We start from the raw sequence: 140,850 nt of genomic DNA on the forward strand, positions 1-140,850 counted from the left end.
CTGCTACCGCATTCGCACAATAGACGGTAGACCAAACCCTGGTCATCGCAGGTCTCAACTGAGCTCCGGCGTGCTAACCCATTGCTCCGCTATGCCAACAATGGTTACTGTGGGGTCTCTTGCTGATCATCACGCTGGAAAAGCATCTTGACATGCTTTGGGGCGATCAACCATTTCACCATACCTTCAATTTCAGATGGCCCGCTGAGGTTACCTACCTATACACGAGGAAATTGCTAAAACGAGTGAGTTTCAGTCTCATGTCCAATGGCTTTATAAAGGTCGTGTGTACTCGGGGGAAGTCGCAAGCAATGGAAAAGTGGTGTTTTGCCTTGCTGACTTGTTCAGGAACGTTGAAGAGATAAAATTTGGGGAAAAGGATGGATGATGAAGGTATAACTCAAGGGTCGGTGGTCTGTTCAAGAAGTATCAAGATCAAGCAGCTTTGGGGATGCACCACCATGATTTTTGTTATAGGTGAGACCAATCTCACGCGCACTAGGTTTATCTCATTGTTAGCGGATGTTGATGTCAGAGTTACTTCATCGAATTGATAACAAGAATGGAAGAAGTTTGGGAAAAAATCCAGGACTTTTGGCTGGTGGGCAAGCTGAGGTTATCAGCTGATACACTTTCGTGCTTTGAGAAGCAATTGGATTTCCGTTACTTAGGCCGATTCATGTTGCTTGACAGCACCAATAACGTTTTGGCCATTGGCATGGTTACTAATGTTGGAAGTGAGACTAATGGGCCTTCCACCTCAAGTTCACCGGGATCTATGGGAAAGGCCAAGAGTTCAAAGAATTAACTGGTTCATTTACAATTTCATGATTGTTGCACTTTATCATTACTACAATATTTTCAGTTTGTTCACAAGATTTTATTAGTTTTCTCGCTTGAGTGCTTGACGATATGTATACTTAGAAAATCATTTGGCAGCGTATATCTGCCAAAAATGACTACTTGGTTTGATTGCTTTATAGACATATGACTCTACTTTGGCTGTTTTATAGACATATGATTACTTTTGTTCAAAGCTCCCTTGAATAATTGACTATTGTTGCCATCAATTTGAAAGTAAAATTTTTGTAATATTTTGACAACAATGATCATTAATTCTTTATATAGGTGGTTCCTAGTCTTATCAGTCAAACCGACCGACCCATTCTAGTTTAATAACAGAGTGCTATAAGGGAACAAAAGTCAATGTATTATCAAACTCGGTTTTTTAGTGATCTATTTACTACTTTATAAACTCTCTGCTTTATATATTTATAAGGCTGTTGTAGCCAAGTGAAATGTTGGAACAATTGATTACATATTTACACATGAATACATATCATCACTCATGGCTTATGCTTTTCTTCAAGGATCTCCTCACTCACCCTACTAGTCCCTGGCGTATTTCGACGGGACTGTCTTTTAGTGGGAATGATGACGGTCCCGTCATCATAGTGATCATCCGAACCCTCATCCTTGAACACAGGATGAATGTAAGCATTCTCAAGGTACCCTTTCAGGTTCACGCCCATGTTCGGTTCCCTTACTCGGTCAAGAGTGTCTTTATTCATCGCCTCCTGAAAACCATATAAAAAGAAAACGTCATATGACAATGTTAATTCTCGATAACAGTCAAACGGTCTTTCCTGCGTACCTGTAACGGATATCTGGTAAAAGCAGGTTCGAATCGACCTTTACAGTAGATATGAAACCCGATCGTCATAATTGGAAGTGCAAGGAGAACTGGGGTGGAAGCAACAGCATGTTTGGTACTCAACAAACCCATCAAAAGTACTTGTGAAATAATCAATGCGGTGATCACACGTCTATGGACATCGGGCCAGAATGCAGCCCGACTTTCGTACTTTGGGTTGTATACATTAATCACCTGCATACCAGCACAAACATCTTATCATAAGGCATTTATATATTATTAACAAAATGACATCATTTGTTGGGTACTTAATTTTACTTTACCTGATGGCGATAGACAACGAATGCTAGCCCGAAGAAAACCAAGATGAATGGAATTAATAGCGGTGTGACAACCGCGTAAACAAGGCCAATGAGAAAATAGAATTGTATTTGAGGTTCTCCTGTATTGAAGCCGATGGTTCCTGGGTTCATGGCCTTTTCTCTATCCCTTTCGGTTTTAACTAAGAAGATATTTTTCAAATGGTATATTATCAAACGTTTTAATCGCAAGATGTCTCCAGCAGTACCAGCCCACCCATCAACCATTATATATGTTATGAAGAACGTTGCTTTCATCGGGATCGCTATGCCGATTATTTCAGGAATCCTGTAATTAAAATAAAGAAAATCAAGTCATGCAAAATATATAAGGTCAAACTCAAAGAAGTGTAGGTGCACATACTTATTTGCTGGTTGATGTAGAAATGTATTGAGCTGTTCGAATGCAGCCCCTGCGATAATGCTACCGAGAAACACGTTAACGAATTTGAAAAGATAGTATCGGGAGGCACATCTCCTCTCGAGCCGTGATACACTCAGAAATCCTTCAAATTTTGACATCATCATTAAGATTTTTGGTAGCAGCTTGAGGAAGATCTTCAACACGATACCAGGTAGAAAACCTTGGATAAATGACTTGATCAGTTTTCTGCATCAAGGAAGGTTTCCAATATTCCATCAACATTTTAACAGTTGTGAGGTTAATCTGTTTGGTTTTAGGGATCGATCGATCTTACATGTTGATTATGGGCTTAAGGAAGGGCACAGCCTTCTCGATGCCTTCAATGTTTGCGAGTGATTGCACAAAAGCGATTGGGATCATGTAAAAGAAAGTGAGGAAAAAGAAGGCGACGCCCATAATAACCTTGCGAACCGTGAGTGAGACGTGAGGAATGGCTAGGTTTTTCCAGTATACGTCGCGTGGCTCAGGAGCCCATTCGGTCAACCACAAAGTCGGGTTTCTAGCTTGTTGCGTCTGAGCAGCAACAGCAGCCCCCCAACGGGTTTTGAAGCACACAAATGCTACTGGCAGGATGGATTTCGGGTTATTCAACACATTTTTTCGCTCTTCTGCTATCTGTATGCATGCAAACATCCATAAAATCATCTTTTGCAAGTGCGTGTCCGTATTTATGAATATGAACTCACCGAATATGGAAAATTACCTGGTTTGAAAGTTTCTCAATTTCAGTTTCATGGTACTCGATAGCATCGACTTTCTTACCCCAAAGTCCAAGAAATCCAGTCTGTGTTGATTAATAAAATTGTGTAAACCAACCAGGTGAATAAAACACAGAGGTATGTAAAAGAACACACCTTCATCATGGGTCGTTTAGACGGGTTTTTTGAGTACTTAATCTGGTAGTAGTCGAGCCAATTTTGCTTCTTTTGTTTCTTCTTAACGAGCTTAGCAAGCTTGTTAGCATTACAAACAACCTGCAATATCATATTCCATGCTTGTAACAAAACTAATAAATATGTATTATCTTGGGTATCAAGACATATACAAAAGTGTATGTATGTATACCTGATGAGTGAGATAATTATCGTGATGGTTGACTAGAAAGAAATCCTCAACAGTCTCGCTAACCGACTCATGATCATCGGGTGGGATGTTCTTCACAAGCACCTGAAAAACATTAAAATGTCAGAGAAAACAAAAGGTGAAATAATCATATGTACAAGAAGAATATATATATCAATTAAGTTACAGTAAACTGATCGGGGCGGTGTTTTTCTGATTGGAGAAAGTAAAACCGCATATTTGCAACTGTCTCGTACTCTTTCTTCAACATAAAGCATGTCCAGATCATAACCGCGTATGCCATTACTACATGTGCCCAAAACCTGCATAAGACATTAACTGGTCAAAATAAACAGTACATCAAAAGGACTATCTATATAATTAGCATCCATACATATATATATATATACATGCCTGGGAGACGCATGTGGAATATTTGATATAGAAAGCTTATCAACTTGGCTATACGTGCCTTCGGACTGCTCTAGCGTGTTGTTTGTCCAATTAACCGGTATCAGTATAGCCCATGTTAAAACAAATATGGGAAAGAATATTTTTAATCTGCATACAAAAGAGATAAAAAAAAAGATTAATAATAATATGTTTCCATCACAAATTTAAGCCATGTTTATGTAAGTAGGGTATACCCACCCGAGCAAGTATATTCTCAAATAGACAGCGGAATCCAAACCGGCGTGATCAATGAGTTCGGACTGTGACATTGATAGTGCATCGGGGACCCAGTTAAGGAAGCGTAAGTAGGATCGATAATCTAAATTGACAAACTTTGTTACGAACCCGGAGGAGGCTGTAGGGCTAGTTCTTAGACCCTTGATATACCATTTAGTGAAGTATACTCTATCGTTTATAGGTTGGATTCGAAGAAGAGCAAATGCTAGAAAGAAAAGGAGTGCAGTGATAATATTAATGGCTGCTGAAACACCGATATCCCCAATGGTAGCCATCTATCAATTAATCTTCCTGTTTGTTTGCTTAGAAGAAAGATATTTGGAGGTCCATGCAACCCAGAATGGCAATTGCATGGCATGAAGGTTAAAGGAAGCTGAGATCAGAAAGAAAACCATGTGAGAGAGGTTGCTTCAGACTTGAATGGAAGCTAAGAACATTCCTTCTTTCAGAAAGATATTTGGAGGTCCATACTTTACTTTCTACGCAAACAAAACAAAACATCATTCAGTTTAATAATGTTTATTCTTAGGATTCTTTTTTATATATTCACAATGGAAGAAGAAAGGAATGTGTTTTGTTTATGGTGATTGCATTTGCATGTTACATGCATATATCCTTTTACTTTTAAAAAGAATTGTAGATTAATCACGTGTACTAGTGGTTTAATCTGTCTTAATTGCTTGAGGAGCAATCACACTGTTAAACTTTTAACACTTTTAAATTTTATTTATTTTTTGTTATAAATAAGCAAAGTTAAATACTTTAGTGAGTAGAAATTGAAATTGTATACTCATGAAAAAATCTCACTAAAGATCAAACTCTCCATCCATATACATTTTTAATGTGTGTTTGTAAGTCTTCAATTTGGAATTTTAACATAACACTTTCATAACTTTTCTTTTACGTTCGTATACTATACCTAAACTAGTTAAAAAGGTTCAACAATTAAACCATCAAATAAATACATAATCAAGATTACATATAAATCAAGCTTGACTCATTTCAAACTTTATACGTAAACTTCAAGCTCGCCTCAGAATATTAAATTTTACATGTATGTATATGATTATGATAGATATTGGTTTTAAATATTTTACTAAATTCAACAATATTTGAATGTTAGTTGTTTCGCGAGTCCACTAACAAAAAGTGAAGCCTAATAGGCCTTATTTTAAGGTAAACCTCCTCTCAAGTCTCAATTCTGAGATAGAAACAGGGCCCATCACTTTCGGAAAGAAAATAAGTTGTTTTTTTTATGAGAATATTTAAAAACCATAAAACAAAGATCAGAGTGTGCCCGCAAAGGTATGTTTACTTGTACATCAAATAGTAAAATACGTTTTCTTGGTCTTAGCAATTATTGCTAAATGTTTTTAAATACCCAAGTAACAGTGATTTATACAGAATATTAGTTGGAAAATAATGGTCAGCAAGCATAATTGATGCCTACTGTGAGATTCTTAGCAGGTGACTGATGAAATATATTTAGACCATTACATGTACTAGACATAGTGCCAAATCTCCAAGTCGATCACGAATGTGATTCGATTTACTCTTTAAATGTTTTGAAATAGAAGTATATCAAGTAATGGTCTTTAAATGTTTTGAAATAGAAGTATATATAATGAACTTTATGCATAGCGTAGTTGTGTAACATATAATAACTTCTTATTTTTCTATGTACCAAACTTGAATCTGTTATTGTTTAATGTATTTGGTGTATATTGCTAGCTTATGTGGCACGAGTAACTTGAACCATATAATTATGTTTTTAACATATGTTAAAAATATTCCTGGTATTCCTAACAATATCTTCAATGTGTTCTTGAACTACCACCCGTTATCGGTCACCATCATTAATTATATCTACTTCCATTAATCACCATTCAACCATCACCTATTTTCGTTGTTTATCTCTCTTTATTTAAATAAGTTATACATACATACATACATACACTCTTCTTTTAGTAATATAGTTGACATTTATTTATAAAACTCTAATTGAAAGTTATAACAAAAATAACTTCATCCTAAATTTGTTTTTCTCTTATTTGTAAATCACAATAAACAAAAAATCAAAAGAAACAAAATACAATAATTTTAGTTGATCTATAAATTAATCTAATTCGTTTTTTATCTATAAATTAATTTTGCCCATCAAAAGGAAAAGGTTAAGTTATGAGTTGCGAAAAATTAAAGATTATAAATAGTCATTGTCCAAATATACATGAAGAAGACATATATATATCTAGTAATAGTATATGAAACTGAGAAATTTATGCTATGTATGGACAATGACAATTAATGGGGAAATCTCACCTGCCCAATGTCAACATCCAGCTAACTAAGCTCATACCTAACAATGGACTTCATGTGCACTCTAGCTACCATCCATCTAATACCAACATCTTTTTAAGACCATTTTAAGTCTACTTATTAAGTCAAAATTAATTTCTCTTTTTCTAAGTAACGCTTTTAACTATTTGAGAGGAAGAGGCACCTATAAGGGTAGGGTGTATGGCTTTTAAATTGCATGGTAACATCGTTGTCATCTCATGTAAGTAGGATGCATGACTTTGTTTCATGGTAAATATTGTTTGCCACATAAAATTGAGAAATTAATAATTAATTTATTACAGATTGATGGTATATACTTTTCAGTTAGTTATTAGAATGGGTTATGAATTTATGATTGATGTCGTTAAAAGGGCTATAATAATAATAAATATATAATAAATTAAGTAAATGCGTGAATTACCAGGGGCTAAAAGGTGTTTGCCCACACAGAAAAATCCAAAGTCAAACTCTAGAAAAAGTGTAATGTTTTTTAGGACTGTTTGGTCATTACATAACCTCTGCTGATCCTCCATTTTATATAACATCACCATGGGTTTTCAAAACGTACACATTAGGCGATAAATAGTTAAGAAATAATAGTTTTCCACTACCACTTTATTAATTCTAACTTTCTAGTTATAAATGCAACTCTAGCTTTACTAATAACTCATTTTACACTAGCACATTCATGTGCTTACTAATTAACTAGTTTTATCTAAAACGTAAATCCTATTTAAAACTATAATAAGTACACTAAAATATGTGGTTGTAAACAAAATAAATAAAAAAGTCACAAAAAAATAAACTATAAAAATTTAATAAGTTGTTGGTTCAAAATTTAAAATAAAATAAAATACGTGTGGTTAGAACCTAAATGTTGTTGCATAATATGATTGTTCTAGGATGACGGGCGTCCAAGAACACAACATTGTTTGTTGTATGAAATTCTAGGCCATTTTCACTATTCCGTTGAAAATATATTGGTTTATTGAAGAATAAGTTGTTTACACCGGTTTTGATTCCATATACACAATATCTATGTAACTTTTAAGTAGTTATATGACATGTAACGTTTGTGCCAGATATGGCTATTAAAAACGATAATTTTTTTTTAGAAAAATTAACCATATGGCATTATATTTGTGTTTGCATTGACTCAATGAGTCTATGTTTTATCTGTTCAACTAGGTCAATAAACTCAATTATTTTGAATCTTGAATTTGTCATTACATGATTTATAAATGACAAAATTAAGGCGAGAAAAGTGAAAACGCCCCTCAACTTTGAATTGCTTTAGTTTCTCATGTATCGGTTGAAGTATGTATTAAAATTCAAAGTTAACCTAATAAAATCATGGTAGAATTTATTCTAGGACTATGAGAGGCCACAAGCTAGCTTATTATCACAAAAGGAGCTAAACTGAATGTATCAGAATTTTTGGGTCATAAAGGCAAATTTGATGAACCACTTAGAAGTCATATGAAAGCCACCTGAAAGAAAGATCATATGCTTTGCTTGCAGTACTTGCAGTTGTCGATTTCAAGGCAACATAGATTCCCCATAATTTTTATTTATTTATTTTCTTGAACGGCCATTTTTATTGAAAAATACCAAAATCTATGCTAGCAAGATGTTAGAATAGATACTTAATTAGACACCCAATTTATCATAGTAGTTCCACTACCAACTACTTATTTAAAGAAAATTAATATCCCAACAGTTTGTAATCAATCTGTATGTGCAATTTCACTTTATTTTTTTAATATATATGTGACGTGTTTATGGTTAGTTATCTAATATATATAATTTATAAGTTTGGTGCCGCTAAGTCGCCATTGGGCCACTTGGCGGCACCTTACTTGTCGACACAATTTTTGTTTTTGTTTACGTTTTGTTATCATGACGAAAACTGATCCAATTCGCATAGACTCAACTTCCGGGACCGACAACGCTCGGCTTTACCAACCATCACCTGAGCTTACCGACCGACACCACCCCACTGGTCCACTCAATTTTTATATAATTTTTTTCTTTTTAGCTCCGAACTGTAACGTACATAGCCAAAATCGACCGAATTCGTGCCCAGTTACCGCCTCAATTTCCGAAGTGACAATGCTTTGGTTTTACCACCGCTAGGTTTACTGACCAAACAAACTTCATTTTAAGTAATTTATTTTTTATATATTAATTTGAAGAATATACATTTATTGGACGCTAAGGTTTCCAATGGTGTCTACATCGTAAATAACGTAAACAATACTAATTGAATTTGCACCGATGTAACACTCGGGTTTTACCAACACCCAGGTTTTAGCGTTGAGGTTTTACTAATTTTCCCGGCGCGTTGTGAAAATCTAGTTAGTTACCATAAGTGAATACACTTTAGCAATTTGATACGGCCGAATGTGTCGCCGCCGTTCGAGAATCCATTTGTTTAGGACCATCCGGATTTTCTGACATAGGGAAATAGAGGGTGATGAGACCCTCTAGTTTGAAAATGAATTTGACGTTGAAGATAAAATGAGTCAATTGAAATTTGATATGTTTTTGAAATATAATGTTTTAAATTATGGTTGTAGATAATAAGAATAAAGCTGAATATAAGAAAGAAAAATGGTAATGTAATATAATGTTTTATGTATGTTGTGCTATTATAAATAATAATAAGAGTTAAAAATATATATAGCTAAGCTAGGTGGGGGTGATTAGGTGATTTATTATTGTAACGATGCAATGCAATGCAATGCAAGTCGTCATGTATGTGTTGACTTATACTAACTAGTGTTGTTACTTAGTTGCAAAGCAAATTGGTTAGTTAGTCAACGAGCCAACCAACCAACCAACCAACCAACCATTTGAGTCCGATTGATGGATGGAGCACTTGAAACGTTAATCAAGCTGCTTTCAAAGTAAACTATGTTACGTATGTTATTATGTTTGATAATAAAATAATAACATATGTTCGATAATAATAAATAAAATAAAATATATTTTTGTTTGCGTTTCTTCGCCGACACCTTTTCTTTCTTTCTTTCTTTCTTTCTTCCTCTGTATGTATGTTTATGTTAATAATATTATTACTTCACTCTCTTTCTGTCTTCATTATTCAAGCTTCGAATCTCTCTTTTCTCTCTGTTTGTAAATGGCTAAAGCTTTGTGTTCATTACTACTACTGCTATTACATATGTTCTAGTTCTAGGTCAAACTCCTCTATCTACTTCTAAATAAAATAGAATGGGGACGACTGCAGCAGCAGATCGGCTTGTGGCATTGAAGTTTGTGATCTTCCTTTCAATAAGTAGTTGTTGTTTTTATGATCATCATGTTCATGCCACTACTGATCCATCTGATGGTATTATTATATTAACGCTCCTCTTTCTCATTTTTTCTTAGATTTATAATAATTATTCTTGTTGATGATTTATTATTATTATTAGGATAATTCATTTTGTTTTAGCTTCTTAAGAGATTGTTTTGTTCTGTTGCAGTTCAAGCACTTCAGGTTTTGTACACTTCTTTGAATTCTGCTGCACAGCTAACCAATTGGAAAGCTAATAATAGTGCTGACCCTTGCTCCGAGTCATGGCGAGGGGTTACCTGTGATGCCACTGCTGTTGTCTCTATGTCAGTCACTTCAACTTTAATCTTTCATCTTATTATTATCTGCTTGCTATGCCAAATCAGTTTTCAATTAATCGGGCTAGTTGTTTTTTGCCCTGCCAGTCAGCTTCCTAATTTAGGGATCGATGGGACGCTGGGATACATGTTGTCAAGCTTCACATTTCTCAAAACATTGTGAGCAGGAACATAACAAACATCTCATCATTTTATTTCACTAATAAGATTATTAATCAACCGCGTTCTGATTCATCTTTTTGGCTTCTGTTTTAGGGATTTAAGTGGAAACAACATTCACGATGCACTTCCGTATCAGCTACCACCAAATCTTACTAGCCTGTAACCAATCACTTTCCCCCTCCTTTTGTTATGTATGTATTTTTATTTTCAATCTTTCCGATGCTATTATGCATTTTCATTTTGCAGAAATCTTGCAAACAACAATTTAAGTGGAAATCTTCCATATTCCATCTCGTTAATGTATAATCTCAATTACATGTGAGTGTCACACCAGGATTATTAATTAATTAATTAAATCACACTCATGCGTCTTGCTATAGTACACAACTTTTAATCCCTATATCTTTTGGTTTCCAGGAACCTTAGTCGCAATTTGCTTTCTCAGAATATGGGAGATATATTCAATAATCTTACTAGTCTCACTACCTTGTAAGTTTTAACTTAATAATAATATCAATCAGACTATCTTGCCTTTGCTATTTGCATTCATAGATGAAGTTAGATCATTCTTATATTAACCGTACTTGCTACGTGCTGATGCAGGGATCTTTCATATAACAATCTCACAGGAGATCTACCAAATTCCCTGAGTTCATTGTCAAGCATTTCAACATTGTAAGCCACTTTCTTTGAACTACTCGTTACTAAAATAATTTATTGTAGTGATTTTCCTGGAACTGTAATAATGCTTTCATTTCTAACAGTCATGTGCAGAACAATCAGTTAACAGGTTCTTTAAACTCCCTAGCTAGTCTTCCTTTGAATGATGTGTAAGTTTCAATTTTCACGTGCCATGTTCATTATCATTTGTGGTGGTTGTTTTATTCCTGTTTCTTTATCACAGAAACGTTGCAAACAACCGTTTCAGTGGATGGATACCAAAGGAGCTTCTTTCGGTCCCTACTTTCACGTAAGCTGTTACGTGACATTTATATGAGTGTTTTATCTTATCATATGAATTCATTTTTTTGTGTCTTGAAAGTTTGAAATGAAACAGATATGATGGAAATTCGTTTGATAATGGGCCTGCACCACCTCCACCACCATACACCTCTCCTCCTCCCGGTAAAGCTCATAATAATCGCACCCGTTCTCCTCCATCGCATACACATGATGTGCCATCATCAGATACAAGCGATGGAAAGAAACTGAGCACCGGAGCTATTTTAGGCATCAGTTTGGGTGCTGCATTCGTCATACTTTTTGCAGTTCTTGTTCTTATTTTCTGCCTTCAAAAACGGAAAAGGACCGAAAATGTCAGACGAACTTCCACAGTAAATTCTCCTGTTATTGGCGAGAAAGGTTCAACTCATTTTTTTAATTATTTTTTTTATGCATATGCCCATTAATGAGAAAGGCATAATTGTGCAGATTGTGTACATGATACAAGTTTTTTTTTTAAATTGTCGTATGCAGTTAATGCAGAAATGCAAGAGCAGAGGGTAATTCCCACAGCCAGCATAACTGATTTAAAGCCCCTGCCAACAGAAAACAACTCATCATTTGAAAGAGCGAAAAGCGGATCTATAAAGAGAGTGAAATCCCCTATAACTACTAGCTCCTACACTGTTGCAGCTCTTCAAACAGCAACAAACAGTTTCTCCCAAGACAATATAATCGGTGAAGGTTCTTTAGGTCGTGTTTATAAAGCGGATTTCTCCAATGGGAAGGTACATTCATTTTCATCTATTGTTTAAAAAGTTCACAAATTGGTGGATATTCAAGTTTATTGTGGGTATACGCTTGTTTTGTGACTTTGTCCTAGGTGATGGCTGTTAAGAAGATAGATAATGCAGCATTATCACTTCAAGAGGAAGATTACTTTGTTGAAGCTGTTTCTAACATGTCACGCTTAAGGCATCCAAACATAGTTCCATTGGCTGGATATTGTGCAGAGCACGGGCAACGTCTTTTGGTTTATGATTACATTGCAAATGGCAGCTTGCAAGATTTGCTGCATTTTGCTGATGACAGCAGCAAAACCTTAACATGGAATGCACGTGTTAAGGTTGCACTTGGCACTGCTCGAGCTCTTGAGTATGTCACCATCCATGTAAATATAAATATTTGAATTTTTTTATTCTTGCTTTAACAGAAGCGTTTTTATTGGCAGGTACTTGCATGAAGTTTGCCTACCTTCTGTTGTACATAGAAACTTAAAGTCAGCAAATATTTTACTCGATGAAGAACTCAATCCTCATTTATCAGACTGTGGTTTAGCTGCCCTCACACCAAACACAGAGCGAGAGGTAATTTTGATTTCATGCTAAAAAGCCTCTCTTTTTAGAGTAGTGATGTTGGAATTTGAATAAGTTTGTTAAAATTTGTACAGGTGGCGACACAGTTGGTTGGCTCATTTGGTTATAGTGCTCCTGAATTCGCGTTGTCTGGCATATACACTGTAAAAAGTGATGTTTATAGCTTTGGTGTGGTGATGTTGGAGCTGTTGACTGGTCGGAAGCCACTAGACAGGTAATGACACCTTAAATCATATTTCTTTAATATTTAAGAGATTAATTTATTTCGTGTTATGTATGTATGTATGTATGTATGTAGTTCAAGAGCGAGATCCGAACAATCACTTGTAAGATGGGCCACCCCTCAACTCCATGATATTGATTCCTTGGCCAATATGGTTGACCCTGCATTGAACGGCATGTATCCTGCAAAGTCTTTATCTCGCTTTGCTGACATCATTGCTCTTTGTGTCCAGGTAACTTTTCGAATTTTGTTCTTGCAATTTTGATTTGTTAACACTTTCATGAAAATTGAGAGAAAAGTAAGATGATTGATTTGGTTTTGTATACGTACAGCCTGAACCAGAATTCCGGCCTCCCATGTCTGAAGTTGTGCAAGCATTGGTTCGGCTAATGCAAAGGGCGAGCGTGGTGAAGAGGCGATCAAGTGATGACTCGGGATTCATATACAAAACTCCAGATCACGAGGCGTATGAGATGTCATATTAATTAATATATCCAAATTTGTAGTTTGATTCGGCAGAAAAACCTTGCGGTTTTCACATGTCTATGCAAGGTCAAAGACTCGACATTGATGATGACGGTGGTGGATTCAATGAAGAGATCTGAGTTGGGCGTAGTCAATAATCAGATCTGGAGTGTATGTATATTTTAATTCATTTTTCATCAAAAGCTGGTCACTTGATGTTCAAGTTATGGTAAATATATATACTGAAGATACTTAATATATTTGTATGAAAGTAAAGACATTTGACTTTTTTGTAATTCTACTTGATGTTATTTTTTTATTGGATCTCCAAGAAATAATTTTTAGTTGTGCTAATGAAGTATGTTATGCAATTTGCAAACTGATACAAACATTCAAGTGTTTGTACTGTATGGTGAATAAATCTTATCTTGATCAATGTATTTATAAACTTGCATTGTTTGTTTTAAAAATAAAATATATGCTATATATTGTGTTCAAATCTGACCCATTAGTGTATTTTTGAGCTAGATGGCACCTTATTAAATTATATATAAACTACAATATCACCATTGTTCATTCGTTCTAGATCCGACACTTGTTTATTAAAACATTTTTCTCATTCTCCACCAAGTCACATGGCTTCTATTATACTTCCTTTTCCCATAATTATAAGAGATCCATGATGATTGATGATACATCTATTCATTTATACATATTGTAATGCATTTACCTACATCTTTATATTAATGAAGATTTTTAATTTAGCTCATCAAAGACTATATTAACCATTTTTAACCCAATCTGTTTATATGAAAGAGAAATAAGAGGGATTATTGTGAGCTGTTTCTACCCAATTTTACACATAATGTAAGGATGATATTTATTTCTCTAAAAATCAGTTTCTAATGTCTACAATATATAAACCATAATTGAGGACAATATGATAACTTTCAAATTTCAGTATTACCCCAAATTTTATAAAAAAAAAAATAGCCTATTTTCATGAATAAAATAATCAACTTGTAAATTGAAGGGTGTAAAGCGGCATGTGGGAGGGCAATTCTCATGAAACATAAATATATGGAGTATAAAATGAAATAACATAAGATAGATCTACAACTACAAGCCACTTTGATTCTTCAGTCACGGAATGCAATTGATTGTTAATAAATTACATCACATCACATCACATCACATCTATCTGTCTATGTATATAAGGCTGAGGGGTATGGGGGGCTCTAATGGGGGCTTTAATGGGGGCTCCAACCAATAATATTATGACGTGTGGCAGAGAGAGAAACTGGATAAGGGGGGTGTTGGAGCCCCTGGCTCTGGTGTGGAGGGGCTCCAGCGAATTTTTTTTTTTTATTTTTTTATAAATATATTCAAACAACGTATTATTAAAAAAACTCATAAATTATTAAAAAAAACACACATTAATAAAAAAAACACATTAATATCTAAAAATAAAATAAAGTTAGGAGACGGTTGTGTGTTGGATGGTTGAAAGCCGAATGATTCTTGCGGCTCCGAATAAAAAATCGGTTGGTGCGGTGACGACCATAAATCGTCGTCAATATAATCTGAATCAAGGTTTGGGTACCAATTTCCAGCCATTTTTTTTAAAAAAAGTTGAGAAGATAAATTGATTTTGGGTGAAGGTTTGAAGTTGTGGTATAAAAATGGGTGAAATGGGGTATTATATAGGAATTTTTTTTTTTAATTTAATAAGAGCCCAACGGCTCTTTTCCTAAAACCAAGACAAGCTTTTCTCTCTCTTCTCCCGCTAACAGGCTCACGCCTGCATGGTTTTTCGCGTTAGCGCCCCGGTGGTGTGGTGTTAGCGCCTGGGGGCGCGAGCGGAGGGGCTCTAGCGCCCCCGTTGAAGCCCCACACCCCTCAGCCTAAGGCTGAGGGGTGTGGGGGGCGCGAGAGGGGGCGCGAGTGGGGGCTCCAGCCAATAATATTGTGACGTGTGGCAGAGAGAGAAACTTGATAAGATGGGTGTTGGTTGTGGTGCTCGCGCCCCGGGCCCTGGTGTGGAGGGGCGAGAGAGGGGGCGCGAGCGGATTTTTTTTTATTTTTTTATAAATGTATTAAAAAAAACGTATTATTAAAAAAACTCATAAATTATTTAAAAAAACACACATTAATTAAAAAAACACATTAATATCTAAAAAAATAAATTAAAGTACTAAAAAAAAACATTATTCTTATTCTTCGGCTTGGTCTTCTTCGATCAACCTCTTCCGGATACGTTCCTTTTGTTTTTCCATCAGCATTTGGTCGACCGGATTTAGGTTACTGAAGTCTCTTGTAAGGAAGTCCAAATCTCTCATTCTTTTTTTTTCCTTTTTGTCATTAGAGACCACCTCCATGGTTTTGTTGAATTTATTGAGGGATTCAACAAGATCGGTGATGTTTACGGCTTCCCCCTCAGCCGGTTTTATCCCCCTAGCGTCCCTTCCCAATGGCCGCCTCCTCGGCGGTGAAGACGTTTCCTCCCCCGCAACGTTTAGGTCGAATCCAACCCGGCAATCCGACCCGGCGGAAGTGCTATACGCTCCAGACGAACTAGTTTTAGTCCGTTTCGGCCCTACTTCCGCATCAAGGTCCGGCGCCACCAGCTCAACCCACTTAGAACACCTTCTCAACCTCTCACACACCTTTACATCGTCCCACGTCTTCACCGTCCCATACCTCCGCAGGCACTCCTGCTTCCACTCTTCGACAGTGAAATTATAAACCGCCAAATCGTCACTGCCACTTGGTCTCATACGACCGGCGTTCCTGTTGAACAGATTAGTAAACAAGCCGACAAATTTTCTGATTTCGGTCCACCGACCCGAAATCATATCGGCGTTCCGCTCTGTACTCCCAACGAGCGAATAGAACGTCTCCCTAACCTTTGTCCAAAAGACCTTGCTCTTTTGGTAGTCCGCTGCAAAATGCATAAATAAATTTGTAAGTCATTTAACTTTTTTATTTAACTTTTTTATTAAAAATCATTTTTAAAAACGTTAAAACAATTACCGCAACGCCGATCCTCAGAAATGACTATCCAAGCCCGACACAGGGCTTCCTTCTCATCCGATGACCACGGAGTGGTTTTCCGTTTCGTCCTTCCAGTCGAAGCCGAACCCGACCCGTCCGTTGCAACTTGTTTTTTCCGGTGGACGCGTCTTCTTTGTCCCGCAGCTTCACCTTCTGGTTCTTGTGTCTCCGGAACAACAAAGTTAGGAGACGGTTGTATGTTGGATGGTTGAAAGCCGGATGATTGTTGCGACCCCGAATAAAACATCGGTTGGTCCGGTGCCGACCATAAATCGTCGTAACTGTAATCTGAATCTAGGTTTGGGTACCAATTTCCAGCCATGTTTTTAAAAAAAGGTTTGGAAGATAGGGTGATTTTGGGTTTTGGGTGTGGTATGTGATATTGGTATGTGATATTGGTATGTGATATTGGTTTTGGGTGGTATGTGATATTGGTTTTATAGAGAAATTTTTTTTTTTTTTAATAAAAATAAAGAGCCAACGGCTCTATTTCTAAGCCCCAACGGCTCTTCACGCATTCCCAAGCCTACTTTACGCCCATTTTCTGCCGTGACTGGCCTTGCGCCCGCCTTGGTCTGCGTGCTCGCGCCCCTTTCGCGCCTCGGTGGTGTGGTGCTCGCGCCCCGGATGGGCTCACGCGCCCCCTCTCGCGCTCCACACCCCTCAGCCTAAATGTTGTTTAAAATGAACTTTTGACCCCTTTATTATTATTGACCCCGAAGCAAATAGACAGAGAGAGAGAGAGAGAGAGATGAAATGAAATGAGATGAGATGAGATCAGATGATATATCCTTTCCTTTGCAATTACAGAAGATGATGAAGAAGAAAACTACAGCTTCAGCTACTTCTAATAATAATAATAATAATCGAAGAAGAAGAAGCTGGCGTTGTTTAGCAATTGGGATATTGGTTACATTCTTCATCCTCACCAATTGCTTTATGCTTTCTCGGATCCAAGATTCTTCTTCTTCTTCTTCTTCTTCTGTTAATAAAGCTCTCAAATTACGCTTCTTCAAATCATCATCTTCAAATTCCTCCTCCTCAACACTCTCACTTCCGGTCGGTATTATTATTATTATTATTATTATTTATTTACTCTTCAAATTCTACATCTTTTTTACCATTATTTATTCATTTCACCTCAAATTCAATGCATTTTGTTGTATAATAGATCAATGCAATTAGGTCAACTCTAATTCACACTCACATTATTATTATTCATAACTCTCAGGATGAACTCACAAAGATTGATAGTAGTAGTAGTAAACTAAAGCAGAAGCCTCATAAAACACCTTATGTAAGGCTCTTACATAAAGCAGCTCATGCCTTGGCTCAGTTCAAATCTACTTCTACAGAGCCCAAAGATTTGTGGTTGGAGCCCTATCATGCCGTTGCTTCCTTGTGGCAGCCCTGTGCCAATCAACGCGTTTGGAAACCCAGCGGTACCTATTTCCAAACGTCCGCCTCTGCTTATTACCTAAACACATCCTTTAAGTTCATGTTTGTTTGTTTTATCTTTCAGAGGGAAACAATGGCTACATTATGGTTACTGCAAATGGTGGTATCAACCAACAAAGAGTTGCTGTAAGTTCTATCTGCAAACATTGATTCCTGCTTCTTAATTATTTATTTATTGTCTCATGATGTTCAACCTTACTCTTGGTTTAACAACAGGTCTGCAATATTGTTGCAGTTGCAAGATTACTTAATGCAACTCTTGTTATTCCAACCTTTATGTTCAGTAGTGTGTGGCAAGACGTGAGGTAGGTAACAACTCATGTTTTTCCATTAACATTTTGATTCTATGTTGAATTATTTTACTTGTTAGTCAATTTGCAGATATATATCAACAGGACTATTTTATTGATTACCTCAAACCCGATATTCGTATTGTGAAGGAGTTGCCAAAGGAGTTACAGTCACTGGATCTTGAAGCCATCGGTAGTGTGGTGAGTGACTGACTGACTAATTTATCTCATGCAAAGATAGTGTTTTGTTATGAAAAAAATATGTGATTTGCTGAAACTATGCAGGTGACGGATGTTGATATTGCAAAAGAGGCGAAGCCCAGTTTTTACCTGAAAAATATTCTTCCACTCTTAATAAAGAACAGAGTTATTCATTTTGTAGGCTTTGGTAATCGTTTGGCATCTGATCCAATACCATATCACTTGCAGGTAGTGTATATATTCATAAAGGGTATTGTTGTAAATTCATTCATATTTTTAACGTAGATTTGTTTAAACATTTGTTTGTTATGTGGGAACTTGATACAGAGACTCCGTTGCAGATGCAATTTTCATGCTCTGCAATTTACTCCAAAAATACAATCAACCGCTGTTTTGTTGATTCAAAGAATGCGTCAGAATGCATCACATTCAGGAATATTGGATGAAAACCTGGTTGGACCCTTTGCAAAGTCAAAGGGAAAAATCAAAAAAGATTTCCGATACTTGGCTTTACACTTGAGGTTTGAAATTGACATGGTGGCTCATTCTTTATGTGATTTTGGTGGTGGTGAAGAAGAGAAGAAGGAGCTGCAAGCATACCGTGAAATTCATTTTCCCGGATTAGTGGAGATAAATAACACCACCAAGTATGTATAATAAACATTTTAATAACCTGTGTATAATTTAATGAACATTCATTTTCTTTCTTTTGAGTTGTTTCAGGATACCTTCACCAGATAGACTTAAGGCAGAAGGTCTATGCCCGTTAATGCCTGAGGAAACCGTGCTTATGCTTGCTGGCCTTGGTTTCAAGCGCGATACACAGATATTTTTGGCAGGTGCACAAATTTATGGTGGAAAAACAAGGCTGAATGCTTTAACGAAACTGTTTCCTAATTTGGTCACTAAAGAGGACCTGTTGTCGCCATCTGAAATTGAACCTTTCTTAAACTTCTCCTCTCAGGTATATTTAGCATTTACTTTTATTTCAAAAAAGCATGTTTACACTCGTTTTCATATCAATTTTGTAGTCAAAGTGTAGTCCAGTTGACTCATAAGTCAACCTTTGAAAATAGAGATATAGGGTGTTTGGGATGTGTGCTTTTTCTAATCAATTTTTGTTTTTGTATTTTTTTTTAATATTTTGCAGCTAGCAGCACTAGACTTCATAACATGTATAGCATCGGATGTTTTTGCCATGACCGATTCAGGAAGTCAACTGTCATCTTTAGTATCAGGTTATAGAGTATACTATGGTGGAGGGAAAATGCCGACGATCCGACCAAATAAACGCAGACTCGCAGACATTTTCATGAAAAACGACACGATCGAATGGAAAGTTTTTGAAACCCGAATCCGGAAAGCAGTCAGACAAAACAAACGGGTGTTTTCACGACCTGTGGGAAGGAGTGTATATAGATACCCTCGTTGCAGTGAATGTATGTGCAATATACAGGAAGCCACTTTACCTATTCGGCATGGATAATTTGAACATTTGGTAATTGTTATATGTCTCAGTTCATTTATTACATTAGTAGTCTTTCACCATTTGCCATTTGTATGTTATATGATGAGCTCAGATCAGATAGGTTTTAATGTACAAGTAATAGTTTTGTATTCATTTTTATAAAAAGATAACTTATTTAAGTTCCAAGTTATAGTGTGTAGTTGCAGTGGTTGTCATTTATGTAAAGGGTTTTTTTTTTAAATCTAAAGAATTTGGGAAAATAAAAAACAAAGCAACCAAAAGAAAGCTTGAGAATGGAAATTAAGAAAGGTATATCTATTTGGGAAGAAGACTTCACAAACATTCATACCTCAAAATGGGAAACTGTTAGATGTTGGCATATATATATAAATTCATTCAATAAACAAACTATATCTAACTATTATCACTGTACATGTTTCAATACCATTAAATTATACATTCGAACGCTAATAAACAATGGAATCAAAGGGAGCAGCTCGAGTTTATCAAGATTTCGAGCCTTCAATGGAGTGGGTACCCGAAGATGATTCGGATACTCTTCTCGTCTATCTTCCTGGTGGGTGTTTTTCTTTTCCACTATATTCATAGAATTAACCATCTAAGTAGTTTTAATTTTAATTTAATTTTTTTTTTTTTTTCAGATCAGTTCTATCATGTTAGTAATTTTGTCATTTATCAGGTTTTGCTAAGGAACAATTGAGGGTTCAACTGAGATCAATAAACTTGATCATTAGTGGTGAACGCAAGCTCCAACAGAACACATGGAGTCGATTTCGCGTGGAGTTTCCAGTTTCTGCAAACTGTGACCTTAACAAAATCAGTGCTAAATTGGAAGGACACATTCTCTTCGTTAGGCAACCGAAACTGATCACTCCAGCGCCAAAAGTACCAGCAGAAGAAAAGCCTGCGGATGAATTCAACGTCGATCCAACAGAAACATTAAAAGAGAACAAAAAGGCGGAGAAGGATCTAAAGGCTAGAGAAGAAGGTGAAAAAAGCAAGAAGGGTGTGGTGTACGAGGAACTTGATAAATCGACGAAAATGGCATTGGAAAACTATAAACGAGCGGCTGGTGTGTTTGCCATGAAGCTAAAAACGTCGAGTAGTGCTGTGAATATGATTGTGATTCTTTTCCTTGGGCTTTTGGTGGGCATCTATGTTTCCAGTTCCATCAAATCTTGGAGCAAAGCTTGATTACATTTATATATATATATATATATATATATATATATATATATATATATATATATATGCAGTAACTTAAGCAGTGCAGGTGTAATTTGATTCCAATCTAGTCTAGTAAACTAATAAAAACTTATTGATTAATAGAAATAAATAATTTTCCATGCTACTTGCAAACAAACCTTAAATCCTTAAATGAGACTGACCAGTGCAAACACTTAAGGTTAAGGATCTAATTGATCTCAATTAAATATATATAAATTTAACATAAATAATAGCAGTTACTAATAATATAATTTATACAGTTAAGCACTTAAGCCCATTGTCCAAATATTAACTCGTAGGCCCAAGCACCAATGTCTAAATTTTTATACACTTAATTCTTAGGCTCAATGTCTAAATAATGTTAATGCCCAAATGGTTAGGCCTTAGCCCATAATTTTACTCCTTATTAAGAACGAGAAAAGATCAAAAAACCATCAGCCTTATATCTTTTTACAACTCCATGATATTTTTTTACAAATTTTCTAGGGTATACATATAATAAAATAAATAATATATGACAAGTTTTCAATTTTCACAGATACATACACATGGAATTGCTCTTTTCACGAGCTTATTGTATGGTGGTGTAGAAAGAAAAGTATAACACAAAATGACGAAAGGAGTTTACTTCATACAATATTGACTGACTAGTCAACGAAAGCAAACTCAGATAGACCCAATAATTATAATGATACAAATAAATCTCTGTCAAGTTTTAAGTCATGGTTACCCTACTTATTTTTTTTTTTAAATTTTGGTAAGGCAGATCCTACTTTGGTTGGTTCGTTATGATACTAACATTCAATATAATAACCGAATAAAACTCAAAAGAAATATAGTTGTGATATACCTAAAAGGATATTGACATGCACTTGCATTGATCGAAAGCATATAAACGAATAAATTCATGATATGCACCAAAGATATCCAACCCATGCTTTATACCGATCAAAAACCATAAAAGAGAATACCAGTAACGATATCGATATCCGTTTGGTTCATCAAAAAGTTTACATAAGAATGTCGAGAAAAAAAAATAATTTAAATACACACGTGTGTATTTGGCTTTTTTTTTAAAAAAAAAAAAAACTTTGTTGCCAAACTTCTAAAGTCAAGCGTGTTGCGGCGGGACTGTTAAACTGAACCAAAATTGGACGTAAACATGTTAAACCATGCATGCACGTTGTAACATGTGAACTCGCAATTCAATTGGGGTTGAATTAATATATCTATAATAATTATTTTAATAATAATAATAATAGTTAAATAAATTTATAAACTATAGTTTGTTAAAGTTAAATGCAAATCATAAGAGTTATTTTATATCTTTATTAATACTTTAGAAGAAGAAAACATATAAATATATGATATGCAATATAAACTTATACATATAACTTGTAAGTATATATTAAAAAACAAAGAAAAAAAATAATTGAGTGATTTTGCAATATAATATATAGATAATGCCTTCTAACTTTACATATCTAATAATAATTTGATCCTAAATTATTTGGTTGACTAGAAAGTACAAATGTTCTTTTGTTATTTTTAACTTATGCTTATGATTAGGTTATGGGCATTAGATTCTGTTAGTACCCAATAAGATTTGAACATGCTTAAAAGCCCCCACCACATAACTTTGTACTTACCACACCAGAATATATCATTGAGCAGTACTATCCTCCTCGTTAATAATTGAACACTACCAGCAATGTTAAAACACACACGATTATAAGGAAACTAAAAAGTTAGAAGAAAATGAGAAATTATTATTAACCAATTAATTTTCTTTTAGTTTATATTATAAGGTTACAAATATATAAAAAAAATATAAGGGAAAAAAACAGAAAAAAATATTTAGCTCAAAAGGTTACATGTATATGATTTTTTTAATTACCAACAAAGAAAATTTTATTAAAAAACTAGCAAAGTGGTATCTGATTTTACAATGGTCAACAAAACCAATCCTCTCAAAAGAAAAACAACCCAACACTCTCTATCGATCAACTACATTAAAAGGCTGTCAACTTTCCCATGTTAATCCCGACCACCTTGCTCGACTCTTCACCCACACAAAACTTGGTGCTTTAATTTCACCTATCAACCGGCTTAAACAAGCCGGCTTCCTATTAAATACCACCTCATTCCTTGTCCGCCAAATACTCTATAGGATTGTTAAACACACTTGGTGAAATGCCTTGGCCATTTTCCAGTGAAAAGAACGTGTATTTGTATAACTCTAGCAAGTCATGGAGAAAGCATAAATTTCTGAGATCTTACACCATGTTAAAATAATGCACCAAATTGATTGAGCAAATTGGCACGATATAAGTAAGTGTTATGCCGATTCCTCTTCTTGACTTTTAGAGTATTTTCTTTGTTTGGTAAGATTTGAGTATATATTCATCTTTACTTTATTATTATTATTATTATTATTATTATTATTATTATTATTATTTTCCTTTTCTCTAATTTGAAACAATGTGTATAGATTCATGAACATGAACAACTTGACGAAACTAAGTATAGGAAATTAGGAATATTTGAACGGTGATCGAGTAGAATAATAAACCATATATTGATTCTTGTCAATTAGTTGTGACTGGCCAGATTTTTTCATGGTTCAAATTAAGTGTTGATAAAATCATTAATTTTTGATTGATATAAAAAAACTTTTGATGATTTTGAACATGGCTGGAAAGCTAAAAATGGGATGATCTCATAGGGGTTGCATCATCTACTTCCTCCTTTTATGTTTCTTTTTTTTAACTGGAAATTTTATTTGCACTTAAAATCATTTAAATCTTGTATTTGTAAGGATGGAAACTCATCACCTTCAATTGAAAGGGTGAACATCATACCACTAGACCATTAGAAATTCTACGGAGAAAATGAAGTTTCAAAAATGTCGTTCCCTATTTTGAGTTGAAAATTGTACGTCTGAAAATAGTTGGATGAGACGGAATTGAGTTGAATATGGTCGGAGGAGACAAAGTTGAGTTGAAAATGATCATAGGAGACGAAGTTACGTTTAAACTAATAAATGAACTAACATAAACACTTACAAAAAATTGTTGTATTGTTATTTTTATTTTATTTGAGAAGGTAATTAAACATACGGATATAAATACTTATAATATACCTTATAAAATATATAATTTAAGGTATACATAGTATATGTTCTTCGATCATTAGTTTGGCCTAACTTTGTAATCAAACATATTACACACACACACTATATGATGATTTAAAAGTAAGTGAATGACTATTGTTTGGTTAAAAGACAATTTTAAGATGGATAGAAGGGAAATACGCGTACGTGGAATATTTAATTGAGGTTTTGTATCTTGTGGGTTGTGGGCTGGCTGTTTTAAACAAATCTTAATACAAAGTGATCAAATACGAGAAAGTGTGTTACTAACACATGTTTGTACTATTTTTGCATTTGATATGTTTGATTTGCTTGCGTCATAGCAATGCCATGACCCTAATATATATATATATATGTGTTATAATATTAGCTCTAATTATAACAAGATTATTGAAGTAATAATTGAACTTAGTAACAAAGAAACAATAAAGTAAAATAAAATGTGAGAATTGCAATTTTACTGGATACATCTCTTCTTTACTAACACATGGTATTTATAATACTAAATAACTATTCAAAAACACTATGTAGGAGACAAACATCTATAATTGGTTTGAAAATTTCGTCCACCACTTGCAAGTGTCTTACCGACACTCTTATAACACTCCCCCTTGGATGACACATTTTCAAACTTCAGGGTCTTGTACTGCCTCATTAAAAACCTTGCTAAAGAAAAACCCAATGGGAAAAAGCTTTAGCTAAGGGAAAAAAAGTGCAGCATATAGCTCCCCCTCAAGTTGCAAGTCGTTACATCGTTCGTACATGGCGCATGCCAATATCATGGACATGTTTTCTGAATGTTGTTGTGGGAAGTGCTTTTGTGAAAAGATCAGCTGAGTTGTTGTTGGATTGGACATATCTCATCTCAACCTGATTGTCTTGAATAAGGTCCCGAGTATACTCAAAGTATCTTGGTGGTATATGCTTTGTTCTTTCACTTTTGATATACCCTTCCTTCATTTGCGAGACACAAGCTGCATTATCTTCATAGATAGGAGTTGGGATTCGATCTTTCTCTAGACCACAAGAAATCAATATGTGTCGTGACATAGATCTTAACCATACACATTCTCTTGAAGCTTCATGCAATGCAATGACTTCAGCATGATTTGAAGATGTTGCAATGAGTGTTTGTTTCTGAGAACGCCATGAAATCGCAGTTCCTCCATTCTTAAATACGTATCCAGTTTGAGATTTTGCTTTATGGGGATCAGATAAATAACCTGCATCTGCATAACCAACTAACCCTTCTTTTGAATCGTTAGGATAAAATAAACCTAAATCAACAGTTCCTTTTAAATACCGAAAAATATGTTTAATGCCATTCCAATATCTTTTAGTAGGGGATGAACTGAATCTTGCCAATAAATTAACTGCAAAAGAAATGTCAGGTCTTGTACAGTTAGTAAGATACATAAGTGCTCCAATTGCACTGAGGTATGGTACTTCGGGAACAAGAATCTCTTCATTATCTTCGCAAGGACGAAATGGATCATTGTCAACATTGAGTGATCTAACAACCATCGGTGTGCTTAAAGGATTTACTTTGTCCATATTGAAACGTTTTAAGAGTTTCTCAGTATAAGTTAACTGATGCACAAGCATCCCATTATGCATATGCTCAATTTGTAAACCAAGACAATATTTGGTTTTTCCAAGATCTTTTATTTCGAATTCTTTCTTTAAAAGAGCAATTGCTTCATTAATTTCTTTTTGTGTCCCAATTAAATTTAGATCGTCAACATACACAGCTATGATCACATATCCTGATGTTGTCTTCTTGATGGAGACACATGGACAAATAAGATTATTTGTGTATCATTTGCTTATCAAATAATCACTCAAACGATTGTACCACATCCTTCCAGATTGTTTCAGTCCATACAAGGATCTTTGTAATTTGATGGAATACATTTCCTTAGGCTTTGAGCTTATTGCATCGGGGAGTTTAAATCCTTCGGGAATTTTCATATAGATGTCACTATCTAGTGATCCATACAAGTAAGCTGTGACAACATCCATAAGACGCATCTCTAACTTTTTAGAGACTGCTAAGCTGATTAAATATCTAAACGTAATAGCATCCATAACAGGAGAATACGTTTCTTCATAGTCAATTCCTGGCCTCTGAGAAAAACCTTGAGCTACAAGTCTTGCTTTATATCTTGTAACTTCATTTTTCTCATTTCGTTTTCTCACAAAAACCCATTTATATCCTACAGGTTTCATTGACTTTGGTGTAATGACAATAGGTCCAAAAACCTTTCGATTGTTTAGTGAGTTTAATTCAGCTTGCATAGCATCTTTCCATTTGTTCCAATCTTGTCGATTTTTACAATCATCTATAGATTTTGGTTCAGGGTCATCATTTTCTTCCATGATATCGCTTGCCACAGAATAAGAAAATATATCATCAATATTTTCCATTTCATCTCGATCCCACATTATATGTGATTTATCATAGTTTATTGACAATTCTTTATTGGAATCATTTATTTCTTCATGAGGAAATGTTATATCATTTATTCTTTCCTGAGGGAAGGTTTTGTCAATCATTCATTCCTTAGGGTCAGTATCCTTCTCAGAACCCTTTCTTTTTCGAGGATTTTTATCCTTTGAACCGATTGGCCTTCCACGTTTTAAACATTTTTGAGATTCATGAGGTGCATTATTATGGTTTTGCTTGCTTGGAATCTCAACTCGAGCTGGAGCATTAGCAGCTGGTATATGAGATTTAGTGACCCTGTTTATATCAGTAAATGCATCAGGTAACTGATTTGCAATTTCTTGTAGATGTATTATTTTTTGAACCTCTGTCTCACTTTGTTTTGATCTTGGGTCTAGGTGTAACAATGATGGCACACACTATGATATATCTCTTTCTTGCTTTTTCATTTCTCCCCCTAATGTCGGGAACATTGTCTCGTTAAAATGACAATCAGCAAAACGTGCTGTTAATACATCACCTGTTAAAGGTTCAAGGTATCTTATGATGGAAGATGTTTCATATCCAACATATATTCCCAACCTTCTTTGGGGACCCATTTTTGTGCGTTGTGATGGTGCAATAGGAACATACACAGCACAACCAAAAATTCTAAGATGAGAGATATTTGGCTCATTTCCATAAACAAGTTGTGTGGGAGAGTATTTATGATTTGCACTTGGTCTCACGCGGATTAATGATCCAGCATGCATAATTGCATGACCCCAAATAGAAACAGGGAGTTTTGTCCTCATTATTAATGGTCTAGCTATTAGCTGTAGGCGTTTGATCAACGACTCGGCTAAGCCATTTTGTGTGTGTACATGAGCAACAGGGTGTTCTACAACAATCCCCACAGACATGCAATAATCATCAAAAGCATGTGATGTAAATTCTTCCGCATTATCAAGCCTTACTCTTTTAATGGTATAATCCGGAAAATGTGCACGTAATTTGATAATTTGAGCAAGAAATTTTGCAAAAGCAACATTACGAGTCGATAATAAAGAGATATTAGACCATCTGCTGGATGCGTCTATTAAGATCATGAAGTATCTAAATGGTCCACATGGTGGATGAATTGGTCCACATATGTCACCTTGAATTCTTTCAAGAAACATTGGTGTTTCTTTGTCGACTTTTAATGGCGAAGGCCTTGTAATTAATTTTCAAAGAGAACAAGATGCACATTGAGGCATTTTATCTATTTTGTGGATCTTTTGACCTTTCAGTGGATGCCCATGTGTATTTTCAATGAACCTTTTCATCATTGTGGATCCTGGATGGCCTAATCTGTCATGCCATAAGTTTATGATACCAGAATCGCAACAATTTTCTTTGACTGCCATATGTGCTTGAGGCACATTTATATATGTATAATGCAAACCAGAATGGAGCATTGGCAATTTTTCCAATATTTGATCTTTGCTTATGATATGCAAATATTTTTCATTACTAACAGTCCTTGACTGAGTATCATATCCATTATGATATATGTTTCTGAAACTCAACAAATTTCTTGTTGATTTTGGGGAAAATAAAGCATTTTCTATTTTGAGCTTTGTACCATTTGGTAATGCTAAATTAGCTTTTCCCACTCCTTCTATCAAGTTTGTAGGACCTGATATTGTATTGATGATCCCTTTTGTTGGTTTCAGTTTATAAAAATATTTTTTCGATCTAAGTATAGTATGCGTGGCTCCACTATCCGCTATACATATATCTTCTTCATTTGTTTGATCTTCTGCTCCGGTGATTTTCATTTTAAATCTTGAAAAATATTAAGAAAAAAAAAAGTGTATAACGAAGACATATGATATTTTAATAAGAACTTTATTTAATTGAAACACAAGTAGTACATGAAAGAGAAACTACATAATTAAAGATAATGAGAACACACTTAATAATTGCATCTAATTATAGTAGTCAAACAACTTTGTTTCAAAGTTCCATCCCAAAGTCTTCAACGCTTAGCTCAGCATTGATATTATTAAAGTTATCAACATGGTTCACTTCTTTCTCTTTTCCTTTTAGAGAGGCTTGGTACAGTTCACACAAATGTGGAGCTGTGCGATAAGCCTTTGCCCAGTGGTTTGTACTTCCACATCTAAAACATGAAGTGCCATTGTTTTCGGACCTACCAGCTTCATTCCATTTATTTTGGTGGTTGGAATTGGTATTGTGTGGGACATGATAATTATTGGCTCTCTGGTTACGACCACGACCACCGCCACGACCACGACCGTAAGAATTATTGTTCCATTTGAATGAAAGCTTACGATCATTAAAATGTCTTTTGTCAAAATGACCACGACCACGTCCACGGCCTCGTCCTCGACTTTGTTCCCATTTATGACCAGAATTTTTATGAGAACTTTTGTGAGCAACATGTGCTTCTGGTATTGCTAATGAACCCGTGGGATGAGATTGATGATTTTTCATCAATAATTCATTATTTTTCTCTGCTACAAGGAGCAATGCATTTAGATCAGAGTATCTCCTAAAATTCTGCAAACGATAATGTGTTTGCAAGTTTATGTTTGATGCATGAAACGTGGAGAAAGTTTTCTCTAACTTTTCTTCCTCTGTTACGGGATACCCACAAAATTCTAGCTTTGAGCAAATTCGGTATAAAGCAGAGGTGTAATCATTTACCCTCTTAAAATCTTGGAACCTAAGACTGTTCCATTCATCTCTAGAAGTAGGAAGTAAAACTTCCCTTAGATGACCGAATCTGCTTTTCAAATCTTCCCATATCATATATGGGTTATCATAATTAAAATACTCATGCTGTAGTAATTCATCAATATGTTTATGGATGAAAACATCAGCTCTTGCTTTATCCTGGTCAGAGCAATCATTGTATTCTTGGATTGTTTCTAAAACATCTATAGATTTTAAATGTCTTTTGACATTTGCTGTCCAAGACATATAATTTTCTCCAAAAATGTTGAGTGCAGGGAATTCGAGTTTTGCTATATTTGACATTTTGTTGCTAAACATAATAGAGCAAATAATAAGATAAATATTAGAATCCATATATATCAATCAACAATGAGATACAATACATTGGTAGAGCTATAAACATATAAAAGAAAAAGAAAATGCCGAAATCTTCAAATGGGAGATTAAAAATTAGAATGAGAAGTTGTATAAGCATTATAGTGACCAACAGCAAAACCGGGTGAATCATTTTAAGAACTTTATCTTAGATAAATTTAATAAGAAGAATGTTTGTTGTAATGAAATGGGGTTAATGATTGGTTATTTATAGTGAAAATTTATAACCTTTTTACAACGGTTACATTACCGTTTATAACGGTAACATTACCGTTTGTATGTGTGTGTGTATATATATATAATATATAATATTAATTATTTTAAAGTAAGATAATAAATAAGATATTAAATACAGTTTATTTTATAAAATATATAATTATTATGCACAATAATAAGAATAGAATTATTAGTGTAAATAAATCTAACTTCTAAATGAGATATTAGTGTGCATCTATAAATAAAAGTTAGAATAGTTATCAAATTTTAATAACAATGTTTATACACATTATTGCTATTACTTAGTATATTAGTTAGTATATGTATATGCATAGATATATATCTAATGTACATAATTAAAGAAGTGTTTATGATGCTTATGTAGATACCTTTGTGTCTATTACCTTTCTTGGTTAGAATATAAGCGGCTCGTGCTGATAACGTGTTATAATATTAGCTCTAATTATAACAAGATTATTGAAGTAATAATTGAACTTAGTAACAAAGAAACAATAAAGTAAAATGAAATGTGAGAATTGCAATTTTACTGGATACATCTCTTCTTTACTAACACATGGTATTTATAATACCAAATAACTATTCAAAAACACTATGTAGGAGACAAACATCTATAATTGGTTTGAAAATTTCATCCACCACTTGCAAGTGTCTTACCGACACTCTTATAACAATATGAATATAGTTTTTGTAAAGTTTAGTTTTTATATTTTAAAATAGTAAACGAAACAACTTGTTTCTCGTTTGCCATGTGTAGTGAAGTCGGAGGTTGTGTTAAAAATACGGATAGATTCGTGCAAGTGAAAAGTGCGTATTTAAGAGTTATCCCAAATAAAGAAACAAAGCAGAAGATTAAAGATCGAGACAACTTATGTCGACTTTATTAAAAGACCAAAAAATAGATCGGATTCATAGTATTTTAGACTACATCCAAATTGGTGAGTGGCCACATGCCTGTTTTTGTAGACGTCAATTCATACCGCATATATCTTGCCAATTTTAATTTTTCCTTTTCTAATCATTTGTATTTTCAATCTTTAACCGTACACCACTCAATTCATATAAAATCGATATCATGTTTGAGAATTCATTTCGGCTAAAATCGGAGAAAATTCAATTCTGTACTTATATTTATAGTTATAGTATCTTTGTAATTTAATGACGTTTTTTCTACATATAACATTATATCCTTTTTATGTGTTTTCATACGGGGATTATGTATTATTGCATATACATTTTTAAGTGATATAAAAGCTAATTTGGCAATAAAATATAAAGTGGTTACAAAAAATAAATGCAAAAATCGATAAAACTCTCCCTCTTTTCACTTTGGCGCACGTTGAGCTACAACTACTAGTTATTAACTATTTTATGAACGGTAAATTTTCTTATTATTTTTAGAACTTGAACTCAAGAGTCAAGACTATTGGATTATTAATATTTACGAGGCTCTACATGGGCCACCATGCCCAAGACACAAGTCATAAGTTGAGGATGTCGTTAAGGTGTTGAAAACCGAATTTCTCGGTGTTCAAATTTCTCCAAATATGTGTAAACCACACAACATCAAAGAAAAGTAATACTAAAGTATTTTTTTTCTATTTATTTATTTTTTAAATTGTAAGTGTATTTTGGTTCGTTTCACATCAAGCAGGATGGAATTTACATATGCAAATTGTCATAATCATGGTTTATGATTCTCGAATTCATATATGCAAATTGTCATTTTCATTTTCATGGTTTACAACATTTTATTTTACATGTAGAAAGGTTTTTTTAGAGCTAGCAGGACTCAAATAGAAGTCCTCTCTATTTTTTTGTAGTGATGTTAATGGACTAAGTTGAGGTCGGGTATTGGTAATCTTAATCTCATACTTCGATACTTGGCTAATACCCATCTAGTATTTTTTCGTTAATTACTCGACGAATATATGGTATATTTGTTAGTTTGTTAAAGAAAATACCCATTGAGATCTCCAAGCACATTTTTTTTACCATTATAACTGTTGTATAACTTTTAGTTGTATACCAACTATAACAGATTCAAACGGGTGGTCAGGTATCATATAATCTCATATACATCTCACACTCGCGAAAAAACTTTAAAATTAATCCCAAATCCACCCAAGTTTAGGAATACCGGTTCCGAATGTTTTGTGTTTCGGTATACTAGCAGGGCTCGAGTTTTGTTTTGCCATCTCCAGTCATTTTGAGCAGAGAAAATGTATTTCTTTGTTAAGAAGTGATTTTATTGAATTGCATATTGTAATTTTCATAAAAGCTGTAAAATGAAACGTATGCATTTGATGACTAACAGATATATATACTATTAGCATATTATATTTGGATTAGGATTAATTAGCCACTATTGTTGTTAAAAGTAGGTTGGATTTTGAACCCCTACATAGTCAAGGATCAAGTGTTAACGTGCCACTCGCACAAATGTCACAAATCGTTACCTAACGTTTTGAATTTTTATTGACCTTAATGAAACCTTACCAACTTACTAAATTTTTTATTCAGATTGCAACTATTGATAGCTTGGAACTCAATTTCCACAGTTATTTTTATCAATCAAGTTGTAGCATTATCCATTAAAACATAAAAACATCAAACACAATTATTCCAAATGCTATTGACTTTTATGGGGTATGTACATGTTCGGCAATCTTGACTTTATTCGAACACTTGCAACTGTCCTCCAACATTAATAATTATTACGACACCATAGGTTGTGAATGTGAACTAGGGAGGGAGATTCTCAAAATAGGTATTTTTATAAACAAAATTCTAGTTTTACATATAATTTGCATAGAATTCTAAAAATACATATTTAGAAATAGTCGGGACGAGTACTTTTGGTAACCAAACGAATAATTTACTAAGCCACTTAAAAGACACCACGTGACCACAAATCAACCGAAACGGCCACGTTTAATTGTCGTTTAGTCGCCACGAACATTGAATTTTCATGTCTAAGAAACAACATTCACGACTACTGCAACAATGTTTTCATCGGGACGAGTAGATACACTTTCCGACACACGAGTGGTTTACCAAAATAATCTTGGCGAGGTGTTTTGTTTACCAAAGACATCGAACCAGTTAGTTTTACAAATGACTGACTAGACCAGTTAGTTTGCAAACTCAATTAGTTAATACGAGTTGGTCTTGATCAACGAGTGATTCTTCTGGTATACATGCCCAATACGAGTATTTTGTTACAAGTTAATTCGCCGCTACTAGTTTGCAATCCAATTTATTTGAAAAATATATAAAAATATTATGTAATCCCTTATTTTTATATTACTTTGTTATAAATATTATTATATTATGTCCCCAATTTTATGTCATCCCTATTTTTATGTAATCATTTATAAAAATATATATAAAAAACAAAATGTAAAATAATCTTAAGTGCTTCAATATATTATTATGCCAATTTAATTTGAAAAACTTGTATTAATACAATATTTTACAATTATATGTTGGTTTACATGTTAACGTTAAAGTTCCTATGTAGATGTAAAAATACGAACTTTAACGTTAATAAACAAAATGGTATACCCGTCCGTATTGTTGGAACCAGTGTCGGTATTCGTTTTAAGGTTTTCGATTGATGTAACCTATTTTGTTTATTTTCAAATATAATATTTTATAAAATTCCGAATATACGACCGCGATGCACTTATTTTTATCTACCTTGGGATACAAATTTCATTCGAAACCGTTCCACCACAATGCGCGATAATCCACTGTTCTATTCATGTCAATAATGACTATAACCAAAACAATGTACCACTTTCACTCACTTTATACAGTATATAGATAATACCCTAACGAGGTAATAATAAAATAGTAATAATGCATCCAAATAAAAATGGTCAAAACTCCAAAATACAAAAGGCTAGCATAAGGTCACAATACATGTGTAAAACAGCATTCCAATAACAGCTAGTGACTTTTTCTTAGAAAAAATCTGACAGTAGAATATTATACGCGTACCCGACCCGGATGATGCCAGAGATGATGTAGACCCATGGCCATTGGATGACCATAACTTTTAAAAGGGTCCTACTTACAATACAATTGTTGCATAATGTTTTTGCAATTTGCATGACTCCTCTTCCATATTTTCCTTGTTAACATCAACACTTTAATACCTCTATAAATTAGTTGCCTCCTATTCATTTCACACAAATACACACACACTCATCTCACATTGATTTTACACACACACACACACACACACACACACTCATGGAGACTTTCCCAGTTGTGGACATGGAGAAACTCAATGGAGAAGAAAGAGGTGCCACACTCAACCTAATCAATGATGCTTGTGAAAACTGGGGATTCTTTGAGGTATATATGCATCATACCTAAGTAATATTTTATTATCAATATTGGCATATATATATTAATACTAATACATAAGTTGATGTTTGAAGATTGTGAATCATGGGATCTCAACTGAGCTTTTGGACACTGTGGAGAAGATGACAAAGGGTCACTACAAGAAGTGCATGGAGGCAAGGTTTAAAGAGATGGTGGCCAGCAAAGGCTTAGAAGCTGTTCAAAGCGAAATCGATGATTTGGACTGGGAGAGCACTTTCTATCTTCGACATCTCCCTCAATCCAACATCTCTGAGGTCCCAGATCTCGAAGACGACTACAGGTAGATATTCATTTACCGCTTATTATCGTTTAATTGTCTAATCAGATTTCTAGATCATGCATGTTAGCTAGCCTTTTTAACCGCGAACATGCTAAAAGTGTTTATGGTATCAAATTCATTCTTGATTAATATATATCATTGATCATGAACCCCCTTTATATATGTTTATTAATATTAATACATCCTACAAATATCGACTAGATATAAAACAAATATAACGCAACATCAAATACAATCATAAATCTAATATAAAACTCTAATACACACACGTGTGTACCCTCTGTCAAGAGCATACCATATATAGGAATATAAGTTATAGTCCTATATATATGGTTCTATAAAATATATATATATATATAACCCTCAAGGCCTCAACAACAACAAATTAAGCTAGGTAACATGTAGGTGTTAAAATAATATATGTTATGTGTACAACAGGTTGGTTATGAAGGAATTTGCGAAACAACTTGAGAAACTGGCTGAGGATATTTTGGACATACTATGTGAGAATCTGGGATTGGAGAAGGGTTACCTAAAGAAAGTGTTCTATGGTGCCAAGGGTCCCACTTTCGGGACCAAGGTCAGTAACTACCCTCCCTGCCCGAAGCCCGATCTTATCAAGGGACTCCGGGCCCACACGGATGCTGGTGGCGTCATCTTGCTCTTTCAGGACGATAAGGTCAGCGGGCTCCAGCTACTTAAGGGAGACAACTGGATTGATGTTCCACCCATGCACCATTCTATTGTAGTTAATTTGGGTGATCAGCTAGAGGTACCTACCTAGCTACATTTAATAATTACACATATTTATTCATAGTCACAAAACTACTTCTACATATATATGTTTAAAAAAATGATTAAAAAAAACATATATATGTTTAAAAAAAATGATTAAAGGGTGTGCTCAATTTAGTATTGAAAACATGCATTAACTTTGATCAGGTGATCACCAATGGGAGGTACAAGAGTGTGTTGCATAGAGTGATTGCTCAGACTGATGGGACCGGCCGGATGTCCTTAGCCTCATTTTACAACCCAGGGAGCGATGCGGTCATTTATCCTGCACCAGAATTAGTGAACAAGGAACAAGAGAAAAACAATATGTACCCGAAATTCGTGTTTGAGGACTACATGAAGCTCTATGCTGCTGTCAAGTTTCAGCCAAAGGAGCCTCGGTTCGAAGCTATGAAGACCGTGGAAGACAGAGTCAGCGGTGGCCCCATTGCGACCGCTTAAACCACAATAGTAATGGTGTTTGTGTGAGTGTGCATTTAGTTAAATTAAGTTATAAGGTATTATACAAAAAATGAAATGTATTGGGAGTGTGTTCTTATTAGGTACTATTATCTTTCTGGTGTCTTGCAGATAATTATATATTCTATGAGTAGTTTCTGTAAGTACACCATATCTTGATATATATATACCGTAATGATTAAGTTATTTCTAGATGTCGGTATTCTATACTTAAAGATCTCCAAATTTTCTTGATATTTACATAGAAATATTGTTGACGGAATTACCTGGGATTGTAATTTGATCAGATTAAGCAATAACTTCATTAAACATTCGATCTCATTAGTTACAAGTACAAAAGACAAACTGACTCCAATACAAATAATTCAAAGCATCTTTACACATCCAAAGTGTGCGCTTTTCTCCAGAGTTCACGGGTGTTAGGGACAACTTGCATTTCCACATCCCAATTCCCAAACCTCCTGGGGCTACAAATGGGACGATTTTAGACGAATTTTGGAGAAACACCCCCCTTTCCCCCGGACGATAAGAGGGGCGACAAGGTGGTGGTGGGGGGGGGGGGGGGAATTTGTCTTCTGTTTAAACTTTGAATATATTATTATTTTAATATGTTGTGAGTGTAATATATATATATATATAGGGATGGATCATGCGAGAAGTGCGAGAAGTGCGAGAAGTGAATCTCATCCATAGATTAAACACATCAAGGGTTTAAAACAAAAGGATTGCTTTTTTGTAATTAAATTAATACTGTAATCTGCAGTTTTATTTTAAAAAGGGCAAAAGAGTCCAAATGTATAGGATTATAAGATGTAACGTAAGTAATCCCTAGTTTCCTCCCCTGTTTCACTCCCAAATCGGCAGAGTCATAGTATGAAAATTGTCCACAAAATTGCAATTGATATAAGGAATCGAATAATTAAACTACACTAATTGTGTTTGCAAAGCACCATCAGTGATAAGAATTGTGTTCTTCCAAAACATAATTGGGGGTTTTTGTAATCGTAATTGATGACAAAGCAAAACCTAGAAATTTGAGGTATGTAAGTTCATAATTGTTGTTTTTTGTTTCAATTAAAGTATAATATAAGCTATACGACACCTACAATGTGTATAATTGTAATTGTATTTAATCATGAAGTTGGGTAATTAAGAAACAAGGGTTTTTTTATTTGCTTTTTTTTTTTTCAATCGAGGTGTACAGGTTAGGGTTTTTCTTTATTTGTTTTTTTTTTCAATCGATGTGTACATGATAGCAATATAAAGTTTGAATACATCAAATTGTGCATGTTGTTTTGTTAGTAATATAGAGGGTGTAGGTTTGATATCAAAAGAATATGCATGTTGTGTAAGCTGAATGGTTGTTGATTCTCTTTGAGTAGGTCCCTACGTTCGTATGACCCTACATAAGACATCCATACGTGTGCGCGTAGGTGCAGAGATTGTAACATCCCGAAATTTCAAGATAATATTAATTATATTACTTAATAATAGAGGGAAAGTTTACTCGGGTTATCAGGAAATAAATAAAAGAATAGGAGTTGGTATGGGTCGGGCTAGTGTCGGGTAATGGACGTTGGTATTGGATTTGGATTAATTGAGATGGGTTAAATGAGAATGGGATTTCAGGGATATAAATACCCCCAAAATCCCAAAATATCTTCATTTTCACCAAACTCCCTAAACACACACATACACACACACCAAGCACACCCAAAACCGCCGCCGGCCGGGCCGAGAAAGAAGGAAGGATCGAGCGAGGTCCGGGTAAGGGAGAAAGATTAGTGGTGATACCAAGATAAACGAGATCCAAACAAGCTCAAAAGGTATGATTCTTGATCTTGGAAGTTTAAAGATCCGAGCTTTTAGTGTATAAACGACCGAAAATGGTCGGGAAGTATAGTGGGTGGTATTGAACCTTAACAAGAGTGTTAAAATCGCCCGAAATGTTGATCAGAAACCGAAACAGCGGACATCTGGGCAACTTCGCCTTCATCTGGGCAACTTCGCCTTCATCTGGGCAACTTCGCCTTCAAGCGATGAACTTCGCCTGCAAGCTAAGTTCGCCTAATGAACTTCGCCTGCATGCTAAGTTCGCCTGATGATAAGTTCGCCTGAGGTTTAACTTCGCCTAAAGCTAAGTTCGCCTGAGGTTTAACTTCGCCTAAAGCTAAGTTCGCCTGAGGTTTAACTTCGCCTAAAGCTAAGTTCGCCTGAGGTTTAACTTCGCCTGATGACAAGTTCGACCCCAGCCAGGGGCTCTGCCCCTTGGACCCTGCTAGGGGCTGCCGCCCCTAGACCCCGCTGCCAGGGGCGCTGCCCCCGGACCCCCGTTCGTTGTGGGTCATATAAAGATAGAAATACATTATGAGAAGTGATAGTTAATTGATACGTGTAACTTGTTCAGTCAGCCGAGCTCAGTTAAAGAAGGGATTTACAGCTATCAGAAAAAGAAGCAGAGTTCAGGTGAGTTTCTAGCCCCATTTATGTGTTACGTTTTCGGGGCTGTGTGCATACTCAATATGTTTGTTAATACACTTATCCTAAGAGATAAGTGTATGCCTTATATGGATAATGTGAAATATATGATGATGGCTTGATGGTACGTGAACGATCTTCGGATATTGCACGTACTGCCAGGTTGCAGTGCTAAGAATAAGGTAAGTATGTTATGTATGTTTATGTGTATGAACATGATAGAGATAATAGAAGAAAGAAATGATAACGTATGGTTGTATGGTTACGAAGAGGGTTCCGAGCCCTAGTAATACTCGAGGAATGTAGGGCGTAATGCTCTTTATAACGTAAGATATGAAAGTAAGATAATACAAAAGAAAGTAAGAAAGTATGAACGAAAGGATATAATTTTATGTGTATGCCGTGTATGGTATATGTGATCGATACGATTGATTGCTTGACGGTACGTGAACGATCTTCGGATATTGCACGTATCGTCAAGGGAAGTGACTAGCTCCTTACATGGATATTAAATAATAAAGTATAGTGTTCCTTTTATGGAAAGTATAGTGTTCCTTTTATGGAAAGTATAGTGTTCATTTTATGGAAGGTATAGTGTTCATTTTATGGAAGGTATAGTGTTCCTTTTATGGATAGTAAAGTATTCATTCTATGGATAGTATAGTGTTCCTCCTATGGAAATTATATATGGTAGGGTAATGGTAATGGTTCTTTTAATAGATATTACGTGACGATCCTCCTATGGATATTTATACAAGGTTAAGGTAGTAATATGTGTCTTCGGATACGGGAAGTAATATATGGGAATAGATTGTATGTTGCCTGATTAACTAGAACTCACTCAGCGTAGCTGACTTTTAGTATGCACGCAGGTGAGCCGATTACAGAGCTAGCAAGAGGATGACGCATGGCATGGATTGAACGGCTGGCATCTGAAGAAAGAAGTAAAGATGTTTTGAATATAAAGTTTTGTGTAATGGTATCAAAGAAAAGATTTAATGCTTCGTAACAAATGATTGATGTTTTATATTCCGCGAAAAGTTTTAATAAACTCTGATTTGAAGAACTGTGTTTATGAGTAAATCCGACGCTAAAGTAGGGTCACCGGGTTCGGGGCCTTACAGAGATACTTCATGCGAATATACATACCTATGTACATTCCTATCTATGTACCTATGTATAACATACTTACCTATGCACACATATATATATACATACCTACATACATACATGAAGTGTACGACTTATGTGTGCAGGTACATACGTACATTCAGACATGTGTACCTACATATATACATCATAGACAAATGTACGTTCAGCCATATGCACCTACACAGATACACTGTATGTACCTATAAAGATACATTGTATGCACCTACATACACGCATACGTATAGACATACACACTTACATATGAACAGTCATACATGCATGTTGGATTAATCGGTTGGTTAAATAGGTCACGGATTAGTAGGAAAATGGGTTGTTGAATAGCTAACGGGTCACATGCAGGGATTGGTCCAAATTGACCATGTTTTATGGGATGTAAATTTGTTGTGTTGGAGTCGTTGCTTTAAATCAGGTATATCTGAACTTAGTGTTTTACTCATGTGCTTTTATCTTTCTTTGTATATAATAAATAGATGTATAATTTATTTTGTTATGTACCCTTTTGATTTATCGAAAACACAGGGTTTTTCATTCGTTTCTTTCTTCCATGCATATAACGCATAGTGTGTTTGTATGTTCATCCGGACCTGAAACAACAGTGCATGCGTACCTATACATGTGCATTCATAAAGTGTATGGCGTACGTATGTAGGCACATACATACATATATACATACGTTCAGACATAAATACCTACATAGATACATTGTATGTGCGTATTATATTGTGCTTTGCTTTGAAGAATATTGCAATGCACTTAATGTTACCCTACTACAAACAATTTGACCAGCAAGCAATATGCTGATGTTATCTGAAATATTTTTTACTTTAAAATAAATTTGTATCGTTGCTAAAAGATATTAATCTATATATTTCAGTTGATTTTAGATGACAGTTGATTATATATGCAGATTACTACTGTAGGTGGTCATGTTAGTTTGAGATGTTTGCCGATAATTATGAGTTTATGTGTATTAAGCATTTTGATTGATGCTTGATATTCGATATAAAAACTAGAAAGCTAGTTTTAGATGTGGAAGTTTAATGTCTCTATCTTTAGTGCACATTAATGTTTTTTAAGTTGTTTTAGAATGCTGCTTTTTGTTTTATATAAGTTGTTTTGGAAAGTTGTCGATAGAAACTTTCTGAAACTAGAAAGTTGTATAATGTTATATATTGAAAAAAAGAAAGAAAAAGAAAAAAAGACTAGTTTTAGATTATTATTAATTTACTTTTTATTTGATTTTTAAATAGGCCGAGAGGCATTTGGCTTTTAAAGACTTCACAAGCTCAAGAGAGTCGGGTTTGATGAAAATCAATATTAAGCACATGGTGGATGGCGATATGACTAGAATGACATTAAAATACGTGGCATTTAACAACGTTCATTGCTCAGATTCTATTATCGAACATAAATACGAAAGAATCACATATTAGAGAGGTTCTAAGTTCAGATCTAAGGTTTGGTTGATCAAGGCATACTTGTTGTCTATTTATAATGTGAAAGAAGGTTATTTGTTGTCTAGGTCTCTAGGATGTGAGTTTTTAATTTTTAATTTTTTGTAAGTAATAAATTTAAAAGTTTTAGTGTATATACTATGAAGAATATCATGTTTAACTTTACGAAGAATGATATTGTTGAAGAAATATTTTTTATGTAGGATTAATAGTATGTTGTGTAGGGAGTAATTAATGTTATGATTTAATTTTCTACATAATGTTAAATTAATGCTATGACAATAATAACCATTTTTTTAAATTACGAATACTATGGTGGATCTAAGTTGCTATGATGATGGTTAAAATTATGGAATTGTGGATATGGATCAATAAATCAATTTGAAAATTTCGATTTGAATTATAAACAAAATAATAAATAAAAAATAGATACCGGTTGATTTAACTATATATACTTGAATCTTGAAAATAAACTAGTTATAACTTCTCCATACTTCATGACTTACCTAATATGAGAAAATATACATTTTACTATAATACCCTTATTATTAAAATAAATAATAAATTGAAAGAATAAATGTGATTGGTTGTATTCATTTCTCGCACTAAAAAAACTTCTGAAATGAACCTAATCCTATATATATATATATATATATATATATATATGGGATGGTTATTTTGAGAACCATGGTGAGTTTTAAGAACTTTAAGAACTCAAATTTCAATCACACATTTAATTAAATGATATGAAATATGTGGCTGAGATTAAATTCAATTAAAAAATGAAGCAGGCGAGAGAATAAGTATTTTTGATAATTACACAAGTTTAAGCGTTAGTTACACATGTGTAAAAAGTCGATTCGGTATGTAAAAAAATACCGTAATTTTTTTTATATCATTTACACTTATGTATTACACATGTGTAAAAAAAATTCGAAAAAAAATTGTTAAGTTGAGTTCTTTCGAGTTCTTAAAACTCAAAGTGGTTCTCAAAAGAAATCAATCATATATATATATATGTGTGTGTGTGTGTGTGTGCAATGGGCTACAACACCACTACACCCTTAAAAGCAAAAAATTCCTTATATACTGATTGAGCGTCACATGTCACTTACCCCCAACCCAATTTGTAGCCTCCCACTACACATAGCCAAATGAGTTCAATAGCATACTTCTGTTGGCACACATATAACCCTTCCTTATAAGCTTCTACTTTTTATATAGAAATGTCTATATGCGTGTACATAAAAACCCATTAAACTAATTTGTTTTCATGTATTTTTATTTTGATTTAAAAAAATATAATTAACAATTGTAGGTTATGGGTAGAAAATACATCTACACTTGATTTACACATTCCTACACATAATTTACACATGTATACATTTTATAAATAAATGAATATTGTTTATTTAAATTTTAGATTTTAGTTGGGGTGAACAAACATTGAATTTCAACCATTTTAATATACATTAAAATTTTTAAAATTGAAAAAAAAATGAATGCTTTTTTTTTTCTTTTCATGTTCTAAAATCTCTCTCTCTCTCTTTATTTATATATATATATATATACACACACACGCACACGTGTGTGTGAGTGTTTATATGCATATATCATCTATACACATCACCTCCTAAAACACATAATCAGACACACAAGTGTAAACAACAACTGTGTCTCTTTTGGCGCGAAACACCATGAGAGCTGAAAGCACTACGCCCATGTTCCGTGTTGTTGAAGCTGATGGAGAATCTTCAAGCGAGAAGTGGAAGACGCCCAACGATTTGATTGTTGAGTGGAAGGAAAGGAGGTCTGATGAGATGCACATTCCTCCTATCAATTTTGCTGTGGTTGACGATGGAATCTTCAGGTCTGGATTCCCGGATACAAATAGCTTATCATTTCTAAAAACTCTTAAACTTCGCTCAATTATGTGAGTAAACAATCTTCTAGATTTTTATTTCGATGAATATGATTACTTGCTAATAAATATTTTGGGGATTTGCAATTACGAAGATATTTGTGCCCAGAACCTTACCCGGAGGAAACTTTTGAGTTTCTCACTGCTAATTCGATTCAACTCCATCACTTCGGAATTCAGAAATCTAAGGTCAGTGATGATCACACAAGTGTAATAATCTCTGTAATCTCTTATGTGTGTATATGTTCAATTCGTTTGATTTACTAAATTTGCAGCCAAATGTATCTCTTCAAGGATTAATGAGTTTAATTAATTAGCTTAAGTGCATCATTTGAAATCCGTATAAAATTTATGTTCGCTTCCTTAACCAATTTCAAAATCTAACGTTTGATTATTTTTCCACATCTAGGAGATGTTCTAAATTGATAACTTGGAATAAATTTGGTTATATATTAAGGAAGACCCGCCAACAAATTATTAATAGCAAGTACATGAGCTACATGTCTCATTGTCTACATAACATTACTATGCTCTACTCATCCTGTATGCAAGTTGTTGTTTTCCATTATCATTATCCTTACTCTTGTAAGGTTGTTGATTTGATTTTTTTAGCCACATCTTGTGTTATCCGATATACCGTAAATACACATCATAAGGTTTTTAGAATTGATGGTTTCAGCGAGAGCAATTTTTTACCCTACGTGATAGGGGTAAGGGTTGTCATCATCCCACCCTCCGTAGACCCTATTAGTAATAGCTTTTCTATGAGTGAAATTTTACTGGGTATGTATTTTTTTTAATTAATGTTTGTGTAACAAACAATGACGCAATGTCGGTGGTCTTTGGCTTTGTGCTAATGATATCAGTCAACACCTAACCCGACCGACTAACAACGCTCATGAATGCAACTAATATAGAAAAAGAGAGAACAATAATCATCAATGAATAGAAGGGGAAACTCTTTATACTTTTCAATTAGAGGTAGGAGAAATATTAATTGAATCTAGGATTTTGTAATACGGTAATACCACTTTTAAACACCTTCACTAACTACCAAGTACTAATTATAAAAGTATAACAAGGAACCATTTACAACCGAAAAAAAATGTAGAATATATAGTTGGTTTAATATTGTTTAATATTTGTTTATTTTTTTTTGAAAGGCTTAATATTTGTATAATTTGTTGGATTTGAACCATGCCTCATTAATAAGTTAAACCCATTATAGTTGTCTCATGTCGCAACTTCTTACAAAGGTTAAGCTGGATATGATTAACATAGAGACTGTAACATATAATTAATAATAACATAGAACATGATACAATGATATTACCTAATTTTCTTTTATCGGTAATTTATATGACCAGAAGCCTTGCATGGAGATCCAAGAGGAAAGTATTCGTAGAGCTCTAAATGTTCTCATCGGTACGGAAATTTGAGTATTAGCTGTTAATTGTATTGGTTGTGTAAAAAAAAGTTACTTAATTGAACCTTGTTTATATCAGATAAAGAAAAGCATCCTGTGCTCATCCATTGCAAGCATGGAAAGGTTTCATTTTAAGCTACGTACATTCTGGCCAATGGTTTATATTTTTTAGATTTATATGGACTAATTAATTAGTTAATTCTGATTTGCCTTCAGCATCGAACTGGTTGTCTTGTTGGATGCTTCAGGAAGTTGCAAAATTGGTGCATGAGCACAATCTGTGAAGAGTACAAACAGTTTGCTGGTAACAAGTCTAGGATTGCTGATCAAAACTTTGTGGAGACCTTTGACGTTTCTGACTTCTCTTCGTCGTTCTTAGACAAGAAATAGCTTTTGTCCATGTTGCTTTCATATGTAAAAAGTAGTATGATGTTTGAAAGTTGTTTCTTTTGGATATGACATAGTTTCATCAACAACTGAAATGAGATGTTTGTTTTGTGTGTTTTTTCCTTGTAGTACCTCAATGTGGAAAAGGCTATGTAAACTCCTAGTTTACTTTTTTACCATAAGTCTCTTGGGAGGCGATACAAACCAGCAGATATGTTCTTGATTTGAACGTATATATCAACAACAAAAATCAAGTGAAGTAAATATATATACAAATCATAATCCCGAAAGCATACGATTTAACGTATTTTTCTTAATAATCTTTCTTCATTGCTTTTTATTTTTCTAAATTTTAAAATACACAGCTAAATTATTTATCTATTTTCTTTTGTCAACATTCCGATATAAATTTTATTAGAAACAAAATTATATTCAAAATTAAGTATTTTTTAAAATCGTAAACTAGAGATTGGCATTTTTCACCGAGTAATAGTATTTTTGTACCAATTCCGAGCGAACAACTTTCAAGTTCCGGTATTCATTTTTTTTCTTCAGTTGATAGGGTTTGAGAGGCCTTGGATACGATTCGTCTTTAAAGAAGAAAAAAAAAAGCAATTATGTTTTCGTTCTATCACATTTAATTATAAGCCCAAGAAGCAGAAATTGATTGTTCGTTTAAACCCAAGTTAACACAATTTTTAATCCGATTCAAATAATCATAATGTTGAAGAGAAATTGATTGATTGATGTTGGTTAGTTAAGTTTAGTTAGATGTTTGAGTTTGGTTTAGGCTAGATAGTGGTGTTGTTAGCTATGAATGATGGATACCAAATAGGCAAATACCAATGGCAATGGGGTTGGGCCGGCCAAGGGATGAGAAGAGAATATGCGGCTTCCTAAACGCCCACGTAAACGACAAGGAGCCAGCTCTTTCTTTCTTTCTTTGAATAATAATACTAGGATATTTAAATTAATAATAAAAGTAAGTAAGTTACAATTTGGGGCATTACAAAACAATAAGTTGTCAAAGAGAAGAGAGGGGAGTTATGGCGGTGGTGTGTTTTGTTGTTCCTTCACCTTGTTCATCTGCTGCTGCCAAGCTAACAACAACTATTACTATTACTAGTAGTATTCAGTTTTCATCTTGTTTTCATCGTGCTACCTCAATCCGTCTTCTCAATTCCAGGTCAGTAAATATATATATATATTACTTTTAGTTCCTGCTTAGGAACTAAAAGTAATATATAGCCCTGCTTGCGGTGCGCACATATGATGTATATATGTGTGAACCCTCGGGTGGGCAAAAGTGAAATTGCACTAATTTTGACGTTATTTTACTAATCTCGTGAAAATAACGTTAAAAGTGACGGACGGTTAATCAGGCATCATGTAGTGGCGTTGATAGCTGAAAGATAAGGGTACATGCACCGATCAGCCGGTGTCCCGATGATTGAGTGCTATGTGCCTTATGTCTAAGGCTTGATGCAAAACTACTATCGAGCCGGGGGTCTCACCGGAAGCAGCCTCTCTATCCTTATGGGGTAGAGGTAAGGCTGCCTACATCTTACCCTCCTCAGACCCTAATGATGACTTTTAGTTCCTGCTTAGGGTTAGTTAATCATCATAAGTAGTCATCCTTGCTGATAACGTCAATTACTCACTCATTCATTCAAATCGTTACATACTATTATTCATTTCAATTCATTACATCCAAGTGGTGACAACATAGCCTTCAATTGTTACTCTCATCCTCATATTTCTTAGAATAAGTTATGTTCATACATTATAATCATTTTTTACTTCAATAACTATATAGATTTTTATTTGTTGGATTGGATTGGACGATTTACTTCTGCAAATTTCATTTTGTATTCTTCTAGGAGTAGGCTGTGTAAGGTCCGAGCAACCATTTTGCAACAAGAAGATGAGAAAGTGATTGTGGAAGATAAAACATTTCAACCCAAGACTTATCCTCATAATGATCATCAAAATAACAACAACCACCCGCCAAATCATCAACCTCCAACTTCTCTCGATAAATGGCTCATAAACCTTGAACAGTCTATTAACATTCTTCTTACGGTCAGTTATATATATTATTATTAACTTTTTTTTACTCTTTATATCATGGGTTTTTACTTCTTTGGATTCCGGAAAACTCATCTGTTCTAAGAAAGAAAATTGGTATTTGTCTCTGTCTTTTCAGGACTCAGTAGTCAAAGTACTCGACACATTGTATCACGACAGAGACTATCCAAGGTTTTTTGTTCTCGAAACTATAGCAAGAGTCCCTTACTTTGGTAAGTGTTCTTTTCAGCTCTCAACAGGACCCCCCCCCCCCCCCCCCTAGCCCAATATATTTGACATTTTGCTATTAAAGATGAAAGGAGTGTCACAATCACGGGGCTCCAAAAAAGCTTCTTTTATAATGTTTTGCTTAGTTCTCCTATTATGTTTATAGTATTTATTGTAGTGGACCAAGAAAGACATCAACATGTATGTTTAAAGTGAAATTGATGTTTAATATGTGATACATATAGAAATTGTTAGTTAGCTGCATATTCATGTCGGTGATGAGTGACGTGTGAATCTATGCTCGACTGTAAAACTTATGTTATTTTGAGGCATATAACGGTGGTGTTTAATTTGCTTACACTGCAGCTTTTATATCTGTTCTTCACATGTATGAGAGCTTTGGTTGGTGGAGAAAGTCAGAGTATTTGAAAGTCCACTTTGCTGAGAGCTGGAATGAGATGCATCATCTGCTTATTATGGAGGTGTGTTCTCCCTCCCCATATTTGGCTTCTGTATTCTTTTACACATGCATTGTAATGTAAAATCTCTTCCATCTGTGAAATAAAATTCCAATCATCAGTTAGTCCATCGTGATTGTTGTCTTTTAAGATTTTTCTTTCTGGTAATTTATAGTTATAGTCAAGTGATAGTGTTATTGGGAAAGCATCAAGATAAACTGCAATCCTGAATTTTAAGATTTACACTATATAAATGACACTATATGATTGTCTTTAAGCAACTGTGTATGCTAATACTGCTTCTGTACTTGTTCCTTTTGTTATTTTCCTAAAAATTACAAATAAAATGTATTACTGCTGAAATTAGTGCTGTTTTATTTGTAGCTCATCTATGAATTGAATTATTAGTCAATACTATTTCAAGGTTAGATATACATGTAACTTCTGTAGTGTTTGAGGTCTCAAGCACATGCAAGTACAGGGCACGGGGACCCAACTTCATGTTTATGATATATACATATATTATGTGTGTGTACAGTGCGTTGTATCATATTATTTAGTGATTTTTGGCTAATTATATGTCATTTACAATTTCTTATTGTAGGAGTTGGGGGGAAATGCTTGGTGGTTTGACCGGTTCCTTGCTCAACACATTGCAATATTCTATTATTTCATGACAGTGTTTATGTACGCTTTGAGCCCGAGAATGGCATGTGAGTATTGCTTGCTCAAGTCTTTATAATAGTAGCAAGTTAGTTTTGTCTGATTTCATGTCTTCTTATACAGATCATTTTTCCGAATGTGTGGAGAGCCATGCATTTGAAACCTATGACAAATTCATTAAAGAAAAGGGAGGTATGCTTCTTTATTAATAGATTATTAAAATCACAATGTGACCTTAATTATGCCTAGTTGACTAGTTCAATACTATTAGTTGCTTGTTCATACTTCCATCAATAGTACAAAATAGGCTTATAATGTCTACCAGTAGATGTGTGAATAATCTGCAATGATCACCATAGGTTTATTATAGTTTCAAGTTTTGCCAGAAATGCCAACTTCTTGGATTTTATGCACCACATCATCACTTCTAGTTCAATAAAAAAGGTGTAACCGTGCAGCTATTTGTAAAATGTTTAAAATACACTAAACTAATAAAGACGCACTAGGTGAATCGTTCTGACTAAAATCAATAAAATTAATGATTTGTAACCTCAAAGGCAATTTTAATAATCAGATGTCAATAAAGGGAGCAACATCTCCAAAATTGGATTTTTTACAAGTTCCCGTTCCACTAGATGCGTGTATAACTGAACAGCTGTATTGAAACTTAGCCTAATAAGTAACAACGTACAGCTTATGATGTGTACCTTGGTGTTTATTGAGCAGATGAATTGAAAAAACTTCCTCCATCTAAAGTTGCTGTGAAATACTACACTGAAGAAGATTTGTACTTGTTTGGTAAGTCCTACTTTAGCTACATCCTGTGTGTTTTTATTGGTTTAATTGTTTATAACCATTTCAACATCTCTTCAGATGAATTTCAAACCTCAAGACCTCCCAATACTCGAAGGCCAGTAATACGTGAGTAACGCCCCAATTGTTTTTATTTTCAACTTATACATACCATTAAGTATTTATTTGTGATATTTTGTTTTGTTCAGAAAATATGTATGATGTGTTTATGAACATTAGAGACGATGAAGCAGAACACTGCAAGACAATGAAGGCATGCCAGACTCACGGGAACCTTCGTTCTCCTCATGCACTATCTGAAGATGAGGATGCAGGTTGTATCCTTCCCGATGCAGGATGTGAAGGTATTGTAGATTGTATAAAGAAATCTATTACAAATCCACCCGTAAGTCAAAAGTCTTGAACACACACACACACATACATTTTTACGTACACTCCATATATATAAGCGAAGAAGTATTCGGTTAACATATAGATCCAATACAAGTTGTAATCTTTCTTAGTATGTAAAAGAGTGTTTTATGTCATGTAAAATGGTGAAAGTTACTCTTTAATATCTCCAACCTCAATTGGTGCTCCTTTTACCAGCTTAAATTCTGTGTTTATTTTTCAATATAAAATTAGTTTTAAGATTTTGCCAAAGGTATATCTGGAATGGCAATGTGAGGAACTTTGCACAAATGTTCTGTATATGTTTAGAAGCTGGCAGGCAGACTAGAAGCTGAAGTTACCAGTCAAACATGAAAGAAACTATATACAACTCATCAATAAAATAGAAAATAATGTTACCGCCCAACTACTTAATTAAATTAATTAGTATAGCTGTGAAATAAAATAGAATGGAACGAAAAAGAAAAAATAACAACACTGTAACGTAGGAATTAGGCTAGGCATGTACAGGTATTGAATTAGAGTTGGTAGCCACACAACATTTCAAACGATCAAGTATTACGTTTTTGTTGATAAGTCCCGAGTGAAGTGTGAGTGGGAGGCCTTCCCTCACACATTCATCATACTTTTCCAAAGCCTGCACGATCTCCGTGAAATCTGGACGCTTTGATGGTTCCGCTGCCCAACATTGCTTGATAAGGTGCGCAAGGGCAGGTTGGCAACTTGCAGGGACCGGAGGTCGTTCATTCTGCATGCATATATGTATATATAATCAGCGATGTATATATGACAAATAGATGCTGCATATATATATAACTAGCTTAGAACCCATGTGTTATATGCGGTGGAAAATGTCACTACATAAAAGTTTCTAAATCTTTATTACATCTTATAGGCGAAAAAAATGTATTACATATACTAAGGTTTTTAAAATATTTTAAATAGAATGTAAAATTAATATACAATTGGGTTTTAAAAATACATTAATTATTTAATTTAATTTGTCTTTCATTTACTATTTGATTGAAATCAAAAGTTACATCATAAAATTTCAAAGTTTATTAAATTAAGATATAATTTAATATAAATGTATTATATTAGTATAATTAATATTTTCTTTAAAAATAAATCATTAATTATTAAAAAGTGAGAGGTATTATGGAAGCGAAAAGTGACATAATTGATATATTATTTATTATACAATATAGATGTAGTTTAAGGCGTACCTTTTCAGCTACGGCAAATGCGGCTTGTACCGGAGTCATCCCTTGAAACGGGAGCAAAGAAGTGGTAAGCTCCCAAAGCACAATCCCAAAACTATAGACGTCCACTTTACGAGTATAAGGTTTCTCCTTCACCATCTCAGGAGCCATCCAACGATAAGTCCCCATATTTCCTTTGGATTCCTGTGTCTGTGTCTCAAGACATGATGTCCCAAAATCAGCCACCTTCACTCTCATCTCATCATTTAGGAGCAAGTTATTTGACTTTAGGTCTCTATGAACCACCCCTTGCGAATGAAGGTATTCCATTCCCCGCGATATGTCTAGAGCAAGCCTCAAAACGGTCTCTGTTGAGAGAGAGTATGGTTCTTTCTTGTTTAAGTACATTCTCAGGGTTCCTTGTGACATATACTCCGTTATGATACAATAAACAGGTGGCTTTTTACATGCTGCTATGAACTACATATTAGATTATAAAGTGTAATTAGACAAATGTTAAGAGAGTATTTATATATGTAATGAAATATTCCTATAGCTAGCATCAAACTAATGCATGCATGCATGCTATAAAATTAAAGTTTATAAAAGTTGGAGTTAACGAATTACCTGCACTATGTTGGGATGATAGAGCCTAGAAAGCAAAGCAACTTCTGACTTGAACTGTTGTTCAAGCATGGCCCTTGTCTCTTCTTTATGGGTAGGGATCCTGACCATCTTGACAGCCACAGCCCTCTGCTTGTAAATCCCTCTATAGATCCGACTGTGAGCGCCCGAAGCAAACTTGTTCCCTATGAAAAGTTGTGAAAGATCAGCAGTCCACTCTTCTTGATCTTCCTTGGCAACTTCCCATGTCTCGACGTTTTCTGAGTCCAAAATCATCGACCACGATTCAAGACTGTCAAATCTTTTTCTCTCCATGTTTTCCATCTCGGTTTTCCATGGGGCTTTCGATGAAGAAGAAGCTGATGGGTATGGAATGGGTTTCTCCTTTCTCTTGAATCTAAAAGCTGGTAGTTTGAAACAAGATATACCCATTTTGATTCGCGCTAGCTAGCTATATTAATATAATTATTATAACAAAAGAGGTAGAGGTAAGTACTACTTTAATGTGATGATCAAGATCAAGAGGGTGTGTGGATTGGATTTTGAGGGAAGAGGACATGATGGTGATGAATTAATTCAGAATAGCAAAGTGTGGATATGATCATGGATGAACAACCGAAACAATATTGAAAGATACGCATGATCATGCATGCATCAAAACTAAGCTAGCTAGAGAGAAAAATTATTATAACTAATTTACCTCCAACCAAAGGAACACAGCAAGCAAGTAGTTGCATGCAATAAAGGAAAAGGAGAAGAACCCATGATAAATATAGGTAAGCACGAGTTAGTCCAAAAAGAAAAGAAAATATGCATCCATCCATCCATCTTATATAAGATTAATTAATTAAGATTTATTATTTTAATTTCATCAAAAAAAAAAAAGGAAGTGGCTTTTTGTTTGTGGGATGCCCATGTAATGTAACTTTATGATCAAGAAAAAAAGTTTGAATAATATTTTGAAGAAGATGGAGTGAGAGTCTCGTGAATTCTCGGTTCATACAAAAATTAATTAAAGCTAAGAAGAAACTAAAAAGAGATTCAATGCTTTTTCCCTTGGCTTTTAATTATGTCACACACACCCATACAATGCATTTCAGGACTTAATAACATTGGTGCTCCAATCAACAATCAAGTCAATAAATTAGTTTATTGTAATTTTTATAATTAATTAAACAAACAAATGATTTTTTAATTTGCAATGTTAATTTTCTAGTTAACAATGTTTTTTTTAAATGTTGACATTACATGTAATGCTTATAGTGTAGGCATGATTAGGCTGCTTGTGAAAAAACGCCCCAAGGCGTTTTCAACTTTTCATGCCATGTTAACGCCTGAAACAACACCCCCCTCCAAGCAAAGGGGAGGTATTAAAGGACATTAACGCCTTGAATGCAAAATCTAATGGGGTCCATCCTCAAATGCACCAATCAAAGTTTTTTTTTGTTTTTTTGTTTTTTTTTTAACTTTATCTCTAGTTCGCCTACAAAGTGATGGTTAAAGGATGAGTTAGTTAATATCCTTTGTCTACATGGTAATAATTACCATGGCGGAACATTATGCGCTTTTTAGTTAGCCTACAATACATAGACAACATGATTAACGCAATAATCTCATCAAAAGTTGGAAATAGTACAAATATGCTATCACTATAGTTCAAATCTTTGAAGACCATACTATGTTAGGGGTTTTCAAAGGAGATTTGTGTCTGCAAGTCATCTACAATCTTATTATTACTTTTGAATGGTACTTAATTGATACAATGTTTGATTATAAGGGTGGCACAAGTACATCCAATCTATCTCACCCATCCTGCAACTTCTCTCCACAACATCAGCGCGTCACATCACATGTTCTATAGAACCGAGAGCAAGATTTCTCGAGTGGACTTCAAACGATGGACCATTTGAATAGTATGAAAATAATAAACATTACATTACAAGGCTCAAACACATGATTTAGTAGTTTATATAAAATTATAGCAGATTCCAAAAGTAAGAGAAATGTTATTTATAGCAAGCAAAGAGTTAATCATACAATCAAAAGATAAAAATAAAGAGTCAACTCAAGTTGTTTGATGGTATTGGTCGATTGTTTCTTTCATCCCGTCCAGTTTGTCAATAACATATTCAAGTTTCTTGCAAGAGATTTCATTTGATATTCTTGCAATGTAATCGCATTTCTCAAACGGACGGTATTCGCAGGCGCTCTTGATTTCTTCCCTGAGGGTGACTTGTATATCCTGCATTCAAAGAAACAAACAAATAAATAGAATCCTACCTACAGGAAGAGAAACAGAGATGATTGAAAGTATTAGCCCCTGTGTTGTTCAGTGGTTTACTTTAATGTTGTTGCCTGATTGAATAGAATGTAAATATATATGATTTGTCTGCAATTGCTTTTTCAGTGGATATCATATTGATTGATTAATGTTGGAGTGGATAATAGTTAGTCAGAGTCTGCAGCTGGTAATTTAAGTTTTAACCAGGCTACTTCCTTGTTCAGCAGAATTAGAATTAGAATTATAACAATAGTTATGTTTTGGGTTTAATAATCATCAGAAGTAGTTTTCAAAATTTCTGTCTGTATAATTAAGAGTTACTAGTAATAATTAATACCTTGATTAATTGCATGAACTCGCTGCAGTGATTGTTGACGAATTCCTTCCGGGGTCCGTTAGGGTTAGAGAACTCTTCCATCACTCCACCGGCCAGTTCCAGAACTCGAACAATTCTCTACTGACACAGAGAATCAATACAATCCATATGTATATTATTATCAATCCGAATGAATAAATTCATCAATTACCTTTTCAACCGTTTGGAGACGTAGCAAAGAGGCATTTTGGGTGTGTGAATCCATCTCTCTCTAGGAAGAAGGATACAAAAACACAAACTGAAGCTGGAGACTGAGGTCGGATCTAGGTTACGGAAGGAAGGAATTGGGGTTTTTAATAAATAATAAAGAGCTCGGGTTCTCGACTGCACCCCTACTTGTTGGGTTTGGTTGATAAGAATAGATCCAATTCAACAACTTTTTTATAACAACAAATAAAATGCATTAATATAATTAAAGGTCTAAGCCACAAAAAAGTTATATTAATGCATGTTGGGAAAGATCTATCTATTCTAATAAAAAACTACAACTTTTATAACGTGTCAAGCTTTAATTAAATTTTCAATATATGGTCCTTATTTTTAAGTCATTTCAATATATGAATCAAAGTTTATATTTATTAAATGTAAATACTAACTAATTCATTCATTAACTTTAATTGTGAAATAAGGAAATATTAAAATTGAAGTTGCAAATTTGTTAGAAATAAGGAAATTCGGTTCAGGTTTGGGTTAGTATTTTCTTGGGCTCGAGTTTCTCGGGTCGGGTTAACTTGGGTTCGAGTACAGGTTTTCTTGGGTTGGGTTTTAGGTTACGGGTACAAATGACAGTCCTACTTCCAACTATTATATATAAGAATCACTACCTTTACTTTATGCAACTTTAAATCTTCTAAAATTTTTCTAACAAAGAATAATCACTATTATTTGAACATGGTTATAAGGTTAGTATGTATTTGTCATTTTCCGGACAATTACATTCATATGAATGAAACAAATCATTTTGTTATAGTTTAATTTTCGGTTTTTATGTTGTTTGATTATACAATATTTAATTGTAAAATATAAAATCAATTAAAACTTTTTCATACACAAAATATTAATGACAACAAATTTATCATGATCAATCAATTTCAAATTTTAAATATTATAAGGATGATTATAACATCAAAGTGTATGTAATATGATTTTTAGGATAATCTTGTTTTGTTTTTTTTATAAACATGGGCAGGTGTTCTCAAATGATATAATATTAATTGATTAAAATCTATGATATTTTATGTGTATGAATATTTTTTTAATAGTTTCATGGATATATTATCATTTATCTAGAGTTGGTATGTATTTGGAGAACATTTTTTGTCACACGTACAGCAATATGTGGCTATATCAAGAGTTATAAACTGTTACCTTATTATGAGTTACAAGCAAACATGAATTAAATATTTTGATTTTTGATAAACAATGTATACCTACTAATACAATCACAAATGTCGTGTAAAAGGAAGTTTTTTTTACTTGTTTGTAACATATTTGTGTAATCTTAGTTATCTAATTTCTGTAATTTTAATGTTAATTGTAATTATGTTAACAATATATGATCAATTTGTTGAATGTATTTCACTTAATGGTTAAAGTTTAAATTTTTCATCAATTACCCGTGTAATACACGGGCCTCAAACTAGTTTTATTATAAACTGTTAGCCATATCGCCCCAACATGCCTTTGTCGTCGGCTTGTGTTTGCAAAATAATAATATTTTATGATGTGATGAGGCAATATTGAGCTACAAACAACTACACCCTAAAATGGAAATTGTTTTTCTTGCTGACGTGACGTCACGTTTCAAAAATCGCCCCCGAATGTAGTCCATCCACTATACATAACCTTAATATAAAGTTTAGTTGATTTAAACTGTTAATATATGTTGGAAAGTTTTGTTATAAACTTTTATATAAACAGTTAATCCGTTAATATATATAACTTTATACCAAAACTTTCCAGCATATTTACGAATATTGGATTGGTTTTGGTTTGTTTGATTAGCTGAATCATATAAATCGATTGTCAAGAAAATCATAATAGTTTCTAAGTTGGTTAGGTTATTTCAACTCATTGTATTTTTAATTTTTTTTCTAAAGAGTTCAGCGGGTCGTGCACAGTAACTCAACGACGCCGATGAACGATATTTTATTTTCAGTAGGATCGGTTTTGCCATTCAAAAGGGGGTGGTGGCGCAGCTTGTTGCCCGCTAATTACATGCCTCTTTATCGTAATTGGATCATTTTATTTGAAATATATTTGATTTTTTTCTTCCCTTTGATTATTTAGCTTTTCTACTCCGTCTAACAGAAAAAATGTCTCATCACAAATATTATTTATATCGCTTTGGTTTTGGATGAAAGGAGAACTTCGCTATTAAGGATGCATGAGTAGGAGCAATTCCAAGATTAGTTAAGACGAGAGTTGTGTTCAGTGGCAACTTAGCTGTTTGTTTGTTGTCCTTCTACCTTCTATTTTGATGTAAACTTGCAAGAAAAGGTTTATATATCATAGGAAAGGATAATGAGTTTATCACTTCCTTGGTATAAATAAATATGCAATATGCAATTAGAATATAATTTTGATTCATTTGACAACTTTTTTTAATCATAAATTATGGCACAACCAATTAATACCATTATCTGCTAGGATTTAGAACTAAATCATGGTCTGTTCTTATTAGTATATACAATGATTTATTTAAACTTTCATATTAACGTAATCTTATTTATTAAAATTGCTATGAACTTTCTGGTATATGTTGTCTTTCGGATATTATGTCAAATTTAGTTTTCCAAATAGTTAACTTGGCATTTTTCTGTCTTCTAGAAATAAATGATTGTTTTGTGAAAGTAGAAAGATGATGTGTAACTCCATGGTGTATATTCGCAATACAATCTTGAAGATGAGTGTTTATGGGAATGACATTCTGATACAAAAGACGGCTGCATCTTAATTTTAAAAGAGATGGGAGGGGGTTAAAGGAGTAATCCTATCTACTATAGTCTAGATACCTATATCATATATTATATATGTATATGCTACACAAAAACTCTTGCTGTTTCACCAAACTGACTGCCTAACTTGAATGATTTCTCCAAGGTTTGTGTACAATGCTCTTTGTTCCTCGTATGTTAGATTCGTTATGATCTGAAACATTATAATAAATAACATCAGGATTTAGAAATGCATGTTTACTCTCAAGTAACATACATACATACATACATACATACATACCTGGTCGAAAATCATCCCAACTGATACACTTTGTGCCAAGATAAACGACTGATGGTAAATGTATGCAAACACGGCCATCACCATCTGCACCATGCATTAGTCAAATGATTATTTTCACCACATAAGCAAACACTCTGTTCCACGGGTCATTTTCCGATGATGGCAAATTGACAAATAATGAAATAAGTAACTTGTTTGAAATAAGTGTCAAAAACATACCTGACAGTCCATTCTGTCTGTCAATCCGCCATGTCCAGGAATACTATCCCCAAAATCCTACAGCAAAATTAAATAATTTAAAGTAAGAGCTCGTGCAAATTGGCATGAATGACGAAGCTTAAAAGATAAAGTAAGAAGATGTTGCACCTTGATCTTGAATGCTCTTTTAAAACCACTAGCAAAGAAGCCTCCGAAAGGTGCGATAAGTGAAGAAAAAAGTCCAAGAGCCAACGCGTGCCACTGCACAGGCAAAACTTCTAATTCTTTCCATGGAAACTGCAAACCAAAGACAATGAGTTTCAACTTAAAATGCATGTGTAGGCAGACACGCATATATTATATTAAAGTTACCCACCCATTCAGGAAGCCATCCAGGTAAAGTAACGTTCTCGGGGGTGAACAGTGGGCCAGGGTCGCATTGAAGCCAACCAGTTGATAGGTCCTGCACCACAATCCTTATTCTTCAACTTAATGTCTCAAACAATAATACTAGTTAATACAAATACGATAATGAAGATGATGGACCTTTCTAGGACACGTTAACCATTGAAAGCGGCCTAAATAGTTAGCAAGCTGCAGATGACCGCAAGACGTTGTCATATCATAATAGCAATTCTTTTTATATAAAAAAAAAAGAAAAGAAAAGATATGATGAATTGTACTGACCAGGAAGGCGGATATAATGGTAGTAACCGATGCTCCAATAAAGCCTTCCCAGGTCTTCTTTGGGGATAACTTGATCAACGGTGTTTTCCCAAAGAAGAAGCCAAAAATGTAGGCAGTAATATCATTGATCACGATAAGTGACGCAGGAAGAAGAAACCAGAACATCCCTTCAAAGATATTGGCTACTGTGAAAGAGGACTGCGTGAACACCACAATAAGGATCATGTGTGTCCATGCATACTGCCCAAACTGATACTTGTACATCTTCTGCTTCAATGACAGAATGAACCACACGAAACCTGAACCATTTCAAATAATTATGCACATCTGCTTTTCAAGTTTTACTAGGATAATAATAATACCAACGGACCTGCTATATACAAGAAATAACAGGTAACCATATGATATCTGATAAGGTTGGCCACAATTTTATACAAAAACTTGTCTGATGCCACCGTATTCACAAGCCGCTGACTAAGAATGCGACCATATACAAATAGCATTGCTGTGAAGAAGAAATGCCTGAAGAAATCAAATCAACAACAATTACATCAACAAAAACATATGTTTTTTAAATAAAATAAAAACATTGTTTGTTACCAATTTAAATTCCTAAATCCGGGGAGTTTTTTGTCTTCGTTTGATTTTTTGAGTAGAGAAAATAGCTCTTTTGCCATGAAAATTTGGATGATGACAACCATGGCCCATATATAAAGATGCCCCATGTAGACAACAAATATAAAACCACCAATCATCCAAATACTTGAATACGCCCGAATCATCATTGACCTGTACTTATTTTGATCATTTACCAGCAACTTCTTTCCATTGGCCTCTACTGGAACCTGCTATTTAAAAGACAGACAGACATAAAGACCTTGGCAATCAAGAACAAATTAAATGCTTAATTATGTCAACTACAGTTACCTCATTTGAACCCTTATGCCGTCGAGTTCGTCCAGCATGTGTAAGTTGAACAGTCCTACCATTCTCCTTTATCATGGTCCCACTTCTAATGAAAAAAACAAAACAAAACAAAACATGCCATTGAAGTATTAAGTGGCTCTCAGCAATATAGGCATCAAAATCACATATTAATTACCATTTCACTCAATTCTCTAAACCTGCTTATGTGTGTCAACAACCAATCATTTTCTATTGGTAGGTGCCAACTGCCACCCATAATTAATATGTGTTGTATGGGTTTCTGGTTCACATGTGTTAGATTTATGGATCAAATATTACCAAAAGAAAAAAGTTGTATTTGTTTGGCACATATATATGTTAATCAAGTGAGCATGTTTCAATAAGCAATGGACATACAAGCATGCATATTAAATGTAAGAAAGAATCACAAATAAAAGGCACAGAGTGTTTAAAAATTTCAATACAAAATCATAAACTATATCCCTAAACAATTAAAAAAAAGTCTCTTTAATTTACAAAATCACAACTCTCCAGAAACTAACTATAAGTCTTCACAAGACCCTAAGCGTTAAATTACATAAACCATAAACATAAGAAGACTGAATTAACATGAACAAAAGAAAGATTCAGTCAGTTATATGAAATTAACGAACGAGCAAGAGAAGCAAGGAAACCAACCTAGCAGTCAAATCTGAATCACTCTGTCTGTCTTCAACACTTGCAGACTGACTTAATGCACACATGCCTTGCCTGTCTTCTGTTATTATATATATATATGCATCGTGTCCATAATCACAAAAACAATATTAATAATAATATGTGCTCCTAAAAACTTTAAAAGTAACGAGAGAATGATTCATCATTAGTCCAAAAGTTTAAAAAGTATTACATTTCAAACCTTCAAGTTTTGATAGCTGCACTTGCATATCTTTGTAGGTACGTTTTTACTTGTAAGGATTTGTCTAATATTTCAAGCTTAACAAACAATTACATGTTATTTAATTTGGCTGCAAAATTAATACTTTTTTATTTTTCTTTTCAAGCGGCAACTTTCTTAAAACACGGCTAGCTAACAAGATGCTAGATCCACCAACAAAATTACACGACCAACTACCATTTACTTAATGGATATACGTACGTTTTAAAAACATGTCATATTCAACTTGTCAATCAATTTACCAATTATGTAATTTGTTTATAACTTTATTACTACTTGTTTATGACTTAACGGCTCATTTATAAAATCATTGCAATTCACCTAATTAACCATAATCCCTTTCGGGCTATATGATTTGACAAATAAATATATAGAATGAATACGAGTTTATTAATTTTATACCGAACCATCAACTGAAAACCGGTTAATTTAAAATTCTACGTACATAGAGTTGGTCCCAACAATGTCGATCTATATTGAATTTTGGCATTACATAAATATTTGTTAACTTTGATCTCATCTAAAAATTAAGTATAATTATATGATGAAATAAAAGATTGGTGATGATTGGTCACGGTTTTTATATGGCAAATAAATGTTTTGGACAATAAAATGTTAGTTAGGAATAAAAAGAGTATGGTCAAAGGATGCGGGCGACAAAAAGAAAACAAAACAAAGAGTGGGCGAAGTCGAAGTTTAGTTTCGTTTTCTTTCTACCAATTTCACCCTTTATCTTTCCTAACTTGTAACCTATGCCCACCCTTTATAATCAATTTAATTCCAAAACATTTTTTTTTGGAGGGGGGGGGGGGGGGGGTTCCTTAAATTATTAAAAGGTGAACCCATGTAAAATTGTGATTTCATTTTACTCCTATAGCTATATCATAAATCACTACATTATAAACATAGTTATATGAATATCCAAAAATGATATATGGATTTCATGGGAAAGATGTCCTAACTTAGTAGTAATGGTAGTTGTAAACTAAGATGTCCTAACTTAGTAGTAATGGTAGTTGTAATGGTAGTCATTCTTTTACAACGAACGAAAAGGTAAGGTAATGTTCTTTTCCTTTATCTTCACGGGTTTAACATCAAATATTGAGAGGTTGGGCACTCACTTTACTAGTGAGAGGTAGGGAGTTCAAACCTCACTATCACCAATTTATATGGGAGATATGAGGGATGACCCTGGCTTGCCAGGGTTCGAGTACTGATCTCACTCGGTTTTACCGGCTCCTCGCTGTCGTGTCATTTGGCGGGCGCGGGGTTCGGGTTTTATCCGGTGAATCCCTCAATAGGTGGACAGCTAGGGGCTCCGTCCGTCCGGACTAGTGGCCGACTCGGCTACCTTTAGCCAATAGGGGCCGCGTACGGAATACCCGGCGTTACTTAGTTGGTCGTTCAAAAAAAAACATCAAATATTGAACTATTAAAGTTGTTTTAGTTAATAATTTTCAATTAGAAGAGTTTTATTTTATTTTTTAAAAAAAAAATTTATGTACAAAAGTCTCTTTTAATTCAAAACTACACTATCATTTTGTAAAAAGAAAGGATATATGATGATTACGTGAATGGTTTTTTTTAATCAAATTGTAATATTGATTAATTTTGATATTAACATTGGGGTACTTGAATAAAAAGCTTAAGTGGCATAATCACATTAATTACAAAATATAAATAAAATTAGTTGTTATATATATATATATATATATATATATATATATATATATATATATATATATATTTAACGGCTAAATGTTGCCCTCTATAGGGATTGAACCATCGACCTTCTATTTCACATCATAACCACCTTATTAAAAAAAAGTTGTATAAGGTCCAACCGTAAATGATAGACTTGACTTGTTGGCATAATATTTACCTATTTTAATAAACGAAAATAACTAGGACACCTGTCATTTCAATATTCATTTTTAGCATAATTTTTCCGCTCAAACTATTTTCTATTTTAATGAAAAAATATTTATGTTAGTGTAATCATATTGTTATTTCTGTTGCGTATATTACAAGGACCAAAAATACATATTGATCGATCTAATGTCGATCAACAAGTCACAGATTTATAAAATTAACTTATATACCGCAACTAGCGGGACACGATGTATGAGTTAACCCAACCTAGCTAGCTAATAGGCATATGGGTAGTTGGGTCATCTATTAAAACGGATTCCTTGACGTTCCACATAACGTACACAGTTGGATCACCAATTGAACAAGTTGATCGATGCTAGCTAAATCAAGATCATGACGTACAACGTCCATATATATATATATAGCCTTTTCACAACTTACACAGTTAAAAAGAGAAACGACTAATTTAATTTTATATGTGATTACCTGTTTTTCTTTTACTTTTACTTTTGCTGCTTTTGTAATCCTAGCTAGTAGTTGAATTGTAAACCTAAGGATGAGCATCAACATTAATTTATGTTGTTCAACTGCAATGCACCATGGTTTAAAAAATAAAACAAGCTATTTGCCTTTTAAGAACAAAGTGAATGAAACATGGAATCATTTGAAAATTTTACATCATAACTAAAGTTCTTCACTTGCATTATACATCACTCCACCTCTAAATGTTGTTGCTCATATATCTATTTATTTTAATGTAAGTACAACCATCTGCGGAAGTGTTTCAGCAACATGGAGATCCTGCATTTCATACCTGACACGTACACAAAAATATTCATTAACTTTGTTCAAAATTCAAAAGACCAGAGCTCTTCAGACTTGCACTGAACAAGCACCCCATATATATGCTCCTTCACCCGTACGCCATGATCAATGTTTGCAATAAAATCATCCTTGGAACCTTCCCCTTTAGCTGATCATGTTGGTAATGGTAATGGTATATAATCCTTCAGCTCCAGATTCCTCACTGGGAAGTTAATTGACGTCACACAACAACAACTCAACAAGTAAGCACAACTCCAATCACATACTAATAATAATCATAATAAGAAACAAAAGCCCCTCTCACCATGAGTTGGATTTTTGTCGACAAAGAAATTATTCTCTGTGAAGAATAAGATATTCACCATGATTCATTAATTGTAGAACAACCAGCATTCATCAACATTTTCCATTTTCCTTTTTCCTATTCCATCTATTACATTTAAGAACAGATTTTCAATTTCAATAAAATCAAATGGCATACTTGTACCATATACTAGAAGAAAAATGGGATGTTTAGTAACGTGATTGATGAATAAAGATGGATCAGAAATGGTTGGCGTGAAACCGACCGATAGAAGATATGATTTCAGTTCATCATACCAAGCACATGATGCTTGTCGAAGACCATATATGGCCTTCTTTAATTTGCAGACACGGTTTGGAAGAGAAGGATCGACAAAGCCGGGAGGTTGAGACATATAAACATTTTCGGTTAAGGTTCCTTGGAGAAAAGCATTGTTAATATCGAGTTAGCGAAGACACCAATTTTGGGATGTGGCTAAGGAAAGAATGAGATGAAGAGTGGCGGGTTTGATAACTGGACTAAAGATTTCGACATAGTCTAAACCTGGACGTTGGTGGAAACCTTTGGCTACAAGACGAGCCTTTAGACGATCAACGGTTGAATCCAGTTTGAATTTTGTTCAAAAGACCCATTTACAACCAACAAGGTTGGGTGCGGATTCGGGCGGGACAAGAGACCATGTTTGATTGTGTTGAAGAGCGTTAAATTCATCTTGCATTGCTTGACGCCAACGAGGACTTTTTAGAGCTTGTGTGATTGCGGTGGGTTCGTTGGGGTGAGTAGAGGTGGCATTATAGAGGACAAATGTGCCATTATGGTATTTAGGATTGGGTTTGCGTTTTTTGCGGGTGTGAGGAGGTGAAATGGGAGTTTCAATGTGTGTATCTGGAGTAGGGGAATGTTGGTCAGATTGTATAGAGTTAGTGGGTGAATTGAGTGGTGTGTTAATTGTGTTTGTGGACGTGTGGGTTGGGGAAGTAGATGGGCTAAGGGAGTTTGTGGTTGTGGTGGTTTTATTAGTTAAAGAGTAAGAATTTTCTGAGTAAGGTGAGATGGGTTCAGGTGACCGATTAGGATCAGGTGAATGGGGTTGCTCACCAAAAGTTGGAGTGGTGGGGTCAGGATTGGGGTGTAGAGTAACAATAAGAGGTGACCAATCATCTAGATTAGGAGGGGGTGGTGTGGAAGTTTGTGAGAGAGATTCATAGGGAAATTGAGTTTCCACAAAGTGAACATGTCGGGATACATATACTTTGTTCGTTTGTGGCTCAAGAAGGTAATATGCGCTTTGAGTGGATGAGTACCCTACAAAAACACAAGGCTTGGATTTTGGTTGTAGTTTATGAGAGTTGTACGGACGTAACCAAGGATAAGAGACACACCCAAAGCTTCGGAGTTTATCATAATTTGGTAAATTCTTGAATAAACGAAGGTATGGGGAATCATTTTTGAGAGTTGAAGTGGGCAATCTATTTATTAGGTTGGTGGCAGTTGTGAGAGCAAATGACCAAAATATGAGTGGCATTTTGGCATGAGATAGAAGGGTTAGGCCGGTTTCGACGATGTCGACGTTCGGCATATCCGTTATGCTCAGGTGTATGTGGTGGAGAAGTGAGGTGAGATATTCCACAAGACGCAAGATGGGAAGAAAGTTTGATGTATTCACACCCGTTATCCGAGAATAATTGCTTTATTTTGCATTGAAAATAATTTTCGACAAGACGTTGAAAACTAATAAATGTAATAAGTGAATCGGATTTCTTTTTAAGTGGGTAGATCCAAGTGTATTTGGTATAGTGGTCTACAAATATTATGTAATATTTGTAACCGTCAAAGGAAGGAACCGGGGATGACCAAACACCCGAAAATAATATTTGTAATGGTGCATTAGAAGTTATAGACGAAACGTGAAAAGGAAGCTTATGGCTTTTATTAACGCAACAAGAAACACACGAGTCATTAAAACAAGAAATCGAAGAAACAATAGAAGATAAATATTGTAGAACTTGTGAATGCGGGTGTCCAAGCCGGTGATGCCTCAATAATGAATATTTTTCTGAACATAAAAAACTGATGGTGGTGATTTAGGACGAAGCTCGTAGATCCCGAATTAGTTGTTCCCCGGAGGAGCGGGAGGTGGGATTTGCGATCCTTGACAACAAAATTAAGAGAAAAAAATTGTATTAGTATATTGTTGTCAATGCATTAGCAAGTTATGAATATAATTTTACGAGAGATAGATGGGACGCATAAGACATTATTTAAAACAAAAGATACGGTGTCGAAGTGAAATGTTAAGGAGCCAATATGAGTGATATTAAGAGACGAACCATCTCCAATGAGGAGTTTTTGGGTGATATCATTTGTAATGTGGTGTGAGGCACCACTATCAAATAACCATGGGCGGTTGTCACGAGTCTGTGTACCTGGAACTTGCATCATACGGGCTTGTGGGGGGTTGTGTTGGGTACCTTTGGGTAGAGGAGGCAGACCAATATTTGGATACATCTTCTTAATTGCATAACACGAGGTAAGGGAATGACCTTGTTTGAAGCAGAACTGACACTTGCCAAGGAAGGGACGATCGCTTGTAGCGGGTTGATTGTTATTGTTAACTGACAATTTAAGTTATTCTAAGGGTGGTGGGGATATGATGCTCTTTTTATTTTTTTAAATTACCCTAGAAATAGGTGTGCCAAAATAGATAGATGTTTGGCACATTTAATAATTAGTAAAACAAAGGTACTAGGTTTTGTAAGCGGGTTGTGACACCCAGAATTGGTAATACAAAAGGAAATGAAGGGGGTGACGGTGATACCCAGAATTAATGACTCGCACATTGTTTTAATGACAATATGATCAAACGATTCGTAATCATTCGTGCTTGCTGGACAAAAGAATGCACTACTCATGTTCTTAGCACAAGTGTTTTTACCTTATATAACATTTGGATTCAACATAATGGCATCGAGAAGATCACAAGGGTTTACGTCGATGAACAACTAGAAAATACTTCACCAACTCCATCTATGCTGAAAACACTAACTGGTTAATACAACCTAGATAATCAAGAAAATAGTTGACCAGGTTTACTATCTCCACTAGAACCCTAATATAGCTAAACTATAGTGGATCATAACTGTTAAATACATTCCTGACCCCAAGAGTTCGTTGACAACAATCTTACTAGCTTGGTGTTTGGGCTGGCGGCACTAGTCGCGTATTTAGGTCCTTATTTATATAAGAACAAATTGGTAGGTCGTTTGCAATCAAATTTCTATAAGCCGCCTTAGGAAAGGTGGATAGGTATGGTTTATCAGGGCATCTTGTCGAAGGATAATGTGAAGGCCATCGTGAATGGGTATCAAGGTTAACAAATTGAAGAGGTAGGTCCCAGCAGAGCCCAGTTGGACCCACAGGACTCACTTTGAAGAGAGACGTCTGCGCAGAAACCAACTGGATCCGCAGGACCCACCATGCTCAGAGACGTGACGTCTTTATGCGCAGTACGCAAGCTGTTCCCGCAGGAAATGCCTCCCAATGGTGAAGTACTCCGCCTGTTCCCGCAGCTGCGGATACAAGCCATCAGGGAAGGCCACCCGCGCAGCAAGGCTACACGCACAAGGCACTTAGCTCTCAATAATTCAGTAGTCACCTGAAGGAATGAGCAAAGCCGGGAACAATCCCGCACAAAGGCGGGAGGGGGAATACTCCCGCCCAAATGAGCCAGTCCGTACGATACTGGAAGATCTTTTGTACTGTACCTGACGAGGTATGGGCAAAAGATCTGACCAGAGATACGACAGCCCATTGACAACAGTATGGCGAGCAGCATGCTCTTGTACTGTATGTCACTATTAGCCGCTACCTACTCACCAACTCCTGTCATACCACGTGCATAGCCTGCAGTTGGTGGAAAAGGAATAGTACACAGCAGGCCTGGTCACTGTCAGCCGCTGCCTACCCACCAACTACCAGCATGGCACGTGCGTAGGCCACAGTTGGTAGAACAGGAATACTATTCAACCGGCTATACCCTTTTGGAAACCTACCTTCGGCTATAAATACCCCAAATGGTATGATCATCTCATCTTATCTTGTATCTTACATCTTATACCTGATATCTGCTCTAGCAATCTCTTAATATACACTTATATTCAAGAGCAATCTAGTCTGATTCTCACGCCGGAGGGTGGTCACAAGGAGGTACCCCCCCCTTCTCAGTGACGAGCTCACGGTGTCTGTTTTGCAGGTTATCAGAAGAACCATCTTTGCCGGGTCTAACCCCTCGAGGGAAACATCTATTTAACCCCCAGATTATCCGTAATCTGCCCGGGGTCAATTAGTGTTTCTTCACAAATTTATTTTTATATTTCGAATATATTTAAATGTTAAAATATACTTTTAAAATAAATAGAAATCTTATATTAAAAATTAAAGTATTTAGAAATAATAATAAAAAACTTAAAAGTAAAAAAACATCAACGAATAAAAACAAAAACAAAAACATACATTAAATGATAGATAAAACTTAAAACTAACCTCAAATGTTACGTTTTTTCTTGATTTTTCCACATAACGCGATGCGGGTATATTCATTGTGTCCAGATCAATGCTCGATCGATTTGTCATTAGAATGTTTATTCTCTTGGTTAAACAAAATTTCATCCATTTTCTCATTAAATCTATTAATAGATGTCGAATTTTTGACAAAAAATCTCACATTCGCTCGTTGACCTTGTCGACAACTGGTTCTTCCACTTTGCCTCTCGCCTTCTTTTGACCAGTTGGCCGCGACAACTCGTTAATTTCGTCCACCGGATTACTAGGCACTTCATCATTCGAGTCATCGAATTTGATGTGGATGCTTGTATGCTCGTCGGAAGCTGATGTGGTGTAGTCCCCGAAATTTAGGTTTTCATCCTTTTAAGGGTGAACCGGTTAGATCCATTTTGGCTCACGTCTAACAACATCGCACACATACTCATACCTAAAAGCATGAGCCGTGTCTTCCTATAACTCTTTTTTTGTATGTGGCTCATGACTTGATCGTCAGACCATCCACTTCTCTTTTCTTATCTGTTGCAGTTGGATAACTTACAAACTTATTAAACGGACATGTCATCACGTGCCAATGCGACTTTAAATATTCAATGGATTGAGGGGTGTAACCGATTTCATTACAAAATACTTATGCACCTGAGCCTAGAAATCATGGCTTTTTTTGCTGTTACCGGTGTTCAAGTCAACGGAGATATCAATGTAAGCACATGCTAGAAGTGTTAATAAAAACAAAAAAGATAAAAAGTGTCAATAACCAGTTTTAAACTTGTGACCTACAACTAAACAACACACAGTTTTACTACTAACAATAATTATTTTTGTTTATAACCCGCAAAATAAATATACATCTATATATAATTTTTCTTTTAGAAAAATAAATGAATTAAAGGTCTTAATTAAGTATGAGTTTAAAGATGCATCTTCATTAAGACCGGCCCATGAGCTGGCCCTGCACAACATGAACATTGTGGGTGCTTTAGAGCATCAACAACAACAAACTCATATAAATCGTCACATAATCGTCACATCATATTTCAAACTTTTCTCAAAAACCTTACTTTCTTCCATAACAACAAACTTCCACAAACCCAATAAAAAAATTATATGTGTGTACGTGTATATATATAATACTAGAGAGGTGCCCGCGCGATGCAATGGGTGTTTGAACCTGTTAATCACATACAAATATAAGTGTTTATGGTTCGGTTAAAACCTTGAAATCGTTTAAATTGGTCATTGGTTTGTCTTCTTTTTTCTTTTTCTTTTTTACTTTCGGTTTGTTGGTCGGTTTCAAAATTTTCAAAACGTAGTGAACGGTTGGTTCGCGGTTTATATCTGCAACCGGCCATATAAAACCAGAAAAGACTGTAAATTAACCTAATTGCAATATGATTCCTTTTGTAATCTTTGTTGTTATTATTTCACGTATTAAATCTTCCATTAATATTTACCCTTTATGTGGCTAAAATTATCATTTTTTTATTTATGATCATCTCAAGTATCATATTATGTTAGTTTTTAGTTAAAAGTGATAGTACATTTAAATTATTATTTTAAACTAAGTTTATTATTAAAGATTAAACTGTGAAACTAAACTGGAACCAGTTTAACTTAAAAAAAATCATCAAAACTGATACTGAACACCCCTACGTAACATATTAATTTATTTAAAATGAAAAAAAATTACAACAAAATCATATCCAAATTAAAGAAAATAAAATGCTCATTTTTATGGTGCAATTTTTTTATAAAAATATTAACGTATGAAAAGGTTATAGTCGTTTAAAAATCATGGGTGGGAAGTTAGTTTACAAGTTAAATTAAAAACATAATATGGTAAAAGATGAGGGGTCAAACTTGTAAGTTGAATGGATTGTATTTAAAAGACATGTTTACCATTACTAACACATGTACCTCATGCATTAAGTGTTGTAAATTACTTAAAAATGAGTGTCTTAATTTGTCTTTGTTTGGTGTATTATATATAGTATAGATATATGTGTGTATGTGAGAGATGCCACCTCACCTAGTTCTTTGCAAGTTTGTAAAGACAAACTCGTCTTCATGGACTTAACTCTACAACAAGAAAGTTTGTGTCCTTCAAATTTATATATTGCCACTTAGATTCAGATTTAGGGAACCAAAGCATATTGTAAATGCTCTTAGTGTTGGAAGAAACTAGATACCATTTACATGGCTATAATAATATACTAATAATATACAAAAATATGAAAGAAACACGTCTTGATCACATGATTTATTATGGCTACAATTTAATGATACAGGGGTCATGATGTAATCGATTATTATTAGTACCCCTGGCCCTAGTTCTCTAAATAATTTCTTTCATCCACATATCACCACCACAAGTTCAGATTTTTTCTTTAATAAGAAAAATAATAAATAAATTGAAAGGGCTATAGCGTCGATCTGCCGAGTCCACGTCCCATAGCCATGTGCATATACATGCATATCATTCACTACAACAGTTGATGAACACCAACCGAATCGCCTAGGTTAATTTGTTTCTATATAAACCTAGCTTAAAAGTCTCTCATCCATCTAATATATCATCATCGTTAAATATAATACAATTCATTCATTCATTCATTCGATGGACCAACACACACACACAAACACCACGACCACCCCCCTCCTCCCCTTACACGCCTCCGAAACCTCAATCAAATCCATTTTCACACTAAAAACATTGTTCGTCTTGTTGGGTCCCTTGTTATGCGCCCTTATCTGTCTCTTCGTCAAGGTGGATGGGCCCTCTCCCACCACCAGCCGGAACATGCTGGGCGTCCTGGCCTGGGTGTTCGCCTGGTGGCTCACCGAGGCCGTCCCCATGCCCATAACCTCCATGTCCCCGCTCTTCCTCTTCCCTCTTTTCGGGATAGCTGCCGCAGATGACGTGGCAAGGGCTTACATGGATGATGTCATCTCCCTTGTTCTTGGAAGCTTTATTCTTGCTCTTGCTGTTGAGCATTACAACATTCATAGAAGATTAGCCTTGAATGTGAGCATGCAAGCACCCATATTTATAATTTAGTCTAATTTAATTCATCAATTTAGCTACTTTGTTTTTAAATATAATTTCATATAAAAAATGTTCATATATATGGATTGAATTCTATTAACAAGGACACTAAATCATTTTTGTATAGACTTAAAATGTATAGATATATAATTTCTTTTATCTATATAACATAATGACTAATTTGTTGTTGTTGGGATGTCCATCTTATCCAGTAATTTGTCGTTGTCTTTTTTTCGGATAAGTCATGTCAAATAATTGTGCTAAACAAATCATGTAATTTTTCCACGTATTAGTTTGTAAGTGGTCGGACATAATCTATCATTATCTGAATGAGTTTACTTGCTAACGTTAACACAAATATTCGTTCTCTGTTTGGTATTATATAATTAATTACATAGTATTATTTTGCTTCTTTTGTCCAATTCCAATTAGCTTAGTGACACCTAAGCATTTTAATATGTTACACCCTTTTGTTGATAGCTACTTAGCTAGCGTGACTCGACACGTTGTCTACTACCATCTTTCTCATTCAACTACTGTTTTATATCCAATCAAATAATTACATATATACCATAAATTATTTGTGTCTTAATTTATAGTAATTTTTTTATTTAGTTAGTTTAAATATTATTTATCCTTTCTAGAGTAGTGATAGAAAGTCTAGGTTTCTCAATGAAAACCATGTTTCCCCACAAACAATATTTTGGAGGGGATATGAGTAACTCAATGAAGAAAGACCGTGATCTTTGTGATCTCTAGTTCGATCATGAGGTTGTCCAAACTTATCATTGACGGGCTCTGTACAGATGGTTGGGCCAGCTTGCTGTTGCATGTTGACATTGGGTCCCTTGTACTCAATTCTATATTTGTTTACAGTTAAAAAAAAGTTTAAATATTATTTTCAATTTGTTATTACAATAATAAAAGAACTGTTGATGGATACGTGTGGTGTGGGTTGCAGATAACACTGGTGTTTTGTGGAGATCCTCTAAACCCACAGCTCCTTCTTTTGGGCATCTGTGCCACGACAGCATTTGTCAGCATGTGGATGCACAACACGCCCACCACCGTCATGATGATGCCGGTGGCCACCGGGATCCTCCAGCGGCTTCCGTCGAGTGGCGAGGCAAGCAAGTTCTGCAAAGCGGTTGTCCTTGGGGTCATATACTCGTCAGCGATCGGCGGAATGAGCACGCTGACCGGCACAGGTGTCAACCTCATACTGGTCGGCATGTGGAAGAGCTATTTCCCAGAAGCCCAGCCCTTGAGCTTCAGCACTTGGTTCTTCTTCGGCTTCCCCATGGCCCTCTTGCTCTTCATTGCTTTGTGGCTCATTCTTTGTCTTGTCTATTGCCCAAGAGGCTCCGGTCAGACTCTTTCCGCTTATTTGGATAAGACTCATATACGGAGGGAGCTTGATGTGTTAGGTCCAATGGCTTTTGCTGAAAAAATGATCTTGACTGTCTTCTCGGTACGTAACCCATTGCAATGCAACTTATTAATATTGATACATTGTATACATGATTAATTACAGTGACGCTTCTAAAAGAAAAGTTAAAGTTAAAGGGATCTATGGCGCGACATATCAAACGAAGTTGAAAAAGATTGCACTAATAATATTCGCCAGCAAAGTTGAGGGGTAGTGGGGCCGGGCTACCCCTCAACCTATGCTAGTCTGATTAATTAATTAAGTTTATTTGTTGTGCAGGTGTTAATTGTTTTATGGATGACTCGAAGCATCACCGACGATATACCTGGATGGGGAAGCTTATTTAACGATCGTGTTGGGGATGGAACGGTTAGCGTAATGATGGCGACTCTGCTCTTCATAATCCCTAACAAGAAACAACAAGGAGAGAAGTTGATGGATTGGAACAAATGCAACAAGTTACCATGGAACATCGTCTTATTACTCGGTGCGGGTCTTGCCATCGCAGAGGGAGTGAGAACAAGTGGTGTGGCAGACGTGCTATCCAGGTCACTCGACTTTCTGGGGAAGACGCCATACCTGGCGGTTGCGCCAGCGGTGTGTGTGATAAGCGGGATGCTGACGGAGTTGATTACATCAAACAACGCCACCACCACCATCATGGTTCCGCTGCTCATCCAAATCGCTAAGAATATTAATGTCCATCCGCTCCTACTTATGGTTCCTGGAGCCATTGGAGCGCAGTTTGCTTTCTTGCTTCCCACCGCAACGCCTTCAAATGTCATAGGATTAACCACTGGTCGTATCGATGTCGTAGATATGCTCAAGACCGGATTCCCTTTAAAAATTGCTGGAACTCTTGTGTTGTCAATGTTGATGCCCACTCTTGGTACGTACTTAAAGCTATCCATCTAACTAATTAATCCACTCATACATGCATCATATTAATTATAATTAATATATAATTGGCATGCAGGAGCCCTTGTCTTTGTAAGCCTCGAGACTGGACAACACTGAATGAAGCCAACGTCCATTTTTCTTAATTATATATGTCCAAAAGATTAATTCTCTTTTTTTTCTATGTATTTTTATACATTTTCTTTTATCCATAAGCCTTATATATATAGCAAGGTGACTTCTGTAATATAATATCTGGTATATATTTTCAGTTCTTATAGTCCCAACAAACCTGAAAGAATGGAAATTGAAGTTTAAGCGCTCGCGGTTAGAAATTAATCATTTGGATTAGGTGCACATAGGAATTGTTTAGTATTGACTGAGAACAATGTGGACAAAAAAAAGAAAAGAAAAGTACCACCAGACAAATTGAATGAACATAAACGAAAGTTAAAAGCAGGAACATAGATTTTAAGTTTTTGGGTTAAAAAAATAATTTCGTAATGTCACTTTATTTAAAATTTAAAAAAAAAACTCGATAGCCTATTATCCAGGTAAAATATTTATGATTGGAACAAAAAAAAAACTTTAGTAACCTGATTGAAACAATATATTTTATGAGTGACTTAATTAGAAAAATTTCAAAACTTAGTTACTAGGTATATACATAGAGTAATCCATATCCCAAACTGGTTAAAATGGTTGAAATTTAGGGGAAAAAATATATGAACCATTGTACAATATCATTAAACTTTTTTCTTTCAAAACAATGGACAACCCAATGCTTAAAAACGAATTGTGAGTCTTCACACATATCACGGAAGACAATATATTCATCAAGGATTCAAATTTTAGAGAGAGCATATTATTGTTACTTGAATATGCAATTTCCTCTGTAATACTTTAGAATGGTGTTTGGGAATGAGTTTATTGACTTATGGATTTTAAAAAGGCAAAAGTTAAATAGTGTTTGACATTAATAAAAAATGTTTCTTAATTTGGTCGTTTTAAAATGGAGAGAGGTTTTTTCAAAAGACATAATAAAACAGAGTGTGCTTATCATACACCACTCCTAAAGGAGATTGTGCAGGCATGTATGGGTTGTATAGAACTATACTGGTCATATAGGTCAAACGTGACTGACAAGTGTACGGAGGGGACATAAAAACAGCCTTTTCAGGTCCTATACGACCTGCATAGCCTTATATGACATAAAAGTCTTCAACAAATCATGTCATATATGGCCCGTATAACCTTAAACGGGCCATATAGGCCAAATTTGGTGTGTGAAGATCGTATGAACATCCTATATTCCTATGTCTAAGAAGCTGACTTTTTAAATTGCTTTTGCCTTTTTGAACATAAAATTACTAATTTATCCTTACTCATACACTAAGAATCACTACATTTTTCTCTGTTGTTTAATTAAATTTTTATATATTTTTTCATCATCTTTTTTTTTTCTTCTTTACTCACAACCACTTTCAACAAATATTTTTTTATTAGAGATATGTTAGATCTTCATAAGACTACTACAATGGGTAAAACCGAGAAGGATGTTTATCACGGGATTGTAATTATTTCTTGTTAAAGTATTTGGTACAATAATAGATCGAAAAATAGATTGGTCAAAGTGGTATAAATTTCTATTTAAATAGTTTGTCTATATTTTTTTGGCGGGGATTCTCTCCGGTTTGTGAAGGTTGCGATTTTAATGTTTTTATTGTTTATAAAAGTATACAGTTGAGGGGAAAAAAGAGTGAATGTATTAAAAGAAATAATAAAATAATAAGAGGTAAAAACAAACATCCATCCATCCATCTAGTTCCCAAGATCCAGCAGCGAAAGAGATAGAGAGCGAGCAAACTCTATGTCTCTATTATTATTATTATTATTATTATTATTATTATTATTATCCACAGACAGACAGAAAGAAAGATATAGGCTCCAATCAATCAATTAATCAATCGGGCATGAAAGGACTTTTCAAGTCAAAACCCAAGACGCCGGTTGACATCGTCCGTCAGACTAGGGATCTTCTCATTTTTGCAGACTCCAATCCGGATACTCGTGAAAAAACCAAACGCGAAGAAAAGGTATTATTATTATTATCATTCATAGATAGATAGATCGTATTCTATTGTGATTCATTCTATTCAATTAATTAATTAGGTTAGGTTATATTATTATTCAATTCAATCTTATTAGTTAGGACTTAGGAGGGGCATTTGATCTGATATATATATCTGATTGTGATGTTTAGTTTGCTACTTTGAGTAAGCTTCTCCGTGAGCTCAAGCAAATTCTCTATGGAAACAGTGAAGCCGAGCCCGTCTCTGAAGCTTGTGCTCAGCTCACTCAAGAGTTCTTCAAAGACAACACTTTCCGCTTGCTCATTGTCTGTCTCCCCAAACTCAACTTAGAAGTAACCAACCCTTCCTTCCTTCTATATTATTATTCATTCTTATTCTTATTATACTATACTGCTAAAATAACAATAACAACTTCTTCTACGCTAGGCTCGCAAGGATGCTACTCAAATTGTCGCTAACCTCCAACGCCAGCAGGTTCAATCTAGGTTGATCGCCTGCGATTATTTGGAGGCTAATATCGATCTTATGGATATCTTGGTATCAGGGTAACACTACTTTCTCTTTTAATTACCAATTACATACTTAAAGGCTGGCCGCATGCTCCTTTGGATTTCTTATTTGGAAACATGTGATATGATTAACAACGATATCTATGTGAATGCTTTTCCGTTACCATGAATGTGCGTGTATTTTAATAAGGGGCCGTGTGAACACGTTTATTGGGACTGTTTTTATAACACCCTCATCCAAACAATAGTGATCGATCATACGATTTCTATTTAAAGTCTGATAGGCAATCGGGGTCATGTTTATCTAGACGGAGCTTTCTAAGGAAGCAGAAAGACTTGTTTCCACTTCTCCCCGCTCCTAAATCCCATGCTTCAAGTTTAATTTATTTTGTTTCTCTAGTTACGAGGATCCAGACATGGCGTTACATTATGGTGCAATGCTGAGGGAATGCATACGCCATCAAAGTGTTGCTAGGTGAGTTCCATAATTTTTGCTATGAAATTGTTTTACTCATACTTGTAGTGATGAAACTTCATATATTTTTCTAGAAATTTGAAAAAGGTTTAAGAGTCAATAACAAAATTCATTAGAATATACATAATGTGTTTTTTTGGTTGTAATTTTTTATATTTGTTTTTATTTTTGGGTGCATTGGAAGTCATCGGTTCAAATCCTCCTTCGATACAACATTTCTTGTGGCATGTGACACTTATTTGCTTCATTCTTTGAGTTTTTAGGTATGTATTGGAGTCAGAGCATATGAAGAAGTTCTTTGATTACATTCAACTTCCAAATTTTGATATTGCCGCTGACGCAGCAGCAACATTCAAGGTTAAGACTACTAAGCATTTATATTCTGGATAAGCTTTACTCTTAGAACTTAGCCTTTGATCCGTCTATTGATGGACACGATATTCTTCAAATGAATATCAACAATACTGCTAATCAAAATTGCCATTGCTGATTTTTACTTTTGATTAACACTCTTCTTATTCATAATGATCTGGGTTATTTGAATTCAATATTATTAGCTGAAGCAGTACCACAAGTTTGAATCTTAAATGTTATCATTTTTGTTGCAGGAACTCTTGACACGACACAAGTCAACAGTTGCTGAGTTTCTTTCCAAAAACTATGACTGGGTGGGTAACACTCATCCTTGCGCATTTTTAATATTTGTAAAAAGGATGCAAGTGTTCAAAATGACATTCATATTAGAATGAAGAGGATTACATGAAAAGAGAAACATATTGTGATATGATGCTTGGTCTAGGTTTTTCAATAAGCTGGATTTATTATTTTTAACTTCTTGAACATATGTTTGTTTCTCTTGCCAGTTTTTTGCTGAATACAACTCAAAGCTTCTGGAGTCACCCAATTACATAACCAGAAGACAAGCTATCAAGGTGATAATAATAATAATAATAATAATAATAATAATAATAATAATAATAATAATAATAATAATAATAATAATAATATGCATATGGAATTGCTGGCTTATCTGATAGCTTATTATATACTTGCCTTGCAGCTTTTGGGAGATATCTTGTTAGATCGTTCCAACTCTGCTGTGATGACACGGTATGCAAGTTCCAGGGACAACTTGAGGATCTTGATGAACCTTCTGAGAGTGCGTACATTTCTTACTTATTACAAGACACTGTGCTAAAACATCATATCTCATAGGTTGTAAAATTTTGTGCAGGAGTCAAGCAAGAGCATTCAGATAGAAGCATTTCATGTTTTTAAGGTAGGTACACAGTTAACTTTATTATTATTGTTGGGAAAAATTTTAAGAGATGTGTTCCTGTTGGCAGTTATTTGCAGCAAACCAGAATAAGCCAGCTGACATCATTGGCATACTTGTTGAGAACAGGAGCAAGCTTCTGCGACTGTTTGCTGAATTTAAGCCAGACAAAGGTTAGCAAAGTTATTAAGAAAAAGAAAAAGTATGAATGAACTGTGGTTAACGAGGTTTGCATTGCAGAGGATGAACAATTTGAGGCTGACAAAGCACAAGTGGTTAGAGAAATCGCGGGGCTTGAACCAAGAGAGAATTGAGAATTGCCGCAAATTATGACATTACTGTTTTTATTATTACTGCTCTTCTTTTGTCTTAAGTAGTAGCATGTGAAATAAATATGGCAATTTGCAGATGGGTGTAAAGTAACTGACAGTTTATGTTTGAATTTGTAGTGAAAAACTATGTTTTGAACAAATCAACCTATAATTTATAATCAAAGAATTACATTTGAGTTATAAATTAAAGTTATATTGCACTTAAATATGCGTCGCTAAGTTGGCCTATGAGAGTCTCAGCTCAGTTACCAGTATATTTAACTATTGATAAAGTGTTTTTAATTTGTTATATTAAACTTAAAATAAAAATCCAATGGGCTAGGCATAGGAATTGGGAACTGCGAATTCACATCATATCATATCAAGATCCGTTTCTATTTTTAGTAGGACTCGTTACATGAATTGAAACAAAGATGACGACGACGATGATGATGATATTAACTTTTTTTTCAAAATTATTTCTGTCACAATAATTAAAGTTATGTGTATTAGAAAAAGGTGAGTTGCCTATTTAAGTGAGTTTTGGCAAAGATGTATGTATATACGATACTGCATTGTTTTGTTTTGTGTGATTTAAGATAATGAGTTATGTGGATCTGAGGATGAGGGTGACAGAGCTGATATTGAGGACTGTGATTTGTGGTTTGGGCCTTGCTGCTGCTCTTCTTGTAGCGACCGATACTCAGGTTAAACAAATCCTTAGCATTCAGAAAAGAGCCAAATTCACAGACATGAAATCCCTAGTGTATGTCTCATCCCAGGCAACTCTTTAGTTACTTTTAACCGCAACTTTATTAATAGTAAAAGTAATAATACAGGTTTTTGGCGGTAGCCAATGGGATAGCTGCAGCCTGTTCACTGGTACAGATATTGAGGTGTGTGGTTACAGGAGGAAGTGTTGTGTTAAACAAACCCTTGGCATGGCTTATCTTTTCTGCTGATCAGGTAGGTCAGGCCGGACATCTGACTCTGTTTATGTAACATATTCATTTATATTTGTTAATTTGCAGGTTATGGGCTATGTGATGGTGGCGGCAATAGCAGCTGCGGGACAATCTGCAGTGTTCGCAAAAGTTGGAGAAGCAGAAGTTGAATGGATGGCGATATGTGATACGTATGGTAAATTCTGCAATCAAGTTGGACAAGGGATGGCAACTTCAGTTGTTAGTTTGCGGAAGCATGCTCACTGTCTCTGCTATATCTGCATTTAGCCCTTTTCGTTTGTATACACCTTGGTAATACGCTTTTAGGAGAAATAACAATGAAGGTTATGCATCTCGCTATTGTTGTTTGTGTATCCAAATGATCTAAATTCGTCTTTGGGTGCTTTAATATGGTCAAAACTAAAGTCTAATAGAAAAGGAACAGTTAGATTTAGGCTGGCAATAAAATTGGTGAAATTGACCATTAGGTGATAATATAGCAAGTAATAATACAGAATAAGGCACACTAATGGACTCACACAAACACTGATTTCCACTAAATTGATAAACCACGTCTCTTATATCACCATAAAGGACACACACGCACACATGGTATCAGATCCCCATCATATTACGACAAAGACAAAATCCAAAACACTATATAACATCCACACATTCTTACTTGTAAGAGCAAGAAAAAAGAGTTCATTTTTTCTCCTTTTGAGAAGAAGCCAGGACATTCAATATATCAGGCTTTGGCTTAATTTGTATCCACCGGTTGCCAACCCAATCTTTGGAGCTTCTGAGGTTCTTCTTTTCACAGTTTAGGAATCTGTGCTCACCTACAAAAGCAAGCAGATCATTTTCTTTCAATCATTTGGTTATAGAGTCAATCAAAGTAACAATAATAGCACACACAGATATACCAGGAAAGTAAACACGGTAAGTATCATTTGCAGGAGGGACGCTGCTTATTACAACACCTTCCCACCAGGCATCGCACCACCACGCGTCTACTGCATCCCCAACGCTATAACATGCATTTGAAGTTGAACCACGAGGCCATGGGCGGATGCTATCGCGTCCCAAGTGTCTCATCCCCAACTTATCAGGCTCCGCAACTCTGTCACCAGCAATCCATTCCTAAAAATCAAATCAGATCAAATCAAATCAAAACAAGACAAAGTTTGCATGTTTACTCCAATATAATAATAATAACAATAAAGAAGACTTGCCTCTGTATTTCCATGACCCTCTGCCTCCTCCAAATCCACGTACACAACTTTCAAACGCTTCCCTTTGGCCTTCAAGATTCTACATCTAAACCAGCTGCCTCGCAACCCACTGTCATCGTGAAGCACTTCAATCTCCTCACCAACATCAGAAAGTGCTGGTGATGGGATGACTGGTGGGGATGACTGGGGGATGACTGGTGGATTTAAAATCGAGAAGATTGTTTGGTTTGCATAACCACGCAGTTTAGACAACGGGAATGATGTGACCCTGTTGTTTCTGATCTGCCTGGAGCACATGTAAACCCCATCTGAGAAATCTTCAGAAACAACAGCCAAGCTCTGGTCATAATGCTTGGGAGTCAAAACGGTTGCAAGCCCAGGAATACACTCTGCACTCACAACCTCAACATCAGGTGTGATCATAACCTCATGGGGTTCTTCACTGCAGTTAAACCACCGCACTTTTACCATTTTGTGTCCAATGTAATCCTCGTACAGGTCTTCCACATAACCAATGTGCTCATTTTCATCTTCGCCCTTGATCAATGCAAACGAATGAACCTAAACAGACCAGAAACCTTTTATTCGTTTATTTTCTATTTATTTTATCAAAAAATACACACACAAGAATGCTTACAGTTACTGTGGTTTCGTCCCTGATAAAAGCTGGATAATGCTTCAGCCCCTTACTGCAAACGGAAAAATCACCTAACCATAAAATCCTCTCACTATTTTGGCCATGGATCTGAAACAAAAAGACATCAACATGGGTGATTTTAAATCACATATATATACAAGCATTTAACATTCCAATCCAAGATAGCCTACCATCTGGCTCTGAATGTTGTTATTCAACTCCAATTCAAAAGTTTGGTCCTTCTGCGCACCTGTTAGTAAAAACATATGGCATTGTAAGATCCCCAGCAAAACCAAAAGTAAACTTTGTATCATAAATAACAACATTTTTGCTTTCAACACTGCAACTGCATATACATAACAGATCTGCCTTCTTCCAAAAACTACAACTCAATAAAACTTACTAAAAGGGAAAATTGTACAGTATTTCAAAAAAAGTAACATTTAACAATCAAGTGCAAGCAAAATCTAGTGGTGTTTGGCACAAAATATATATTCATAAATTTGGAATTTCACACACAAAATCCAAAAATAAAAAGTCTTGATGAAGCAAAACTTAGCCTTAAGTGTAATAGCCTTAAACTTTTCATGACAAAAAGATCCAACAATACCAGAATTAATTTCAATCAAAGAGATGCTCTTAAAACACAATAAGCTAACGGATTAAATGATATATGAGGTTTGCATTTCAAAAAGGGGGCAAACCGTCAAAGTGAAGGTTAACGCTAAGATAACGAGAAATAGGAAATTCATAATTCTCTTGCTAGAGAGGGCTCGTGAAAAACACGATGAAGAGATGCAATTTATGAACCAAATGGGGTATTAATTAGGTCTAGCAAAGAAATTATATCCCTGCCTCGATGTCCAATGAAATCACTTAAGTTAGATCTCGCGAGTTTCCTTTCTACACGCCTAATTCCATTTCCGATGTTGCATTGCAAACAAGTAATCTCATTTGTATTGAATTGATGAACTAAAAAGTATAAAAGAGAAGGGGACACACCTGAATGGCTCATCATTAAGCTAGGGTTTTATCTTTTTCAATTCGACCGATTAAGTCAAATGAGTAGAAGAACAAGTAGGTTGCATTTATAGTGTGAAAAATTTTCCCCAATTTATCGATTGCGTTCCCAACAAGTAACCAAGTCCAAGTGGCAATCACAGGCGAGTATGGCACATGCAAAACTCTAACGATGTGTTCCCGAGTTTAATGAACGAATATTGTCCGCTTTGCCCACGAAGAGCTCACGGATATTTTTTGGTTGCCCCGGTGAAGACTTCTTAGGAAGTCACCCATCCTAGTACTACTTCCACCTGGGCACGCTTAACTGTGGAGCTCTCCTCTCGTCCACTAACATTAAGCCCAAAACGCATTGGTGATTTAAAAGGCGGGGCATTTACTTATGAACCAAGAATCTCTCCTGTCCACGGCTGATGTGGGATTCGAGTAGGGTGTTACGAAAAAAACCTCAGGGACACGACTATTTCCTTCCAATTTATTTCAGTTAAAAATAGGACCAGCAAAACGGGTCTTATCGTGTTAAATAGGTTAGAGACGACGCGCTTAACACAAGTATTAAACATGAACATGACTCGCTTAGTTACTTTATCTCTCATGTTTATATAAGGAGAAATGATGCAACTATTTAAAAAAAAATCACATAGTTTGATTAACATGTTTAATCGTGTCTTAAGCAGGTGCCCAATTGTCAGGCCTACTTAAGCGTAATTAGTTTCCAAGAGTCATTCATGCCTAGCTCAAAAGTTATAAAATAAATTTTATAACGGATAAAATCCAATTGTTGTTTGTTTTTTAATCCAAAAAAGAGTGGCAAAATTGTTGGTGGAATTGAAAGAATGAATTGTGGTCAAAATAGAGAGGTTGGTTCCTAAAAGGAAAAGCTAAAACGAATCAAATTAATAGTCATAGCTGGGTGCACTAGAAGGAAGGAATTAACAAAAATAAATAAATAATAAATAAGAAGATAATATAGACAGAGTTTGATTAGAAATGAAATACCTACCTTATGCTTGCATGTGTTTGTTCATCATCATCATCATCATCATCATCATCATCATCATCATCATCATCCCGACCGTCCGTCTGTCGAAAAAGAAGCAGAAGCAGCAGCAGTTTATAATGAAACCCACCCGGCCATTTAAATTTGGGAAAGAGGCTACCTTTGCTTTGCTTTTGGGGATTCTCCAGCCAGCCATCCATTTTGAAGCTAAAATCAAATAAAATTAAACTGAGTGACTGACTGACTGTATTCCAAACAAACAAGTACAAGTGAAGAAGCAGGCAGCAATCTGAGGAATAAATCAATTTCATTTTGTTGAGGCGATGATGAGTATCATTTCTTTTAACCCTAAACCATAAATAAACAAACTTACATCCGATCTATCCATCTTCCTTCCTTCCAAGACGCAGCATTATTATTATTATTTCAGGCATTCTTGTTTCCATCCTTCCTTCCTTGCTCAATCAAATCTAGAGTTAGAATAGAATAAAATAGAATGAAGGAAGCCAGCCACCCAGCTCTCATCTCAACTCAAACTGCTTGCTTGCTTGCTTTCCTCACTTGATTGATTTTTCTTTTTTTTTGTTTGAAAGATAACTTTTATAAATGAACGACCAACGACTCATCACTCATGCTACAAGAAGAAGAAAGAGCCGGGGCAAAGCAAAAACTATTACATCACGTCGAATTTACACCACGAATTCTAATCTATGTAACCTTTTTTATATCTGCATCTAAACTAACTAAAGAAAGGTCAGAATTTTTATCTCCGCCATCACTTCCGTAACCTTCAACTTTTTATCCGAAAATATGCGATCATTTCTAGCTTTCCAAATATTCCACAACGAGATGAACATGATCCCCTGAAATGCTATCATCTTAACTCCTTTCAGCCCCACTAATTGATGCATGGTTACAATATCTCGCACCGAAAACACGAAGATGTTTGGTATACCACACCAAGAAGTTATCGCCGCCCAAATTCCGGTTGCAAATACACATCCCGAAAACAAATGTTCTGCCGTTTCCACAATATGATCACAAAAACCACAATTTTTTCTTGGTACATGAATATTTCTTCTTTCTAAGGCTAAAGATGTAGCAATTCTATCCATCTCAGCTAGCCAAACAAAAATGTTTACCTTATTCGGAACCCATTTACACCACTCCAAAACAAACGCCGGCCTATGTTGATCCTCCTTTTGAATCCAATGCTTAGCTGACTTCACTGAACCCCCCCCCCCCCCCCATCCACTAACCAATTCCAAGAATCTGGAGCATCTGAAAGAGAAATATTGGCAATAATATCCAGACATGAGACCTTCTCAACCCGCACATTAGCACTCCTAGAAACACTAACTTTGTTCCAAAAACTTGACCCATTATCTAACGCATCACATTGCTCAGCGAACATGACCAACTTGTTCTTTTCTATTTTAAATAAACTAGGGAATCTATCTTTAAGCGCTTTCTCGCCTATCCAAACATCGATCCAAAACCGAATGCTTCTCCCATCTCCTAACTTACCTTTCATCAAATCGTTCATACTTCGGCCTTCAACCTTAGTAATATTCCCATGCCTCACTAAGTTTTTCCACGTTCCTGTTAAACAATTATTAAGAGGCATCACTCCCCATTTCCTCTTTTTGTAATGAATAGAGTCAATAATTTTCCTCCACAACGCGCCTGCCTCCACTCTATATCTCCACACCCACTTAAGTAATAACACACTATTACTTATATTCAATCTCTTCAAACCCAAGCCTCCATTCTTTTTTGTACACGTGACCTTATCCCAAGCAACCCAATGTATCTTCTTTACATCTAAATTCCCACCCCATAGAAACTTTTTTATTAAAGCCTCCAACTCGTTAATAACCGTCACCGGCGCCTTATAAATAGAAAAATAATACGTTGGCAAGCTTTCCAACACCGACTTGATTAAAGTGACCTTCCCCCAATAGACAAGACCTGCGATTTCCATTTAGATAACCGTGATTGAAATAATTGTTGATTGATTCATGGGCCAAACAATAAACTTTTGACAGTTTGCTTTTTTTACCTTTTCTTTTTTTATTAAAATTCTGTTATGAGTTCACGTTTAGGTTTATATTATCTACTTAAAGCCCTTTACCTTATAAAAAACTTAAATGAATATAAAAGTTACTACTTGTCATGCTCCATTTACAATTATGAATTTTTTTCATCAACCAAAGTCGTGCTATGCCTAGTCACTTACCGTTAGCATCCTAATGTTTCCAATTTATTCCAACTCTACGAAGATTATTATTTGACATGATGAAATGAAAATCTCTTCTTCCATTTTTTAACAAGGAAAAGGTTTCAAGTTTGTTCAACAGAATGAATAATTTGGAGTGTAAAGTGTGGAAAATTATAAGGCTTTAAATTGATTTATCATATGAATTGTTTTTAATTAAAGTAGCCATAAACCCACACCCTCCAACCAACAGTTGTTGCTCTTAAAAACCAAAAAGGAAGAGGCTGCTAATATTAAAGTTATAAAGAGGGTGAGGTGGTACTTAAAATGACTAGGTTTATTATAGTTGAGAAGAAATGATTGAAATAAAATAGAATAGTAGTTAAATAAAAGTTATAGGTGGGTTAGTTGAATCAAATGGTTGTTTTAGAGTGAAGGAAGGTTGAGCAATCAACCTATAACCGACAAATGATGATTTGATTTCACATGGACTCACTCTTTCTTTCTTTCTTTCTTTCTTTTGCAAGCATCAAAAAGTCATCTTTCTTTCTCTTTTTTTCTTCTTCTTTTTCTTTTTCTCTCTCATTCATATTCATATTCATACCAGCAGCAGCCATGTCTCCTGAAAAGGTATGCATCATCATCATCATCATCATCATCATCATCATCCTCTTCCTTTAATTAATAATACATGAATTGAATCATGATTATATATATAACTAGTGCAGCAGGATGAGCAAAAGGTTACGGTAATGATACTCTACGTTGACCTTAAATGTTCTTGCTGCTACAAGAAGGTCAGGAAACTACTCTGCAAGTTCCCTCGTGAGCTCCTTTCTTCTCACCTTAAATAATAATAATAATAATATTCCATTCCTCTTCTTTCTTTCATTATTAATTGATGATTTGATTTGCAGAGATAAGAGATCAGGTGTTTGATGAGGACAAAAACAAGGTGATCATCACAGTTGTTTGCTGTGATCCTGAGAAGCTCAGAGACAAGCTTTGCTGCAAGGGTGGCAAGGCCATTCAGAGCATTGAGATCATTGAACCACAACCACCCAAACCCAAAAACCCTGACCCAGTTCCAGTTCCAGTTCCAGTTCCACAACCCCAACCACCACCATCTGTCAAGAAGCCCGATCCAATTCCACCACCCCAACCCCAACCCCAGCCGGTCAAGAAGCCTGATCCAATTCCACAACCCCAGCCGATCAATAAGCCCGACCCAATACCCCAACCCGTGCCTGTCAAGAAGCCCGAGCCTGTAAAAAAGCCCGAACCAATACCCCAACCCGAGCCTGTCAAGAAGCCCGAACCAGTGCCAGTGCCAGTGCCTGTACCACCGATACCCCAACCACAGCCCGAGCCTGTACTCATGCCAATGGATCCTTTGTGGCCACCCGTTTCAGTGTGCTGCCAAGAGTGCTATGAAGGTCGAGGCGGCGGCCCGTGCCACTATGGGTATGGAAGGCCTGTACCACCACCGCCAGGTCCATGCTACGACGGTTTTGGTTATGGCTATGATTACAGACCCCCCTGCTACGTCACCAGATGTGATTACTTAAGTGAAGAAAACCCACAAGGATGCTCAATCATGTGAATTAATTATACTACATACAGTATACATATATACTAGCATATATTTTAAGTCCTGATTGATTAAAGATATTAGAATAAATAAAAAAAAACTTGGTCTCCTTTTTCATGCTAAAAGAGGAGACAGCCCTTTCTTTTGTTTGTTTGATATATAATAATAAACATCTCCAAAATGTATTGTTTATGGAGTAAGGTTTCTTCTATATGAATCCATGATCTTGCTTTCTTTTTGTATATGTGTATGCTTTCTTTCAGCTGGTTCATCTTTATCATGTCCAAATAAATTATGCATATAATAATGTAGGCCGGCCTTTATCGGTCTCATCTGTATATACACAAAACTCACATCGCTATCTATCGCTGATAAATATTAACATTATCAAAACATTTAAACAATCAATCCACTAACATAATATTTCCAAATGTATAGACTTGGCCACATTCAAATCATATGTAAATTTTAACGCATCGTTAAAATATGTGATTGTTTTAATCTCAGTGGAAGATTTGGTTATTGAAAACTTTCAGTTTTTGGTTACCAGTTACACAGAACAGTGTTATTATGATTCGGTTAGCCAACCGCCAGGCCTTCAGTTTTGTCTTTGCTTAACTCAGACAAGCTTTATACAAATTTAGGGATGGGCAAAATGTAAAAGAGTTTAATACTAATAAACTCAGGATTTTATCCTTAATGGTACAGTCTTTCAAAAAGTATGTACGTATGTATGTATGTTAACTTTACAGATTAATCCTAGCCTAGCTAGGGGCTAAGTAACATTTGGCTTGACTACTTGGTGGAGCTTCCAGCCACCATCTCCAGCCAAAAGAAACGCCTACAATATAATGATACCAATAGTTGAGTAACACATACAGCCATTGCACAATCATAATAAAGGTGAAACTGCTAACCTCTTCCCATGATTTGCCAGCAGCTTCAAGCAAGGCAGCATTGCAAGTCTTCAGTTCTACAGAGACACCAGAAAAGGTTGAGGCTGCCTCTTCCCATCCTCGATTATGTCCCATACACCTGGGAAAGAAAGAAGTCGCAATATAACAACCGGCATCTTAAAATCTTCATTTTCTTTGATCTTGGTGGTTTAATTCCCTTAAGAGATATGAGAGTGGTGGCTTCTTGACCTTTCTACCTACTTTTACACATTACAATAGTTGCTCTTAAGTTTGGTTTGAAGGATTTTGTCCAATTCATTTATATCCACCCTTTAATTTGACAAGCTCCATTGGCCAATCCATAAATGTCAACAGTTATCATTGCTGGAGGCTGGAATTATATCTAGATGTCTAGGCACTTGTAATTCATCATCATCATCACTTAATAAATAAATAGAAGTCACTCACATAACTGTAAGTATGTCGTCTGTAGCATATTTGCAGATGGCCTGTTGGAGGTGATGAGCCGTCTGGCCATCCATTGCCGCGACAGAGTAAAAGCTAGAGAGAAAGTGTATCTCAGCAGCATCCAACAAGGGGCGCAGGTGGTGCTGCATGATTTGAAGAGTCTGGCGTGTTCGTGTGGCATCACTGGATAATATAAGTTGAGGAATCCAACCGAGGCGTTGGAGGTTGTAAGTAAGTTGTATAACATCAGCTTCTCCATCTTTACTCAAAGGACGATCATGGTCTAAGCAGCAAAGTAAATAAGTCTAGGTAGGGCTAATTAATTAAAACATACATATACATATACATATACATATAGATACCTTTGATAGATCGAGATCGATAATCCTCCCAACAAGTCTTAGCGTGACGAAGTAAAATCAAGCGTCGAGGTGGAAGTGAAAGTGAAACACTATTACTATTGCTATTACTATTCTTCACCACCGTTGGTGGTGGTGGTCTGCGCTTCTTAAACCAACAACCTTCTGCCATCCACAGCTGCCGGGAGCTGCTAGTTACCATTACCATTACCATTGTAAAAAGGAAGGAAGGGGTTTAGATTAGGTTTTATTCCTTCCTTCCTTCCTTCCTTGTCTTTGTTTTATTTCTAATCATTCAAATTTATTTTTTTTATTTATTTATTTATTCTCTAGACCTCATTTTGTTTTTTAATAATAAAATAATAATAATAATACTGACGTCAATTTACCCACCAATATTACCACTTCTTAACCTTTTCTAAACTTGTTTTCAGTTTATGAACCTTTTCTAGTGTTGGTTTATATGATCCCTGAAGGTGCGCCTCCGAGAGATATATACATACATACATGATTTACACTATCTTTCATTAATTAATTAAACATGTCAAGTGAATAACATAATAAAAATGAATGGAAGACGACGACCTTCATTATTTGCCATTTCACACTCTATCCAAAATTATATTAAAATTTTTTGAAATTATTTATGGGTTGCCATGCGATACTCTTCTACTTGTCTTTTTCATCATTCAAATCACAACTACTAATATCATAGACAAGATGCAATCAAATGGCACTAGGTAAGGTGAGAGAACAGGAAGATGTAAACAACAAAAAGGAAATGAAAAATAAGAGCCATCTTTCACATGCATTTTGCTCCCAAGTTAAGACAAAATCGGTCGGTATTAATAATAAATAAATAAACTCTCATTACTGTTGATCACAGAAAGACGGGCGCCATCACCAGCGTTATCGTTGCAAGCATCTTGATAAGAACATGCAGGGAAGGTCCAGCTGTGTCTTTGAAGGGGTCACCTACACTGTTTGTTGTAACAAAGGGTTAGAAATGAAGAAAAAACAAACAAAGGAACAAATAATACATGGATGGATGGATGGAGACTTACGTATCACCAGTAACTGCTGCTTTGTGGCTCTCACTTCCTTTGCCTCCAAGAGCCCCCGTCTCGATATATTTCTTAGCATTATCCCAGGCACCACCAGCAGTGTTGAGGAAAAGAGCCATCAGAATACCAGAAACTGTAGCAAACATCAACATGGCGGCCACCACTTTAGCCCCAAGTAAAGGATGCCCTGTATAGTAACCCAAAATCCGAAACAGAATGCCTGTTTGGAAAACAAACAATAAAAATGTTCCTCATCAACAACAACAACATATATATCTCTTGTCATTTAAATAATGTGATTTACTATACCAACAAATATAGGTGATATAATGGCCAAGGCTCCAGGCTTTATCATCTCCCTCAGAGAAGCAGAAGCGACAATTGCAACACATCTCTCATAATCTGGTTTCTCTTTGAAGTCCTATAATAATAAATATAAGCATAAAGAATTTCATAAAAGAATAATAAGGTAATAGCTGGCTGCGTTAAAAAATTTTGTTTACGTACCATGATGCCTGGCCTCTCAATAAACTGTCTTCTTACTTCGTTAACAACCTCTTGGGCGGTGCGGCCAACTCCAGCACAGGCCCACGCACTGAAAAGAAATATAAGCATGGACCCCAACAATCCACCAACAAATACTTCTGGAATGGCGATGTCAACCTGCAAATGATGATTAAGCACTTGATTCACACCACAACAAGCCAATCAGAAATTACCTACCTGTGTAAATGAGGTGTGAGCAAATGATGCTACTTCATCCATATACGCACTGAATAAAAGAAAAGATGCAAGTGCAGCGGATCCAATGGCAAACCCTTTTGTGGTTGCTTTCGTTGTGTTCCCAGCTGCATCCAAAACATCAGTGATCTCCCGAACGCTTTCAGGCTGCTGACTCATCTCAACAATTCCACCAGCATTATCAGCTATTGGGCCAAACATATCCATAGTGAGAACATAGGCTGCAGTGCTAAGCATGCCCATTGTTGCAACTGCCGTCCCAAACAGCCCACCTGTCGGATTCCCAGCATCATCAACCAACCCCGAGGTTTGCCCCAACCAGAAAGCCAAAACAATAGACACGCTTATCACAAGGACAGGAAGAGCGGTAGACTCTAGACCCAAGCTAATGCCCGCAATTATGTTAGTCCCATGGCCTGTTGAGCTGGAAAGAGCTAACTTGCGTACAGGCTCGTGTTTATAGTCAGTGTAATACTGAGTAATCCATACGAAAATGTAAGCTGTCATGATTCCAACCAAACCACACAAGGCAAAATTCAGCCAAGCAGAAGGAGCTTGTTCTGTGTACAGCATCCACCGTGTAGACTGCATGCATACGCAACAAACAATTTTATAAGCTGTAGCAAACAACAGAAATAGCAGCATGCTTCAAGTCACTTACCAAACCAAAAGTCACAACCGCTAAAACTATTGTAACAGAATATCCTTTCTGAAGTATCGTCATAGGATCCTCCATAACACCAATCACTCCAGGATCACGTGTGCCACGTATTGAAAGCATTCCCACTGATGATATTATGAGATCAAATGAATGGATAACTAGAGGAAACAAGATGAAGCCGGATGGATCTGCATGTTCATAGACAGGAATATAGAACGACAATACTAAAGTTATTCATCATATAACTACAAACTAAGCAACTAACTTTAGCTCCCTGTCATGAGCTATAACATTGAAAAGTTATCAGCAGTAGCAGATCAGAAAAGTTAGTGTGTCTCAACTCTCAATTTGCCTCATATGAAAACGTTTTCCAATATCATAGAGATAGAGGTAGAACACAAATCTAGTTAACTAACAACTGCACAGAGTTAATGTAAATACGCTGCTGACAAAGAACAAGTCTAGAAGATACGATGAACAACACTCTTTAGCTGAATTAAACGCATAATTTCAGAGACTTAGGAATCAACTACAATTATAGAGAACCAAATGATTTACCTTCAATTTTGCAGCGCTGAGCCATGGTTCCACCAAGTATCATAGCACTGATTATCTCTGCAGCTATGCTCTCAAACAGATCAGCTCCTCTAGCTGCACAATCACCAACATTATCTCCAACCTTGTATGACCAAAAAAAACATAAATCAATTAGATAAAAATAATCATCACGATAAGAAAAATAATATGCATTTTCACAAGCTAGACTAATAAATCAGACACGAATAATGATAATCAAATATATGAGAAACCGAAAGTGGGTACTAATTGCTGCAGTTAAGATTCAAGCAATTGAATTCAGAAAAATACTTGCATAAAAGACACCGTTCGCAGATTTGTTGATTCAAGACAAACTATGAGGTCAACTTAGATTCATACCAGGATACGTTTGGAGCTCCCTAATGAAATTGCCAAACCTCCCCTTACTATCAAAAGAAGTGGTTATAAATAAAGCAAAGAACATCACAATAAAGGGCAATCTAACCAATTGGCAAACTAGCAGATACACTGTAAACTAGAAGTCTCCTTCCTCAATAACTTTCTAGGGCAACTTAAGCAACACTTTACTAGTCACAAATCATTGACAAAACCTTACAGTCAATGTGGAAATATAAAAATGTGTGAGAGGCAGTCAAGTGGTTTGTGTTGGTGGCCTCTTTCTTTTTGTTTGTTTTAGCACTCCATCTTATTTTTGTGATTCCATATTATAATTTGCACCAGGATCAATATGGCAAACTGAAGCTCAATCTGTTTGGTATTTCATTCACATGTATTACTATTCAATAAGCAAAAAACTAAGAAAGAAATGTATACCAGATCAGCAATGACAGCAGGGTTTCGAGGATCATCTTCGGGTATTCCCTGCTCTACTTTTCCAACAAGATCAGCACCAACATCAGCAGCTTTCGTGTATATTCCACCACCCAATTGAGCAAAAAGGGCTACGAATGAAGCTCCAAAACCATATCCCACAAGAAGAAGAGGCACTGAAGACACATATGTTACAACTTACAAATTTGATATTAAGGATTTAAGTTCTAGATCAGATGACAAGAATAACAGATTTCCTAGTAAGAACTGATAATTATGCACAAAAACCAGTGACTGCAGCAAAGTTTAGCATGACTACTTTTTGACAGCAAGATTCTGCCAAGTCCAACTCACCAAATATATATATATATATATATATATATATATATATATATATCATTACAGAACTCCTAAATTATTTAAGAACTTGAAGGAACCCTTGAAAACTATCGTTTTTTATAAATTTTTTTGTATGTTAGTGTTATTTGAGTGCAGTTTTATCATTCAATCAATCAATCAATCATACCCAGTAAAATCCCACCAACAGCAAAGCTATAAGTAGGGTCTGAGGAGGGTGGGATGTAGGCACACCGTACCTCTATCCCAAGGAATAAAGAGGTGGCTTCCAGAGAGACCCTCGGCTCTAAGTACATGTGTATGAAGCAAAATAAAGGAAATCAAAGTTTAACAGTTATATAAAAACTACTACTAATTATAATAATATTAATAATAAGATCACAGTTTAACAGCTATATAAAAGCTAATAATAATAATAATAATAATAATAATAATAATAATAATAATAATAATAATATATGTAAGGGAAAAACCATTATGGTAAGTGACCTAAATAAGTTAAGTCTAAGCCCTTAGGTATTCAATTCTCTCTAAAAATCCTTAACTTTAATTATACTTCTCCACGAATTCCTATCCTCAACCATGTCCTCGGAGAGGTTTAGGTCTATCAAATCATGCCTAATCCTCTTATCCCAAGTCAATTTCGGTCATCCTCTACCCCTCCTCCCCTCTATAGTAATGTTTTCTACGGATCTAACAGGATTCGTCGTCTGTCTTCTATATTTACGAATACAATTTAAAAAAAATTAGTTTTTATACATATCTATCTTTTTTTGCATATATGTAAATTTGTTAGTACTTAAATTTTACACATATGTAAACTTGTGATTAATATATGTAATAAAAAATTTATATATAAAATATGATAAAACTACTCATAAATAATGATAATATATAAAAAAAATTAAAAAAATGTTTGGTTGTTAAGAGTTCCTAAGAGTTCTTAACTTTTTTAGAGTTCTTAAATGATACCAACCCTATATATATATATATATATATATATATATATACACACACCACCTTGCAAAACTTGGCACCAGACTCAGCTAAGCCAAAATCTTTGCTATTTATAGTTATTTTTTAGAATCACAAATAGTCCCTGTGGTTTGGCCCTTGTCACACCTTTGGGGTATAAGTTTAAAAAAGTTGCATATATGAGTTATGTGATTACACAAATAGTCTCTCAAAAGAATATTCCTGTCATTTTTCCCAAACTTAACACAAACTTTAATGGAAGTTAGGGCTAGAACCCAAACATGTTACAAAATGAAAACCAAATAACTCAAACATGCAACTCTTTGAAGAACTTAGGCCCGTGACTAGAGCCAACCACAAAGACTTTTTGTGTAAATAACTCTTTTTTTCATTTGAGAGCCTTGGGATGCAAAGGCTGACCCTAAGCAAAAAACAATGTCCTTTATAAAACTAACACTTCACACGCCTATTTTAGATATAGACCTATTTGTGCAACATAGCAATGGGATGCCATGTCATCTACATGAGTTAAAAAGTCAATGAATACTTATGAGACACGGACTCCATAATAAAATGCACAGATGCATCAACTAATACTAATCCATTAGAATAAGTTGACACTCACAGTCAGTAACCTTCATTGAGCCTGGCGAGTCCACTCCCAACCAAACATAGAATGTAGCATAAAGGATGGCAACACCAATTACAGCCATGCCAACAACCACCAAGGCTGAGAATCCACCAGCACGAACAGCTATCCGAGCAAAAAAAAAAAAAGTGTCAGTGGAATAACTACCAGAAAAGGATTATACAGAAATGGAACAAGAGAAACCTGCAGAGCCTCTCTTGCAGACCATCTTGCTGCACTTGAAACACGGACATTAGCACGTACAGAGACCCACATGCCAACATAGCCAGCCATACCAGAACATACAGCTCCTAAAAGAAAAGAGAAGACGGTGATAGATGCAGAAGTTAACCTGCATCAGCATTGCCCTAGTCAACAACAACTTCAACATGAAAGATACAAAGCATGCATGATAAAGGAGAATCGGCATTGACATTCTCATCACCTCCCTAAGCCTGATGATTCTTGTTGAGGACGAAACATATATATGCCAAAGATCACCAATGCTAGCAAAAAAGCCATCTTAGAGATAGATCCATACTGGGTCTTAAAGAAACCCTCAGCTCCATCGCGTATTGCATCTGATATCTGACATACAAAAATGCCATCTTAGGAGGCTATGGTACCTAAACATCCACCCATGTTAAATTAAATAATTGAGCATAGAGGAGTACCTGAAACATCTCAGGAGGTCCTTCATCCTTGGCAAGTACCCAATTAGTGAGATATATAGATAGGAGGAAGCTGATGATGCAAATTGAGAAGACAAAGACAATGATGGGTGAGGTGCTAGCACCAACGTAAAAAATAGCTCCAAAGCCCAAAAAGAGAAGCACAAAAAGAAGGCGCACATTCATTCTCATGAGAAATCGGAACATCTGCAGCAGCATCAGGTTTATGATGACTATTTTATTTATTATAATATAATAAAGATGATGATAATGATTACGTATGTATGTATGTATAATAAAGAGGAATAATAATAATACCAGAGGCATGGTAGGTTTGGTTCGCATGTCGGGAAAGGTGGTTCTGGGTCGGTCTTGGTAAAGAGGCAAACTGCCAGTTTCCATGGCATCATCCATTGCAACAAGTAACTTCTCACTCTATCTATAAACTAAATCCAGCAAGCAAATGAATAATGATGATGACCAAATTACTTAAAATTACAAAATAAGAGCAACTAGTACCAGGCAGCCTACCTAGGGTTTTAGCATAAATTCTGTTTAGCAGCAGACCTGACCTAACCTAACCTTGCGTTGCGTTTTATACATAAAACAGTCAGTCAGTCAAGTCGCTAGATCGGGGAAAACGTATACAATAATAATAATGCTTATGCTTCTTCAGTTGATCAACAAATACAGAGATCGATTAGATTAGATTAGATTAGATTAGATTACCTGATGATGATGATGATCGGCAATCGGAAGCAGTCAGTATTTGATCAACAAATAAATAAATAGGGCTCAGAACAAGGTGAACAACAACAACGACTTATTATTATTATTATTATTATTATTATTATTCGACTTTGACTTTCGCTTTGCTTTTTTAAATCATATCAAAAATTAATTAATTATACGGAGTATTAATAAAATCTCTTCATTTATACCTGCACTAGTTTACCTATCCGTGTAGCGCACGAGTTAGAATAAATAAATTTATTTAAAAAATGTGCATACAAAAAAATATGTTCAACCGATATAAAGATATTATATAATAAATTACACATTATACAATATAGAAATAAAAAATTTATAAACCTCTAAATATTTGTTGATACACAATATGTGCAGATTTATTTGTAATTTTATTTGTTTTTTCAAAACTTAGTAGTTTCACATTGTTTCTTTTTTTAACTCTAGATAATGCAACAAATAACTGATCATGAGTTAAAACAAATTGTCTTAAAAACAAACCAACAATCTACAATGATTGACCTTCGCTTTTGTTAATCTTCATTTTAAACAAAAATTAAGTGAAAATTTCATTATTTAAAATTAGTACTTTTATCTAAAGGTGTAGGATTTAAAAAAATAATAATAAAATTGTGAGTTTCAATATTATTTTCGGATATGATTTTGCTTCCATAGCACGGTTATTATATTGTATTTTCACATGTAGCTTAATTTCATTGCATAGACCAATTTTTTAGTTAATATTTTAATCATTATCAGTTCAACATCAGCTTTTAGAACTAACCTATGACTTAACAACCTTATTTTGAGATCATTTAAAAAGTCAAGAAACTAATACTTTCTTGTAACGTATCATTTTATGCCTGATAGATACCATATGAAGAATATAAGGATATACAAACTCAACTTATCGTCCGACAAACAGTGTGCTAACGTTTAACATTTGTATTCCAAAGGTAAAAAATTGTCTTTACCGCATGAAGAACCAAAATATGTAGTATAGTGTTAATATTTTTGTGGATTTTTAAGATGATAAACTTAACATAAATGATGGGTTGATTATATAATTAAAAAAATGTTGTAAATGGCTTTTTTAAACCAATCCGTGGATCGAAACCCATTCTAATAATAGATTGTTTTGACTTGAACCATGTTTGATACTTTAACCAGTTAAAGAACCCGTCGTTTAAATTAGCATAAACACTGAGAATACTTCAATAGTTAATTTGTTTGGAATTTTTACATATATCCCCTTACTAAAACCTTTAATTACATATTTCCCCAACTTTAAAAATCAATTTACATATATCCCCTTCTCATATAAAGTTACCTATTTACCCTTATAATTAAAATAAAAACATAACAAAATAGTGAGAACTACCATCAAATCCAATCATCTTCTTCTTTTTTCATAACCTAACTCTTCAACCTCATTAATATGGAACACCACTTATATATCACCATAGAGCCACCATCTGCTACCACTGTATGTCACCATAGAACCACCGCTGACCACCCACCATCACCATTCATCGTTTTTCGGCGACCTTCGACCATAACACAACGACGGTGGCCGGCGCATCCCCTTTCTCCTTTGATTTATCTCTCTTTCTCTCACTGAAATACGAAAGAAGATAGTATGACGCATTCGCAGATCTGAAACAACCTTCACCATCTCGCCACTGCCCAACCAGATCTGTAACATCTAAAAATCCGGTAGGGCTCAGCCGGAATGGGGATAATGGCCATGGAGAACAGAAAGGAATAGCATGATTGGGTTAATGGTCTGTAGAGCAATCATTGTAATGGAATCAATATTAAAATTGGGTGGGGTGGAGCTGTTGAATGTGTAATCCGAGAATAATGAGTTTATTAATAACAAAAACAAAACATTATTAAGGGTATAATAGGAATTTGATAGTGTATTTTTAATGAAAATGGGATATATGTAATATGTATGTTTTATTAAAGGGAAATATGTAATTGATTTTTAAGGAGTGGGGAAATATGTAATTCTTAAGCTTAGTAAGGGGATATATGTAAATGCCCCAATTTGTTTTAAGAGTTTGAATGATAAAATGAAAAAAAAATGTATTTAATATGAGAGAGAAGAAGGAAAATTTAAAATACAAAATTATTACTAATAATAAAGATAAATTTTTTAATATGAAAGAGAGGAGGGAAAATTTTGTAAGGATTAATATGGTGATGGCATGCGGCAATAAGAAAGTTTTGTTTATTATATAGTATAGATACGAGTTTTTATACCCCGTATTACGGGGCTGTTTTATATTATTATTTCTAATATTTATTTATTTTTTGAATTTTTATATTTTTATCGTATGAAAGTTTAATAATATATTTATGGTTTAATTATAAATTGTTTCAAAAATGAATAAGATGTTATAACCAGGTTTAAAAACTATATGATTTTGATGAGACACAAGACCCGTTTATTTCTTTTACTATAAAATTGATTTTTTAATTATAAATAAAATATATATCTTTTTTTAAATAAATCATATATTAGTTTTAAGTATATCCCTACTTTATAGGATGTTTTATCAAATGTTTGATATATTATACATTATAATTTTAAGTTGAAAACCAAACGTTGGTGTTTGATTTATTTAAAAAATAAAACATTTATGCAGTATAAAAATTATATTAAAATGTTGTCACAAATTTAAAAACTAAATTTATAAAGACTATGGTTTTGTTGTAAAATAAAATATATAAAAATATATTATATTTTAAAATGTAATAAGAAATTACGAACAATCTTAAATTGTTATATTAAAGAGATATGAGAAGACAATATGATATTATAAATTATGAAAATATTAATAATTAAATATAATTTTAGTTTTATACTTGAATACAATTACATTTATATATGTTAAATAAAAATTTTAACACAATTACCACTTTGGTGGAGTTGATAAGCATATTTGGTTTGAAACATGATTTCTTGGGTTCGAAACCCATATCACACAATAATTCATTTTTCAAAATTTTATAAAGTCTTACGAGTCATCAGTTATGAAAGAAAAACGGGTCATGGGTCATGATATAATAGGAAATATTGATATGGCGTCTACATGGCAAAATTTCGAACGAGCAACGGGGTAGGTCGGGGGCCTTTTCATTGATCAGATTCTTTCTTAGGGTCATAAAATATTGTATGGTAGTCTCCATGACCGAATTTATGATCCGATTTAGTGATTCGACCCATACTCAGTTTTTCCTCCAGCTCGTGTACTACCCCTTTGGCAATACTGGAAAAATTTCGAACGGGCCACGGAGTGGCGTGAGGGCATAATTATTTATCCGATTCTTTCTTAGGGTCATAAAATTTTGTATGGTAGTCTCCATGACCGAATGATCTGATTCAATGGTTCGACCCATACTCAGTTTTTCCTCCGGCTCGTGTACTACCCCCTTTGGCAATAATGGCAAAATTTCGAACTGGCCACGGGGTGGCGTGAGGGCATAATTATTGATTCGATTATTTCTTAGGGTCATAAAATATTGTATGGCAGTATCCTTGACCGAATTTATGATCCGATTCAATGGTTCGACCCATACGCAGTATTTCCTCCGGCTCGTGTACTACCCCTTTGGGCAATAGGACCAAAATTTCGAACGGGCCACAGGGTGGCGTGAGAACATAATTATTGATCTGATCCTTTCTTAAGATCATAAAATATTGTATGGCATTCTCCATGACCGAATTTATGATCCGATTCAGTGGTTCGACCCATCCTCAGTTTTTCCTACGGCTCGTGTACTACCCTCTTTGGCAATACTGGCAAAATTTCGAACGGACCACGGGGTGGCATGAGAGCATAATTATTGATCCGATTCTTTATTGGGGTCATAAAATATTGTATAGAAGTCTCCATGACCTAGTTTATGATCCGATTCAGTGGTTCGACCCATACGCAGTTTTTCCTTCGGCTCGTGTACTACCCCCTTTGGCAATACGACCAAAATTTCGAATGGTCCACGGGGTGGCGTGAGGGCATAATTATTGATCTAATTCTTTCTTTAGGTCATAAAATATTGTATGGCAGTCTCTTAGACCGAACTTATGATCCGATTCAGTGGTTCGACCCATCCTCAGTTTTTCCTCCGGCTCTGTACTACCCTCTTTGGCAATACGACCAAAATTTAGAACAGGCCACGGGGTGGCGTGAGAGCATAATTATTGATCCGATTCTTTCTTAGGGTTATAAAATGTAACATAGTGAAAATTTCGAGTTCAAAATGTAAACTTTCCAAAGTCTAGGGACTAAATATGCCAAATTCCAAACATGAGGGTTAAAAATATAAATTCTGATTTCTTGACCCATCGAGCTACGCGATGGATCCAAAGAGGGACCCATCGCGATACGAGATGGGTTGTCTGACAACGAGACGCGTGGCAAGCCACGTGTCCACACGTGGCACAACAGTCGCCACGTGTCCCGATACGTGGCCACACGTGGCACGACGTCCGCCACGTGTCAACACGTGGCACATCGTCTGCCACGTGGCGACACGTAGCAGACCTATATGGTGATTCACTAGGGCTACGTCGCGGTACACGAAGGGTGCCCTGAAGCCCGTCGCATACCGCGATGGGACCCAATTTTTGGCTATAAATAGAAGGCTGCGGGTTCAGTTGATTTCACACCAAAACACACACACAAATCATCTCTCTAGCCTCTCTCTAGAATATCCCAATCATATAAACGATTTACCTCGATAAGCGTGCTCCGATCCCTCGTTTGTGTACCGACGATTCCTTGAAAGTGCATACCACCCTCCACCCACATTTGATCAAGATAGTGTTTGTTCTCGAAGTACGGGCCAACGTGTGTTGAAGATTGGCGTTCATCGATTCGCGTGTCGACAAAAGAATTGATCGAGAAGTGAAGCGGCGTCGGAGTGCTGCTCGAGTTCCTAGGGTTTCCAATACGCCACTAAGGTTAGGCGTAACGACAATTCAATATAATGAAATATTATATTATAAGGCTTAAGCCTTAAGTCGGGGTTATACTCGACACCTCGATATAAAAGAAAACATAACAAAGAAATGAATGAAAGTATGAATATGGAATATTGTTAAATACATATATGTGTGTAAGTATGTATGTATACTCTTTGTTATGAAAATATTATTTAATGAATAATGAGTATTCTTAAATAATAAAAGAAAAAGAATACGTTTCTTAGAGAAGAAGAAACGTCCGGTTTTGAATATAAACTAAAGGTTTATAATTACTTTTAAACTAAAGGTTTTCAAGTAAATGAGATATATGAACTAAAGGTTCATCGAGGTATAAAACAAGACTAAAGGTCTTAAGCCGGATCATGTATCAAACTAACAAATATTTATACTCGTACTATAGGTGCGAGATAAAAAGGGAAAGACCCTCAGACGGTGAGTGAAGCCGATCCCAAAGTGATAAGGTGAATACGCCCCCAAACTTTTATAAATTTGTTTTCAAATAAGTCAAACATGTTATATGAATTTTGTTTACAATGAACTATGTGTTCCTAAAACCGTTATAGATAAGAGTATAAACCTAGGCCTCAGGCTGTGGTATACGTATGTCTGGATCCTTACATAGGTGGTACTACGCGATGAATGGGAACATCGCACCACCCTTGGTCGTAGGACGCTCTCCTGCAGGGAGTACGACCTTTGTGTATATTTACGGGTACTTAACTAAGTCGAACGTTGCGGTGTTTGCTGATGTGACCTAGAGTAGAGGCTCAAGTTTATAATGTGTTATTTAACTTTGTTATTCCTAATCCACGTTGGGCCGAGGCAGGCGGAGTCTCGAGGGGTTATAAAGTAAAAGAAAATATTTTTGCGTCAGCGTGTTCACCAGCATTCGTTGCTGACATATTTTCTTACATTTTGCAGGTGAACAAGTTTAGCGCTTGGAGTATCGAAGTGCTACTTATATATATCCGATGGCTCGGATTTCTTTGGTAAACTTAAACATATTATGGTGGTTTGTAATTATAAACAAGTAAATGTTTTGTTAAGTCAAACAGGTATTTTATAATCCCGTCTTTTGAATGTATATGTAAATGTTACACTTTTGATCCTTAAAGTTTTATAAGTCTTTCGCAAATTAACGCAACTCTGATTTATTAACAATTGTGGTACCAACTGTTGGTCATACTCCTAGGCCTAAGATGGGGGTGAGACAGGTTGGTATTAGAGCCATCGATCTTAGCGAATTGGGTATCATAAAACAATACCTAAGCTTCGATCCAAGTATAGGAAATAATTGTTTATGTGTTTTAGGGATAAGATAGGCTGGTAACCTTTCTTTCCCACTCCACAATCTCAACCATCCATAATGTTAGATGTCATTCAAAACTCACATAGAAGACTTTGTGCGCAAGGCAAAAGAGGCTGGAATAGCCGAACCTTATCCCGAGGATAACATGAGTGATGGATACTATGAAGCGTACTTTGACCAACATGTGGAACATGACCTGACCAAACCCGTGTATTACCCCGGAAGCAAACACTATCCAACAGACGTTCCCGATAGTCCACCGAAATCAAGAATTGAACCACCAAGGCACTCAAGCTACCATCCACCAACAATACCGATGTATAATCCATTTGAAGTACCGACGTACCATCCAACGGAGATTCCCACTTACCAACCCTTGGAGGTACCGCAATACTACCCAAATGGATACCTACCACCGAACCCTCATCCATCCTATGCCTTCCTTTCCAATTTACCTATCAAGGAAGAACCGAGATCCCCATCTTCTGACTGGATGAAATGCCACTCCGATCAACGTCGATGGTATACCGGAAGCTTCACTTTTAATGAAGTCAGCTCCCAAGCAAACAATAATGAAGGGCCGTTCCGCAAACCAAAAATGAGGATAATGATGCCTTTTGAGAGTTTCCAAATGTCCCCAATAAACTTTGAGACCACACAACCAATGGAAGAAGATGAACCGGAAGAAGAGGAACCCAAAGAGGAGGAGAACCCTGAAGAAAAATATGAGGAAGAACCGGAAGAAGAGCATCCTGAAAATCCTAACGAGATGTCAAGCTCAATGGAAGGATCACTCACTTCCCAAAATCCGAGCTATGGTTCTGTTGATCCATATGTCCAATATCTGGAGAAACTCAAGAGCCAAGCTTTGTCAAGCTTCCTAACATTCCATGGAAGGATTCCATCAATTGAAGAACAAGCTGAAGAAATTCGAGAGAGCAGAACCGAGCTGCCAAGACTTACCTCTACCTTTCATCTGATATGACTTACGTTCCGTATCCTGAACCGAGGAAACACTACGAAATGGTGACATTGGGTTACCGCGACCCACCTCCACAGTATGGATACCCCAACGTAGTCCCGCAACCGTATGAAGAACATTTGGATCATGATTTACACGAAAATGACAATTGGAGGAAGAAGGTGGACGAGGAAGGAAAGAAAAAGAAAAAGATGGGAGAAACACTCATTCGTAAGTGCACCAAACTAACGATGGTTTTGAAGAAGTTCTTGAAAGATTGAAGATGATGAAGTTATGTGTATAATATAGTTGTATGTAATGTGAAATATGTATGTAAAAAGAACGAATTTATGATCCGATTCAGTGGTTTGACCCATACGCAGTTTTTCCTCCGGCTCGTGTACTACCCCATTTGGCAATACGACCTAAATTTCGAACGGGCCACGGGGTGGTGGGAGGGCATAATTATTGATCCGATTCTTTCTTAGGGTCATAAAATATTGTATGGCAGTCTCCATGACCAAATTTATGATCCGATTCAGTGATTCGATCCATACTCAGTTTTTCCTACGGCTCGTGTACTACCCCCTTTGGCAATACTGGCAAAATTACGAACGGGCCACGAGGTGGCGTGGGGGCATAATTATTGATCTGATTCTTTCTTAGGGTCATAAAATATTGTATGGCAGTCTTCTAGACCGAATTTATGATCCGATTCAGTGGTTCGACCCATACGCAGTTTTTCCTCCGGCTCGTGTACTACCTCCTTTGGCAATACGACCACAATTTCAAACGGGCCACAGGGTGGCGTGAGAGCATAATTATTGATCCGATTCTTTCTTAGGGTCATAAAATATTATATGGCAGTCTCCATGACCGAATTAATGATCCGATTCAGTGATTCGATCCATACACAGTTTTTCCTTTGGCTCGTGTACTATCCCATTTGGCAATACTGGCAAAATTTCGAACGGGCCACGGGGTGGCGTGAGGGCATAATTATTGATCCGACTCTTTCTTGGGGTCATAAAATATTGTATGGAAGTCTACATGACTGAATTTATGGTCCGATTCAGTGGTTCGACCCATACGCAGTTTTTCCTCCGGCTCGTGTACTACCTCCTTTGGCAATACGATAAAATTTCGAACGGACAACGGGGTGGCGTGAGGGCATATTTATTGATCCGATTCTTTCTTAGTGTCATAAAATAATGTAAGGCAGTCTCCATGACCGAATTTATGATCTGATTCAGCGGTTCGACCCATACGCAGTTTTTCCTCAGGCTCGTGTACTACCCCCTTGGGCAATACGACCACAATTTGGAGCGGGCCACGGGGTGGCGTGAGAGCATAATTATTGATCTGATTATTTCTTAGGGTCATAAAATATTGTATGGCAGACTCCATGACCGAATTTATGATCCGATTTAGTGATTCGACCCATATTCAGTTTTTCCTCCGGCTCGTGTACTACCCCTTTTGGCAATACTGGCAAAATTTAGAACGAGCCACGGGGTGGCGTGGGGGCATAATTATTGATCCGATTCATTCTTAGGGTCATAAAATATTGTATGGTAGTCTTCTAGACCGAATCTATGATCCGATTCAGTGGTTCGACCCATACGCAGTTTTTCCTCCGGCTCGTGTACTACCTCCTTTGGCAATACGACCACAATTTCGAACGGGCCACGGGTGGCGTGAGGGCATAATTATTGATCCGATTCTTTCTTAGGGTCATAAAATATTATATGGCAGTCTCCATGACCGAATTAATGATCCGATTCAGTGATTCGACCCATACCCAGTTTTTCCTTTGGCTCGTGTACTATCCCCTTTGGCAATACTGGCAAAATTTCGAACGGGCCACGGGGTGGCGTGAAGGCATAATTATTGATCCGACTCTTTCTTGGGGTCATAAAATATTGTATGGAAGTCTACATGACTGAATTTATGGTCCGATTCAGTGGTTCGACCCATACGCAGTTTTTCCTCCGGCTCGTGTACTACCTCCTTTGGCAATACGAGAAAATTTCGAACGGACCACGGGGTGGCGTGAGGGCATATTTATTGATCCGATTCTTTCTTAGGGTCATAAAATATTGTATGGCAGTCTCCATGACCGAATTTATGATCTGATTCAGCGATTCGACCCATACGCTGTTTTTCCTCAGGCTCGTGTACTACCCCCTTGGGCAATACGACCACAATTTCGAGCGGGCCACGGGGTGGCGTGAGGGCATAATTATTGATCTGATTCTTTCTTAGGGTCATAAAATATTGTATGGCAGACTCCATTACCGAATTTATGATCCGATTTAGTGATTCGACCCATATTCAGTTTTTCCTCTGGCTCGTGTACTACCCCTTTTGGCAATACTGGCAAAATTTAGAACGAGCCACGGGGTGGCGTGGGGGCATAATTATTGATCCGATTCATTCTTAGGGTCATAAAATATTGTATGGTAGTCTTCTAGACCGAATCTATGATCCGATTCAGTGGTTCGACCCATACGCAGTTTTTCCTCCGGCTCGTGTACTACCTCCTTTGGCAATACGACCACAATTTCGAACGGGCCACGGGTGGCGTGAGGGCATAATTATTGATCCGATTCTTTCTTAGGGTCATAAAATATTGCATGGCAGTCTCAATGACCGAATTTATGATCTGATTCAGTGATTCGACCCATACTCAGTTTTTCCTCCGGCTCATGTACTACCCTCTTTGGCAATACTAGAAAAATTTCGAACGGGCTACGGGGTGGCATGAGGGCATAATTATTGATTCGATTCTTTCTTGGGGTCATAAAATATTGTATGGAAGTCTACATGACTGAATTTATGATCCGATTAAGTGGTTTGACCCATTCAGTTTTTCCTACGGCTCGTGTACCAACCCTTTGGCAATACAGGCAAAATTTCGAACAGGCCACAGGGTGGCGTGAGGGCATAAATATTGATCCGATTCTTTCTTAGGGTCATAAATATTGTATGGCAGTTCCCTAGACCGAATTTATGATCCGATTCAGTGGTTCGACCCATACACAGTTTTTCCTCCGGCTCGTGTACTACCCCCCTTTGGCAATACGACCACAATTTCGAGCGGGCCACGGGGTGGCGTGAGGGCATAATTATTTATCCGATTCTTTATTAGTGTCATAAAATATTGTATGGCAGTCTCCATGACCGAATTTATGATCCGATTTAGTGATTCGACCCATACTCAGTTTTTCCTCCGGCTCGTGTACTACCCCTTTTGGCAATACTGGCAAAATTTCGAACGGGCCACGGGGTGGTGTGAGGGCATAATTATTGATCCGATTATTTCTTTGGTTCATAAATATTGTATGGCAATCTCCATGACCGAATTTATGATCTAATTCAGCGGTTTGACCCGTACTCGGTTTTTCCTCCGGCTCGCGTACTACCCTCTTTGGCAATACGACGAAAATTTCGAACGGGCCACAGGGTGGTGTGAGCTCATAAGTATTGATCCAATTCTTTCTTACGGTCATAAAATATTGTATGGCAGTCTCCTAGATCGAATTTTTGATCCGATTCAGTGGTTCTACCCATACGCAGTTTTTCCTCCCGTTCGTGTACTACCCCCTTTGGCAATATGACCAAAATTTCGAACAGGACACGGGGTGCCGTGAGAGCATAATTATTGATCCGATTCGTCCTTATGGTCATAAAATACTGTATGGAATTCTCCATTACCGAATTTATGATCCGATTCAACTGTTCGACCCATACAAAGTTTTTCCTCCGGCTCGTGTACTACCCCTTTTGGCAATACTGACAAAATTTCGATCGGGCTACGGGGTGGCGGGAGGGCATAATTATTGATCCAATTCTTTCTTGGGGTCATAAATATTGTTTGGCAGTCTCCATGACTGAATTAATGTTCTGATTCAGCTGTTCGACCCGTACTTAGTTTTTCCTCCGGATCGTGTACTACCCCCTTTGGCAATACGACCAAAATTTCGAATGGGCCACGGGGTGGTGTGAGGGCATAATTATTAATCCAATTCTTTCTTAGGGTCATAAAATATTGTATGGCAGTCTCCTAGACCGAATTTTTGATCCGATTCAGGGGTTCTACCCATACGCAATTTTTCTCTGGTTTATGTACTACCCCCTTTGGCAATATGACCAAAATTTCGAAAGGGACACGGGGTGCCGTGAGAACATAATTATTGATCCGATTCGTCCTTAAGGTCATAAAATATTGTATGGCTGTCTTCTAGACCAAATAATGATCCGATTCAGTGGTTCGACCCACACGCAGTTTTTCCTCCGGCTCGTGAACTACCCCTTTTGGCAATACTGGCAAAATTTCGAATGGGCCACGTGGTGGCTTGAGGGCATAATTATTGATTTGATTCTTTTTTGGGGTCATAAAATATTGCAAGGAAGTCTACATGAACGAATTTATGATCGGATTCAGTGGTTCGACCCATACTCAGTTTTTCCTCCGACTAGTGTACTACCCCTTTTGGCAATACTGGCAAAATTTCGAACGTGCCACGGGGTGGCGTGAGGGCATAATTATTGATCCGATTCTTTCTTAGGGTCATAAAATATTGCATGGCAGTCTTCTAGACCGAATTTTTGATCCGGTTCAGTGGTTTGTTCCATACGCAGTTTTTCCTCCAGCTTGTGTACTACCCCCTTTGGCAATACGACCACAATTTCGAACGAGCAATGGGTGGCGTGAGGGCATATTTATTGATCCGATTCTTTCTCAGGGTCATAAAATTTTGTATCGCAGTCTCCATGACCGAATTTATGATCCGATTTAGTGATTCGATCCATCCTCAGTTTTTCCTCCGGCTCGTGTACTACCCTTTGGCAATACTAACAAAATTTCGAACGGGCCATAGGGTGGCATGAGGGCATAATTATTGATCCGATTCTTTTTTAGGGTTATAAAATATTGTAAGGAAGTCTCCATGACCGAATTTATGATCCGATTCCGTGGTTCGACCCATACGCAGTTTTTTCTCCGGCTCGTGTACTAACCCCTTTGGCAATACTAGCAAAATTTCGAACGGGCCACGAGGTGGCGTGAGGGCATAATTATTGATCCGATTCTTTCTTAGGGTCATAAAATATTGTATGGCAGTGTCCATAACCAAGTTTATGATCCAATTAAGTGGTTTGACCAATACTTAGTTTTTCCTCTAACTCGTGTACTATCCCCTTTGGCAATACGACCACAATTTCGAGCGGGCCACGTGGTGGCGTGAGGGCATAATTATTTATCCGACTCTTTTTTAGGGTCATAAAATATTGTATGGCAGTCTCGATGACCGAATTTATGATCCGATTCAGTGATTCGACCCATACGCAGTTTTTCTTCCGGCTCGTGTACTACCCCCTTTGGCAATACTAGCTAAATTTCGAACGGGCCACGAGGTGGCGTGATGGCATAATTATTGATTCGATTCTTTCATAGGGTCATAAAATAATATATAGCAGCCTTCATGACCGAGTTTATGATCCGATTAAGTGGTTCGACCCATACGCAGTTTTTCCTCCGGCTCGTGTACTACCCCCTTTGGTAATACGACCACAATTTCGAGCGGGCCACGGGGTGGCGTGAGGGCATAATTATTCATCCGATTCTTTCTTAAGGTTATAAAGTATTGTATGGCAGCCTCCATGACCGTGTTTATGATCCGATTCAGTGGTTCGACCCATACACAGTTTTTCCTCTGGCACGTGTATTACCTTCTTTGGCAATACTGGCAAAATTTCAAACGGGCCACGGGGTGGCGTGAGGGCATAATTATTGATTCGATTCTTTCTTAGGGTCATAAAATACTGTATGGCAGTCCCCTAGACCGAATTTATGATCCGATTCAGTGGTTTGACCCATACACAGTTTTTCCTCCGGCTCGTGTACTACCCCCTTTGGCAATACGACCACAATTTCGAGCGGGCCACGGGGTGGCGTGAGGGCATAATTATTTATCCGATTCTTTCTTAGGGTAATAAAATATTGTATTGTTGGTGCATAATGTCAATAGTTCATAGTCTAGTGTCTGTAATCGAGTCTGTAATGTTAATTATGTTTTATATATGTCTTAAGCGAAGTTGTTAACAAGTTCGCCTAGGCGAACTTGTTAGTTAAGCGAAGTTATGGACAACTTCGCCTGAACATGCCAGGCGAAGTTGTCGTGTATAAATAGTCCTAGGTTACGGCTGTTTGTGGTGAATCAGTTGTTCGTGTTAGTTTGTTCGAGTTGTTACGAAAGCTGTAACGTGTGTCTGTAATAGTGATATCGTATCACGTGTTTGAGTTATTATATAACGTGTGTTCGTTTCGTGTGTTCGTGTGATTCGTGTTCTATACTCGTAACGATCTACGCAGGGATTACGCACCTGAGTTGATCGAGATATCTCGTGCGATCCGTCCAGGGAACCTACAATTGGTATCAGAGCGTTTGCTCGATTGTGTGGTTCGGGATATTCACGCGGGTGTAGAAATCGTCCCGTTTCGACTATTCGCGGGACGTGTTTTCTGTGTTTTTGAGTCAATCTTACCTCCTACCATCGTATTCAAGCCTTTGCACCGTCAAAAACCTCGTAAAATCCAGATTTCAGATATGCAAAAACGTCCGTGTTCATCAGGCGAAGTTGCCGTCAGGATACGTAGGGTTTCGGCGAAGATATAAGGTTAAGCGAAGTTATCCACAACTTCGCCTACCTTCTCAAGTTCGCCTAACTCAGCGAAGTTCTCTACAACTCCGCCTACCTCCTAAGTTCGCTTACCTTAAGCGAAGTTAATCATCTGCGAAGTTCTTCAGCGAAGTTAAGGCTTAAGCGAAGTTATCCGTAACTTCGCCTACAGTACTTTTCAGAAAATTTTTTGATTTTTTTTTCGGGTTTCTTACTTTTCGGGAAAGATGTCGTCGATTAACATTCTGAGTTAGTGAAGATGGAAGTTGAAGCAGGGTCAGCTACTAAGGCCCCAAGATTGATGAAGGGAACCGATTTCGTTGCATGGAAGGATCGGTTCATACAATACGTCAAATACCAGGATGCGAAGATGTGGGTATGCATCCAGGATGGTTATATTCCACCAGTTATGGAGTATGAAGGTCGTGATCAAATCAAAAAGTATAGCAAAATGGAAGAATAAGAGAAAAAGATATATGAGGCCGAGAGCAAGGCTCATGCTGCTATTACTATGGCTCTTCCACAAGAGATCCTTCATACGTTTAGAAAGTACACGTCAGCAAGAGAGCTTTGGGAAGCTCTTGAGAACAGATTTGAAGGGAATGTAGGAATCCGTGCTTCAAAGATAAAATTGCTCAAAACCCAGTTCTCAGTCTTCAAGTATTTGAAGAATGAATCTTTAGATGATATTATCACTCGATATTACCATCTGATGACTGAATTGAGCAACTATTCAATTTCCTACCGAGAAAAAGAAATAGTTGAGAAGCTTCTAGATGCTCTCCCACCAAAATGGGAGATGTACATTGTGCTGATGAGGGAAGACAAAGACTTTCCCACATATGATCTAGAAACGGCAGTTAACAAGCTCCGAACCTTTGAGCTTAATATGGTCAGAAAGGAGACACCTATGGATCAGGTTCAAGATCCAGGTAAGCTCAGGATCGAAGACTGAATCTGCTGCCTACTACTCGAAGGGAGAGTCGGGCGCAAACTCATCACATGAGGGTCATGTGTCAGTCAACACAAATGGTGATGTTTGCTATGTAGCAGGTGGATCGAGTGGTTCTCAACCCCAGGTAAGCAAGAGTAGTTGCTCTCCAAGTATTCCCAGCAACAACTACTCCAAGATGCCTATGAGTGTCAAGTCTGCTGAAGAGCAGTTTGGTCTCTATGCTTCTTTTATTGCTTCCTATGAGAACTACATTCAAGGGAAGATTGTTGATCCAGCTATGTTGGATGAAGACTATGACCAGATTGATGCTGATGATCTGGAGGAAATGGATCTGCAATGGCAGATGGCTATGATCGTAAGAAGAGTGAAGCGGTTTATGAGAAAGACCGGAAGAAAGTTTGTCGGTGGAAAGCCAGGGTTTGACAAGACGAAGGTGAGATGCTACAACTGTCAGCAAAATGGCCACTTTGCTAAGGAGTGCAGGAATGAGCATGTAGAACGTGGTCAAGGAAAGCCTACACAGCATAATGAGGGTAGAAAAGATTATAGTGCCATGATGTCCAGAGAAGATGTTGAATACAACTGGAACCTGCATTCTAAAGAAACTTTTGAGCAGACAAATTTGGCGAAGGTTGAAACTGAAGAAAGTGAGAAGGTTACCGGAGAAGAAAAAGCTTTCATGGCAGATGTTAAAGACCAGCTCTCCGAGGTATGTTCTAAACCTACATGTTCTAAATGTGAAAACTTGTCTGAGTAATTAGCAACTATAACCGATCAGTATGTTAGGTTGGATGTTGAATTTAAAACCCTAAAAGAAGAACATCATTTTACAAAAGCAAGAGAAAATAGCTATAAAGTCAAAATAAAAGCTTGTGAAAAAGATGTTAAAAGTCTAAAAACAAAACTTGCTGAAAAAATTGAAGTGATTGATTTAAGCTATGAAGTTTTGGAAGAAAAAACTAAACTAATTGCTGATAGAGAAAAACAGATTGCTGATCACCAGGTAAAAGTGGTGGAACTGAATAGAAAACTAGAGCAGTTCAGAAATTCCTCTGCTATTCTTGATCACCTTGTTAGTGATCAAGGTTCCTCTGCTAAGAGAGGAGGAATCGGTTATCATGAGGTTCCACCACCTTATAATCACAATTACACTTTTAACCCTAGTGTTCAGAAATCTGTTGACTTTGAGGTTGCTCAGACAGTACCAGTTAAAGTAACTTGTAAAGAACCAAATGTTAGTGGAGGCGAAACAAGTTCGCCTGTTTCAAGTGTTAAAATTTCTGATCCAAGTCCAGTCTCATCGGATTCGGATAAGTCATCCGAGTCTGGTAAGGCAAAAGAGGAGGTGGTATTACCCAATGGTGGAGAGAAAGATAAGACGAATAAAAAGAGTACTCCACTAAACCCGTACGTCCCACCATATGTGAGACGAACGGGCGGTAATAAAGCCTCGACATCTAAAACACCGGTTGATAAAAAGGTTGAGCATATGTGTTGTTTTAGGTGTAATCAATTAGGGCACCTAGTTGCAGATTGCCCTCTGAAGCAGCGATTCAGAGGTGTAAGGCCTACTAAAACTGAGAATAAGCCTAATAGTAATTATCATGCTGCTAAAAATGAAAACCATTCAAAATTCAAAAATGTGACTAATTCAGGTTTTCATAGAAACAAATCTCAGTTTTACACTGCTAATAACCAAACCACAAGCTATAATTCTTTCAATTCACAAAGGTTTGGAAGGCCTCACAATCAATCTTCAAGGAGATATCCTAATGGGACTTACAGGAATTATCCAGAGACTAACTTTGGAAAGCCAAAGTTTGGGATGTATAGATCCAAGACCAATTGGTCTTGGGTTCCTAGATTTTAATCTTTTGCTTTATTGTGCAGGAACAGTTGAACAGGGCTGCCAACAATCTTTGGGTTGTGGATAGCGGCTGTTCCCGGCATATGACGGGTAACAAATACTTGTTACACGATTTGAAACCTGTTCAAGGAGGGAGAGTGAGCTTTGCCGGTGAAAGTGGAGGCAAGATTACAGGAATGGGAACGGTGTCGAACGGAAAGATGACATTGGAGAAAGTTAACTTTGTAGAAGAATTGAAGCACAATCTGCTGAGTGTGTCGCAGATCTGTGATAAGGAGAACACCGTACATTTTACAAAGAATGAGGCGATTGTGTTGCAACCTGGTTTTCAGATACCAGAGGAGTGGATTGTGATGAAAGCTCCACGTGAGAGGAATACGTATGTTATGGATACGAGGTCGACTGAAATGGCCACGGAAGAATCATGCCTTATGACAAAAGCGAGCGAATCGGAGTCCGAATTGTGGCATAGGAGAATGGGGCACATTCATCTTCGGAAGATGAACCACATTGTCAAGAATGGACTTGTGCTGGGCGTTCCCTTGAAGAGTTTCAATTTTGAAGATAAATGTATAGCGTGCAAGAAGGGAAAGCAGCACAAGAAATCCCATCTCACCAAGAAAGTCAATTCAATTGCCAGTACCATAGAATTGCTTCACATGGATCTCTTCGGTCCCGTGAATGCAAAAGGGTCTAGGAGGTACTTCTTATTGCTTGGTGATCACTGATGATTACTCACGATATTCGTGGGTATATTTCCTGAAATCAAAAGATGAAACGGCTCAGATGGTGAAGAATTTGATTACCAAAGTTGAGAACGTTATGGATAAAAGGGTTAAGTTCATCAGGAGTGACAATGGAACGGAGTTCAAGAATTTTGAAATGGAGATCTTCTGCCTTCAGAAAGGGATTGAGCATCAGTACAGCGCTCCGTATACTCCGCAACAGAATGGAGTGGCTGAGAGGAAGAATAGAACATTAATTGAAGGAGCCAGAACTATGTTGGCTGATTCGAAGCTTCCTGTGGTGTTCTGGGCTGAAGCTGTTGCTACAGCCTGTTATATCCTAAATAGAGTCTTGACGGTTAAAAGACTTAATAAAACGTGTTATGAGCTTATGCATGGGAGGAAGCCCAACTTGAGTGGTCTTGAACCATTTGGGTCCCCTTGTTCGATTTTAAAGACAAATTCTAAATTTGGTGAAGTAGCCGATGAAGGAATCTTAGTCGGTTATGTTGTTGGGACACCCAACAGACGTGTCTTTAATACATCGACTAGCAAGGTTGAGGTGGTGTGTAACACCGATATCACAAGTTACCAACCGCCAAAACCAAGCAACGGACCTACTGAGTTTTTCGACTATGATAGACTTTTTAAGTCTTTTAACAACCGTTTTTGGATAGTGCAGAAGAAGAAGAAAGAGTTGCTACGAAGATGATCCTTGATGAGGAAGAAAATCTAGTCCAAAGACAGCTGTTTGATAAATGTCAACCTTCCTCATCAAATGCTGTCGATACCCCTGCTGCCTCGACTGAAGAAGAATTTTTCAATCCGTTTCACTCTCAGCAAGAAACAATCATAGACGAGCTCTCTTCTAACTTGGAAGACAATCTGCATGTCGGTTCTGTTCCGACCACGAGAATTCATAAAGATCACCCTTTGGAGAATGTGATTGGTGATGTGTCCTCCGGTGTACAAACAAGACGTAGCTTGAATGAGCACACCTGTGTTTACACAAGCATTAAGGAGACAGGCATAATCAACGAATGCTTGTACACCTGCTTTATCAGCCAGATTGAACCGAAGAATTATCAAATGGCTCTCAAAGACAGCTCGTGGGTCGAAGCTATGCAAGAAGAGTTGGCTCAATTCAAGAAAATGGAAGTTTGGACTTTGGTTGAAAAACCAAAGAATGTGCATGCGATAGGCACAAAATGGGTTTTTAAGTGCAAGAGAGATGAGAAAGGGATTATCATAAGAAACAAGGCGAGGCTAGTCGTTAAAGGTTTTAATCAACAAGAGAGGATTGATTATAATGAAGTGTTCGCTCATGTGGCAAGGTTGGAAGCCATTAGATTGTTTTTGGCGTTCGCTGCTTATAAGAAGATGAAGGTATTTCAGTTGGACGTAAAGAGTGCGTTTCTGAATGGGAAAGTTGATGAGGTTGTGTACGTTGAGCAACCTCCGGGTTTTCCTGACCCAGACTTTCCCGACAACGTGTACAAGTTAAGCAAGGCGTTGTATGGACTTCATCAGGCACCTCGTGCCTGGTACTCAACTTTATCAGATTACTTGCTTGAAAATGGGTTTGAAAGAGGGAAGATTGATAGCACGTTGTTCTTCAAGAGAGAAGGAAGCGACTTCCTGCTGGTGTAAGTCTACGTGGATGACATTATCTTTGCTGCATCAAAAGTCTCCATGTGTCAGGAGTTTGAGGCTGTCATGAAGAAAAGGTTTGAAATGAGTGCTATGGGTGAACTAACTTTCTTTGTAGGATTGCAGGTTGATCAGAATAAGGATGGGATGTTCATTCATCAGACCAAGTATGTCCATGATGTGCTCAAACGCTTCAAGATGGAGGACAGCACTCCATTCGACACTCCAATCTGCGTCAATCACAAATTGGGTGCTGAGTCAGACGGTGATGCAGATGTGGACCCAACTCAGTATCGGGCTATTATAGGTTCTTTAATGTACTTAACTGCTTTTAGGCCTGATATAATGTTTGCTGTTTGTCTTTGTGCACGCTTTCAGGCAAACCCAAAAGAATCTCATCTGAAGGGTGTGAAGAGGATACTGAGGTATCTCAAGGGCAAACCGAAGCTGGGGTTGTGGTACCCGAGAGGAGGAGACTTGGAGCTAGTCGCTTACACAGATTCTGATTATGGAGGGTGCAATCAGAGTCGGAAGTCTACAACTGGAGGATGTCAGTTTCTTGGTGACAGATTGGTGTCGTGGCAATGCAAGAAGCAGACTTCAGTCGCAATTTCAACCTGTGAAGCAGAATACATGGCAGCATCCAACTGCTGCTCCTAGGTTCTTTGGATTCAACAACAGTTGCGCGACTATGGTCTGAATTTCTCGCTTACTCCTATTTGCATTGATAACACAGCTGCTATCTCAGTAACTAACAATCTCGTGAAGCACAGTAAAACTAAACATATTGACATACGTCATCATTTTATACGGGATTGTGCTGAGAAGAAACTGATTGTGCTTGAAAAGGTGGATACGCTTGATAATTTCGCTGATTTATATACTAAAGCGTTTGACAAAACAAGATTTCAAAACCTTATCGAGCTGAATGGGATGATCAATCCCGAGTAACCATGCTTTTCATGTTATATTAAAAAAAAAAAAAAAAAAAAACGTCACTATCGCTTAAAATTATGTCGGTTACCTCAGTTTGAAGGACATGTCTTAGGATATGTTTGGTCCTCATTTCTACTTGTAGAATATGCGGATAGCCATTAACCAGATGACTGAAAGTGACCGGGGCGGTTTATGATGAGTTTTCATTCTTTCGCTTAAAATTAGTTGATCATACTTAGTTAGAAGGACGCATACTAGTATGTGGTCGGTCCAGCTGATCCATTGGATCTTCGGGATAGTCGTTTACCTAAAGACTTTGTTTTGGTCGGGGTGATTAATGTTAAAATTTTTTAAAGGCATCATAATCTCAGCAGGGATTTCGAATGAAACCAGGACATCAGAAGCAGCTGTGGACGTAACCGCAGGTGGTATCGTGACCGACAACCCTGCAGTTGCAACGACTGTCGACTCAACAAATTGTGCAACCACCTCTGAAGGAGTAAGCGTTGGAGGTGGTAAAGACACAATCTCCGGAGTCGTCAGCTGTAAAGTAGTGGATGGGATGCCAAAAGAAGATGATGTAGCCACCACGGGAACATCCGCGGCGCTTAAACTTGTAACCTGTACTGATGTAGGGACAATCGACATACCTGACAGTGCTGGCTGAGCGAAACGTACATCTCTAGAACTCTCACCTGCTCCCATACCTGCACCTGTCCTTTCCCGTCTCGAACGTCTGATCAACTTATGAATATCTTCTTCTTCTTCTGACTCACTGTCGTCATCTGTCCTCTTTCTCTTCCCAAACGTCCTCTCTTGAGTCACCAACATCCTTCTCGCCTCATCCATAACATCATCAAGATCTGAGTTAGCCACCGTCGTAGCTGCTCTAGTAATACGCACAGTCGAGACACGTTCAACTGGGATCTGAATGTTCTCCTCTGGATCCACCCGATCCATATCGAAGAATCCTTGACCTCCGAATTCTGCATCAAGGTCCACTTCCTCCTCCGGTGACACAACAGGAGCAGCAGGTATAGCTTGAGATGCTCCTGCCTGTTGTGGTGCCGGGTCTCTGAACTCATCCCCACGAGCTGGCACATACCCCGGGTTTATTAAGTACCCAAAGAGTGGAGTATGCCTTGGACGCAGTTCAGGCTTGCTCCTCGCACTGGATGTTCGGCATTGAGCGAAGTTACGTTTGCTCACACTCTCCACGTATCGTATTGGACGTCGTTGAGGCAACGTGGGAGCAACATGATTCAAGATCATCTGAATGAATCTTGGATACATGATGAACCTCTCACGGGCCATCGCTCTTCTCTGTCTATCGATCTCGTAAAAGACCATCTGACTAAAGCTATAACGTTTGTTATAAGTCAGAGCAGTCATTGCTGACTGCATGGTCGCACCCATACCATCAGTGCCCGCCTTCCTCCCAGACATGCAGACAATCATTACGTGCATGAGGAAGCGCCACTGATCAAGTAGGAAACCCTTCCTCTGTTGTGTATCGCCCAATGGACCAGAATAGCCCATTCGTAGAAATGCTCCATCGCGGAACGGAGCAACAAACTCTGTAGGGTCATCCCTAGTCTCCTCTCCAAAACGTAAAGCCACCAGAATTTGTTCAGACGAGAACTGAACTTCTTGATTGTTGACGGTTGCTCGCATAACCGGGGGCTCAACGCGGCAATCGTATTCCACTGTCTGCCAAAAATCCTCAACATTGGGTAAGGAAATCGGCAGAGTCGTAGTGATTGCGTGGAATATCCTCGAGCGAAGGAGGAAAGTGATTATCTCGCGGTAATCTTCAACTCCGTTCGCTTCCGGGTCTAAGGTGATATACATATTGTGACCCGGGAAGAATTGCCTCTGATTATCTCCGTCATCTCCTCCAGCACCTCCAGCACCTGCTACTGCAGCCATATCTGCAACAAACGAACCAAGTTAGATAAACGTTAAGGCATAACACAAGTTCGCTTGTTACCATGAGCGAAGTTGTGAAAAAATCTGTATAGGCGAAGTTAAAGTTGGGGCGAAGTTGGGAACAACTTCGCTTCATCTTTAAGTTCGTCTGATAACTAATAAGTTAAAAGGTCCAGGCGAAGTTAATGTTAACTTCGCCTCACCACAACATCGCCTCAGGCGAAGTTAAGCCTCAGGCGAAGATACGGATAACTTCGCTGAAAACCTTAAGTTCGCCTGAATCTGAATCGGCGACAGTAAGGTCGTTTCAAACTTCCGAAAACTTGATGTTTCTGGTTAATGTGAAGATTTAGGACTCTTAAACACAAGATTTTAAGGATAACTAGACGACTAGGTTGGGTATGAACACGTAAAAAACAAGTTTGAAAATCCGGTAATAAAGGTCGATCGACCGAGGTCACGAAACAGGTCGAAACGACCTCAGATTAACATCAATGAACATGGATTATACGATATGATGACCCAACAAACCTTTAAATCGGTTTGAAATCGAAGAAATTGATGAACAGATGAATCGACAGATAACCTCGATAAGTTCGCTGTTAAATCGGAGAGTATAAGTTCGCTGATATTTGAGAATAATGAACGAATGACCTTTGAAAATCCTTATATAGGAGCGCTGTTATACAGGCGAAGTTACGGATAACTTCGCTTAGGCGAAGTTATTCACAAGTTCGCCTGTTTAACAACTTCGCCTATATTTACAGAATCAAACCTTATAATTTGAACATTTTGCATTTAAGTTTTAAAACTTCCCTTTAAGAATTAAATGACACGATCAAGTCCAAGTAACCAGATACAAAATCATAAAACTACCTAAGTACAAAAAACTTTTTTTTAAAAATTAAAGTACAAGGGATCAAATTTCAGTCTCGATAGGGACTACTACGTTTTAGAAAAGATCCGAACAGGAATCATACTAATTACGTGACTGTCACATAGATCCGTGTTTAGCTGTATTATGACATAAAGAAACAGGTTGTAAGCAGGTAAATAACTTAAGATGGTTTTCATCGTTTCTGTGATACGAGTTAGGTTCAATTATGCCTCAAAATTTAAGTGGGCAACAACTCAGAGATTATGATGCCTCCTATCTATTCTCAAAGCGTATTTGGCTTTCCCCAAGTCACCCCGAATTGACCTCGACCCATAGTGTCTGATTAAGTTTGTAAGTACTCTTCATCTGCTTCCCGTTCTCTTTCTTACTCCATGATGGAGAAGTCTTGACATTTTCAGCTATAGAATGTTTCAATAACTCCTAATTTTGATTTCGATGCAACCCTCTCAGACTCGGAGAGAATAGCTGCACTTGAGCGGGTCGTGGCAGAACAATCAAGGGTGAATCTTGTCCAGACCCTGGCTATTCAACGCCTAGTAGCAGAAAATCAACTACAGTCGTCCCTCCTGGTTGATCATGGGAGAATTATAGATGCTATAAAGGAGTTCTTGGCATCTCAGGAGGAGACAAGCTGTAAAGGCGACGAGTTAAGGACAAAGAAGAGAAATGACAGAGACGATGATCCCAATGCATCGAAAGGTGCAGGTGGTGAGTTGCCAAGAACTACTCAAGCTTTTGGGACTTCCACAGCTCAGGGGGAGTCTGCAGGTGCGGCTGGCAGTTCTGGTGGTGATGAGGTGGTGATGGTTGATGATGAAGAAATGGGAGATGATGTGATTGATGCTTTGAAAGAATTAGATGATGATATGTTTAGTGATGATGTGTTGTTTGATGATGATGTATTGCCAGTCGAAGAGATTGAAAAGATTGGTGAACAGATTGTGATTGAAGATGATATTGAAGAAGGTGAGATAGTTGAAGAGAATGTTGAACACGAGATCCCAACAGTTGAAAAGTCAGATATGGATAAAGATACAGTAGGTGATGAAACTGAATGGGAGGAGCAGCCTAGATGGAAGGAAGGCTATGCTCATTGGTTTATCAAAACTAAGAAGCCTGCTGTTCCAACCATGTTCAAGAAAAGTTATAATATCAAAGGCTATGCTGAATCAAAGAAAGGAATTATCTGTTGGCTATATGATGAACAGCTAAAAGTGTTCGTGGTGAAAAGATATGATGGGATACAATACTTTAAGAGGACGTTGAGATCTCTCAATACATTGCCTGAATGTGAGGTGAAGGATTTGGCCAGATTGGGGTTGATTAATAGAAGCGACGACAACATGGCCAGAGTTATTGGGAAGATCGTGTGGAAAGAAAGTATTAAAGAAAAGAAGTTTGAGTTATTAAAGCCACAGAAGGGAAAGCTAGTGGAAGATAAAGAAAGGGGAATGAGAGGAGATGGCAAACCTTGGATGGTGATGAAGTACAAACCGATTCGGTGTCTTAAAGATGTGCCGATGAAGACAATGCCTAAGGATGTGTTGAAGAACCTTAAATGGTGGTATGTTGATTGCCAGAGTGCTGAAGCCGTGATGGTAGACGAAGACGAACAAGAAGTGCTAAGAGTGTATGATCCGATGCATCTTGTTAATTTATCGAAAGCTGATCTGCAGGTGTTAAATGAAAAGAAGATATTTTATATTCCTGCTTGGAAAGACGAAGCGAGGAAATATCAGCGAGTAGTCACGGTATGTGTGAGAGAAGGAGTACATGCATGAAGACAAAGAGATTGAAGGTTACAAGACACGTGCTTGAAGATCAAGACATGAAGCTACTGCCAAGGGGGAGTCTGTTGGTGCATAATGTCAGTAGTTCATAGTCTAGTGTCTGTAATCGAGTCTGTAATGTTAATTATGTTTTATATATGTCTTAAGCGAAGTTGTTAACAAGTTCGCCTAGGCGAACTTATTAGTCAAGCGAAGTTATGGACAACTTCGCCTGAACATGCCAGGCGAAGTTGTCGTGTATAAATAGTCCTAGGTTACGGCTGTTTGTGGTGAATCAGTTGTTCGTGTTAGTTTGTTCGAGTTGTTAAGAGAGCTGTAACGTGTGTCTGTAATAGTGATATCGTATCACGTGTTTGAGTTATTATATAACGTGTGCTCGTTTCGTGTGTTCGTGTGATTCGTGTTCTATACTCGTAACGATCTACGCAGGGATTCCGCACCTGAGTTGATCGATATATCTCGTGCGATCCGTCCAGGGAACCTACATGTATGGCAGTCTCCATGACCGAATTTATGATCCGATTCAGTGATTCGACCCATACGCAGTTTTTCCTCCGGCTCGTGTACTACCCCCTTTGGCAATCCTAGCAAAATTTCGAACGGGCCACAAGGTGGCGTGAGGGCATAATTATTGATCTGATTCTTTCATAGGGTCAAAAAATATTGTATAGTAGTCTCCATGACCTAGTTTATGATCCGATTCAATGGTTCGACCTATACGCAGTTTTTCATCCGTCTCGTGTAATACACCCTTTGGCAATACGACCAAAATTTCGAACGGGCCACGAAGTGGCGTCAGAGTATAATTATTGATCCGATTCTTTCTTAGGGTCATAAAATTTTGTATGGCAGTCTTCATGACCAATTTTATGATCCGATTCAGTGGTTCGACCCATACGCAGTTTTTCCTCCGGCTCGTGTACTACCCCCTTCGGCAATACTAGCAAAATTTCTAACGGGCCACGAGGTGGCGTGAGGGCATATTTATTGATCCGATTCTTTCATAGGGTCATAAAATATTGTATAGCAGTTTCCATGACCTAGTTTATGATCCGATTTAGTGGTTCGACCCATACGCAGTTTTTCCTCCGGCTCGTGTACTAACCCCTTTGGCAATTCTGGCAAAATATCGAACGGGCCACGAGGTGGCGTGAGTGCATAATTATTGATCTGATTCTTTCTTAGAGTCATAAAATATTGTATGGCAGTCTCCATGATCGAATTTATGATCCGATTCAGTGGTTCGACCCATCCTCAGTTTTTTCCTCCGGCTCGTGTACTACCCCCTTTGGCAATACGACCAAAATTTCGAACAGGCCACGGGGTGGCGGGAGGGCATAATTATTGATCCGATTCTTTCTTAGGGTCATAAAATATTGTATGGCAGTCTCCTAGACCGAATTTTTGATCCGATTCAGTGGTTTGACCCATACGCAGTTTTTCCTCCATCTAGTGAGAGCATAATTATTGATCCGATTCTTTCTTAAGGTCTTAAAATATTGTATGGCAGTATCCATGACCGTGCTTATGATCCGATTCAGTGGTTCGACCCATACGCAGGTTTTCCTCCGGCCCGTGTACTACCCTCTTTGGCAATACTGGCAAAATTTCGAACGGGCCACGAGGTGGCGTGAGGGCATAATTTTTGATCCGATTCTTTCTTAGGGTCATAAAATATTGTATGGCAGTCCCTTAGACCGAATTTATGATCCGATTCAGTGGTTCAACCCATACGCAGTTTTTCCTTTGGCTCGTGTACTACCCCCTTTGGCAATACGATCACAATTTCGAGCGGGCCACCGGGTAGCGTGAGGGCATAATTATTTATCCGACTCTTTCTTAGGGTCATAAAATATTGTATGGCAGTCTCGGTGACCGAATTTATGATCCGATTCAGTGATTCGACCCATACGCAGTTTTTCATCCGGCTCGTGTACTACCCCTTTGGCAATACTAGCAAAATTTCGAACGGGCCACGAGGTGGCGTGATGGCATAATTATTGATCCGATTCTTTCATAGGGTCATAAAATATTATATAGCAGCCTTCATGACCGAGTTTATGATCCGATTCAGTGGTTCGACCCATACGCAGTTTTTCCTCCGGCTCGTGTTCTACCCCCTTTGGAAATACGACCACAATTTCGAGCGGGCCACGGGGTTGCGTGAGGGCAAAATTATTCATCCGATTCTTTCTTAGGGTTATAAAGTATTGTATGGCAGCCTCCATGACCGTGTTTATGATCCGATTCAGTGGTTCGACCCATACGCAGTTTTTCCTCCGGTACGTGTATTACCCTCTTTGGCAATACTGGTAAAATTTCTGGGCCACGGGGTGGCGTGAGGGCATAATTATTGATCCGATTCTTTCTTAGGGTCATAAAATACTGTATGGTAGTCCCCTAGACCGAATTTATGATCCGATTCAGTGGTTCGACCCATACACAGTTTTTCCTCCGGCTCGTGTACTACCCCCTTTGGCAATACGACCACAATTTCGAGCTGGCCACGGGGTGGCGTGAGGGCATAATTATTTATCCGATTCTTTCTTAGGGTAATAAAATATTGTATGGCAGTCTCCATGACAGAATTTATGATCCGATTCAGTGATTCGACCCATACGTAGTTTTTCCTCCGGCTCGTGTACTACCCCCTTCGGCAATACTAACAAAATTTCGAACGGGCCACGAGGTGGCGTGAGGGCATAATTAATGATCTGATTCTTTCATAGGGTCATAAAATATTGTATAGCAGTCTCCATGACCTAGTTTATGATCCGATTCAATGGTTCGACCCATACACAGTTTTTCCTCCGTCTCGTGTACTACACACTTTAGCAATGCGACCAAAATTTCGAACGGGACACGAAGTGGCGTGCGAGTATAATTATTGATCCGATTCTTTCTTAGGGTCTTAAAATATTGTATGGCAGCCTTCATGACCGAGTTTATGATCCGATTTAGTGGTTCGACCCACACGCAGTTTTTCCTCCTGCTCGTGTACTACCCCCATTGGCTATACTAGCAAAATGTCTAACGGGCCACGAGGTGGCGTGAGGGCATATTTATTGATCTGATTCTTTCATAGGGTCAGAAAATATTGTATAGCAGTTTCCATGACCTAGTTTATGATCTGATTCAGTGGTTCAACCCATACGCAGTTTTTCCTCCGGCTCGTGTACTAACCCCTTTGGCATTTCTGGCAAAATATCGAACGGGCCACGAGGTGGCGAGAGAGCATAATTATTGATCTGATTCTTTCTTAGAGTTATAAAATATTGTATGGCAGTCTCCATGATCGAATTTATGATCCGATTCAGTGGTTCGACCCATCATCAGTTTTTTCCTCCTGCTCGTGTACTACCCCCTTTGGCAATACGACCAAAATTTCGAACATGCCACGGGGTGGCGGGAGTGCATAATTATTGATCCGATTCTTTCTTAGGGTCATAAAATATTGTATGGCAGTCTCCTAGACCGAATTTATGATCTGATTCAGTGGTTCGACCCATACGCAGTTTTTCCTACATCTCGTGAGAGCATAATTATTGATCCGATTCTTTCTTAGGGTCTTAAAATATTGTATGGCAGTATCCATGACCGTGCTTATGATCCGATTCAGTGGTTCGACCCATACGCAGTTTTTCCTCCGGCTCGTGTACTACCCTCTTTGGCAATACTTGCAAAATTTCGAACGGGCCACGAGGTGGCGTGAGGGCATAATTATTGATCCGATTTTTTCTTAGGGTCATAAAATATTGTATGGTAGTCCCTTAGACCGAATTTATGATCCGTACAGTGGTTCGACCCATACGCAGTTTTTCCTTTGGTTCATGTACTACCCCCTTTGGCAATACGACCACAATTTCGAGCGGGCCACGGGGTAGCGTGAGGGCATAATTATTTATCCGATTCTTTCTTAGGGTCATAAAATTTTGTATGGCAGTCTCCATGACCGAATTTATGATCCGATTCAGTGATTCGAACCATACTCAGTTTTTCCTCCGGCTCGTGAAATAACCCCTTTGGCAATTCTGGCAAAATATTGAACGGGCCACGAGGTGGCGTGAGAGCATAATTATTGATCTGATTCTTTCTTAGTGTTATAAAATATTGTATGGCAGTCTCCATGACCGATTTTATGATCCGATTCAGTGGTTCGACCCATCCTCTGTTTTTCCTCCGGCTCGTGTACTACCCCTTTTGGCAATACGACCAAAATTTTGAACAGGCCGCGGGGTGGCGTGAGAGCATATTTATTGATCCGATTCTTTCTTAAGGTCATAAAATATTGTATGGAAGTCTCCTAGACCGAATTAATGATCCGATTCAATGGTTCGACCAATACTCAGTTTTTCCTCTAACTCGTGTACTACCCCCTTTGGCAATACTGGCAAAATTTCGAGCGGGCCACGGGGTGGAGTGAGGGCATGATTATTGATACGATTATTTCTTAGGGTCATAAATTATTTTATGGTAGTCGCCATTACCGAATTTATGATCCGATAAAGTGGTTCGACCCATCATCAGTTTTTCCTTCGGCTCGTGTACTACCCCCTTTGGCAATACTAGCAAAAATTTTGAACGGGCCACGGGGTGGCGTGAGAGCATAATTATTGATCCGATTCTTTCTTAGGGTCATAAAATATTGTATGGCAGCCTCCATGACCGAGTTTATGATCCGATTCAGTGGTTCGATCCATACGCAGTTTTTCCTCCGGCTCGTGTACTACCCCCTTTGGCAAAATATCGAACGGGCCACGAGGTGGCGTGAGAGCATATTTATTGATCTGATTCTTTCTTAGAGTCATAAAATATTGAATAGCAGTATCCATGACCATGTTTATGATCCGATTCAGTGGTTCGTCCCATACGCAGTTTTTCCTCCGGCACGTGTATTACCCTCTTTGGCAATACTGGCAAAATTTCGAACGGGCCACGGGGTGGCGTGAGGGCATAATTATTGATCCGATTTTTTCTTAGGGTCATAAAATACTGTATGGCAGTCCCCTAGACCGAGTTTATGATCCGATTCAGGGGTTCGACCCATACGCAGTTTTTCCTCCGGCTCGTGTACTACCCCCTTTGGCAATACGACCACAATTTCGAGCGGGCCACGGGGTGGCGTGAGGGCATAATTATTTATCCGATTCTTTCTTAGGGTAATAAAATATTATATGGCAGTCTCCATGACAGAATTTATGATCCGATTTAGTGATTCGACCAATACGCAGTTTTTCCTACGGCTCGTGTACTACCTCCTTTGGCAATACTAGCAAAATTTCTAACGGGCAACGAGGTGGCGTGAGGGCATAATTATTGATCCGATTCTTTTATAGGGTCATAAAATATTGTATAGCAGTCTCCATGACCTTGTTTATGATCCGATTCAGTGGTTCAACCATACACAGTTTTTCCTCCGTCTCGTGTACTACACCCTTTGGCAATACGACCAAAATTTCGAATGGGCCACGAAATGGCGTGAGAGCATAATTATTGATCCGATTCTTTCTTAGGGTCATAAAATATTGTATGGCATCCTTCATGACCGAGTTTATGATCCGATTCATTGGTTCGACCCATACGAAGTTTTTCCTCCGGCTCGTGTACTACCCCCTTTGGCAATACTAGCAAAATTTCGAACGGGCCACGAGGTGGCGTGAGGGCATAATTATTGATCCGATTCTTTCATAGGGTCATAAAATATTGTATAGCAGCCTTCATGACCGAGTTTATGAATCGATTCAGTGGTTCGACCGATACGTAGTTTTTCCTCCGGCTCGTGTACTACCCCCTTGGCAATACTAGCAAAATTTCGAACGGGCCACGAGGTGGCGTAAGGGCATATTTATTGATCCGATTCTTTCATAGGGTCATAAATTATTGTATGGCAGTTTCCATGATCGAATTTATGATCCGATTCAGTGGTTCGACCCATCCTCAGTTTTTTCCTCCGGCTCGTGTACTACCCCCTTTGGCAATACGACCAAAATTTCGAACAGGCCACGGGGTGGCGGGAGGGCATAATTATTGATCCGATTCTTTCTTAGGGTCATAAAATGTATGGCAGTCTCCTAGACCGAATTTATGATCCGATTCAGTGGTTCGACCCATACGCAGTTTTTTCTCCATCTCGTGAGAGCATAATTATTGATCCGATTATTTTTTAGGGTCTTAAAATATTGTATGGCAGTATCCATGACCGTGCTTATGATCCGATTCAGTGGTTCGACCCATACGCAGTTTTTCCTTCAGCTCGTGTACTACCTTCTTTGGCAATACTGGCAAAATTTCGAACGGGCCACGAGGTGGCGTGAGGGCATAATTATTGATCCGATTCTTTCTTAGGTTCATAAAATATTGTATGGTAGTCCCTTAGACTGAATTTATGATCCGATTCAGTGGTTCGACCATACGCAGTTTTTCCTTTGGCTCGTGTACTACCTCCTTTGGCAATACGACCACAATTTCGAGCGGGCCACGGGGTGGCGTGAGGGCATAATTATATATCCGACTCTTTCTTAGGGTCATAAAATATTGTATGGCAGTCTCTATGACCGAATTTCTGATCCGATTCAGTGATTCGACCCATACGCAGTTTTTCCTCCGGTTCGTGTACTACCCCCTTTGGCAATACTAGCAAAATTTCGAACGGGCCACGAGGTGGCGTGATGGCATAATTATTGATCCGATTCTTTCATAGGGTCATAAAATATTATATAGCAGCCTTCATGACCGAGTTTATGATCCGATTCAGTGGTTCGACCCATACGCAGTTTTTCCTCCGGCTCGTGTACTACCCCCTTTGGCAATACGACAACAATTTCGAGCGGGCCACGGGGTGGCGTGAGGGCATAATTATTCATCTGATTCTTTCTTAGGGTTATAAAGTATTGTATGGCAGCCTCCATGATCGTGTTTATGATCCGATTCAGTGGTTCGACCCATACGCAGTTTTTCCTCCTGCACGTGTATTACCCTCTTTGGCAATACTGGCAAAATTTCAAATGGCCACGGGGTGCCGTGAGGGCATAATTATTGATCCGATTCTTTCTTAGGGTCATAAAATACTTTATGGCAGTACCCTAGACCGAATTTATGATCCGATTCAGTGGTTCGACCCATACGCAGTTTTTCCTCCGGCTCGTGTACTACCCCCTTTGGCAATACGACCACAATTTCGAGCGGGCCACGGGGAGGCGTGAGGGCATAGTTATTCATCCGATTCTTTCTTAAGGTTTTAAAGTATTGTATGGCAGTCCCCTAGACCGACTTTATGATCCGATTTAGTGGTTCGACCCATACGCAGTTTTTCCTCCGGCACGTGTACTACCCCCTTTGGCAATACGACCAAAATTTCGAACAGGCCACGGGGTGGCGGGAGGGCATAATTATTGATCCGATTATTTCTTAGGGTCATAAAATATTGTATGGCAGTTTCCATGACCGAATTTATGATCCGATTCAGTGATTCGACCCATACGCAGTTTTTCCTCTGGCTCGTGTACTACCACCTTTGGCAATACTAGCAAAATTTCGAATGGGCCACGAGGTAGCGTGAGGGCATAAATATTGATCCGATTCATTCATAGGGTCATAAAATATTGTATAGCAGTCTCCATGACCTAGTTTATGATCCGATTCAATGGTTCGACCCATACACAGTTTTTCCTCCGTCTCGTGTACTACACCCTTTGGCAATACGACCAAAATTTTGAACGGGCCACGAAGTGGCGTGAGAGTATATTTATTGATCCGATTCTTTCTTAGGGTCATAAAATATTGTATGGCAGCCTTCATGACCGAGTTTATGATCTGATTAAGTGGTTCGACCCATACGCAGTTTTTCCTCCGGCTCGTGTACGGGCACTTTGGCAATTCTGGCAAAATATCGAACGGGCCATGAGGTGGCGTGAGAGCATAATTATTGTTTTGATTCTTTCTTAGAGTCATAAAATATTGTATGGCAGTCTCCATGATCGAATTTATGATCCGATTCAGTGGTTCGACCCATCCTCAGTTTTTTCCTCCGGCTCGTGTACTACCCCCTTTGGCAATACGACCAAAATTTCGAACAGGCCACGGGGTGGCGGGAGGGCATAATTATTGATCCGATTCTTTCTTAGGGTCATAAAATATTGTATGGCAGTCTCCTAAACCGAATTTATGATCCGATTCAGTGGTTCGACCCATACGCAGTTTTTCCTACATTTCGTGAGAGCATAATTATTGATCCGATTCTTTCTTAGGGTCTTAAAATATTGTATGGCAATATCCATGACCGTGCTTATGATCCGATTCAGTGGTTCGACCCATACGCAGTTTTTCCTCCGGCTCGTGTACTACCCTCTTTGGCAATACTGGCAAAATTTCGAACGGGCCACGAGGTGGCGTGAGGGCATAATTATTGATCCGATTCTTTCTTTGGGTGATAAAATATTGTATGGTAGTCCCTTAGACCGAATTTATGATCCGTTCAGTGGTTCGACCCATACGCAGTTTTTCCTTTGGCTCATGTATTACCCCCTTTGGCAATACGACCACAATTTCGATCGGGCCACGGGGTGGCGTGAGGGCATAATTATTTATCCGATTCTTTCTTAGGGTCATAAAACATTGTATGGCAGTCTCCATGACCGAATTTATGATCCGATTCAGTGATTCGAACCATACTCAGTTTTTCCTCCGGCTCGTGTACTACCTCTTTTGACAATACTGGAAAAATTTCGAACGGGCCACTGGGTGGTGTGAGGGCATAAGTATTGATCCGATTCTTTCTTGGGGTCATAAATATTGTATGGCAGTCTCCATGAACGAATTTAAGATCTTATTCAGCGGTTCGACCCGTACTCAGTTTTTCCTCCCTTTGGCAATACGACCAAAATTTCGAACGGGCCACGGGGTGGTGTGAGGGCATAATTATGGATCCAATTCTTTATTAGGGTCATAAAAGATTGTATGGGAGTCTCCTAGACCGAATTTTTGATCCGATTCAGTGGTTCTACGCATACGCAGTTTTTCCTCCGGTTCGTGTACTACCCCTTTTGGCAATACGACCAAAATTTCGAACGACACACGGGGTGCCGTGAGAGCATAATTATTGATCCGATTCGTCCTTAAGGTCATATAATATTGTATGGCATTCTCCATGACTGAATTTATGATCCGATTCAATGGTTCGACCCATACAAAGTTTTTCCTCCGGCTCGTTTACTACCCCCTTTGGCAATATTGGAAAAATTTCGAACTGGCCACGGGTGGTGTGAGGGCATAATTATTGATCCGATTCTTTCTTAGGGTCATAAAAAATTGTATGGCAGTCCCCTAGACCGAATTTATGATCTGAGTCATTTGACCCATACTCAGTTTTTTCTTCGGCTCGTGCACTACCCCCTTTGGCAATACTGACAAAATTTCGAACGGGCCACGGGTGGCTTGAGGGCATAATTATTGATCTGATTCTTTTTTGGGGTCATAAAATTTTGTATGGAAGTCTACATGACCGAATTTATGATCCGATTAAGTGGTTCGAACCATACTCAGTTTTTCCTCCGGCTAGTGTACTACTCCTTTTGGCAATACTGGCAAAATTTTGAACGTGCCACGCGGTGGAGTGAGGGCATAATTATTGATCCGATTATTTCCTAGGGTCACAAAATATTGCATGGCAGTCTCCTAGACTGATATTATGATCCGATTCAGTGGTTCGACCCATACGCAGTTTTTCCTCCGGCTTGTGTACTACCCCCTTTGGCAATACGACCACAATTTCGAACGGGAAATGGTTGGCATTAGGGCATAATTATTGATCCGATTCTTTCTTAGGGTCATAAAATTTTGTATGACAGTCTCAATGATCGAATTTATGATCCGTTTTAGTGATTTGACCCTTTCTCAAATTTACCTCCGGCTCGTGTTCTACCCCCTTTGGCAATACTAGCAAAATTTCGAACAGGCCACGAGGTAGCGTGAGGGCATAATTATTGATCCGATTCTTTCATATGGTCAAAAAATATTGTATGGCAGTCTCCATGACCTAGTTTATGATCCGATTCAGTGGTTTGATCCATACGCAGTTTTTCCTCCGGCTCGTGTACTACCCCCTTTGTCAATTCTGGCAAAATATCGAACGGGCCACGAGGTGGCGTGAGAGCATAATTATTGATCTGATTCTTTTTTGAGTCATAAAATATTGTATGGCAGTCTCCATGACCGAATTTATGATCCGATTATGTGGTTCCACCCATCCTCTGTTTTTCCTCCGGCTAGTGTACTACCCCGTTTGGCAACACGACCAAAATTTTGAACAGGCAACTGGGTGGCGGGAGAGCATAATTATTGATCTGATTCTTTCTTCGGGTAATAAAATATTGTATGGAAGTCTACTAGACCGAATTAATGATCCGATTCAGTGGTTCGACCCATATGCAGTTTTTCATCCGACTCGTGTACTACCCCCTTTGGCAATACGACCAAAATTTCGAACGGGCCAAAGGTGGTGTGAGAGCATAATTATTGATCTGATTCTTTCTTAGGGTTATAAAATATTGTATGGCAGTCTCCATGACCTAATTTATGATCCGATTCAGTGGTTCGACCCATACGCAGTTTTTCCTCCGGCTCGTGAAATACCCCCTTTGGCAATTCTATCAAAATATCGAACGGGCTACGAGGTGGCGTGAGAGCATAATTATTGATCTGATTCTTTCTTAGAGTCATAAAATATTGTATGGCAGTTTCCATGACCGAATTTATGATCCGATTCAGTGGTTCGACCCATCCTCTGTTTTTCCTCCGGCTCGTGTACTACCCCCTTTGGCAATACGACCAAAATTTTGAACAGGCCGCGGGGTGGCGGGAGAGCATAATTATTGATCCGATTCTTTCTTAGGGTCATAAAATATTGTATGGCAGTCTCCTAGACCGAATTAATGATCCGATTCAGTGGTTCGACCCATACGCAGTTTTTCATCCGACTCGTGTACTACCCCCTTTGGCAATACGACCAAAATTTCGAACGGGCCAAAGTTGGCGTGAGAGCATAATTATTGATATGATTCTTTCTTAGGGTCATAAAATAATGAATGGCAGTCTCAATGACCGATTTATGATCCGATTTAGTGGTTCGACCAATACTCAGTTTTTCCTTTCGACTCGTGTACTACCCCCTTTGTCAATACTGGCAAAATTTCGAACGGGCCACGGGATGGCGGGAGGGCATAGTTATTGATCCGATTCTTTCTTAGGGTCAAAAAATATTGTATGGCAGTCTCCTAGACCGAATTTATGATCCAATTTTTTGGTTCGACACATTGTCAGTTTTTCCTCCGGCTCGTGTACTACCCCCTTATGCAATACTAGCAAAATTTTGAACGGGCCACGAGGTGGCGTGAGGGCATAATTGTTGATCCGATTCTTTCATAGGGTCATAAATATTGTATAGCAGTCTCCATGACCTAGTTTATGATCCGATTCAATGGTTCGACCCATACACAGTTTTTCCTCCGTCTCGTGTACTACACTCTTTGGCAATACGACCAAAATTTCGAACGGGCCACGAAGTGGCGTGAGAGTATAATTATTGATCCGATTCTTTCTTAGGGTCATAAAATATTGCATGGCAGCCTTCATGACCGAGTTTATGATCCGATTAAGTGGTTCGACCCATACGCAGTTTTTCCTCCGGCTCGTGTACTACCCCCTTTGGCAATACTAGCAAAATTTCTAACGGGCCACGAGGTGGCGTGAGGGCATATTTATTGATCCGAATCTTTCATAGGGTCATAAAATATTGTATAGCAGTTTCCATGACCTAGTTTATGATCCGATTCAGTGGTTCGACTCATACGCAGTTTTTCCTCCGGCTCGTGTACTACCCCGTTTGGCAATACTTGCAAAATTTCGAACGGGCCACGAGGTGGCGTGATGGCATAATTATTGATCCGATTCTTTCATAGGGTCATAAAATATTATATAGCAGCCTTCATGACCGAGTTTATGATCCGATTCAGTGGTTCGACCCATACGCAGTTTTTCCTCCGGCTCGTGTACTACCCCCTTGGCAATACGACCACAATTTCGAGCGGGCCACGGGGTGGCGTGAGGGCATAATTATTCATCCCATTCTTTCTTAGGGTTATAAAGTATTGTATGGCAGCCTTCATGACCGAGTTTATGATCCGATTCAGTGGTTCGACCCATCCCCAGTTTTTTCCTCCTGCTCGTGTACTACCCCCTTTGGCAATACGACCAAAATTTCGAACAGGCCACGGGGTGGCGGGAGGGCATAATTATTGATCCGATTATTTCTTAGGGTCATAAAATATTGTATGGCAGTCTCCTAGACCGAATTTATGATCCGATTCAGTGGTTCGACCCATACGCAGTTTTTCCTACATCTCGTGAGAGCATAATTATTGATCCGATTCTTTCTTAGGGTCTTAAAATATTGTATGGCAGTATCCATGACCGTGCTTGTGATCCGATTCAGTGGTTCGACCCATACGCAGTTTTTCCTCCGGCTCGTGTACTACCATCTTTGGCAATACAAACAAAATTCGAACGGGACACGAGTTGGCGTGAGGGCATAATTATTGATCCGATTCTTTCTTAGGTTCATAAAATATTGTATGGTAGTCCCTTATACCGAATTTATGATCCGTTCAGTGGTTCGACCCAAACGCAGTTTTTCCTTTGGCTCGTTTACTACCCCCTTTGGCAATACGACCACAATTTCGAGCGGGCCACGGGGTGCCGTGAGGGCATAATTATTTATCCGATTCTTTCTTAGGGTCATAAAATATTGTATGGCAGTCTCCATGACCTAATTTATGATCCGATTCAGTGATTCGAACCATACTCAGTTTTTCCTCCGGCTCGTGTACTACCTCTTTTGACAATACTGGAAAAATTTCGAACGGGCCACTGGGTGGTGTGAGGGCATAACTATTGATACGATTTTTTCTTGGGGTCATAAATATTGTATGGCAGTCTCCATGAACGAATTTAAGATCTGATTCAGCGGTTCGACCCGTACTCAGTTTTTCCTCCCTTTGGCAATACGACCAAAATTTCGAACGGGCCACGGGGTGGTGTGAGGGCATAATTATTGATCCAATTCTTTATTAGGGTCATAAAAGATTGTATGGGAGTCTCCTAGACCGAATTTTTGATCAGATTCAGTGGTTCTACCCATACGCAGTTTTTCCTCCGGTTCGTGTACTACCCCCTTTGGCAATATGACCAAAATTTTGAACGAGACACGGGGTGCCGTGAGAGCATAATTATTGATCCGATTCGTCCTTAAGGTCATATAATATTGTATGGCATTCTCCATGACCGAATTTATGATCCGATTCAATGGTTCGACCCATACAAAGTTTTTCCTCCGGCTCGTGTACTACCCCCTTTGGCAATATTGGAAAAATTTCGAACGGGCCACGGGTGGCGTCAGGGCATAATTATTGATCCGATTCTTTCTTAGGGTCATAAAATATTGTATGGCAGTCTCCTAGACCGAATTTATGATCTTAGTCGTTTGACCCATTCTCAGTTTTTCCATCGGCTCGTGCACTACCCCCTTTGGCAATACTGGCAAAATTTCGAACGGGCCACGTGGTGGCTTGAGGGAATAATTATTGATCTGATTCTTTCTTTGTGTCATAAAATATTGTATGAAAGTCTACATGACCGAATTTATGATCCGATTCAGTGGTTCGAACCATACTCAGTTTTTCCTCCGGCTAGTGTACTACTCCTTTTGGCAATACTGGCAAAATTTTGAACGTGCCATGCGGTGGAGTGAGGGCATAATTATTGATCCGATTATTTCTTAGGGTCACAAAATATTGCATGGCAGTCTCCTAGACTGATATTATGATCCGATTCAGTGGTTCGACCCATACGCAGTTTTTCCTCCGGCTTGTGTACTACCCCCTTTGGCAATACGACCACAATTTCGAACGGGAAATGGGTGGCGTTAGGGCATAATTATTGTTCCGATTCTTTCTTAGGGTCATAAAATTTTGTATGGCAGTCTCCATGATCGAATTTATGATCCGATTTAGTGATTTGACCCTTTCTCAAATTTTCCTCCGGCTCGTGTACTATCCCCTTTGGCAATACTAGCAAAATTTCGAACGGGCCACGAGGTAGCGTGAGGGCATAATTATTGATCCGATTCTTTCATATGGTCAAAAAATATTGTATGGCAGTCTCCATGACTTAGTTTATGATCCGATTCAGTGGTTTGACCCATACGCAGTTTTTCCTCCGGCTCGTGTACTACCCCTTTTGGCAATTCTGGCAAAATATCGAACGGGCCACGAGGTGGCGTGAGAGCATAATTATTGATCTGATTCTTTTTTGAGTCATAAAATATTGTATGGCAGTCTCCATGACCGAATTTATGATCCGATTCAGTGGTTCCACCCATCCTCTGTTTTTCCTCCGGCTAGTGTACTACCTCGTTTGGCAACACGACCAAAATTTTGAACAGGCCACTGGGTGGCGGGAGAGTATAATTATTGATCTGATTCTTTCTTAGGGTCATAAAATATAGTATGGAAGTCTCCTAGACCGAATTAATGATCCGATTCAGTGGTTCGAACCATATGCAGTTTTTCATCCGACTCGTGTACTACCCCCTTTGGCAATACGACCAAAATTTCGAACGGACCAAAGGTGGTGTGAGAGCATAATTATTGATCTGATTCTTTCTTAGGGTTATTGTTGGTAGATGATGTCAGTAGTTCAGTGTCTAGTGTCTGTAATCGAGTCGTTTGGATTTGAGTTTGTATGTAAGCGAAGTTGCTAACAAGTTCGCTGATATAGGCGAACTTGTTAGACAAGCGAAGTTAGTGACAACTTCGCCTGAACATGCCAGGCGAAGTTGTCGTGATATATATGTCCTAGGTTACGGCTTAGAGTTTAATAATTCAATCAGTGTATTCAGGTTTACGTGTAACGAGTCCAGTATTAGTGATAGATATCACGTGTTTTCCGGTTGCAATATAACGTGTTTGTGTTTATTGTAACGTGTGTTTAATCGTATCGTCTTCTACGCTCGTAACGTCTTACGTAGGGATTCCGCACCTACGTAGAACGAGATATCTCGTGTAGATCCGGCTGGGAACCTACAATTGGTATCAGAGCTTTTGCTCGATTGTGTGGTTCGGGATTATCACGCGGGTGTAGAAATCGTTCCGTTCGATTATTCGCGGGACGATTTTTCTGAGTTTTTGTGTCCTACTCACCTCCTACAATCATAAACAACCCATAACACCTTCACAAACCTCGTAAAGTCCAGAAATCAAACCTGCATATTCATCGTGTTCATCAGGCGAAGTTGCCGTCACTGTTCGTAGGGTTTCAGCGAAGATATAAGGTTAAGCGAAGTTATCCACAACTTCGCCTACCTTCTCAAGTTCGCTTATCTCAAGCGAAGTTACCCACAACTTCGCCTACTTCACAAGTTCGCTTACATTAAGCGAAGTTATACACAACTTCGCTGAATCAGGCGAATTTAAAAAGAAAGCGAAGTTCAGAATCAGCGAAGTTCAGACTTAAGCGAAGTTATCCACAACTTCGCCTACAGTACTGTGAAAAATAAAATTTTTATTTTTCGGATTTCATTGTGTCTTGAGAAAGATGTCTTCAATTAACATTACTGAACTGGTAAAGATGGAAGTGGAAGCGGGGTCAGCTACAAAGGCACCGAAGATGCTTAAGAAAACCGATTATGTAGCGTGGAAAGATCGTTTTGAACAATATGTCAAGTACCAAGATGCTAAAATGTGGGTGTGCATACAAGATGGTTACATTCCACCAACTGCTGAGTATGAGGGTCGTGATCAGATCAAGAAACACAAAGAGATGGAAGAAGAAGAAAAGAAAATGTATGAGGCTGAAAGCAAGGCTCATGCAGCGATTACAATGGCTCTTCCACAAGAGATTCTACACACCTTCAGAAAGTATAAAACTGCTAGAGAGCTTTGGGAAGCACTTGAAAACCGTTTTGAGGGTAATGTGGGAATTCGTGCTTCAAAGATTAAACTTCTCAAAACCCAGTTCTCGGTCTTCAAGTATTTGAAGAATGAATCACTTGATGATATCATCACTAGATATTATCATCTAATGACCGAACTCGGCAATTATTCAATTGCTTACAAAGAAGATGAAATTGTTGAAAAGCTTCTTGATGCTCTCCCACCGAAATGGGAGATGTACACTGTGTTGATGAGATTAGACAAAGACTTTGCCGACTATGACCTGGAAACAGCAGTTAATAAGCTACGAACTTTTGAACTAAACATGGTTCGAAAAGAGACACTTACTGATCAGGTTCAAGATCCAGGAATGTATGGTGCAAAGGTTAATACAAGTTCAAGTTCGAAGTCTGATTCGTCTGCTTACTACTCAAAGGGAGAGTCGGGTGCTAACTCAACACATGAAGGTCATGTATCTCTCAACATGAATGGTGATGTTTGCTTTGTAGCTGAAGGATCAAATGCTTCTAACCCTCAAGCAACCAAGAGTAGTTTTACCCCAAGTGTTTCGAACAACAACTACTCAAGGATGCCCATGAGTGTTAAATCTGCTGAACAGCGGTTTGCTCTCTATGCATCCTTCATTGCTTCGTATGAAAATTACATTCAGGGTAAGATTGTTGATCCTGCGACTTTGGATGAAGATTATGATCAGATCGATGCTGATGATCTGGAAGAGATGGATCTGCAGTGGCAGATGGCGATGATTGTGAGAAGGGTTAAGAGGTTTATGAAGAAGACAGGTAGGAAGTTTGTTGGTGAAAGACCAGGGTTCGATAAGTCGAAGGTCAGGTGCTACAACTGTCAACAGATTGGCCATTTTGCGAAGGAGTGCACAAATGAACGTGTAGAACGCAGTCAAAACAGGTCTACACAACAGAGTGGGGGAGGTAATGATAATAGAGCCATGATATCCAGACAGAATGGGGAGTATAACTGGAATCTGCATGTTGAAGAAGTGTTCGAACAGGCCAATTTGGCGAACATCGAAACTGCAGATACTGAGAAAGTGATTGGCGAAAGTGAAGCTTACATGGCAGAAGCTCAAAATGAAGCTTACATGGCAGATGTGAAAGACCAGCTCACCGAGGTAAGTACTAAACTCCCTTGTACTAAGTGTGAAAATCTGTCTGAACAATTGGCAACTATAACTGATCAGTATGTTAGTTTGGATGCTCAATTTAAAACCTTAAAAGAAGATCATCATTTCACTAAAGCTAGAGAAAATAGTTACAAGGTAAAAATAAAAGCTAGTGAAAAAGATATTAGAAGTCTTAAAGCAAATCTAACTGAGAAAATTCAAGTAATTGATCTTAGCTATGAAGTGTTAGAAGAGAAAACCAAACTAATAGCTGAAAGGGATAAACAGATAGCTGATCACCAGGTGAGAGTGGTGGAACTAAACAGGAAACTTGAGAAATTCAGAAATTCTACCGCTATACTTGATCACCTCGTTAGTGATCATGGTTCCTCAGTTAAAAGGGGAGGAATTGGTTATCATGAAGTTCCACCACCTTACAATCATAATTACACTTATGATCCTAGTAATCAGAAATCTGTTGATGTTGATTATAGTCAGACAGTTCCGGTTAAGGTAACTATTAAAGATCCAGAAGTTAGTAAAGGCGAAACGAGTAAGCCTGTGTCTAATGTGAAGATTTCTGTTCCTAGTCCTGTCTCATCAAACTCGGACAAGTCATCCGAGTCGAGTGAGACAAAAGAAAAGGCAGTGTTACCAAAAAGTGGAGAGAAACATAAAACAACTAAAAAGAAATCTCCACTAAACCCGTATGTCCCACCATATGTGAGACAAACGGGCAGTAATGCAGCCTCATCATCTAAAACAACTATTGAAAAGAAAGTTGAACACATGAGTTGTTTCAGATGTAATCAATTAGGACACCTAATTGCTGATTGCCCTCTGAAGCAGAGATTCAGAGGTGTGAGGCCTTCAAAAACTGAAAACAGAACTAACTGTAACTACAATAGTGGTAAAACTGAAAACTCATCAAAGTTCAAAAATTGGACTAATTCAGGTTTTCAAAGAAAAAGATCTCAGTTTTTCACTCCTAACAACCAAACCATAAGTAATAATTCATTTAATTCAAGAAGGTTTGGATGGCCTCATAGTCAATCTCCAAGAAGGTATCCTTTTAGGACTTACAGAAATTATTCCGATACTAACTTTGGACAGCCAAGGTACGGGATGTATCGACCCAAGACCAATAGGTCTTGGGTCCCAAGATTTTAATCATCTGCTTTAATCGTGCAGGAACAGTTGAACAGGGCTGCAAACAATCAATGGGTTGTGGATAGCGGCTGTTCCCGGCACATGACGGGTAACAAGAACTTGTTACACGAATGGAAACCTGTTCAGGGAGGAAGAGTGAGTTTCGCTGGAGAGAGCGGTGGAAGGATCACAGGAATTGGGACTGTGACTAACAGAAAGATGACGTTAGAGAAAGTAAATTTTGTTGAAGAACTGAAGCACAATCTGCTGAGTGTTTCGCATATTTGTGACAAAGACTACACCGTGCATTTCACCAAGAATGAAGCGATCGTGCTATATCCTGGTTTCAAGATACCAGAGGATTGGAGTTATGAGGGCTCCAAGAGAAAAGAATACGTATATAATGGACATGAGGTCGACTGAAATGACAACAGAAGAATCTTGTCTTCTGTCGAAAGCAACTGAATCGGAGTCCGAATTATGGCATAGGAGAATGGGACATATTCATCTTCGGAAAATGAACTACATTGTCAAGAATGGGCTTGTGCTGGGTGTTCCCTTGAAGAATTTCAACTTTGAAGATCAATGCTTGTTGGTGCATAATGTCAGTAGTTCATAGTCTAGTGTCTGTAATCCAGTCTGTAATGTTATTTGTGTTTTGTTTATGTTTAAGCGAAGTTACTGACAAGTTCGCTTATCAGGCGAACTTGTTAGTCAAGCGAAGTTAGCAACAACTTCGCCTGAACATATCAGGCGAAGTTGTCGTGTATTTATAAGATAGGTCACGGATTGTTTAAGAGTTGTTGAAAGTAATCGTATACAGCGTGTGTGAGTCGAGAGACGTGAGAACCATAGAGTATTGAGTCTGTATTCAGTGATTATATCACGTGTTTCGGTTATAATATAACGTGTGTTTATTCGTATCGTGTGTTTGTTTGATTCGTGTTCTATGCTCGTAACTACCTACGCAGGGATTCCGCACCTGTGTAGATCGAGATATTCCGTGCAGATCCATCCAGGGAACCTACAATTGGTATCAGAGCTTTTGCTCAATTGTGTGGTTCGGGATATTCACGCGGGTGTAGAAGTCGTCCCGTTTCGACTATTCGCGGGACGTGTTTTCTGTGTTTTTGTGTCATTCTTACCTCCTACCATAGTATTCAACCCTTTACACCGTCAAAAACCTTGAAAAACCCAGAAATCAGATCTGCAGAAACTTCGTGTTCATCAGGCGAAGTTGCCGTCACTGTTCGTAGGGTTTCGGCGAAGATATAAGGTTAAGCGAAGTTATCCACAACTTCGCCTACCTTCTCAAGTTCGCCTAACTCAAGCGAAGTTCTCCACAACTCCGCCTACCTCCTAAGTTCGCTTACCTCAAGCGAAGTTAAGAATCAGCGAAGTTCTTCAGCGAAGTTAAGACTTAAGCGAAGTTATCCGTAACTTCGCTTACAGTACTTTTCAAAAAAAAAAAATTTTTTTTTCGGGTTTCTTAGTTTTTGAGAAAGATGTCGTCAATTAACATCTCAGAGTTAGTTAAGATGGAAGTAGAAGCAGGGTCAGCTACTAAGGCCCCAAAGTTGCTTAAAAGAACTGACTTCGTTGCTTGGAAGGATCGGTTCGAACAATATGTCAAGTACCAGGATGCGAAAATGTGGGTATGCATCCAGGATGATTATATTCCACTAACTATGGTGTACGAAGGTCGTGATCAAATCAAAAAGTACAGCAAAATGGAAGAAGAAGAGAAAAAGATGTATGAGGCCGAGAGCAAGGCTCATGCTGCTATCACTATGGCTCTTCCACAAGAGATCCTTCATACTTTTAGAAAGTACAAGACAGCAAGAGAGCTTTGGGAAGCTCTTGAGAACCGGTTTAAAGGAAATGTGGGAATCCGTGCTTCGAAGATCAAATTGCTCAAAACTCAATTCTCGGTCTTCAAGTATCTGAAAAACGAATCACTTGATGATATCATCACCAGATATTATCATCTGATGACTGAACTCAGCAACTATTCAATTGCATACAAAGAAGATGAGATTGTTGAGAAGCTTCTTGATGCTCTCCCACCAAAATGGGAGATGTATACTGTGTTGATGAGAGAAGATAAAGACTTTGCTGACTATGACCTTGAGACAGCAGTTAACAAGCTCCGAACCTTTGAGCTTAACATGGTTAGAAAGGAGACACCTACGGATCAGGTTCAAGATCCAGGTATGTATGGTGCTAAAGTCAACTCTAGTTCAGGTTCGAAGACTGAATCAGCTGCCTACTACTCGAAGGGAGAGTCGGGCGCCAACTCATCACATGAGGGGCATGTGTCAGTCAACACGAATGATGATGTTTGCTTTTTAGCAGGTGGATCTAGTGCATCTAAACCGCAAGCAAGCAAGAGTAGTTGCTCTCCAAGTATTCCTAGCAACAACTACTCTAAGATGCCTATGAGTGTCAAATCTGCTGAAGAGCAGTTTGCTCTCTATGCTTCTTTTATTGCTTCCTATGAGAACTACATTCAGGGGAAGATTGTTGATCCAGCTATGTTGGATGAAGACTATGACCAGATTGATACTGATGATCTGGAAGAAATGGATCTGCAATGGCAGATGGCTATGATCGTGAGAAGAGTGAAACGGTTTATGAAAAAGACCGGAAGAAAGTTTGTCGGTGGAAGGCCAGGGTTTGACAAGACGAAGGTAAGATGCTACAACTGTCAGCAAAACGGCCACTTTGCTAAGGAGTGCAGAAATGAGCGTGTAGAACGTGGTCAAGGCAAGTCTACACAGCATAATGGGGGTAGTAAAGATTATAGTGCCATGATTTCCAGAGAAGATGGTGAATATAACTGGAACCTGCATTCTGAAGAAA

General features: G+C 37.2%; 17 protein-coding genes across 21 annotated transcripts; 10 read left to right on the forward strand and 7 right to left on the reverse strand.

Moving 5' to 3' along the window:
* Positions 1 to 1,128: 1,128 nt before the first annotated feature.
* On the reverse strand, positions 1,129 to 4,607 carry LOC143635506 (hyperosmolality-gated Ca2+ permeable channel 1.2-like). Its single transcript, XM_077103327.1, has 11 exons — positions 4,151 to 4,607; positions 3,914 to 4,060; positions 3,687 to 3,822; positions 3,503 to 3,604; positions 3,292 to 3,411; positions 3,141 to 3,221; positions 2,712 to 3,052; positions 2,378 to 2,623; positions 1,978 to 2,302; positions 1,655 to 1,888; positions 1,129 to 1,577 (listed from the first exon to the last, which is right to left on the reverse strand). The coding sequence occupies exons 1-11, from the start codon at positions 4,462 to 4,464 to the stop codon at positions 1,347 to 1,349; spliced, it is 2,277 nt and encodes a 758-aa protein (XP_076959442.1). The 5' UTR covers positions 4,465 to 4,607; the 3' UTR covers positions 1,129 to 1,346.
* Positions 4,608 to 9,765: 5,158 nt separating this feature from the next.
* Positions 9,766 to 13,712, forward strand: LOC143635507 (protein STRUBBELIG-RECEPTOR FAMILY 8-like). The gene is made up of 16 exons (XM_077103328.1): positions 9,766 to 9,878; positions 10,015 to 10,150; positions 10,250 to 10,321; positions 10,418 to 10,483; positions 10,571 to 10,642; positions 10,742 to 10,813; positions 10,928 to 10,999; positions 11,089 to 11,154; positions 11,229 to 11,294; positions 11,382 to 11,686; positions 11,810 to 12,054; positions 12,150 to 12,421; positions 12,498 to 12,633; positions 12,717 to 12,856; positions 12,941 to 13,097; positions 13,198 to 13,712. Exons 3-16 carry the CDS (start codon positions 10,290 to 10,292, stop codon positions 13,348 to 13,350), a joined length of 1,854 nt encoding a protein of 617 aa, XP_076959443.1. The 5' UTR covers positions 9,766 to 9,878; positions 10,015 to 10,150; positions 10,250 to 10,289; the 3' UTR covers positions 13,351 to 13,712.
* Positions 13,713 to 17,159: 3,447 nt separating this feature from the next.
* Positions 17,160 to 20,001, forward strand: LOC143635508 (O-fucosyltransferase 15-like). Its single transcript, XM_077103329.1, has 9 exons — positions 17,160 to 17,443; positions 17,616 to 17,826; positions 17,907 to 17,968; positions 18,059 to 18,147; positions 18,213 to 18,333; positions 18,418 to 18,561; positions 18,661 to 18,980; positions 19,057 to 19,297; positions 19,484 to 20,001. The coding sequence occupies exons 1-9, from the start codon at positions 17,198 to 17,200 to the stop codon at positions 19,817 to 19,819; spliced, it is 1,770 nt and encodes a 589-aa protein (XP_076959444.1). The 5' UTR covers positions 17,160 to 17,197; the 3' UTR covers positions 19,820 to 20,001.
* Positions 20,002 to 20,033: 32 nt separating this feature from the next.
* On the forward strand, positions 20,034 to 21,023 carry LOC143635509 (uncharacterized). Its single transcript, XM_077103330.1, has 2 exons — positions 20,034 to 20,378; positions 20,502 to 21,023. Exons 1-2 carry the CDS (start codon positions 20,279 to 20,281, stop codon positions 21,014 to 21,016), a joined length of 615 nt encoding a protein of 204 aa, XP_076959445.1. The 5' UTR covers positions 20,034 to 20,278; the 3' UTR covers positions 21,017 to 21,023.
* Positions 21,024 to 34,127: 13,104 nt separating this feature from the next.
* Positions 34,128 to 36,120, forward strand: LOC143635510 (1-aminocyclopropane-1-carboxylate oxidase-like). Its single transcript, XM_077103331.1, has 4 exons — positions 34,128 to 34,344; positions 34,431 to 34,657; positions 35,096 to 35,429; positions 35,600 to 36,120. Exons 1-4 carry the CDS (start codon positions 34,240 to 34,242, stop codon positions 35,891 to 35,893), a joined length of 960 nt encoding a protein of 319 aa, XP_076959446.1. The 5' UTR covers positions 34,128 to 34,239; the 3' UTR covers positions 35,894 to 36,120.
* A 6,593-nt stretch (positions 36,121 to 42,713) lies between these two features.
* On the forward strand, positions 42,714 to 44,753 carry LOC143635459 (inositol diphosphatase DSP4-like). Its single transcript, XM_077103288.1, has 5 exons — positions 42,714 to 42,949; positions 43,033 to 43,126; positions 44,305 to 44,362; positions 44,443 to 44,486; positions 44,580 to 44,753. The coding sequence occupies exons 1-5, from the start codon at positions 42,714 to 42,716 to the stop codon at positions 44,751 to 44,753; spliced, it is 606 nt and encodes a 201-aa protein (XP_076959403.1).
* A 1,990-nt stretch (positions 44,754 to 46,743) lies between these two features.
* LOC143635512 (ubiquinol oxidase 4, chloroplastic/chromoplastic-like) lies at positions 46,744 to 49,685 on the forward strand. Its single transcript, XM_077103333.1, has 8 exons — positions 46,744 to 46,832; positions 46,957 to 47,050; positions 47,412 to 47,527; positions 48,108 to 48,216; positions 48,290 to 48,358; positions 48,893 to 48,964; positions 49,040 to 49,087; positions 49,168 to 49,685. The coding sequence occupies exons 3-8, from the start codon at positions 47,432 to 47,434 to the stop codon at positions 49,380 to 49,382; spliced, it is 609 nt and encodes a 202-aa protein (XP_076959448.1). The 5' UTR covers positions 46,744 to 46,832; positions 46,957 to 47,050; positions 47,412 to 47,431; the 3' UTR covers positions 49,383 to 49,685.
* Positions 49,686 to 49,804: 119 nt separating this feature from the next.
* LOC143635511 (serine/threonine/tyrosine-protein kinase HT1-like) lies at positions 49,805 to 52,263 on the reverse strand. The gene is made up of 3 exons (XM_077103332.1): positions 51,199 to 52,263; positions 50,596 to 51,051; positions 49,805 to 50,117 (listed from the first exon to the last, which is right to left on the reverse strand). Exons 1-3 carry the CDS (start codon positions 51,625 to 51,627, stop codon positions 49,866 to 49,868), a joined length of 1,137 nt encoding a protein of 378 aa, XP_076959447.1. The 5' UTR covers positions 51,628 to 52,263; the 3' UTR covers positions 49,805 to 49,865.
* Positions 52,264 to 53,190: 927 nt separating this feature from the next.
* Positions 53,191 to 54,107, reverse strand: LOC143635440 (mediator of RNA polymerase II transcription subunit 11). Its single transcript, XM_077103276.1, has 3 exons — positions 54,004 to 54,107; positions 53,814 to 53,930; positions 53,191 to 53,437 (listed from the first exon to the last, which is right to left on the reverse strand). The coding sequence occupies exons 1-3, from the start codon at positions 54,055 to 54,057 to the stop codon at positions 53,261 to 53,263; spliced, it is 348 nt and encodes a 115-aa protein (XP_076959391.1). The 5' UTR covers positions 54,058 to 54,107; the 3' UTR covers positions 53,191 to 53,260.
* Positions 54,108 to 56,724: 2,617 nt separating this feature from the next.
* On the reverse strand, positions 56,725 to 59,664 carry LOC143635513 (phosphatidate cytidylyltransferase 1-like). 3 transcript variants are annotated; one of them, XM_077103335.1, is made up of 11 exons: positions 59,580 to 59,664; positions 58,902 to 58,986; positions 58,575 to 58,819; positions 58,345 to 58,496; positions 57,975 to 58,273; positions 57,834 to 57,881; positions 57,664 to 57,750; positions 57,456 to 57,584; positions 57,309 to 57,365; positions 57,090 to 57,173; positions 56,725 to 57,002 (listed from the first exon to the last, which is right to left on the reverse strand). In XM_077103335.1, exons 1-11 carry the CDS (start codon positions 59,642 to 59,644, stop codon positions 56,916 to 56,918), a joined length of 1,338 nt encoding a protein of 445 aa, XP_076959450.1. In that variant the 5' UTR covers positions 59,645 to 59,664; the 3' UTR covers positions 56,725 to 56,915. The 3 variants fall into 3 exon arrangements, with proteins under 3 accessions (XP_076959450.1, XP_076959451.1, XP_076959449.1); XM_077103336.1 differs by having other exon boundaries at positions 57,676 to 57,750; positions 58,575 to 58,822; XM_077103334.1 differs by having other exon boundaries at positions 58,575 to 58,822.
* Positions 59,665 to 69,925: 10,261 nt separating this feature from the next.
* LOC143635514 (tonoplast dicarboxylate transporter-like) lies at positions 69,926 to 73,049 on the forward strand. Its single transcript, XM_077103337.1, has 4 exons — positions 69,926 to 70,424; positions 71,407 to 71,916; positions 72,154 to 72,763; positions 72,851 to 73,049. The coding sequence occupies exons 1-4, from the start codon at positions 70,017 to 70,019 to the stop codon at positions 72,889 to 72,891; spliced, it is 1,569 nt and encodes a 522-aa protein (XP_076959452.1). The 5' UTR covers positions 69,926 to 70,016; the 3' UTR covers positions 72,892 to 73,049.
* A 1,573-nt stretch (positions 73,050 to 74,622) lies between these two features.
* Positions 74,623 to 77,626, forward strand: LOC143635515 (putative MO25-like protein At5g47540). Its single transcript, XM_077103338.1, has 11 exons — positions 74,623 to 74,867; positions 75,035 to 75,196; positions 75,291 to 75,409; positions 75,774 to 75,848; positions 76,112 to 76,205; positions 76,457 to 76,516; positions 76,712 to 76,780; positions 76,909 to 77,007; positions 77,083 to 77,127; positions 77,195 to 77,297; positions 77,365 to 77,626. The coding sequence occupies exons 1-11, from the start codon at positions 74,745 to 74,747 to the stop codon at positions 77,436 to 77,438; spliced, it is 1,023 nt and encodes a 340-aa protein (XP_076959453.1). The 5' UTR covers positions 74,623 to 74,744; the 3' UTR covers positions 77,439 to 77,626.
* Positions 77,627 to 78,058: 432 nt separating this feature from the next.
* On the forward strand, positions 78,059 to 78,667 carry LOC143635442 (CASP-like protein 2B1). The gene is made up of 3 exons (XM_077103277.1): positions 78,059 to 78,201; positions 78,275 to 78,401; positions 78,467 to 78,667. The coding sequence occupies exons 1-3, from the start codon at positions 78,059 to 78,061 to the stop codon at positions 78,665 to 78,667; spliced, it is 471 nt and encodes a 156-aa protein (XP_076959392.1).
* Positions 78,668 to 78,921: 254 nt separating this feature from the next.
* LOC143635460 (uncharacterized) lies at positions 78,922 to 84,255 on the reverse strand. The gene is made up of 5 exons (XM_077103289.1): positions 83,799 to 84,255; positions 80,443 to 80,501; positions 80,252 to 80,359; positions 79,306 to 80,175; positions 78,922 to 79,221 (listed from the first exon to the last, which is right to left on the reverse strand). Exons 1-4 carry the CDS (start codon positions 84,253 to 84,255, stop codon positions 79,540 to 79,542), a joined length of 1,260 nt encoding a protein of 419 aa, XP_076959404.1. The 3' UTR covers positions 78,922 to 79,221; positions 79,306 to 79,539.
* A 744-nt stretch (positions 84,256 to 84,999) lies between these two features.
* LOC143635516 (uncharacterized) lies at positions 85,000 to 86,346 on the forward strand. 3 transcript variants are annotated; one of them, XM_077103341.1, is made up of 4 exons: positions 85,000 to 85,119; positions 85,218 to 85,314; positions 85,407 to 85,666; positions 85,799 to 86,346. In XM_077103341.1, exons 1-4 carry the CDS (start codon positions 85,105 to 85,107, stop codon positions 86,090 to 86,092), a joined length of 666 nt encoding a protein of 221 aa, XP_076959456.1. In that variant the 5' UTR covers positions 85,000 to 85,104; the 3' UTR covers positions 86,093 to 86,346. The 3 variants fall into 3 exon arrangements, with proteins under 3 accessions (XP_076959456.1, XP_076959454.1, XP_076959455.1); XM_077103339.1 differs by having other exon boundaries at positions 85,407 to 86,346; XM_077103340.1 differs by having other exon boundaries at positions 85,006 to 85,119; positions 85,221 to 85,314; positions 85,407 to 86,346.
* Positions 86,347 to 86,742: 396 nt separating this feature from the next.
* Positions 86,743 to 88,006, reverse strand: LOC143635517 (uncharacterized protein At3g52155, chloroplastic-like). The gene is made up of 4 exons (XM_077103342.1): positions 87,807 to 88,006; positions 87,445 to 87,727; positions 86,998 to 87,115; positions 86,743 to 86,921 (listed from the first exon to the last, which is right to left on the reverse strand). The coding sequence occupies exons 1-4, from the start codon at positions 88,003 to 88,005 to the stop codon at positions 86,856 to 86,858; spliced, it is 666 nt and encodes a 221-aa protein (XP_076959457.1). The 5' UTR covers position 88,006; the 3' UTR covers positions 86,743 to 86,855.
* Positions 88,007 to 88,570: 564 nt separating this feature from the next.
* Positions 88,571 to 94,820, reverse strand: LOC143635518 (pyrophosphate-energized membrane proton pump 3-like). The gene is made up of 14 exons (XM_077103343.1): positions 94,800 to 94,820; positions 94,587 to 94,707; positions 94,272 to 94,475; positions 94,043 to 94,185; positions 93,803 to 93,949; positions 93,595 to 93,728; positions 91,641 to 91,813; positions 90,828 to 90,948; positions 90,270 to 90,457; positions 89,591 to 90,193; positions 89,375 to 89,530; positions 89,177 to 89,288; positions 88,868 to 89,087; positions 88,571 to 88,783 (listed from the first exon to the last, which is right to left on the reverse strand). Exons 2-14 carry the CDS (start codon positions 94,680 to 94,682, stop codon positions 88,684 to 88,686), a joined length of 2,397 nt encoding a protein of 798 aa, XP_076959458.1. The 5' UTR covers positions 94,683 to 94,707; positions 94,800 to 94,820; the 3' UTR covers positions 88,571 to 88,683.
* Between the last annotated feature and the right edge of the window lie 46,030 nt (positions 94,821 to 140,850).

Source organism: Bidens hawaiensis, unplaced genomic scaffold (genome assembly GCF_021521415.1).
Source record: "Bidens hawaiensis isolate Kalapana, Puna unplaced genomic scaffold, B.hawaiensis_p1.1 tig00007515_1, whole genome shotgun sequence".
Taxonomy (NCBI): Eukaryota; Viridiplantae; Streptophyta; class Magnoliopsida; order Asterales; family Asteraceae; genus Bidens; species Bidens hawaiensis.

Bases quoted from the DNA above. Each gene is read 5' to 3' on its own strand.
- LOC143635516 (XM_077103339.1), top strand. The intron at 85,315-85,406 runs GTGAGCTCCTTT...TTTGATTTGCAG, and splicing joins ACTACTCTGCAAGTTCCCTC to AGATAAGAGATCAGGTGTTT.
- LOC143635518 (XM_077103343.1), bottom strand. From the start codon at position 94,682: ATGGATGATGCCATGGAAACTGGCAGTTTGCCTCTTTACCAAGACCGA. The intron at 90,458-90,827 runs GTAAATCATTTG...ATGAACATGCAG, and splicing joins TCAGCGCTGCAAAATTGAAG to ATCCATCCGGCTTCATCTTG. The intron at 89,088-89,176 runs GTATAGTAAATC...TTTTCCAAACAG, and splicing joins TATATCACCTATATTTGTTG to GCATTCTGTTTCGGATTTTG.
- LOC143635460 (XM_077103289.1), bottom strand. From the start codon at position 84,255: ATGGAAATCGCAGGTCTTGTCTATTGGGGGAAGGTCACTTTAATCAAG. The intron at 80,502-83,798 runs GTAAGTTAGGAG...TTTTACTAACAG, and splicing joins TATGAACGATTTGATGAAAG to GTGCGCAGAAGGACCAAACT. The intron at 80,176-80,251 runs GTAAGCATTCTT...TGGTCTGTTTAG, and splicing joins GGGACGAAACCACAGTAACT to GTTCATTCGTTTGCATTGAT.
- LOC143635459 (XM_077103288.1), top strand. From the start codon at position 42,714: ATGAGAGCTGAAAGCACTACGCCCATGTTCCGTGTTGTTGAAGCTGAT. The intron at 42,950-43,032 runs GTGAGTAAACAA...GCAATTACGAAG, and splicing joins CTTAAACTTCGCTCAATTAT to ATATTTGTGCCCAGAACCTT. The intron at 43,127-44,304 runs GTCAGTGATGAT...TTATATGACCAG, and splicing joins TCGGAATTCAGAAATCTAAG to AAGCCTTGCATGGAGATCCA.
- LOC143635513 (XM_077103334.1), bottom strand. From the start codon at position 59,644: ATGTGTGCATTAAGTCAGTCTGCAAGTGTTGAAGACAGACAGAGTGAT. The intron at 58,823-58,901 runs GTAACTGTAGTT...TCTTTTAAATAG, and splicing joins GGCATAAGGGTTCAAATGAG to CAGGTTCCAGTAGAGGCCAA. The intron at 57,003-57,089 runs GTATGTATGTAT...ATAATGTTTCAG, and splicing joins TTGGGATGATTTTCGACCAG to ATCATAACGAATCTAACATA.
- LOC143635508 (XM_077103329.1), top strand. From the start codon at position 17,198: ATGATGAAGAAGAAAACTACAGCTTCAGCTACTTCTAATAATAATAAT. The intron at 17,444-17,615 runs GTCGGTATTATT...CATAACTCTCAG, and splicing joins CCTCAACACTCTCACTTCCG to GATGAACTCACAAAGATTGA. The intron at 18,148-18,212 runs GTAGGTAACAAC...TTTACTTGTTAG, and splicing joins AGTGTGTGGCAAGACGTGAG to TCAATTTGCAGATATATATC.
- LOC143635515 (XM_077103338.1), top strand. From the start codon at position 74,745: ATGAAAGGACTTTTCAAGTCAAAACCCAAGACGCCGGTTGACATCGTC. The intron at 75,197-75,290 runs GTAACCAACCCT...CTTCTACGCTAG, and splicing joins TCCCCAAACTCAACTTAGAA to GCTCGCAAGGATGCTACTCA. The intron at 77,128-77,194 runs GTAGGTACACAG...TCCTGTTGGCAG, and splicing joins AAGCATTTCATGTTTTTAAG to TTATTTGCAGCAAACCAGAA.
- LOC143635509 (XM_077103330.1), top strand. From the start codon at position 20,279: ATGGAATCAAAGGGAGCAGCTCGAGTTTATCAAGATTTCGAGCCTTCA. The intron at 20,379-20,501 runs GTGGGTGTTTTT...GTCATTTATCAG, and splicing joins TCTTCTCGTCTATCTTCCTG to GTTTTGCTAAGGAACAATTG.
- LOC143635514 (XM_077103337.1), top strand. From the start codon at position 70,017: ATGGACCAACACACACACACAAACACCACGACCACCCCCCTCCTCCCC. The intron at 71,917-72,153 runs GTACGTAACCCA...TTTGTTGTGCAG, and splicing joins TGATCTTGACTGTCTTCTCG to GTGTTAATTGTTTTATGGAT. The intron at 72,764-72,850 runs GTACGTACTTAA...ATTGGCATGCAG, and splicing joins AATGTTGATGCCCACTCTTG to GAGCCCTTGTCTTTGTAAGC.
- LOC143635442 (XM_077103277.1), top strand. From the start codon at position 78,059: ATGAGGGTGACAGAGCTGATATTGAGGACTGTGATTTGTGGTTTGGGC. The intron at 78,202-78,274 runs GTATGTCTCATC...GTAATAATACAG, and splicing joins ACAGACATGAAATCCCTAGT to GTTTTTGGCGGTAGCCAATG. The intron at 78,402-78,466 runs GTAGGTCAGGCC...GTTAATTTGCAG, and splicing joins TTATCTTTTCTGCTGATCAG to GTTATGGGCTATGTGATGGT.
- LOC143635511 (XM_077103332.1), bottom strand. From the start codon at position 51,627: ATGGGTATATCTTGTTTCAAACTACCAGCTTTTAGATTCAAGAGAAAG. The intron at 51,052-51,198 runs GTAATTCGTTAA...TCTAATATGTAG, and splicing joins ATCATCCCAACATAGTGCAG to TTCATAGCAGCATGTAAAAA. The intron at 50,118-50,595 runs GTACGCCTTAAA...ATATGCATGCAG, and splicing joins CATTTGCCGTAGCTGAAAAG to AATGAACGACCTCCGGTCCC.
- LOC143635510 (XM_077103331.1), top strand. From the start codon at position 34,240: ATGGAGACTTTCCCAGTTGTGGACATGGAGAAACTCAATGGAGAAGAA. The intron at 34,658-35,095 runs GTAGATATTCAT...TGTGTACAACAG, and splicing joins GATCTCGAAGACGACTACAG to GTTGGTTATGAAGGAATTTG. The intron at 35,430-35,599 runs GTACCTACCTAG...AACTTTGATCAG, and splicing joins ATTTGGGTGATCAGCTAGAG to GTGATCACCAATGGGAGGTA.
- LOC143635440 (XM_077103276.1), bottom strand. From the start codon at position 54,057: ATGGATTCACACACCCAAAATGCCTCTTTGCTACGTCTCCAAACGGTT. The intron at 53,931-54,003 runs GTAATTGATGAA...CTGTGTCAGTAG, and splicing joins GTCTCCAAACGGTTGAAAAG to AGAATTGTTCGAGTTCTGGA. The intron at 53,438-53,813 runs GTATTAATTATT...CTTTGAATGCAG, and splicing joins AGTTCATGCAATTAATCAAG to GATATACAAGTCACCCTCAG.
- LOC143635517 (XM_077103342.1), bottom strand. From the start codon at position 88,005: ATGGTAACTAGCAGCTCCCGGCAGCTGTGGATGGCAGAAGGTTGTTGG. The intron at 87,728-87,806 runs GTATCTATATGT...TTTGCTGCTTAG, and splicing joins TCGATCTCGATCTATCAAAG to ACCATGATCGTCCTTTGAGT. The intron at 87,116-87,444 runs GTGAGTGACTTC...TTTCTTTCCCAG, and splicing joins GACGACATACTTACAGTTAT to GTGTATGGGACATAATCGAG.
- LOC143635506 (XM_077103327.1), bottom strand. From the start codon at position 4,464: ATGGCTACCATTGGGGATATCGGTGTTTCAGCAGCCATTAATATTATC. The intron at 3,222-3,291 runs GTGTGTTCTTTT...TAATCAACACAG, and splicing joins CTAAACGACCCATGATGAAG to ACTGGATTTCTTGGACTTTG. The intron at 1,889-1,977 runs GTAAAGTAAAAT...GCTGGTATGCAG, and splicing joins TCGTTGTCTATCGCCATCAG to GTGATTAATGTATACAACCC.
- LOC143635512 (XM_077103333.1), top strand. From the start codon at position 47,432: ATGTATGAGAGCTTTGGTTGGTGGAGAAAGTCAGAGTATTTGAAAGTC. The intron at 48,217-48,289 runs GTGAGTATTGCT...CTTCTTATACAG, and splicing joins TTTGAGCCCGAGAATGGCAT to ATCATTTTTCCGAATGTGTG. The intron at 48,965-49,039 runs GTAAGTCCTACT...ACATCTCTTCAG, and splicing joins AGAAGATTTGTACTTGTTTG to ATGAATTTCAAACCTCAAGA.
- LOC143635507 (XM_077103328.1), top strand. From the start codon at position 10,290: ATGTTGTCAAGCTTCACATTTCTCAAAACATT. The intron at 12,055-12,149 runs GTACATTCATTT...ACTTTGTCCTAG, and splicing joins CGGATTTCTCCAATGGGAAG to GTGATGGCTGTTAAGAAGAT. The intron at 13,098-13,197 runs GTAACTTTTCGA...GTATACGTACAG, and splicing joins TCATTGCTCTTTGTGTCCAG to CCTGAACCAGAATTCCGGCC.